Source organism: Sander vitreus, chromosome 8 (genome assembly GCF_031162955.1).
Source record: "Sander vitreus isolate 19-12246 chromosome 8, sanVit1, whole genome shotgun sequence".
Classification (NCBI taxonomy): Eukaryota; Metazoa; Chordata; class Actinopteri; order Perciformes; family Percidae; genus Sander; species Sander vitreus.
The window spans coordinates 15,924,102-16,068,280 of NC_135862.1; the positions used below are offsets into that span (position 1 = coordinate 15,924,102).

Genomic DNA, 144,179 nt, shown 5'->3' on the forward strand with positions numbered 1-144,179 from the left:
TGTGGTAACCTTATGAGCCAGATGGTTTGTTAACGCAGAACCATCTGAGAAGCCGTCATTGGAAAAGAGCAGGCACTTTAAAAAAATACCTGGTATGTGATTGGATGAACCATCTGTTTATGCCGTCCGCCATTGTTGTTTTGAACGAACACAATCGTGGCCATCACACACCGTAACCATGCCCGTAGTTGTGACACTGATTGATTTGGTAAGCTTGTAGTTCAGACACAAATGTATTACTTGAAGCCTGACAAGATGGATTTTCTTATGATATGTGATACCGCGATTATCGCGTGATCTCGTGATATCGCGAGAATCCAGCTGACACGCAAGGTACGCAGTGTGGTGCAAGATGTATGTTCTATCACTAGAGCTTCCAACCTGTTGATGTTTTAGCGTCTTTCAGCTCATTGTTTTGTTTTTTACGGCCTACAACTTTATCGTTTTGATTCACTCTCAACGCTCTCATAGCATTGTTTTTGCCTACCGCGGGCAGCTGTTTTCATAAAAAAAAGCTCAAAAAATCCACCATACATTAGTCTGCTCAGCACCAAACAGCAGGCGAACAAAGTTAGCAACTAGCTGATGAACATAGTGGAGCATTTAGCAGCTGAAGAGTCAGATATTTCCCTCAAGAGTTAGTGATGACCAAATACAGAGATAAAAGGGAATGAATGATGGACTCATCATAACAAATTATTAATACAGGTGGCACTGATACATATACCTGCTCCTGTACACTGTATCATTAAACGTTGTGACATATATCTTATTGTTTGTGAGTAAATTCAGACAGCTGTCGACTAGTATTGATAGGTGTCTTCAATATGTTTGTCCACCTTATACATATGTAGAAGCTAACTATTTGGAGCACTTTACAATTTAATGAAATCCAGTGGTGAAATTCAACTAAATACATTTATTCAGGTAATGTACTATACAGTTTTGAGATACTTGAGTATTTTTCAAGGAAATACTTGTAATAGTTGTACTTTTTACTCCACTACATTCATCTGACAGCTACAGTATAGTTACTTTACAAATTAAGATTTATCAGACAAATAATAAAAATAGCAGTTTATAAAACATGTTATATAATATTAGCTTCAGCTCTCCACCAGCTACAACGTGAAAATGTTGCTTACACAGTAATACATCAGTAATAATAATCCAATATGTGTAATAATACAACACTACTCTGTTGCATTTATGAAATCATATGGGATTGCATATATGTTTTTTCTGGTCAGTCAGTGTAAGTGAGTAGCTTATGATATGTGCAAGAACAATATGTAAAACTATACAAATAAGTCAACCAAAAAGTAAAACTGAAGGTTTTTGCAGATCCAACAGTCCTTGGAAAAAATTGAAATGCTCTTTAAGTGTTAAATTATTCTCCATCACTGCCAGACAAATCTAGTATCTGTACAAACTTTTGAATCTCCACTAAAAATAAAAATAAAGTTGCATGGGCTTGAGAAATGTTTTGCTGCTCAGCACGAGTTTGAAATGATTGAGTCACCTTCTGCTTGACTGTTTTAGAAAAGCCTATTTGCACATTTGTACATTTTGCTATTCAATGTATACAACCTCACGTTTGTTGCAACTGTGTTTTATAGCAGTAATACGCTCTTTATGTCAGAAGGGATAGTTGGACAGGAGAGGAGGGCTGCTGTATGGATCTGGTCTCCTGTGTTTGGGGATGTGCCAATCTGCCTGCACTCAGGAGAGCAGAGTAACTTTTGTGTGTGAGTTATTCCAGCTGAGGCTTCTTTGTAGCCTGCTGCAGCTGTTTTTGATTTCACAGTCCATCCCCCTCCTCTCTCCCAGCCAGCATCACAGAATGGATCCCCCGCGCCACCCTCCCTCCCTCCATTACCACCCCTATACTACACACTGATACTCACTCACATTTACTCTCACATGTTAAAATAGCCGACATGCACCACAACAGGTGTTTACACTCGCTTGTCTGTCCACACAGGTTTCAGGGTGATTTATGAGGGACGGGAGGAAATTAAGCATGAAGGATTACATTGTGTTTAAGACACCGACAAGACCTGCACAGTGTGTGTGGTGGTCTTTCTAAGAGCCTGCTGGCCTGCAAATGTGAGTCCTCTGATAGACTGATTCAGCCTTAACAATTATGGATACTGTACACATCAACACATTTATAAAAGTTAGTGGCAAAAAGCACGCACAAATGTTTGTGCGTTGGATAATAATGAAGAGGATGTTTTATTTTTATTTGGGGGGGGAAAGATCTAGGATTTTTATAGGGAAAAACTGAATGTATGGATTTGTCAGACTTATATTTTTCTATCTCTTGTACTTTTTGGCCTTCCAATTCAAGTTTCTTTTTATCTGTCAAGGGTACTCAAGCGTACAGTTGTATTAAATATAAAATGTATACTGCATCAACTTGAGACAAAGGATTAAGCCAAGAGGAACAAACAACCCTGTCATTTTAAATTGAGAAGTCTACAGTGGTGTCTCTAGAGAAGCAAATAACAGCTACATGCTCTAAAATGTTTTCTTTTATCCTCCCTCCCCTTTGGCCTGCTCCCACTCTGCTTACTTGTCCATCCCTCCCTCCTGTATCTTCTTTTCTTCCTTCTCACCCACCCCTGTTTTTTTTTTCTCTCTCTCTCTCTCTCTCTCTCTCTCTCTCTCTCTCTCTCTCTCTCTCTCTCTCTGAATGAGCTGCCCTCGGATTACTGGGGATTGTGGAGGTCTATCAGAAACATGTGTGGAGGCTCATGGGAAGTCCTTCGTCAAGCGGCTCACCCTCATTTCTCCCAAAGAGCCCGAGCCAGTGGGGAAGAAAAACTCTCAGCGAGTTCAAAGACAGAAACTTATTGGCTTTTTACAGGAAATTATTTTCCATTGAATGGGTAAACAGGAAAACACTTCTCACTCTAAACCAATCTGTAAAATACAGGAGCCAGTCAGAAAACTGGATCATTCACCCCCCTCTCAGCACTGCCTTCAGTCATCACTGCTCCGGCTTTCAGCCTGTGATTCTCCTGTCTCTGTCTGACAACCCTGTATGTGTTTGACTTTATATAATAACATCAGTGACATGACATGTTGGGATTTTGGATGATCATATATGATCATGGATGATCCCACTAAAACATGCCAGTAAACTTCAGAAAAAAATGCAGCATGATCAGGATGTCCTCATAGATTGTGCAGTCTGCTGATTATAAATGTCTCATCAGAACAATGTCAATATGTGACAATAGTATAGGCAGCCACTGAAGGAAATTACACAATGAATTTACTTTTAGTTAATTCAAACACGTGTTACATTGCCACCTTGTGGACTCTAATTGTATTGCCCTGGTGGGCACACACCTGCAATAAGATTTTAGTTTGCACTTTTAAAATAAACAATTTTCAAACCGCAACACTCTAAACATACAAGCATACACTAAAGCTGTGTGTACTTTGCGTGTGTTTTCTTTGTTTCTGTGAGCACTCACCTAGAATGATCAGTGGGGAAACAAGTACTCAGATCCTTACTTTAAATGTAAAAATGTAAAATCCATATACTCCATTGCAGTAAAAGTCATTCATTCAAAATCCTACTTAAGTAAAAGTACAAAAGTATTATCATCAAAATGTACTTGAAGTATCAAAGTAAAAGTGAGTGTGATGTTATTATATATGACATTATTAGATGGTTAATGCTGATGCATCAAATTGTACGCAGCATTTTACTTTTGTAGTCGGTCATGGTTGAGCTAGTTTTATCTACTTTAAAAACAGTTTGGTAGTTCAGTCCAGCGCAACCCAGAGGTCAGACTCCTTCAAAACGGTCACAAAATAAATGTGAGCGGCCGTGAGATGATTGATGGGGACGAAAAGAAGAAAAAAAAACTACCAAGGTTTGTTACACAAATTTGTAAGCTATTTATTTTTTGGGAATTTTCTGTCATCTTTGTATTTTTTTTTGGTGAGATCAAATGCGTCTCAAACACCTGTTCTGGTGTAGTAGAAGTAAGTGGAAGCTAAGCTAGCCACATTAAACATGTATCAGCATAACTGGATTTGTATTTAGGCACTTCTGTACTTCTGCTCTAACTGACAGTGTGCAAACAGTGAGGGTCATGTGCAACAAAGATCAAAGGTCTATAGCACCTCCCTAACCAAAACACTTCATCACTTCTAGTCTATGTGGTGTTAATTCATCAGTTACTGTAAGCGCATTAAAAGATTAAAACCAAGTCTTTGTGCTTACTATGAAGCAATCACTGCAGAGGAATGCTGCTGAAACAAGAAAATGTATTCCCGGTCTCTCTTTCAGCTACCGAGTCTGTGCCGCCAGAGAATCAGCCAGAGAGGGAATGGAAAAATCCACGGCATTTAGGTAAAGCCATGTCATAAAGGCAGCACTAATGAGCCGGAGGTTTTAAGAGAGGAGGGGGGGAGGAGGCAGGAGGAAATGGTTTACATATGGATTTGAAAGAGCACAGGCATCACAGCTATGTTGTGTATTTAATGAAGCAAAGTAATCCTGGTGCACGTCTCTCTCCACTGCTGCTGTTACTCTACCACTCCTCTTCCACACTCACTTCTGTTTTATCTTTTGTGAGACTTTTGTACAAAGTAGTATTACAGAATGGTAATATACTTTGAAGAGGATTGTCTTGTGTCAAGGCACACTGTGCGTTTGTCATTTTGATTGCATTAAAAATGTTCCTGTATCTCACTTAGAACAACATCTCGCTTTTCTCAGCACTAAAACAAATCATTGGATTGTGGCTAAACTGCTTCTTAAGCTTAGCAAAATACAGATTTACCAGAGGGTATAAGACAATGCGTAATAGATAAATGTATGTAGGCAATTGCTGAAGACTACAACAAGCATGATTGCTTTCTTTTCCTGGAGCCACATTAAATCATCTTCAAAGCAATATCGAACTACATTCCCATTACAAAGATAATAAGATTTCAGTTTTAATTAGTAGTGATACTGTAGTACTCAGAGGAAGACAAACATAGACATCATAGATGTTTCAGGCTCGTTCAGCTGCTTCATCTACATATTACATTTAGCAAACTAAACAAACATCAACTTTGAAACGGTGACATTGGAAATCTCCTAAAATCAGATATATTACATGCATTACATTAACAGACCATACCGTTGGATTTGTACTGCAAGTTCCATATACATAACATCACAGTTGACCATTTTGTAAACCTGTCACATTTATTAATGTACTGTTCCACCATTTCATACAGCCATTGTTTTTATTTATGTATATACAGTGTGCAATCAATAAGCAGCATATGTTGTGTCGATTACAAATGTATCACTGTGAACATCAAGTCTGCATTCAATTTAGTCAATGTTTAATTATTGTTAAAAGTGTAGAATTAAGATAAAATAAGATTAAATAGACTTTATTAATCCCACACTGGGGAAATTCCTGTGCTACAGCAGCTCAAAAGATGAAAAAAATTAGCAAATCTGTCTGCACTTAAACTGCATAAACTGCAAAAAAATAATGCAGGCATGATGTTCACTGTGATAGACCTACATTGCACAAATCAAGAATGTTTAAAGGTACTGATTTTCATATCATACAGAATCGAATGAAATGCAATAGCTGCCTGGAGCGGGAAAATAGATCAAAATACCTACATTTGTGATACATAGTTCACAATATAGTTATCATTCAGGGTTCGTTGTTGAACAGCATTTTGACAGGATGGGCTATGATGGAGACATGACATCACAATGTCTTCTCTTAACAAACCAAGACCATTTTGCCAACAACAGAATTAGTTTGGACTCAAATGTACAATAGCCTTTTGGATCAAGTAGTTGGGGTCTCAAAAAATATAAGTTTAAAGATAAGTTTGTGTCTGTTTTGTTTAGACTTTTTAGTGATCTAGATAGAACACGCACATCAAACCTTTATTTTGGTGTTAGGAAAGAATTAATTTTACTACCACATACATCATGCTTTAAAAAAACAACTAGCCTAATTATTGTTTGACATTTTTTGTAAAAATCACAGTAACTTGTCTTGAAACTTAATTGGTCACCCAAACAGGAGAAGGATCGCTGCAGCTTCTCAACAGGCAAGCCAGGCAACTGCTTGGGGCCCCAGGCCGTTAGGGGGCCCCCGAGGGCTGACAAACTTTACTCCACAGCAATGACTCAAACTGTGGCAACCACAGTGACCGCAACTTCCCTTCCCCTTAAACAAATAAATTACTTTTGCAATGATATTTCACTAGCGGCCCCATGTCATTCGCTAAAGGCACGATAACCAGAACTTTTCAATTGAAAGTCAAAGGAAAATTAAGTTATCCTTCTGGGAGAGAAAAAATAAAGAGTAAAAAGGAGGATGAGGAGAAAAGAAAGCAAGACAGTGGTAAGTAGAGCAGATAATGAAGATTAAGTTGTGTAACAGTAATTGTCTGAATGCTGTATAGCTAGTATAAACATTAGACAAATTAATTCTTAAGACATTAATTCTTTTGCGTTTTTGTTAACTAGTTAACCTAGTAATTGGTCCAGTCTTTTTGAATTCGGAATTGTCCTTTGTCTGCTTTTAACTCTTCCAGTCACTGTTGCCTCTGGAGAGAGAAGCTTCTCAGCTTTAAAACTCATCGAAACCTATCTCAGGTCAACCATATGTCCCAGGAGAGACTTTCAGGACTGGCTCTCATTTCAATAGAGCGAAATGTGCAAAGGTCTTTAGATCTGAAGGACATAGTGTAGCTGTAGCCAAGGCCTGTAAGCAGCATTTGTAGAGTTTAGAACATGATGGTGATGAACACTGGTTTTGAGGGCCCCCCTAGAAAGGTTAGACCCTAGAATCGCCACTGGGATGTGCTCATAAAAAAAACTTCTCAGGCACTTGATTAAGATCAAGTGACTTAAGTGTTGTTTTCGTGTAATAACATTTTACTGGCAGCCCCTCAGTGTCACGGACATTCTTTACTTTGACCACTGAATTAAAACTGCAGAGGTGATTTGGTTGTGTCTGAGTTTTTTAAAGACACTATTTTATGTGACACATAATTAAGGCAGTTTGGTCTTGTTCTACCTATCTTCGATACAACAACAACTACATTGCCTCAGTTTCAGCCTTTTATCCAAACCTTATTGTCATATCTCTGACTTTGCTACATCACACTTATTAAAGACCCAGTGGTTGGGGCCAGCAGGTACGCTGCCTTTTTCTAACATTATGAACCCCCTGTAGATTGGATTGTGGGTGGACACAATGGGGATGGCTGCAGCAAAGGACACAGACGATGCAAACAAGGTTTACCTAAACACAACAGCTGAGGGACAGGACGGGTCTCTCCTGTCATCGCCCAATCCTTAGGAATGTGTTTACTACCCTGAAACATGGCCTTCTGTTGCCATTGCAGGTCATTCAGCGCATAAATGACTACCTGAAGGTTGGTTGCTTGTTGGAAGGTCACAAAATAAGGAAAATTGGTTGCAAGTGTAAAATGCAACAGTAACAGTATTATATTAAAGGAACAATATGTAATACAGACAGCAAGCATTTAAAATGGTTACTGCAGTCCAAATTCAAAATACTGAAAAGAGTTGTCTCCCCAGCTCCTCCTCCCCAGCGTCGAAGTTCACGGGAGTTGCCAGGTTGAAAACGTTAAACCCAACAGCACACAGTCAATGTTAGCTTGATGCTAGTCTCGCATTGCCAGACATTACTCCACAGCACAGCGGAGTTGCTAGATGCTGCTATGTTGACGGTTATAAAATCCTGTGCTCTCGCGGAGCTCTGTACGCGGCTGACAGTCTAACAGTAACAACAACGACCGCTAAAAAGACTGCGACCTTGCAAAGCTTTGTGCCCGACTGGCAGCCACCTTTTCTGTGCTTAACATCACTGCAACAGCCCACTAAAAAGGCCGCGTCTGTGCCCAGGGCACAGTCACTGTCCGTCGGCTACTCCCGCTGAACAGAAGCGGGGGAACAATTTCGATTCTTGGTACTACTACTTCCAGACCCGTTATACAGCTTGTCTATACACTGTGCAGTCAGTCCATTACACATTATGGTTGCATGCCAGTTCATAAGAAAGTGGGAATCCTCTTAATGTCCAACATACCATAACGTTAATGTTAACCTTGAAGCTGGCGATGGTAACGTTAGCCACAATAACATAACGTTGCATACATTGCAAAGCAACCAGTAGATAACACTGTGTCCCAATCCAACAACTCAGACTACAGGGTGTTTTGCCAAACTTAAATTGCATGTTTCCATTATGAGAAAGTCAAACTTTCTGTTTCTGGCATATGTCATGGATCCTACGTTAGCAGTTAGCATGTGTTAGCATGGCATGTCAGGATCACTTCACCAGCTGTCTAAATTACTTTTTTGCAAGTAACTAACTGGAGTACACAATTTAATGCGAGCACATGAATGAAAATGACTAATGTTATCCCTACGTTAGCCGTGATATAAATGGATGAAGCTCAACACTTACCTTTTTAGGAGGAAATTAGTCAACTCGATATTCTTTTAGGCTCTAAGCTGTCTCCTTTTAAATGCATCTCCAATATTTACACGTTGTTTTACCTCGTCTCTGGTTATGCAACCTTAGAAAGATGGTGAGGTTTTTTTTAGGGGGGGTAGAATGAATCTATCTCTGCTGATCGTTTGTTTGCTGCTTCCATGGCTGTACTACAACTGTAGCGTGCTGGGTTTACGTTTTTACAGGTATATCAGGCAACCGGGCCCGGCTGTCAAAATGGGCAGTTGATACTAACACACAGGCCAAAACACAGAAATGGAAATTTCAAAGGAGAAAATACTGGCTTTAGCATTGTTGTCAGTAAAGATAGTATTTCAACTTAGCATGTTTCCTTAATATCTGATGACAAATTGGGGTCATTTTTTGATTAAATACAGTAAATATATTACATATTGCACCTTTAAGGTACATGCCGGTATATACAGCACTTTCCCTATGAAACGTTTATACAAAGATTTCTGTCTTAATATTTCATTATATTTCTTGGAAGATCAGAAAACCCTAGAAGAGAACATAATAAAAAGCAATACTTTGAATGTATTTGCATGCACTATTGAATATCACAGAATCAATCATTTTAGTGAGGGTTCAAACAACTAACGCACCGTAGTGCACAATTAAAAAAAAGTATTTCTAAAAATGTTTCACAAAGATTACAATTGTTAATACACTCTTACTAATGAAAACCAATTTTCAGGATACAGTGAGAGAGATCAGAAAGTTTACAATTGCTCTCATACTAATGAGAACACATTATAAGAAGACACCAAATATAGTGATGAGTCCAATAAGAGCTCTCCTCTGCCTGCAGCTCTCCGAAATAAGCAAGTTTTAATGTTCAAGAGTAATGCTTAATTATCCATACATGGCCATTTACAAGCATATTGCCACAGGGCTCCGGCTTCACAACATTTCCCCAATCTAATAGAAGATAGCATTATTGCATGCAGTCAGAATTATTCACTGCATTACCCACGATTCATAGCATGTATTAACGCAAGCAATTTCATGCATATGGATACAGTGGGTCTTAGCAGGGGAGCTCCTGATTGCTCTGAAACTAATTTCACAATCATTAGTTTTGGTAGTGGTGTGAGTGACAGAGTGTATTTACCAGATCTCAGAAAATGACGAGTTCCACAAGCTTTGTGGAGGAAGTTGTAAAGATGAAAGTCTGATCTATGTGAAGCTCTGTGTTTAAACTGTACAGTGACTGCAGTGTTGTCAGTCAAAAGAAAATCGGCTTTGATTTCCAAATATTTCTTTTCCAAATACAAAAAGGACAAACTAATAATAAATAATCATAAGTATCTAGTGTTGATCACTTATGATATCAATGTCCACCATAAAATAGAATCACAGAGGGGGAGATCCTTTGTAAATACAGGGCCAAGTGCTTGAGCTACAGGCCAAACAGAAAGCCATTTTAGCCTGGAGGTGAAATTAATGAATCATGGCCAAGTGCTGCATTCCATCCATATGTAAGATGGGGAGATATTTTGCAAAGCCTCTGAATCAACTTAATACTGTTATGGGCCATTGTTCACAATAGACATGTAAATTGTGTTCATGGAGTAGCATATAAATCAATGGCACTGATTCACAAATAAATTATAATCACAGTGAGTCCTAGTCGTACTTTGGTATAGGCAAAGAAGAAGAAAAAACATATATACACACACACTCAAAGGGAATGTCCTTTTGTACATAAATCCAAACTAAGAAAATATATGTTAATTGCATTATAAGCCTTCACATTTTGACATAGTAGAAAAAGCATGTGTTACTAATAACATTAACAATTGCTCTGTTCTATTTAAGTGTACTGATAAACCAGTGGTGGAAAGTAACTGAGTATATTTTTGCTCAAGCACTGTATTTAAGTACACTTTTGAGGTATTGTACTGGAATATTTCCATTTTCTGCTACTTTATCCTTTGACACTATTTTCAGAGGGTAATATTGTACTTTTGACACCACTTACAATTTACTTTTCAGATTAAGGTGAATAATTCAAAATAGAAACAATCAACAGATAAAACATAATATATTTTTATGCTAATACTGTTGTATTTGTACTTAACAAATGTGTACACAACTTTATTACACTGTATTGCTACAGTACTTTGACCCTGTTTGGGTGAAAGTAAAACATCTGAGAACTTTTTCACCACTGCAATAAACCATGATGGTGTGACAGTGAGCCAGCATGCACAATACCAGGACCCTGAAACTAAAACAGTTAAATGGAATTTAGCCATGATTAATTGCATTATTTACTCCTGCTTTTCCTACGGTGAGATGTCAAAATTTATTCTGTGAAAAAAGGCCTGTAGATGAGAATTTTCCTTTAGATATTTAAGATAGGTAAGTAGATACCATAATATAAAACTATTTGACACAAAAGTCCACAAAAACCAGCCTGGTGTCTTGGTGTATTAACGTACAACATTAAATGATGTAGTAATAGTTTTGTACCACTAGGTGGTGATATGTTATCTATCTTGTTGATAGTTGTATTTCAGCCAGTGTACCAACTTGTGCATATCATGGATTGATGTGATGAATTTAATCTATATGCTACAGATTTGATTGGAATTTTGGAAAATATATGAGGATTATATTCTAGATAATACTGTAAAATCAATGCAGAACAGCACTGCATGCTCACATTCTTAGGATCTAAGTGTTAATGGTAAGGCGCTGTACCACTTTCTAATAAGGCACACTTTATGAATGTTTTTTAAGTCACAACTAAAGGCATTGTTATTGGTTAAAATACAATTTACTAATGCTTTATACATCATTTAGAAGCCAATAATAAGAAAGAGTTTTGGTTAGTGATGACCTTTTATCTGGTAATAACACAGCTAGGAATGTTGGTAATCCATTAATAAAATGGTACCACACACTAATATCTGCAGGTAAGTAAGAGTAAGGGACCGCACATGCAGGCACCTGTGAGACAAACACAAGAGAAAAGAAATACAGAATGGAGAGAATCACAGTGAGGAGGCAGAGAGAGAGAGGAGGATGTGATGTATCGCCTCCATGGGTCTGGAGCCAGAGTAAGAGGATTCAAGGGTGCTTTGGTTCAGGCCAGAGGGAGGGAGAAAGGAGGGAGGGCACTACTGCCCCAGATTTTGAGGTGCCACTGTCTGGGGAGAGATTGATGGCTGCAAGCAACAGATAACAGCTTGCAGTGTGAAGGGAGCTTAAAAAGGAGGCAGAGATTGCAGGGAGAACTGGACCCCACCCATTTGGGTCTGTGCTCAACAGCCACGTCTGACTCTAACACACTGCAATTAGCTGCTGAGGCAAATACAGGTTTGTGGAGGGTAAATGTGAGCTACTCTGATTTTTTTAATCATGCTGGAAGCTATCATTTATCCTACAGAATTTGTGTTTATAGCAGAAATGTGATCGCAATAGAATGATTCTTTAATTTTTAAATTTTAAATTTTAAATATTATAACACTTAAAATGTCACTACAATTTGCCCATATGGACACACAAAAGGCATATTTACTTGAATCGCTTGTCTAAGTATTGTTGTGACAGCAGCCCAGCTGATCAGTCCCCTGCAACACATCCTGCTTGTTTCCCACGTAGCCCATGAGTGGTCCATCACAATGCCATTGTTATCCTGTCATTACTTGTCATCCCGCAGTCATTACTTGTTCACCCAGCCGTCGTGCCTTTTGTCCAAAATCATTCTTCTTGTCCCCAAGACCTTCTCCTGTCTGCTGCGGCCCATCTGCCCCCCTGTCTGACACATACTACATGAGCCCCCCATTTTTCTCTCTCTCTCTCTCTCTCACACACACACACACACACACACACACACACACACACACACACACACACACACACACACACACACACACACACGCACACGCAGAAACTCTTCACGCCAGCTGTCCAGCTCGTGTCCCCTGGCAGCAAAAGGTGCCGGCCCTGAAGCACATCATCAGAATACACAATAAAGAAAGATCTGCAGTCTGTTTCCTTTGCCAATGACATTTTAAACAGTGAGTAAACTGTTTTCAATATCAGTATTATTTGAACAGTATGATTAACATAAACACGTGTACACAAACTTCTGACCCACACCGTTTGGTAAAGAGTCTAGATTCCATGTATGCAATATATTCTATATGTATCAATATGTGTCAGTATATCCTGAATAAGCAAGATTAATATATAGTTCTTTGTCAATAAAGCACATGCAGTTAAATTAAATTGAATTATGTCTGACTGAAGATGTTGCCTCTTGGCTTCAGGAAACTGTGATTTGTGAATTTTACTATTTTCTGTCATTTTATAGACCAAATAATTTATTGTTAAATTAAGAAAGTAATCGGCAGATTAATCCATAATGAAAATAATTGTTAGTTGCAGCCCTAATTGTAGGCCCTTCAGTGTTTATCAATGGTTATTACTAAGAATAGGGCATACGTTTAGATACACACAACTGACTGTTCTACAGAGAGCCTTTAATTTTATTTTCCAGGTGCCACTGCCAAGATAGCCATAATATTTATTTAAGAAGGAAGTAACAAGCCATGCCAAATACTTGCCTAAAAATAGACAGCAGTCATTGATGGAGGTTATAAATAGAGAGAAAGAAAAGGGGCTGGTCCTGGAGGAGTATATTTATAGCATGTGCACACTGCTGTTTACTGGAGGCAGCAGCCAGGGGTGCACTTATCAATAACACCAAAAAAAAAAAAAAAAAATACCATCATCATCTATTTCTGGAAAGATGCATCTGTGGTGAAATAAAATCACTTTTATGAGGGGATGAAAGGGATTACTCCAAAGGGTTTTCTATTCATGGACAGTGAATGCAGAAGTTGCAGAAGATCACTTTTCACCCTCTGCATATCTCTGATTACAACATTTTTTCCATTTCTTGGCTCCTGGTTTTGACGTACAGTCATGTGAAAAAATTAGGACACCCATGCTAAAGTTGACTAAAAAGAGGAATAAAAAAATCCTCTTTAGGAAATTGATCTTAATGCCTTAATTAAAAAAATGAGGAAAAATCCAATCTTTAAGAACACCAATTTATACCTGATAAAGTTCCCTTGACCTTTGGAATTAAAATAGCCCCACATCATCACATACCCTTCACCATACCTAGAGATTGGCATGGGGTACTTTCCATAAAATCATCTCTCAATGCAAATCAAACCAGCTATTAGGCTAACTGAAATAAAACCATGCCAATCTCTAGGTATGGTGAAGGGTATGTGATGATGTGGGGATATTTCAATTCCAAAGGCGAAGGGAACTTTATCAGGATGCATAGTATCCTGGATCCATGAAATAATAAAATTAAAAATCTGCCTGCCTCTATGGGAATTTAACATAGGGGTGTCAGCTTTAGCATGGGTGTCCTAATTTGTTCACATGATTGTTTGTTGAATAGATGCATACAACAGGGTCTAAATCACTGATAATCCAACATGAATAAATTAAGTGGACACATTATTTAAAAAAATGTAAACATACTGCATCTGAATTGGTAATAAAAACAAATTACCAAAACCCAGTGGTGTAAATGTAGTTTATCAGAGATAATGCTTTTATTACTACATTAGTTTAGTTGTTACTGTTTCATTTTGTTTATCCTATCCTGGACATTTGCTGTTGCATTTCTTTTTCCTGTTTAATAATGTTTAATCCGGTGGTACTGTAATGTGTAGGATTAGGAGCATGTCTTGACACACATGGTTGATGCAGGTGGAGGACAGACCAGCTGACTGAGGAGCAGGAGGAGGGGCAGACCGACAGCCTGGCTGGCGGGGGAGCGATCCACTCCAGTCCGACAGACGGCCAACTTGATCGGAGTGAACCTGCGACACAAGCCGCTGCTGCAGACTCCCCCGGCAGCGACCAGCCGCTCGTCTGTCTGGGAGTTTGTTATAGCAACGACCAACTGTACTGTTAGCAATTCTGGGTATTGAATCAGAGTACTGTAACTAATTGTTTAAGTTGCAATTTAAAATGTCTATATTACCGTTCACTCCTCCAATCGTGAAGAGGCTTCTTGGCTGGAAGAAGGGAGAGCAGAACGGACAAGAGGAGAAATGGTGCGAAAAGGCTGTCAAAAGTCTTGTGAAGAAGTTGAAAAAGACGGGGCAGTTGGACGAGTTGGAAAAAGCCATCACAACACAGAATGTCAACACGAAATGCATAACCATACCCAGGTAACGACACAAACCGCGAACTAGCTAGCTGCCTCGTAGTTAGCTAGCTAAACTGGCAAGCTACTGGCTGATTGCAGCTAACGTTAGCTAGCTAGCTAAGTAGCTTGCCAGTTAGCGTGAGCTAATATTAGAAGCTTAACGTTAGTGCTTTTGTTAGTGAAGCAATTGAATTTGTTAACTTTGAATAAATTACCAAATGCATTGATTTGATTTCAATTTCAGAAAGTGTGATGTTATGCAGTGGGTTTTGATTGCATTGATAGTTAGCTAGCTTTAGCTGCTATGGTTAAAAACAATTCATAGTAGCGCTAACATTAGCTGATCAAGTTAAACTTAACCTGCTTTTCAGCTTAGCTACATTTTTTTGTGTAAACAGGTAACGTTAACAGCCAATTGGCATTTTATCAGTCTGAAATACCGATACATGGCAACTAGCGTTAGTTGAGTTAGCTAGTGTTATGACTATGAATGTCAGGTAAAGAGGACTTGATGCGCCTCTATCCGTAAACACATAAGTTACATGTGATAATGTTGTCATTATATTGTTGGTTTGCACAACTAGCAGAACCGGTAGAGCAGCAGTAACCTATAAGTTACCATTTAAGCAATTGTATAGGAATGTTCTCTTAATACAACCATGAATGTGACGTACATAGTAGTAAGTGTTTCTCAAATGCTTAAGCAAGTTTTTTTTTCTTAATGTCTAAGCACGTTTCACTTGCTGACATGGAAGCTGAGGTGCATCTATGCTGCATAAGCAAAAAACGTTATGTCCTCAGTTCACACGTGTGATGAATAGCAGGAGAAGAAGGGTTGGTTCGGTGAAGCAGTTCTCTGACTCATAGAGGATGTTTAGACTGCAGTGTGTGTACTCTGGGAGAGTTGGAATAAGGACTCGGTTTGGGATTCCCCATATGGGATACCCATTCGTCTAAGACTAGTAATTCAGAATACTATAATATGAGGTAGATGTTTTTTTGGGTGTGATGCAGGACTGTGCATATGTACAGTTTTATTTTAAGTGGTCCGGATGAGTTTCAAACGTTGATTACATGTTTTCCCTTGGTTGGATGTTGAACCATACTATTGTACAGCTTAATAAGTTTACTTGTTGGACACTGTGAGCCAGTGTTAGCCTTGGATCCTTATTTCCATCTGTTGTCCTGTCCAGATTTTAAAATGTATCCTTAAATAAAAAACTAGTTAAGAAATTCAATGATAACTCAGACAAGAGACATAACAGTATAAAGTAGACTGTAAATACATTGCATAATTTCTTCAATGTGAACTATTACTGATGTTATGCACAATTACTTTTTCCATTTTATTTTTTTAAAGAATTTAAGTAATTTTGTCTCTTTAGTCATTACTTTACTACATAAAATAAATAAGGAAGATACACATCTTGGCTCTGCTGGAAAAAGGCATTGTAGAAAAAGCTAGAATACACCTTTAGTAAATTCTTTAATTGTTAAGCATCCTTCAAAGTTTCTTTTTTGCCAAGGAATATTTAATCAAGCACAATTGCTAATGAAACTGGGAGTCCTGACTCCCGCATCATGGTGTATAGAAGTGTGTTAACCTACATTAAAAACTTGTTCTCAGTTCTTGAGAATGTGCACCAGGCTCTAGGAGGGGCATGGGCTACTGTTTGGATTGTGGTTCAATGTCGGTGTGTCCAGAGACTGTAGCTTTACAGAATAACAGCTGTCTTGCTATCTGGCAGTGTTTCGTCTATGTTGATAGCATAGTGGCGGTCCGCCACGGTATCAGAAATAGGGCAGACGCACAACAGGGTTTCCGCTATGTACACCACCGCTCTTTCAGCTGTTTATGAAAAGTCATAAACTTAGTGATGCACCGATGTGAAAATTGTGGCCGGTACCGATAACCGATATTAATATTGCTGTTATGGCCGATACCGATATTTACCAATGTCGATATCTCTGTATAGAAAACACATTTTTATGATAATCAAAGAACTATTTTCCAAAATGCATTTTCTTTTTTACTTTTGTGATTTATTTTCAGAAATGACTGATATTGGGCATCTTTACCTGTGTGCAAAATATGGCTGTCATCAGATTTTCAAAAGAAAAAATAAATATTTATATAATTATATATAATTTGACATCAAACCGATACCGATGTGTAAAAAAATGACCATATCGGCCGATAATATATCGGCGGCCGATATATCATGCACCACTACATAAACTCGTAGCGCCGTCTGCTCTACTGAACTCAAGTGAACTGTCATCCGCTCTCTCCCCCCCTAGGGTGAGCAGAGCAACTGGAACGGTGACAGGACGTCATCACTCGCGAAGTTATGGCAACCAAATAAACAACAGGGCGAGTACTACGTCACTCAATAAGTGATAAACAGCAACGAAAGCAGCAACATGAAATCCGCACTCACGCCTGTGAAATATGACAGCTACAGTTTATTGGAAAATAGCATTGTGGAGACTGAAGTTAACTGTTTATCAGACCCCAGATGAGACAAGAAGCTAACGTTAGCTACACTGCTGTGACGGTCCCTCTGCCTTTGACTCGCTGCTGCAGGAGTCTGTGTGTATTCCTCCGACATGCTGTATTAACGTTACTGATTTAAAACCGTTTTCCAGGTTAGTGGGGGTGCATACTGCTCAAAACCAACATGAAAAATGTAGCTAGTAATGTTCACTCAGCGTTTTGTTTTGTTGTTAAACTGTGTGTAAATTGAGCGGCAACGTTATTTCTGGATAGTTTCAAGGTAACGGTCGGTATCTTACATTAGCAGATAAGCCCATACTCTGACGTCCAACACCCCCGCACAACTGAAAAAGATTCTAGAGGAAACACTGTATCTGTTGGGGATACAGTAGTCTATACCCATAATGTTCCACTTCCGGATTGCTCCGGTGCTGCAGGAAATTCCGCCGGATGCATGTCTTTTCGCCGATGTCCGTTTCCTTCTGCTTTGTTGTGTTGGAGTTTTAAACTCTGTTCGATTTATGAGTACTATGGTTAACTGCTGAAACAAGTTCCTTCCAGAGGCTATTTTGCAGCGGCTCCGTGCGAAGCTTAGCGCTGCCCATGACTATTGTGATTGGTTTAAAGAAATGCCAATAAACCAGAGCACGTTTTTGTCCCATCCTGGAATGCTGTGTGGACTAGCCAGACCCTCTTCGCAGCGTGTGGAGGAAGGTCTGGCAAAGCGACTAGGGATACAAGGATTCAGTGTGTGTGGTATGCTTACTGTTGTTACGATTCTTCATCCAATTCTTAATATGCAGGCACTGGGCAGTATTGTATTGGCTCTGGGACCAAAACTCGACAGGAAGTGGTTTCTCTCCCACTCAGGATTGTGACAGGATAAGAGGTGCTGCATTGGTGTTGAGATGCCTGGCTGGTTGTTGTTTTTTCTGTTGGATAAGAGGGTTGCCTCAGTCTAGCTGGGTGACAGAGTGGTCAGCATTTCCAAGTGGCAAATCAGGGAGACCAGACAAAGCACTTACCAATCTCAGTAGAGGTATGAGAAGGCTGACTTCAGCTGACCCCAAAAATATACCCTCTATGCAGGAGTCAGTGCTGGAAGATGAGTCTGAACCCATCTCTTGTGCTGTGGTCACTGATGTAGTCTGGAAGCATGGTGGTCTTGTGTGTGTTTGGAAGATGTTTCCAACTATTTAGGTATCACACTGCTCAAACTTCACTGGTACCGTCTTTTTTTTCCAGTCCCATCTAGCATCTTTGCTTGCTTCAGGTAGAAATGTCTTCCTTTTTTTTTTTTTTTTTTTATATATATCTTTATTTCAAGGACAGATGCTATTGTTTGTACAGAGATTGTATCTTTTACATTTTCAATCCCTCCCCGACCAACCCAGAACAGTCTGCCTTACATAATATTCAATAATAGTAATAGTACAAAATATGATGAGAATAATAATAATAATAATAATAATAATACAATATTAAAATAAAATAGATTAAAAATTAATTTAAAAAAAAATTTATAAAAAAAAAAAGAAATTAAATTAAAAAGAGAGAGAAAAACAGTTGGACACTACAATCAGAAGTGTAACAATGATACAACAATGAACACAAACACCTGGAGCACTTGTGCCGAAGCATCAAAGAGAGGTGTGTGTAAAAGGTACCAATGTAAATCCCACTACTCTCCAGGAAGTACATTTATGGCAGAGAAATAGGATAATAAGGGTTGCCAGACATATGAAAGTTTATGGGAGCGTCTAATTGAATATTTAATCTTTTCCAAATGTAGGTATAGCATCAGATCCTGAAGCCAATGCGATGCTTTAGGTGGGTTTGCAGATTTCCATTGTAATAACACCCGTCTGCGAGCCAATAAGGATGCAAAAGCAATAATGTTTAGCTGCCTTCGAGTCAGATTCCATTCATCAGCTGGAGCACCAAAGATAACAAATTCAGCACTTTGTTTTAGTTGTGCGTTACATACTTGAGAGAGTGTATCAAATATAGTTGACCAGTAAACAGTAAGTGTAGGACACGTCCAAAACATGTGAGTCAGATCAGCTTCTCCAGTGTGACATCTTATACAGGTCTTATCAAAAGTAGGATTAAAAGAGGCAATCCTTGTTCTGCTTAGGTGCACACGGTGCAAAACCTTAAACTGAATAAGACTCAATCGGGCACAAGAGGCACTACCATTCACTCTATGGAGGGCATTGCTCCAGAACTCCTCTGAGAATACTGTTCCAAGCTCTTTCTCCCATCTACTTTTAACTTTGTCTGTTCCTACACTTTTTAAAGACATGAAAATTGTATAGATTCTTGAGATAAAACCTTGTAGATGGAGGGGAGCTTAAAACAGAGAGTCTGCAGGAGACTTAGATGGAATATGTGGAAATGATGGGCTTTGGGCGTTCACAAAATGTCGTACCTGAAAATAACGAAAAAGGTCAGCTTGATTAAGATTGAATTTAGAACGCAAATCATTAAAACTAGCAAAAAGACCATCAATATAAAGATCACCAAATTGAGTGATGCCCTTATCTTGCCATTGTTTAAATGCAGAGTCTAGTTGAGCAGGGAGGAATGCATGGTTGGTGCATATTGGGCTCTGAAGCAAAAGTGCTTGTCTTAACTGCAAATGTTGGCGTAGCTGAGTCCAAATTTTAAGAGTAGAATGAACAACCGGATTTAATGTATATTGTGCTATTTTAGGTTGCTGTGCAGGATTTAGATTCTGTTTCACACCAATCGGTGGCACCTGATGAGTGCATCCAGTAGACTATCTTTTGAACTTGGGCTGCCAAATAATAATATAAGAAATTAGGGAGAGCTAAACCCCCATCACTCCTGTGCTTCTGGAGAAACTCTTTCCGAATCCTAGGGGTTTTTCCATCCCATATAAAACTGGAGATAAGTTTGTCTAATCTGTTGAAAAAAGCTTTGGATAGGAAGATGGGTAGGCATTGAAATAAATATAAGAATCTCGGGAGAACTGTCATTTTAACACAGTTCAGCCTACCAGCCAGGGTTAGATGAAGAATCCTCCATTTTTGAAGATCGGATTTAATTTTAATCAAAAGAGGAGTAAAATTATTTTCAGATAGTCCTCTAAAGTTATGTGCAATATTGATGCCCAGATATTTAAATCCAGATCTGGCCAAGCGAAAGGAGAACGCAGAATCAGGCATATGCCTAGCAAGTGTGTTAACAGCCATGCATTCACTTTTAGATTCAATTTATAGCCTGAGAAAGCCCCAAAATTTTGCACGATTTTGATAATATCATTGATGCATGATAAAGGATCTGAGATGTAAAGAAGCAAGTCATCAGCGTATAATGAGAGTTTATATTCTACACCCCACCTATTTATACCATGAAAAGGGGGCTTAATGGGCACCCCTGCCGAGTGCCCCTTGATATGTTGATATGTTGATATGTTATGTTATAACTGACTGTCAAACTGCATAATAAAAGAAAGTTCTGTGGCGTTCATGTTTCACAAAGAGTTTAACCTGAGCCAGACTGACAACAAAGATAGAAATAATATCACATCCATACAGGGATAGTAGTATACAGTTGTTAAAACATAATAAAATATATGACGCACTGGTATCGGATCAGTACTCGGTATCGGCCGATACGCAAGTTCAGGTATCGGAATCGGTATCGGGAAGCAAAAAATGGTATCGGGCCATCTCTAATTTTGACGTCTGCATTTAGCAAAGAAATTGATCAATATTGTGTTGGGTCTTTCTCAGGCTTCAATAGAAGCGTAATCAGTGCTTCGGTAAGGGACTCTGGTAAAGATCCTTGAGACAAAGAATATTCAAACATATTGAGCAGGAGTGGCGATAATTTGGTAGAAAACGTCTTATAGAATTTGATCGGAAAGCCTTGCCGCTTTGCAACGCTGATATGGCCGCAGATATTTCTTGAAGCTGAAGGGGATGATCTAAGTCTTTTTTATGTTCCGGTGAAATAGTGGGGACATTTATGATGTAAAAAAACTCTAACAATTTAGACTGATCCTTAGGGGTTTCTGATTTATAAAGGCTAGAATAAAAGTTCATAAACGTGTTATTAATTGTAAGGGGATCAATAGTTAAATCCCCAGCATCATTTGTAATTTGAGAAATATGTTGAGCTGATGCTCTGGATTTAAGTTGATGGGCTAAAAGTCGACCGGCCTTATCACCGTGTTCATAGAAAAAACCTTGCGACCGGAGAATAAGCCGTTCTGCGTGACTTGATGAAATTAAATTATATTGAAGATCAATCCTTTCTTTATAAAGTTCTGGTGTAGGAGAAGTAGAGTATTGACTATCAATTTTGGATATCATCTCCATTAGCTGTTGCCTTTTCTTTTCCCTCTCTTTGTTAATAAAAGCAGTATATGATATAATGTCCCCCCTGAGCACTACTTTCAGCGTTTCCCAGAGGAGAGAGGGGGAGACTTGTTCCGTTGAGTTGAATTTTAAAAAAATTGTCAATTGAAGAGGATACATGTTTGCAAAACGAGTCATCTGACAATAGTGAAGAATTTAATCGCCATATGTGGTTCGTAAAATTAGATGGAAAGGAGAGATCTAGTAGTAAGGGAGCATGATCAGATTCTACAATAGCAGAATATTCAACTCCCTTTACTGAAGAAAGGAGATTTTTGTCGATAATAAAGTAGTCAATTCTTGAGTAGCAATGATGTACATGTGAAAAAAAAAGAATAGACCTTATTATAGGGGTTGTAAAAGCGCCAGGGGTCTACGCAGCCAGTCTGGCTCAAAAAGGTTGAGATTTCATTTGCCATTTTAGAAGGGGCCTGCGGTTTTGGGTTGGAGCGATCCAAATTTGGGTCCATTACACAGTTTAGATCACCACCTAAAATCAGATAATGTGAATTAAGCAGCAATCAGCTTATTTACGAAATTCTTATCATCCCAATTAGGGCCGTAAATATTCACCAGCAAGACCTGGGTATGAAATAGTTCTCCAGACACCATGATAAAACGACCCTGAGGGTCAGCAATAACTGTAGAGGCAGAGAATTGAATTTTTTTGTGAATTATTATTATTATTATTATAGCTGTTCCTCTTGCCTTAGCATTAAATTTAGAATGGAAAATGTGTCCCACCCATGGTTTCTGCAACCTAAGATGATCTGAATTGAGTAAGTGTGTCTCTTGAAGGAAGATAATATCGGATTTAAGACGCTTAAGATGGGAAAAGATTTTTGACCTCTTTATAGGACCATTAAGACCTTTAATATTCCATGATGTGAACCTAATACATGACTTCCCTGTCATTCCTGTTTAAACATCGGATATAGTTCACTATACAAAGATAAACCCTGCACCTGTGGCATAGACAAAGCTGGTACCCAGCTAAATTTCTCACCCCAAAAAAAAACAAGTGAAGTATCCATTGAAGAAAAACAAAAGAGAAAATAAAAGAAAAACACAATCAACTCAATCACACCTCCGGCGGAGCTTTTCGTGCATCCCTGTGGAGGCTGGGGGCATTGAACCCGAGTGGACAATGTTCAAAGTTTCCATTGCTGAAGCTGCGGTGAGGAGCTGTGGTCTTAGGGTCTTAGGTGCCTCAAGGGGCGGTAACCCACGAACACCGTGGTGGACACCGGTGGTCAGGGAAGCCGTCCGACTGAAGAAGGAGTCTTTCCGGGATATCTTATCCCAGACGACTCCGGAGGCAGTTGCAAGGTACCGAAGGGCTGCAGCCTCTGCCGTGAAAGAGGCAAAGCAGCGTGTGTGGGAGAAGTTTGGAGAAGACATGGAGAAGGACTTTCGGTCGGCACCAAGGTACTTCTGGAAAACCGTTCGCCACCTCAGGAGGGGGAAGCGGGGAAACATCCAAGCTGTGTACAGTAAGGATGGGACGCTGTTGACCTCAACTGAGGAGGTAATAGGGCGGTGGAAGGAGCACTTTGAGGAACTCCTAAATCCGACTAATACGCCCTCTATGGTAGAGGCAGAGCTGGAGGATGAGGGGGGATTGGCATCAATTTCCCTGGTGGAGGTTGCTGAGGTAGTTTAACAACTCCACAGTGGCAAAGCCCCAGGAATTGATGAGATCCGTCCAGAAATGCTTAAAGCTCTGGGTGTGGAGGGGTTGTCTTGGTTGACACGCCTCTTCAACATTGCATGGAAGTCTGGGACGGTGCCTAAGGAGTGGCAGACCGGGGTGGTGGTTCCCCTTTTTAAAAAGGGGGACCAGAGGGTGTGTGCCAATTACAGGGGTATCACACTTCTCAGCCTCCCCGGTAAAGTCTACTCCAAGGTGCTGGAAAGGAGGGTTCGGTCGATAGTCGAATGTCAGGTTGAAGAGGAACAATGCGGATTCCGTCCTGGTCGTGGAACAACGGACCAGATCTTTACTCTCGCAAGGATCCTGGAGGGAGCCTGGGAGTATGCCCAACCAGTCTACATGGGTTTTGTGGATCTGGAGAAGGCGTATGACCGGGTGCCCCGGGAGATACTGTGGGAGGTGCTGCGGGAGTACGGGGTGAGGGGGTCCATTCTCAGGGCCATCCAATCTCTGTACGACCAAAGCGAGAGCTGTGTCCGGGTTCAGTAAGTCGGACTCGTTTCAAGTGAAGGTTGGCCTCCGCCAGGGCTGCACTTTGTCACCAATCCTGTTTGTAGTATTTATGGACAGGATATCGAGGCATAGTCGGGGTGGAGAGGGGTTGCAGTTCGGTGGGCTGGGGATCTCGTCGCTGCTTTTTGCAGATGATGTTGTCCTGATGGCATCATCGGCCTGTGACCTTCAGCGCTCACTGGATCGGTTCACAGCCGAGTGTGAAGCGGCTGGGATGAGGATCAGCACCTCTAAATCGGAGGCCATGGTTCTCAGCAGGAAACCAATGGAGTGCCTTCTCCAGGTAGAGAATGAGTCCTTACCCCCAAGTGAAGGAGTTCAAGTACCTTGGGGGTCTTGTTCGCGAGTGAGGGGACAATGGAGCGGGAGATTGGTCGGAGAATCGGCACAGCAGGTGCGGTATTACATTCAATTTATCGCACCGCTAGACTGAAAAAGAGAGCTGAGCCAGAAGGCAAAGCTCTCAATCTACCGGTCAGTTTTTGTTCCTACCCTCACCTATGGTCATGAAAGCTGGGTCATGACCGAAAGAACAAGATCCAGGGTACAAGCGGCCGAAATGGGTTTCCTCAGGAGGGTAGCTGGCGTCTCCCTTAGAGATAGGGTGAGAAGCTCAGTTATCCTTGAGGAGCTCGGAGTAGAGCCGCTGCTCCTTTGCGTCGAAAGGAGCCAGTTGAGGTGGTTCGGGCATCTGGTAAGGATGCCCCCTGGGCGCCTCCCTAGGGAGGTGTTCCAGGCACGTCCAGCTGGGAGGAGGCCTCGGGGGAGACCCAGGACTAGGTGGAGGGATTATATCTCTAACCTGGCCTGGGAACGCCTCGGGATCCCCCAGTCGGAGCTGGTTAATGTGGCCCGGGAAAGGGAAGTTTGGGGTCCCCTGCTGGAGCTGCTACCCCCGCGACCCGACCCCGGATAAGCGGATGAAGATGGAGATGGACAATCAATAAGGCAGTAAACCAACCTAAGAACAATGGAACACTCTTTCCTATGTTTACCTCCCCAACTGAGGTAAGCTGCAGGACTCCTATAACCTCATTGTACTCCCAGTAACTCTTCATTATCTACTCAACTGTTGAGCCCCGCGGCAACCTAATCCTTACACATCACAGCAATTTTTAAATAATGTGTTTAGACAGGCAGACACGAAAAAAAAAAAAAAAAAAAAATTGTAATCCGTCTTCTGGGCGTAGATGTCATCCGTCATGAACAGTACATTCATCGGTGATTTTTAGCGGTGCCCCCCAAACTACGACAGCAACCGTCATAGTGGTAGTTATGTAGTTAACAAATTACTCCCCTGCAGCAACTGTCGCGTTGATCCGTCGTTGGTAAAAGGCTTCGGCTTCAGGTGCTGATTCAAAAGTGAAGGTTTCCCCGTCGTGTGTGAATTGCAAGCGGGCAGGGTAGAGGAGTCTGAAACGGATCCCTTTCTGCTAGAGCGTTGTTTTAATGTTCTTGAATGCAGCGCGCTTCTTGTAGAGTGCCGTGCTTAGGACAGGGTAGAGTCTGAGAGTCTTCCCTCGGTACTGCAGCTCGTGTTGTTCTGATTTCACTGTCCTCAGGCACATTTATGATCCGAAGATTTGCCCTGCGTGAATGATTTTCCAGATCGTCCAAACGGTCTAGCAGCGCCTCGTTGGTTGTTTTTAACGCAGCGATGTCTGCCTCCGCTTCAACAAGGGCCTCGAAGTTTTCCCCCACCGTAGTTTCCACGGTTGTGAGACGCTTTCCGAACGCATCCACGGTTTCTTGAAAAGATTCTATGGATAGTTGAATTGGTACTAGGGAAGACTTGATTAACATACTCATATCCTCTTTGAAATATTTGCGCTGTTTTTCCAGCTCCGTAGTCAGCATACTCAAAGAAAAATCCTCGTTAGCCTTCGGTGCAGCTGCCGCCATTTTAGCTAACTTGCTGCTTATGGAAGTTGCTCAAACCTGGAGTCATGTCTTCTTTTTTAAAGATTTTTTTATTCTGATTTAAAAAAAAAAAAAAAAAAACTGTGTCAAAGCCTGTTCATTTAAATCGGAGAGAATTTAAAAGTTAAGAGGTTATCCATTGCTTCATTTGGCTGTTGATGTAAATGCATTAAACTACAAAAATGTGGAATATATATTATTTTATTTTATGAACCACTAGCCAGAGCTAGGCCAACCACACTAATGGTCCACTCTTTATGTCATCTAACAATGCAAATGACATACAGTATTTTGTCTAAAATAAGATATATTTTTGAGCTTTATACCTATGATTCAGGAGATTCTGTTTTGTCTTGGAACATTTGACGAGTTCTTTATCCTCTTGCCATCTAGATCATGAAATGGCAGTGGGAATCTGTTATTGCAGGTGTCCCTTGTCATCATTGAGATTAAATGGTCATGGCAGCTCATTGTAGTCTTAGCTCTTGATGGAATGCCTCACTAAATCAGTAATGTCAACAAAACACGTCACTTCAAGCTGTAAATAAGTAATGCCATATTTTAATAGGAAAGATTTCACCTTATTTGATTCAGACCACAAATCTGTGGCTCATTTAGATCTATATCACAGCTGTGACAGGAAATACTGGCTATTTCATCTTCCTCTCGCTGCTTTTCATCTTGCCAAATAAACATGCCAGAGGTCTATACCAAAATTGTAATTTCCAATGTGATTGCCATGCACCTTATTCCCTCTGACATTAAAATAATAAATACATCTAATCCTAATGTTGTTTTGAGTTTTCTAGATTGTGTCAAATGTTTGATGTCATCATCAATGTAGTCTAAATGTATATCATTATTAGAAATTATGATATTGGGTTTGATACTGGAAGTTGCTTTGTTGGTCACCTTGAAACTAGCACCAAGCTAGCTTTAATTTGTTTGTCTTGAACCCCAAGTCCTCTCTGACATACTTCACGGGAGGCCAAGCCTTGGTAAAGAACGAAAACCATATGTTTCTCGTCTGACAGCTTAACAATGAGCTGAACTGTTGAGTTCAGCTGGAAAAAAGTAATCACCACACTGGACTCCATGTGAGTCCTTCCTTTCCTTTTTTAGTCATTTAAGTTTCAAGGCAATATAAACATGTAGTCTGTGGTCTTACACTTAACGGTTACATATGCTTTTTGTGCCAAGGTCAAACAACTCTTTTTATACAGTCACTGCAATTTAAACTTCATAGTTTGTCAGTATCGCATCATAATCAAAAACCCAATTTCCAAAGCCTTTTGTTTACATTCCAAAATGTTTATTTGACATTTGGGGTCATTTTAGGATGGTTTAGATCGCTGATGTTTCCCTGACCGGTGCTGCTGTGTGGTAAGGGCTGAGGGAATGGTTGGCAGAAAATATGTTCTTTCATGCTGACAGTATTTTAATACAGTAAATGGAAAAGCATTAAGAAGCACACTGCATAAGTAGTATCGGAAAGAACATATTTGTATCTGGTCTGATGTCAGTGCTTTGGTGTTCTGCCCTCAGGTAATGTTGAGCTATTCTGAACCAGGAAATATGTTAAAGGTTGTATCCTATAATTCAAAAATACTCTGAGCGTAGAGAAAACCAACACATTGATTCAATTCAATCTGCATGTACCACTACAGTCTTTTTGGTGCTGTCTTTCAGATCTTTAGATGGGCGTCTCCAGGTCTCCCACAGAAAAGGTCTTCCTCATGTGATCTACTGTCGCTTGTGGCGCTGGCCAGACCTGCAGTCCCACCATGAGCTGAGGGCTGTCGACCACTGTGAATTTGCCTTTCACACCAAGAAGGATGAAGTCTGCGTCAACCCCTACCACTACCAGAGGGTGGAAACACCAAGTGAGTGCAGTTAATTGCCACATGATCCAAATTACTGTATTTAAAATAATGCTTTTTCCATACAGTTTACAGAACTGAACTTGTCCTTTTAATGAAAGTATATGTGTGTCTCCAGTTTTGCCTCCTGTCCTAGTACCACGACATACAGATATCCCCGCAGAGTTTCCACCGTTGGGTGACTACAGCCCATCCATCCCTGATAACACAAACTTTCCTGCTGGCATTGAGCCCCAAAGTAACTATATTCCTGGTGAGAATAACATTGACCTAAAATTTACACAAACAAAATAGCCGAAAAGCCGTCATAACGTCTCAAAAACATGTTTTAGCAATTTAAAACATGTCAAACCTTTGATATGCTGCGATTGGGAGTGTGTAAATCTTTGTCTATGTTTGTATGTTATAGAAACTCCCCCACCGGGGTATCTCAGTGAGGATGGTGAGACAAATGATCACCAGCTCAACCACAGCATGGACACAGGTGACTCGCATGAAAGTACACACAATTCAAGCTCATGCTGTTCTAATTATGCCTTATCTGGATCATGAACCAAACCTCTATTACTGCTCTATTTCAGGTTCACCCAGCCTGTCGCCCAATGCTGTGTCACCCACAAACAGTAATCTTGGTAAGCAAAACCAAAGTGGTCAGCTTAACTTACAGAGCATATCATTCATTATGTGCACTTATCTGGTTGGTAGCAATGACATTATGTAAGCTATAATACTGCTTATACCATGACCTTTTCCCAACAAACATGTCATATGTAATCAAATTACATTATATCACGTAATTCATTTACTATGTTAGAAATTTTTGTTTTCCTGTTTTACATATCATGAAATATAGACTGTCTGAAGTCACTCCCATGTTCACTCATTCACTTCTCGCTTTGTAATGGACACTCAAAAGTGAGCAGTAAATTGAGATTTCGGACATTTGCTTATCATCATCATTTTCAAGTATCAAGCCGGTTTGAAGCAAAATTTGCACAGTCCCATTAGGCTTTTTATCTAATTTTGTATTGGTTACACAAACTAAATAACACATCCAAGTTTTCTAGCTAATCCACTGAAGCCTAAACTGTACTATAAAGTACATTGTACCTGTTATCTCCATAAAGGAATCATCCTTACTATAGGAGGATAGTTTCAACATTATTATTAGACATGTTATCTGTAAAACTTCCCTCTTCTGACTTTGCTGATGGACATGAACAAGTCAGTAAACCAAAAATTGCTGATCTCTTATCGATGGTGCTGTTCATATTAAGTCCGCAGACTATCAGATTAGAATATCTTTGTAGAGGTATGTGTGCGTGAGAGAGACTGATGCGCGATACACAGGAGCAGTGGACTCCGTCTGGGAGACTTAGCCTCAGGGAAGTAACAGAGTAAGTGTGGTATGAATGGAGTCTTTGTCTATGGTCTGTCCTTCGTCTGTGGAAAGGCCAGCAGCAGACAGCTCAAGGTAATGCAATAATAATAATATCCGGTTGCCAGGTTATTCTATCTTTGTGGAAAGCCACCAGGAGGTCATTGTTACAAAAATAAATATTTACGTCATGTCTTGTCCATTCCTGGCTGGGGCCGTGAGGGTCATGGGAAAGGGAAACTTTATCAGCTGTGTGCATCTTCACAATCAAACGGTTGTTTGACCACAGAGCAGTACATGTTCTCATGGATTTCTTAATTTTTTTCTCACGAACCTCGGCGCTTGTCTCTTAACTAATGTTAATCTCCATCTAACCCCACCCTCTGCTCACACAGACTTACAACCTGTGACATACTGCGAGTCTGCCTTCTGGTGCTCTATCTCCTACTATGAGCTGAACCAACGTGTAGGAGAGACTTTCCACGCCTCCCAACCCTCCCTTACAGTAGATGGATTCACAGACCCATCCAACTCTGAACGCTTCTGTCTAGGCTTGCTGTCCAACGTCAACCGCAACTCAGCAGTAGAGCTCACACGCAGACACATAGGTACTCATTTTATTTCACATAGACTTGCCTTTTATATTTGCTCTTGACATAATCAGCAGGTAGCTGTGCGCTGAGTGACAATCTTCTCTCTTCCCTTTCCAGGACGGGGCGTAAGGTTGTACTACATTGGTGGAGAAGTGTTTGCAGAGTGTCTCAGTGACAGTGCCATCTTTGTCCAGAGTCCCAACTGCAACCAGCGCTATGGCTGGCATCCTGCCACTGTCTGCAAAATACCTCCAGGTTAGCATTAGAGGTTACACACAAACACTTGAAGCCATCAGAGGCAAAATGAGCAGAGCATAACTGAGTTCTAATTAAACCATATATACTATATACTGTTTTTTTTTTGGTTTTTTTTAACAGGCTGCAACCTGAAGATCTTCAACAACCAGGAGTTTGCTGCTCTGCTCGCCCAGTCAGTCAACCAGGGCTTTGAGGCCGTCTACCAACTCACCAGGATGTGCACCATTCGCATGAGTTTTGTCAAGGGTTGGGGAGCTGAGTACAGGTAAATAAATACATTTCAAACAAATTAAGACGATTATAATTAAATTACAATTATATAAATGTGTTCCTGACATTTACCTGTTATTGACTAAATATCTTAATAATAATAATGTATACTTTATTAATCCCACAAGGGGAAATTACAATGTTTTCACTCTGTTGTTATTACACACAGGCCTGAATTACACACACATGCTCAGTACCTGAGCTAAGCTACTGCCACCCAGTCTGACATACATATAATATGCTGTTTACTAAAGATGCCATATTAGAGCGATTCAAATCTTTTTTCAATGAGGTAATTTCCAGTATAAATTCCAGCTATCAGGTCTGAGTAATCCCAGGGTGTGAGAGGAGGGCAGATAATTTAAGGGGGTCTTAAGTGGGCCCTCTGTGAACCTGCGCTTCTCTGCTCAGAGCTCTTCTCTTGGTAGAAAATGTCATTCTGCAAACACAACAGCACATAAAGACATTTACAGCCAAGACCAGACACGTGTACCTTTCCCTGTTTTTTGTTACTTGTGTAAAAAACAATACATAGTTAAGTGTTAGCTTTTATTATTTCAGCTTTCCAAGGTGGGATAAAGTACCTGCCTTAACACACCGGCTATATATTTTTGTCTTTGTCCCAGCCTGCTTAAAGCAGAACACAGCGAGTGGATGCCTGTCCTGTGTGTCGGCTTGTCCAGATGCTCTCCACATACATATTCAGTCATACACTTAGGAGGCGCGCAAAAACACCTATGCGCCTAACACTTCTGTGCCTAAGCTGTATAATGGCAGGGAAAACCCTGATCAGTAAACATTTGCTTTTAAGGGTTCATTGCTCTTCTTTTTTTCCCTTCAGTCTGTTGCACTGCACACATTTAGGACACAAAACTTCCATTAAGCTTTGTGCTCCAAATTTTAGAAGAAAAAGGTGAGAGGGCCTCGATGTTTATGGTCAGGATAATTGACGTCAGTTTTGGGGGAGAAAAAATTAAGGGGAGATGTGCACAGACGGTAGCAGACTTGGAAAGGAAAAAGAAGGCGATGGGGGGTGGGTGCTGCTGTGAGTCGGCAAGAGAGGGTTGAGTAACGGAGGAAGAATGCAGCAGGCATTCCTTAGGGGACATGGTGTGGGAGGTGAACACATTTCAGACACCCTTTGCAAGGGGGATTCCCACTGGACTATGAGTGGTGCATGTTATATTTCTGGCACTAAACACCTTGGAGCAAAACATCTCTGACAGAAACTTGAATGACTTCAGAAATATCATGTAAAGTTGGTTTAAGTGTTGCCGCAAATTCAGCTAAGACAAGAAATACTGAGAATACTGTATCTTTGCATTGACTAAAATGAAGTTACATTAAAAATTACATAATGACAAGGATTTTAAATGTGTGGTACTATGATGTAGTATGAAAAGCTCAATAGTAATGACAAACTGTGCTGCCCCTCTCCTTCTCTGTACCCTACAGACGCCAGACAGTAACCAGTACCCCCTGCTGGATAGAACTGCATCTCAATGGCCCTTTGCAGTGGCTGGACAAGGTCCTCACACAGATGGGCTCTCCCAGCATCCACTGCTCCAGTGTGTCATAGGAGCAGCACATGCTTCACAGAAGCCCTCTTTCCCATTTCAACACTTATTTACAAACCACATAGGAAAACTCAAGCGTCCCTTAGTGAAAATAAGGAAAGCAACGCTATTCATCAAATGAACAAGTCACTCTCCTCCCTCACTGTCTCTAACATTTCACCTCACATCTATAGCACTTTGCTCAGTACTATTTAGTGTTTTCAGTTGATGGTTATTTCAGGACTTGTACATTGTTTTGTTTTTCATGTGTTCAACGGGCAGCCACAGGGTATTTGCAATAGGTTTCAAAAGACAACACATTTTCTTCATAATTCATTCAGACATGTCTATGCTCAGTGTTGTAATATTTTTTTTTATAAAGGAGATTGAAATGTTTGTTTCCCAAGTTAAAGGGATGGTACAGTTTCAGCTTGTTTACCTTTTACATGTTTCGACACATTTTTGATTCTATGAATTAGCTAAAATACGCTATCGTCACTGGTGTTTCAGTGTCCCAGTACCACTCTTTGTAATCACTGAATTAAGAGGCTTATTTATCAATCGAACCATAAATTAACATGAAAAATGTCATTCTGAGGAGTGATTAAATAGAATATATTTAATTATTATCTTAAGTACAAGGTACTTTGCCCATATTAATGTATCTGTATGAATTAAAGTGTCAATTATCTGATTGATCATGTAATTGGTATTTTATCTATTTTAAACAAAATATAGACATTAGCACTATTGTTTCTTGAAAAGAACCCTTGTATGAAAACTATTTTGCTCAGTGAAAGAGACATTTTATAAGTTATTTTTGCATACTGTCCTGCATGGGAATATATTTTTTTTATTGCCTCAATATGATTGTACATAAATATTTATAGCTTGCGATTTCTTGTAGTCATGCAGTGTTTGAAACAGTGGACCAGACTGACCTCTGGCATGAGTAGATTCACAGAAAAACTTTGCTTTAATGACCCAAAACCTAGCCTTCTAACCAGGGTCAACTGGTTCTTAAGTGTGACATATAGGATTACCGTACTGTACTGTTATTTACAGGAACATACAGTATGAGTGATCATAGTGAACTGGTTGGCTTTAGGAACCAGTGTGAAGTGTACTCACTAGCAGCAACCATGGCTTTGGTTCATCCATCGATGGCATGTAGAGTGAAAACATAAATGCAGATCTTTTCACATTATTATCTTAACTGTCAGCCTATAGTACACTATGCCCCTTGTGGATAAATAATGCAGTTCTTAATTTACTGTGTTGATCAGTGTAAAGCTTTAGTTCTAGTGGTAATTTGCTTGTCCGGTAAATACTGTATATTACATACATATGTACATTGCTACAACATAAGGCATGTGTAATATTCTCGCTGTCATTGTCTATAAAGCCACCATGTTCATCCTGCACTTTTAGGTACTTAACAGTACATAAGACTGAGTCACCATGTAATTTATTTAAAACAGTTACAGTTAACAGTGCATCAGGTAGTTGGTAGATCTGTAGTAGTACTTGTGTTTCTTGATATTCTTAGTTGGAGGTTTTATGTTCCAAGTCTTATGTACATGATTTTTCATGTAGCCTAATATTTGTTCTCAAATTGACCATTGTTTTAACTGTGAAAATTAAATAAATTGCAATCAAGTGAAACGATTAGGTCAATTGTTTAACCATGGCTCGTTAATACAGTGACTAGAAAAATAGAAACCCCTGTACATGAATGCAATCCAATTTTACTGTCCTGTATAATTACTATTGTAAAACTATATCAGAGGTGATGATGCAACCTTTGAGGCAGTAGTTTGTGGTGGTGTTATGTTGGATGTCATATGGTAAGGCATTTTACATTTCTGTTACTCCACAAATGTAAAGTTGAGATAGCATTTCCAACACTCTTTAGTGTAATGTATAATACAGCACCACAATAGCATTTCATGTTTTGCGGGGCTACTTAATTGCAGCATACAGGTGTTCTTATTTTTCTATTCTGCATATCTTTTTTATAAGCATAAGGTGTTTGCACCCATGTAGTGCAACAGTCGTGTTCACAATAAATACGTCACACACAAATTAAAATCACAAGTCTTTATGTTGATTCAACAGAATGTGGATTAAATGTCTTACAACTCTAAGGATAAGGCACATTATGTCACTTGCAAATATATGTGACAACTGTACCTAAGGGACATACACATAAATCAAAGCCCACATAATTCTGATTAGTTTTTCCACCTGCAACGCCATCAGGTGTTGAGGTTCACTCTGGGCTTATAGCATAGTGAGGGACCCAGGGGAGAAGACTGAGGGCCATCCGTTGGATCTCTTATATCCCTAATTAAGATATGCAACTGCTTCTCAATATACACCAGTATTGCAATCATTTCATTTTAAGTTCACACGTTTCTAAACATGACTATGCCTACAGTACCATCTGTAAGCATCTCCACTTTCCAGGTGCAAGAAGCAAGTCAAAGGGCGCTGGATCTTGTGGGAGCCCCAGGAAAGGAGGAGGACCAGGAGAAAAGAGACTGAGTCACAGGTAGCTGCTTTTAGCTTTCCTCTCCCGATGATAACCCGTCTATCTCATCTTCATCACCACCAATGGCCATCCAAAATGCTTTTGCTACCTGGAAAGTAGATTTAGTGTAAATACTTGATACTAGAGTTTACATCAAGATGTTTATCTACACAATTTATTGAGCCAATCTAATTAAAACTTAATTAGCACATTATCTATTTGGGCATAGTTTGACAATAGTGTGAGGTTGTGAAGATACTATTATTGGTTTGTGATACACTGTTCGAAACAATTTCAGGTAAATCATTTATATAACCAGGATACACAGATTGTAAACATGAACAGGTTCTAGTCTTGGTGTCTTGTAACCAGGGGTTAATACAGTTGCTTACCTTCTCTGCATGAACCTTTCTCTGATCATGAGGTAATGAAGAAGCTTTGTCTGCAGGTTGAAAATAAGAAAAATGCAAACATTGTAAATGCCTTCAGCTTTAGAGATATTTGACCTCCATACCAACAATGAGAGCAAGGTAAAAACACACATCCTGTAAGATTTACAAATGGCCAACAAAGCTTTTGCTGACACAGTTGTGCATTCCCTTTTCATTCCCTAATTACCTTTCATCTCTTTTAATTTGGTAAAGAGACGTTCAAAGTTATCCACATCTGCATCTCCAGCCGTGAGATTAGCAAGTTCCTGAATGTCCAAATCAGTCATTGCATCTGAGAGAATCAACAAAAGTGAATATTATTAACTTAACATTAAAATGTCACCTCCGATGATCAAGATATCAATGTTTTGGATGAACATACTGACGAAAATGTGCCAGCAGGATCAACACCAGTTTTGGTGGGAAATATACTTTAGATGTTAGCAAAAACAGATTTCATCAGGAGTTGTTCACTTACCAACTACCGTGTCTTCCTGTGTGTCTGTGTTTGCACTACTTTCTGTATGGTTAGTTTCCTCACTAACAAGTGAGCCCTCTACTGGCAAGCTGGAAGACTGCCACAGAAAAGAAGCTAGGGTTAGCATGCCTCATCGAACACTGACCGATTTAAAATCCCATTTAAATGAAAATGGATTGATGATACACAAGAAGTAAAACAAATTGAAAGCCAATTACAAGTATAATTGAAATTACGATCAAAGTAAATGAAAATGGTAACAACAAAATTGCCACTGACCTGTGGATCTTGACAGCTGTGAGGGTTGTTGTGTCTGGTGGCGACCAAACTACTCATCAGACCAAAGCCCTGATTGTGCCCTATTAAATAGAGATATAAACTGTCACATACCACACATACACAGAGATAAATTATATAGTCAGGGGAAAGTGCAATAGGTAATTGTACTGGTGATGTCATCTCACCATCCTTCATCTCCACACTGGACCACACATTGGCATTGAGAGCCTGGACAATTCTCTTTACTCCTGTAGATTCTGGAAAGTCATCTGATAAGGCCACAAAGACAATGTAAATGAGTACAAAATTTGCTAAATATGGGGAATGAAAATATAAATGTACGCAGTGTCATTGGATTTTCTGCTGTCTGTAAAACTCACCATCCTCATCTGGCAACTCCTGTGGATTGAGCTCCACCAGCTCAAAGGCATGAGCCAAACACCACTGTTGTGCTTCATGTCTGGTGACCCCTTGAATACAAATGGAATTTCAGGTGTTGTATTCCAGTGCTTTTTGCAAGCCAACCGACACCATAAATAATCCAACCATACGCCAGAACTAACCATTTTCACAGACTCTGTCACACACCAGAATGAGCACCTCTGGAGCAAGATCTTCCACCACTGATATCCAAGGAAGTAGCTTTTCCAGACCGTCCTTCTGCAAACACCATGTACACATTATAAACGTTGCACATGTATCACAGGACATACTGAAGAGATTCTCAAACGATAATTAATTCTTACGTACCACTGTACTGTCAAAATAAGCGATGAAAGCCTGCATGGACTGGGCAATCTCCAATGACATTTGAAAGGTGCTTGGTACAACACATAGCCTGACATCCGCTGTATAATATTTGTTGTTGATGGTCCATGGATACCAGGCTACTGTGTCTTCTTCCTTGATCGGTTCGGGCAAAGTCTTCGAACTGAGGATCTCTGAAGCACAAATACAAATAAATACTTTACATTGGGTTAGGGTTAGGCAAGTTGATAAACTTGCTTTCACTTTGACTACCGGCTAGCTGCTGATGGAATAAGATGTATGTAACCCGATTCAGCCTTACCTTTGCCGTTTTATATCAGCCCCGCACAAAAAAAACACTAACTAGCTTTACAAACAGACAAATTGGTTATTAGCCTGTAACGTAACTAGCAACATGCAGGCGCTACCAAATAACATCTGTTGTGCTAAGAGCAAGTTAGCTTTGTTTAGCGTTAACGTTAGCCTGTTTGCCAAATCATGCACGTTAAGCTTGGCTAAACTTACGTTTTATTAGCTCTTCTTCTTCAAACCCACTGTCACAGCTAGTGATGAGCGCACATGGAATAGTCATCTCAGTGTCTTCTTCTGTAGTTGACATTTTTTATGATATTTAGGACAAGCTTCTTCCGCTGCTAGCTTGACGTGATGTTATAACCTTTCAACTCTTAACACATCCATGGACCGGAGCCGCTGCAACGGTCTCTTCCGGTACAACGTTATTTTTCTAAAACTTTATTTAAATAACACAGGTGAATGAAAAAAAGTTTATATTTTTATTTTCTATGACACGAACAGTATGTTCACACAATATCCATGTATCATAGGTCCATGAGTTATCAAAGACAAAATTAGCCTTATTGCATTCCTATATTTAAAGTAAATTATAGTGTTTCAATATTAAAGCAGTTCTTGATTTATTTGTGTGAATGTGAAATGTTCGCAATAATAAAATGAACTGTAGGCTACAAAAAGTAACATATTTTTCCATCTCATTAACGTTACCTTCAAAACATACAAGAATGTCTTTATCCTGAAATTGAATTGTTTGCCCAGTTCTTCTTCTTACAAAATATAATATTTTATATAACAGTTACAGTGTGGACAAAATCTTAATACGTAGATGGATAAAATCTAGGCGTATAAATTGTATAAAAACTAAAAATGTCATTTTTGGCAACATTACATTAAGCATTAAATGCACTTCCCTTGTTTTAGAGTGGAATACTTTTAGAGCCCTGAATTTGCCTTTCAGGCAAAGCATCTCTCCAAAAAGCTCCACCATTAAATTATGAATATACGTTTACATTAATGGTTAGAGTAAGATTCAAGTAGGACATGTTCAGATTATTTTTCATATGCCTGTTATATGCCATAGACTGTAAGGTTGATGTAACGAAAAGTTGGCCGGTAGTTTGTCAGACAGTCCGTACCCGGGGAAAAAATAAGCCTAATATGTTGGCTTCTCGTTGTCTTGGTTACGAGTACTGTTTGAAGACTTTTGATTGTTGAGTAGCTAGCTAGCGATCTAGCTAGCTAATTGGTTTGGTTAAAGTAGTAAACGTTAATGTTAGCTACAGGTCTTCATTAAGATATCGTGACACAATACAAAAAATGTCTGACACACTTAAACACGAAGATAAACTGGGAGCAGTTTTATTTCAGGTAAGTTATGTTGTCTACTAGCTAGCTAACTAATAACCTTAGCTAACTAACCAGTGTTAACGTTAACGTTAGTCAATTTATTGAACAATACTTAGGTTAACGTTAGTTACTCCATCTGATTTTAGTTTTTGCGGTAATCTCAAATTAACAAATTAGCTAAATTATGACCACAGTGCAGACAATAACTAAATGTTTTCATAAACTAGTAAACAATTTCTTTGCAAGAACAAGCTAGCTAACGTTACACGTTAAATTCGGTTGTTGGTTGTTGTTTTTTAGGCCAGTTATGCACAGTATGTACATCACAGAACTGTATATTACAGGTTCAAGAGGATTTGAGACAACTCAAATGTAGTCTTGAGAACATCACTATCAATGAGAGGGGGAAAACACTGGACATTCAAGCCTTGGACGCTGCCATTGGCAAGACAGAGAGTAGCATCAGGGTGAGGATGCTACATGCAGAATAAGCACTGATAACAATACTATTGAATATACATCAGACAAAGGTAGCTGAATTGCAACTTCTATATTCTTTTATTATAAATAGAAGCATGCAGAGGATTATCTAAAAACAGTGACTAAGCAGCTGCTGGTTCTTCCAAGAATTGAAGACTTACAACAAAAGAAGCAGATTCCCAAGTGGTAAGTGGTAGGAGAAGCTTACATAAGTTATTACTAAATAATTCCCTACAGTGGGGACACTTTTCTTCACCATCTCATTTGTTCAAACTCTTAAGAAATATGTTTAGAATTGCATAAATGCTGGTGATTGGTATTGTGAGTCTGAAATAGAGACATTACTCAGGAAACCTGCTCTGGAGAGTATCCCAGATGGGTGTCCACCAAAAAAAGACCTTCAAGGGACTTCACCTGGGAAAAAGGTAGATTTTTATTCATTTTCAGAAATGAAAATTTAGTAATACTACTAAGTAATACTATTACTTAGTGATATAGAGTACAAGCTATAGGTAAGTTAGAAATTCAACTATTCCTACTATTAAACATTAAGACAGACAAGATAAACAAACGTAGACATGAGAGAAAAGAAAACACATTCATTCATTTTTGCTTAGCAGAAATACATACATTTAAATCTTTGGTATTGCTAATTAAAGTTTTAAAACATTTCCTCTATCTATCTCCTTCAGCACAAGTCTGCGTTAACCACGCATTTGCTAAGTAATCCTGCTCACCCAAACAACAGAGCCATTATGCAGCTGAAATTTGGGATATCCCTCCCTGATTTCCACAAGAGGAGCACAAATGCAGTAAGTAATATGACTTTAAATGTAGATTAATATTACTTCAGCTGTAGATTGAGAGTATTCAAAAAAAATGTATGCCATGCATATAAACGCCACTTTACAGAGGTTTGATTAGGTACTTTCAAAATACAGTATGGTTTTTGGGTTATCAGTATCACGATAATTTAATAAGTATTGTAAAATTTATTGATGCTAGAAATAATGTTAAATGTATGCTTGTGTGACTTCCATGTCAGTATCTCATTGTGATGCACTGTGTGCTCCAAGTGGGTTTAAAGTAACCACTATGAACTTAAAAATGCTACTTAACTCAGGTCTGCCCTGGAGCCTTTCAGGCTCTTTGTGTAATCAAGGTGATATTAGGGATTTTTTTTTTTTTGTCTTATAATTTTGTTTTGCAATTTGTTGTCAGATTGAGTAGCATACATGACAATCATGGAGTGGGTGACAGTTAATTCAACTGTGGCTTTGTAAAACTGAACACCAAGGTGATTTTTTTTACTTTTTATTAGTTGCAGAAATCAGGCTACATCTGTTATTTTGGCTTTCTTAGTTATGTAGCAGATTGTCTCATCACACTTCAGTCTTACTGCTGGAAAAGACTATAATCAACTATAATAATACATTATTATCAGAATGATCCTATGTCCTACAGTTATTTGCTTTGCAAAGTGAGAAATGTATACCTGTGTCTTGAGTCTTGACTGGTACTGTATGTTGCTATTAATTGCAACATACAGCAAATGCCTCGGGAAAGATTTGATTAGAAAGCATTACAAGAGTTTCAGCTACAACTAAGAAGAATTGGATATTAGTGTTCCTTTCCCTGATACTTACTCCTTTAATCATCAGAAGAGACACTTTATGCTGGAGTAAAGAGTGATGGTACAGGTCTGCATTAATAGATGCTTTAAGTGTCATGCTCAGAGAGACAGGGACATAAAGGTCACTTGGCGCAGTGATGACAGCCAGCACTTGTCACAGCAAACAAATTAGTCTTTGTAAAGGTCGGAATTAGTTTTAGATATATTTTACACAGTTTCTTTTCCAATATGTTTTTGTTAATCTATACCTGACATGAGGAATAGCGGCCAAGACTGTCACTCTGATATAAGAGAGATGGAAGTGCTGGCTGCAGAAAGCAGAAAGCAGCAGATTGCAGCACATCAGCAGTCTTCTAAAGAAACAGGCGCCTGATTGCTGTGCTATGGGCTACTGGTTTACAGCTGTCTCAGGACAGAAGTGAGTACCTGGTCCAGCATGCCAATAAGACAGCCGTAGCTTCCCCAACTGCTAACCACTGGCTCTCTGCCTGCTGCCTCCTCATGCAACTCAGGCCAGCTCTTCTCCACTCCATACCCAAGCCGGGAAATTAGCTTTTGCATTTTAGCAATTTTACAAAAAGGTGCCACCTTTTCCCAACCCCATCTGAAACAGATGTGTGCCTTTGAGGGGAGATTATCCCAGCACCTGGCTACTACCTGTGGTCTGTCAGAGAGCTCAGTGGTCTGAGGAGAACGAAGGAGAGGACATTAGGTGACAAGTCTAGAGGATCAACAGCACAAACTTTGTGTTTTATAAGTAATGACACATTTGAATCTGCATATTAAACCATTAAATGTACTTTTAATTTAATTATGATACAGAAGTGTATATTAAAAATGTTTAAGTTTAGCAGAACAGAATTGCTGTGAGTTATAGTGTTTTAAGATAAACCTTTAATCTTGGCTACTTTGTAATTAATTCATGTAGAGTTAGATGGGTTACACGACAGTTTACAACTTTGAACGTGCCAGTTTTATGGCACTCCTAAATTTTTAATAAATACAGAAAATCTATTGTTTGTAATTATGTAGGCTATCCAGGGCTCTCCTTGATACTCACTCTGCTAGAAAGTTCTTTTTTTCTTACATCACAAGGCTGGCATGAGTCTCATTAATGGTTGGTTACCTCCTATACTTACAACTATATCTATCTATAACTATACAACAATATCTCTAGAAAAGAAAAAAAAAAAAACATTCAATTTAAACATGCTCAAGCTCTCAACTTGTATTTGTTGCATTCAGTTTTATAAAGCTAGGGCCGGGCTGCTTTAGCTGTGGGGAAGGACTCTTTAGGGTTTTTATCTGGTAGCATTGCTTTGATTTTATTTATTTCAGATGTACAACCTCTGATCTTATATACAAATTCTGTTCAGGCAAAACATCACAGAATAATACCTGGCCCTGTGGTGAGTCTTCCGACCATTGAACCAAAGGGCCGTCATAGCCTGGCAATGCCTGAAGAAGAAACGCGGACAAGTAAACAGATTTTTCAACACCTGACCTCTGTTATACTCTAGACAAATGCTTATTGATTGTGCGTGTCAGTTGGTGTTTGTTTGATATTTGTGGCAGTTTAATCAGGCCACTACTTTATATTTAATGACAAACTGCTAACTATAATTTACATTTTTATATTCAATTAATTTGATTTTTTTATATTAACTTAGCATTCTGTTTTCCATATTATTGTCTTCTTTTTTTTATTAAGTGCAATGTTTTGAAAGTTGTTTTTTTAACTTTCTATTTTCATCAGTGCCAGATACAAGTTTGCTTCATATGTCGATCCAGCACAAGGCTGCATCTCTTCACCCCAGACAGGATTCATATTCTTCTAAGACAGGTCTGCTGCCCTTGGAAATAGTTACACTAAGAAAAGTCCTGCCACTGTGGCAATCCAATATTTTGTGAGGGCTTCTATGCAATTATGCATTTTGTCTTCGGTTTTGCTCTCTTGCCAATTCTGTCATTGTTTTGTTTGTCTTTTAGTTTAAACCATTTAGTGACTCCATTGTAGTAGGTACAGCTGCCACTTGATTTGACATTAAACACTGTTTGCCACTGATTGATCACTGATAGAGTACATTTGAGCCTGTATGTTTGGGGCTTTAGGTCTGATAGGCTCAAAGTCCCGGTGTCACAAGCAGCTGAAATGGGAAACAGAACCTGGATCCACCTGCGAAAGAATAGGCAGAGAATGCACACCCCTCTGGACCACCAAGACACCGCCTCCCTCTACAACCTCCAAGAGCGTGGACCACAGGGGTATGATGCAAGGCATCAACGATCTTATTCCTAAAAGCCCTGAGGTAAGGATACTGTAATAGTTTTAAATAGATGTTAAATTAAATCAAGAAAGAGAAGGTGATCAAAGACAATATGTCAATTCCTTATTGCTAAGCTAGCTGTATTATTAAAGTCTAGGTTGGTTGCCTCTCTTGTTTCCCTATTTTCTGTAGAATCTACCTGTGCAAGTTCCAGTAAACATCAGCAAATACCCCTTTACCATCATAAAGGGACGGATCAACTCAATGGCGACAGATTTCTGTCATTTCAAGCAGAGCTTTAGCTTGTGCTGGAGCAGTGTGGTAGATGCTCTGGAGGCCCTGGAAAAGCTGCTCAGGGACTTTGCTGTTCCTCTAGCCAAAGTGAGCGGGGAACAGCTAGTGGAGTTTGGCCATGGTTGGGATAATGGTTGGAGAAAGGCTCCTCCAGTGATCGGCCTCCTCTCAGTGCTTGAAAACTGGGAGGAGGTATTGGGTCTGGTCTTACGCCCAGGTCAGCGCTACAAGGGAGAGGGGGGCATTGACGCAGCTGCCATCCACATCCAGTCCTGCTGGAGGCGCTACTTAGCCCAGACTGCCTACCTGCACTACTGCCGCCGCAAGTGGGCGGCAGGCACCATCGCTATCTCATGGTTGATGCACACTCAGATGCTTCGTGTCAGGAAGGCCCTGCAGGCCCGGCGTTTCAGACAACTGGAGAATTACCGCAGCAGAGCCCAGGTGATGTTTCTTATATCCAATGTGTGCTTTCTTTTTCTCTCTCTCTGACTTAATGTTGCTCTCTCACCTTTTTAAAGCTTGCATTTGTTTCTCCCCAATATTATGACTTCTAAATTAAATCAAATAAGACAAATCTTAAATGTGTATATATATGGTTCCGTCTCAGATATTATCGTTTGTTATCAAAACTAAATTATCTGCATAGTATTTGAATGTTACTTTGTGCTTGTGTGTTTTAAAATTTAAATAAAACCGTTTGACACCGTTTGAAAAAAAACAAAAACAGGTTCATTGTTGAAAAATATTGTTTAGGCTAAAAGGAAAAGTATGTTTCTACATTTCAGCTTGTTACTATAAAGTTCTAGATCCCATTTAGTCAAAAATGTCAGTGTTTTACCGAAAACACAGAACAGCAGAGGGGAGCAGTGAGACAGATTAGCAGAGTAGAACAATAGGAAGAAGCAAGATAAACATAAAACAACAGAGGACTTAGATAAAACAGAGGCGAACAGCACAAAGAAAAAGTAAGACAGATGAACAGTAGAGAACAGCAGAAAGAAAGAGTGAGACAGATGAATAGTAAAACTATTCTTAACGTATTAGTAAAACTGCAGCCATATTAATAGCACAAGAAGACAAATGGAAAAACAGTGAGGGCTGGAGATCAAGGGCAAAAAAGGTACCCAATCCATTCCAGTGGTCAATTACAGTACATGTAACAGTAGCTAAATATATAATGGCGTGCTAAATACTATAAATGGTTTAAATATTTCAATTAAAAAATGTGTTGGTGATATTAGGTTTCAAAATGAAAACAGATTGTAAAAGGAAAATGATTGTTTTGCAACTGAAATTATTGTGAATGCAGTGGCAAAATGTAAGGTTTATAGTTGAGTGGGACACGTGGAGCTATTGGTTAAAAAAAAATGTTTGAAACATAAAACATACCAAAACTGATTTCATTTATGAATGCAATTTAATCTTATTTTAGACATTTTAGATTCCCTGGGAGATGTGAAGACAAATTTACTACATTACTACAAATAATTTTAACTTCTTTCTGCCATAGCGGAACCTTGCAATCTTAAACTCAATAAATAAAAATCTGCTTCTATTTAGCTCTTCAAGAGAGCGGTATGAAAGCACAATTTTCCTAGATGCATGTTCATGTACATTCTTCCCCATTCAGCGTAGATGTCATGTCTGTGCTGTCATCTGGGTTGAACATCTTTTTGAGCACTGGCACAATATTAATTAGTGCCTACAAGTTCATTTAGTTTTAACATCGCTGTGTGTGTATACATGCACTAAATGTATGTTCTCACTCTTTAAACATTCATACCCTGTTAATTAAGCCTGCTAATCTTCCCCTGGCAGTAGCATCATGTACCTTGCTGAGTGAATTAATTGTGAGAAGATGTTTCTGAAGTAAACGCTTAATTTAATTAAGGTGGTATTTTATGCTTGGTTTGCTTCTGTTAGCCCAGAGAGAGATTGGCTTGATGTGTTTTAGCTATGCAGTGATGATTTGTGTGTGTGTGTGTGTGTGTGTGTGTGTGTGTGTGTGTGTGTGTGTGTATGCGTTCAAGCAGTCCCCTCTCTGATCACTCCTTTTCTCCATCCCCAGCATCTGGCAGCCAACTGGAAACACATCCAGTCCTCCAAGAGGACCATTATCCACATCCCTTCATTAGGTAGCTTTCTCTGCCTGCTACACACACACACATCTGATCCAGCAGCAGTCATCCCCTGTCTCACCACTCCGCTGCCCCAGTCTGTGGCCCTGGTGGAGGCACTCTGTCTCGTTCAAATGACTCTCTGCAGGAAAGCACTCACAGGATGATGACAGTCCCCATGCCAGGGAACTGAACAATTTAGTCTCAATCGCCATTTAATTTGCAGATTAAGCTAATGAAAAGCCATTATGTTGAATATTTGCAAGAGGCACAAAGGTCTTATTTTATTGCTGTGCAAAAAAGAACACACCAAAAAAGAGGAAGAAGCTGCTGTGTTTTTGCACTAGACATAGAGCGCAAGCTATGATCTGTTCTTGTTCTAATTTCACCATGGCACTCACATTTAGACTGTAATCAGGCATGTGCATTGTAAATCATTGAGCGATTGTCTAAAATTATTAAGCCTAATCACTAGCAGATGGAATGCTTTATTTGCACTTGGGGTGGCTACAGAGAGTGCTGTGTGAACAAGGATAATTAGAAAGTTGAACCCCATTGTTGTTAATTAGCATGGATCCAATCATTTAATTACCTTGATTCAGTTGAGGATTCTCTCTCAGGCAGAAATCCAGACAGACATAGAGTAAAATCCTGGAGGTACCACTCGATGTAGTTCAGTACTGGCTGTACATGGTGCAACAGGACGCCCAGCACATGACAGACGCTGCACCTGCTAGTTATTAATCTAAATTAATTATCAGATTGCACTACTGTGTGACTAGACTTAACTACCTATCCCCCAAGTCTAGTAGAGCACATCTAAGGGTAGTTGTATAGAGCAACAGATTTTAATAAAGCCAGTTAGAGATGATATGAGTCTCTCTTTCAAAGTCTTGTGCAGACTTTTGTGAAACTTGTTCTGACAGGATACTCTCAGAGCCAGCGAATGAACCTGAGGGGATTTGACATCTTACAGAACATCCAAATAAGCAGAGTGTGTGATATTAGAGGTAGGAGCTTTTCACAGCCGCACCCCCATATACATATATTAACTTTCTCTGCTTTACTGTAAACATGTAATTTACTCTTTGTATATTTTAAGATGAAAATGTGGAGGTGATCTACGTATGTCCGCGGCATCTGGGGGAAGACATTTTGCACTATTACACCAGTCTCCTGAAGTGTGATGGAGCCACAGACGAGGATGATACCGGGACCCCTCAGGCCTCATCCTCCTCTGTCAGACGCTTCGTCATCCTCACACCTGAGGCTGTAGATTATTTTCCGGTAAGGTCAATCACATTAACATCTTGTGCACAGATGTAATCTTTAAAGAAAAAACCCTGACAATGCCTTCCATATCTCAGCAGGATCTTAGAATTTACTGTAGAGGCATCGATTGTATTGTACTGTAGAAATGCTACAAGCATCTGTAGTTCATGAATTCTCCTCTAGAGGGTACTAGAGGAGATTATTATACAGTTGTCGTTTGAGAGTTACCCTCTGTGTGTTTAATATTTTTCATTCCCTTTTACTACTTTTAAAATGAAACATCTGTGTTATTTCAAAGTAAACACACTACAGCTATATGAAGTTATACTTAATTAAAATACATGTACATTAATTGTAGTGACAACTTGCTAAAAACTTCCTCGCCACTTCTTGCAGGATGTAAAGGGTTCTGACTCATGTAGACCACCATGTCCAACTTCAACATGCAAGGCTATCCAAAGAGGTCCAGGCTCGTAGAAAGTGAAAAACGGTTTATTCCATGGATTGGGATCAAAAATAAAGATGAGGAAATTGACTTTGCCAGAACCAAAAATACAGTCTACAGACAGCGGTCAGACAAATTGTTGCTCCCATCCTGCTCCGTTGAAGCCTAACTTACACTAACTTTACTTAAAGAAACCAACTCAAAATTTTCCACTAACAGATTAGGCTAGTATAGCGTGAGTCGGAATAGGACAAAACACACATCAGAGCACATTGTGCAACATGACCAATTACCTGAATTCTAATGTCTCTGAAAACAATTTACTTTTGAAATAAAAAAAAATTGTAAACAATACAAAATGGCTCTTACATTAGTGGTCTCTAGCTGGTGTTCAAGAAATAATACAATTTTATATTAGTTGGTTTTATTAACTGTTTTTAAATCTGAATTGTTTTGATTACCTCCATGCAATAAAATAAAGGTGTCGTTATATTGTCTTTTTGCATCCAGCCATTCTAGCCATCTTTTTATATCCCTTTGCACTAGATTGAATGTGCAACATGACATGGTCTTCTTCATTTCTTTCTATTGATTTTCCTGCTGTTTTGTTGTTAAACTGTGCCAGACGTGTTGCTGAGATGAATCACTGGTACCCATGGCTGGCAGCACATTCTGCCAGTGACAGAAGGGATAATTCCATGTGGATCAAATAAATACAGATGTGAAGTAATTAGTTATATTCCCAAGGAGCTCATTGCTAGCACACATTAAAGATGTGAAGGATAGCGTAAGCCTCCCACAGGCAGCTTTTATCAATTCAACCTGCTGGAATACAGGAGAGTTTACAACCCTGCTGGCTATTACAATAATAGATTTGTTGTGTGTACACAGTGATAAATCAGGTCAAGAAACAACCCTTGGAAGACACATTTAGACATCTTAGCTGCAGCAGAAATCTTTTTCCCCATCTTCTCTTCCAGACCCATAACATGTGCCTGTCTACACTGCTAAAGTACAGTCCACGCACCCTGAAGCGCATCAGGAACCTGATCCAGGGGAAGCAGGCCTATATCGTGGGTGGAGTAGCCCATCGGGATGACCTGGCAGTGGCTGATGAGCTAGGAGTGCCAATCCTGGCTCCAGAACCAGCTATTGCCCAGCTCTACAGCACCAAGTCTGGAGGGAGGAGGATCTTCGCTGGGGCAGAGGTTGATGTACCCCCTGGTCAAGGAGACATCTACTCGCTAAACCAGGTCAGAGATCAAAACCACAATTGTATGCACAGACTCTATTACAGCATGAGATATTTTGACCACTGCCTGATAACACAGAACACTTTTTTTACTTTTATTTATAATTAATTATATTATAAGTTTGTTTTTCACATGTCTCTCTCATGGTTTAGCTTCATGAAACACTGGCTCGGATCATGACTCAAAACATTGATGTGCAGCGCTGGCTCTTCAAGATGGACTCTGAGCATAATGGCCGTGGCACAGCATACTGTGATATATGCTATCTTAGCTGCTATAACTGGGCCCTGCAGGAATACCATCGTTATGGTCCTGAGCTATGGAACACAGAATGGATTCAGGTAAGATGTGAGGATTCAACATTCCCTCCCTGTCATAAACTATAGGACCACTTCTTAAGGGAAATTTTATACACTTACTTTTATGCAATGTTTTATTGAATTTGCTTGAATTTTGGTTTGGGTTTTTATTTATTTATTTACCTTATTACTTCTCCCTAAATTGATGTTTTTTTACTATTATGGCTTATTTTTATGGCTCACTCCAAAGCACTGGTTTTAGAAAAGTGCAATACAAATAAAGTTTATTGCTATTATTATTACACTCATACCAATGAGGGATCGGCCATTTAAAGTTACATGGTAACAACTGGATACTTAACAGATAACATTACAGTAACATCTCGTTGTTGAGATGAGACAGCTCAAAAAAAGGGTTAGATTCACATCTGTCATTGAATGAACAAAAGCATAGGTCACAGTGGGGTCAGAGAGTTGCCATAATTTAGCCCAGAGTAGGGTGAGTCACAGTGCTGGTCCCCGTAGTACAGTATTTTGAGCATCGTCTCCAGAGACAGAACATTAAATCAATAGATAAAATATCTGTTTATACACACAGCCATTATCCATTCTCTGAGGCACATACATCAACTAGTGTCGGTGTGTTGGGGAGAACAAAAGCCTGTCCAATAGTAGTAATGCCCTAACTCACCTGGCAGGGATAATTAAATCACAGTACAGACATTCTGGTCAACAGAGCATTCTTTTCTCTGTATGTGTATATATTTTTATAAAACTATTGTGCAGATTAACGTCACACAGATTCACATCTGATTTAATTTGTATTACAAAAAGTAGTTGAAAGTATATCAAAGTACAAATGACACTAAACACTTAAATCCTAAATTGCAGCTGATGCTTTGATTTTCTGCTCTAGCATTACAACATTGAGCTTTTTGTGTCTGTCCATAACACGTATTGGATGGGTGTGAGCCATTTGTAAAGAGAACCTTTAGTACAAATACAGTGTGGAGTGTTAAAAGTGTGACATTGTGAATATTCATGATAAAAAATCAACATCTGCTTTACCCTCAAAAAATAAATTTAGATTTAATCTCAGACCTATTCAAAACAAATAAAATGCACTTAATCATTGGTAAACCATTCATTTCGTAAAGACCCAATCTGTATACAGCTTCTGAGCCCCTGGCTCTTATTTCTCATATGCTTACAAAGTAGCCTTTGATTTTCTGTCATGTGTTAATTACCGTATTTTGCCATTTAACTGAGAGCTTTGTGTAAACTAATTACAGGCTAATGATTGTGGGCTTGGAGCACAACGATTTTACTTTTTATTCCATTCGAAAGAACAGCAATCATCTCAAGCTTCTTATGGCTCACTCTGTTTTGTTCCTATTAGCTCGTTCTTTGATTCATAGTGTATATGCAGTGCAGGGCTGTAATTGTTGTTGCATTGGTGCTGTTAATTATGGCAGAGTGGCTGAGCCACAGCCAAGGTCCATAATGGTGGCTGAGGCAGCACAGGAAAGTAAATGGGGTTTGTTTCACCAGCTGGGGTCCCATGGAGAGGGAAGAGTGCCGAGGCCCCCAGTGTAGGCCAACGGCCTCGGGGCTTCTGGGCCATATGGACACAACACTTTAACTGGCCTTTATTCTACACCTTGCTCTTTTAATCAAAGCAAAGCCCACATCCTGTGCTCCTCATTGCATGTTTTTTCTTATGACATTGTTTTCCCCTAAAATGTATTAGCCCCTTAAATGTATCACATCGTCCGTCTGTTGTTGTACTCTACAATTTGGCTCTACAGTATATGCTGTAAGATTACAGAACAATCAGTGCATATCCTCGCTATCCTCTCCTCACAGCAGAAACTGTAGGTGGATGTTTAAACTTGCCATTATACTTTGAGATATAACACTCATTAATGTAGCACTTTTCCAAAAAGAAGTAGACCTAATTACAATGGCAATGACAACTTCTGAATAGGATAGATACTGAATATTTGTGAGCATTTAAGCAAGAGATGATTGAAGTTATGTTTATAAAATAGTAGCAATTTAATTAATTATTAATGAAACACAAATTATCAAATGAAGCGTTTTTAATATTAATTCATAATTACCAAGAATAACATCAAGATCATTGCAAAAAATAACAAATACGTTGTTTGAAGTTTATATTGTACAAATATGTTATTCAATTCAGTGGAATGTCTCATACTCTTTATAATCACTGTAAAAGTAGAGAGAGGATTAGAGAGTATACTTGGCCTCAGTCTACACAGACTGTGTGCATATTTTTTGTAATTATTGCTTGTTCTGAAGGGCTCAGCATGAAGAAGCCTGACTCACAAGAATACCATGTGGTCTTTCATAATAAAACCAACAATCAGATTCCTTCTGGCTATGTAAAAGAAAGCCTAAAAGGGTACAACAAGAAGGAGGAGGGTTCACAGCCACATTATAGGAGCTTCCACAGAAGTCTAAGAGATGGTGTGTTTCTCTGAATATAGTGAGGTCCACAGCCTCCAGCACAGTGTTTCAGCCTACAGAAAGCCCCCAGGCCTCTTTTAGCATTTACACAGAGAGAGAGAGAGAGAGAGAGAGAGAGAGAGAGAGGGGTTAAAGACATGTAGATCTGCACCCATGCAATGCCTGTAAGGGGCCACACACACACACACACACACACACACACACACACACACACACACACACACACACACACAGCTTGCATATGGATCATTAGGCACAAGAGGGTAAAAATTACACCTAATAGCGTCAACAGATGGAGTATTTCTTTTTGTCGTGCTGCGTACAAACAGATCTTGAGCAACACCTTATTTAGGTTAAGTTTGTCAACGAAATGGGTCAGTTGATAATCACTACCACTGAAGAGGTGCAGGGACATTTTGTACAGATGTTTTCTGTCTAAATATTGTGCAGTCTGTGCTTGCATGGAGGAGTTTAAATATATAATGCTTTGCCTTATCATAATTAACCTGAATTAACCTTAATAAGATCTTAAAATATTTTTTGTGGTCCACGTTTGCTTTGTGTTTTCTTTCATTTCCCTGTAGGTCATAAGTGCCTTTTGTGTAATCTTTAAATTATCTTTAAAATCTTCAAAATTCAACCAGGGATGAGGAGAATGTGATAACAACAGAGTAACTAAATGTTTAATTTAGTATTACACATGAAATTAGTCATGGGCTGTAGTAGATCGATGTTGAAACTTTGGTGGGACAGTGCTACAGAAAATGAATATTCATACAAAATGTATGACTAGTCAAATCATATCCCTCTACAGTATTCTCGAGACTAACTGTAGCTTCTCAGTTGTTTCACCATGTAATGGCGATGAAATGGCAATCAAAGAGGCAGGGCGACATCTATTTTATTTATGACCAGATTGCTTGGCTTTATGTGGACACCAAGCAAAGCCTGAATCCTATCACAGGGTACTGTACGCAGTTTAAGTCCAAATAATTTATTGCAAAATACCTCTCTTTCTTTTCTTCCTGTCCTGCTGTTTCTGTGAACTGCATAGGCAAAGTCCTGGGGTGAGCCTGCTCTTCCGTTTATAATGACAACCGTTCCCTTACACTTTTTGCCGCACCATTGTGTGCTTTATGGTTTGTATAGGGGGAATCACTGTGTAGCATTTGACCTCGCCTCTTACAGTACTTGAATATGATGATGGCTGTTACATGACTGGAATATCAACAGCATAATCTCCAGTCCTGTCTCCAGTGGGGCCAGACAGCATATACTCAAAACAAAGTAACGCTCTAGATAGAACGATGAAAGAACAAAGACATTATTTCCAGTCAGAATTTAGTCATCTTTCAGACAGGTTTCACATATTCTATTGCGTATGACCAAATTAAAATCCTGTCTAATGGTCATGCACAGACATTATTACATACAGAACCCTGTATTTGAAAGAAGACTCAGCACTTGAACACTTCATACAGTCCACATACGCATTCAATTGTAGTTTTATACAATATACACAATATATATGGTATAAAACGACAGCTAAAGGTTTAGTAGAGTGTTGGTTGTTACTTTGACTATATTACAGCATTGTCAGAGGAAACATTGTTCTTGAGTTGCCAAACTGTTTAAGAGACACCTAAAGCAAAAGTTAGAAATGAACAGCATAATTAAGTGGTGAAACCATTATGGCATTTCCTAGTTACAGAAACAAGAGTGATATCGATCCCAGTCAAGCCCTGATTGATCCCCAGATAGATGGGGTTAGCTTAGGCATTCATCAGCTGCTCAGTGGAGAGAGTTGTTATTGAGGGCAGGTGCCGTCTCTGTGGCTGTGAGTTAAGGCCATTAGACTCCTGAGGCCTTCTGATAATAGGCTGTCACTCACAGATAGGCCCTCTCGCAGTATCCATCAGACACTCACACATAAATTGAAGCAGCCACCAAAGGTCTGGAGGATAACAAGCAGTCACTGGAGTCATCCGGATTACACAAGGGCATTTCCAATAATGTAGTCGACCCCTAGAAAACTTTGATAATGGGACAAAATAAAGTAGCCAAGACTTGTTATTGAATTGTGTTTGAATTAACACACCTACATAATTTCCTCAGATCTGTCACCAACTAATTTGCAGTAGATCCCTAATCTATGCACCTTAACTTTCTTTCTGCAGGAGTCTGTGCTGCTTAGATATCTAGATGAAATCCCAGAGTGGCTTGCCCGTTACGGTCAGCCAGCTAAAACCTCCTGCTATCCCAGCTGGGCCTGCTTCCTGAAGACCTTCCTCAGGCAAGGTCTGATACCTATTGTCAGGCACTGAATGCTTATTCACCTGCAAATACAACCATTTGGAATATGCTAAAAGTCATTTCCTATGTACTTCCTAGTTCCCAGATGTTGCCTTTGTGACCTGACAAGTTTAATAAAATTCATGTTACTCTTGTTGGTTGTTAAACAGCTGCCAGGAGAGTTTCAGATGCTGTATCATTGGTAACTTTTTGGTTGTCTGTACTATAGCCATTCCTCTGCTCTCACTGTGTGTCCAGGAGGTGTGGTGGAGGCCTACCCCCCTTCAGACAGTGTTACCTGTCTGACAGTAGATCTGCTGCTGGAGCCCGGGGGTGAGGTGACCATGCTGTCGTGTGGAGACCAGCTTCACGGCTCCTGTCAACTGGAAGCTATAGGCTCCACTGTTCCTCAGACCTCTGTACGCCCAGAGACCCTGCAATCCATCTGCATGTGTGTGGGCCAGGCCTGTCTACAGAGCCTTATAGTAGGTTATGTCTCCGTGGACCTGGCTACATTTCTGAACCGCAACACCATGGAGCAAAAGGTGAGACACAGGCAAGGCGGCCTTAGCTCATGCTACCACGATAAATATAGTCTGAGCTGTTGCAGCGTGGGGTGTCAAAGCTCTTTATTTCACCATTTTGGTGAAAGAGATCAATGTTTAGGCTGGATCAGCGATCCATATGAGCAGATAGGTGTCTCCCCTACTGCTCCTTTGGGATTTGAAAAACAGGCAAGGCAAACAGTGGGCACAGGGACCAAATGTGTAACAAGGCCATCTAATAAACTGTCAGGTGTTATTGTGTCGATACACTGATTCCACCATTTAAGGCTTGCCCTTTAACCTCACAATGCCGAGAAATTCAGAGGCACCTATCATTTAGACAATAGGTCATTCTAAAGTGGTTTGGCAGCTTCACAGGGATGCCCTGTCAGTGTTTAACCCCTAGCTGCTTACCTGCAGCGGTCTGCTGAAATTTGTCTCATTATTATAGCGAGGCACCATTGAAGCCTTATCTCATTTGTCAGGATTAAGTTTTGTTGATACCTTCTTGATTTATGATATTGGAAATGGGCTGGTTTATGATGGTTTAACCTTTGCTCCTAACGTGTGGCTACATTGACTGCTTATTGATCCAGAGCTGTAAAATGAAATGCTTTGTTTATAATATGGTCTATAAAATACTAAACCTGCAAAACAGTGGAGAAAGGACTAGAGCTACTTTACAGTTTTACAAAAGGGTATGAAAAGGGAATCTGAATGTGTTCAGTTTTTGTTTTTGTTTTATTAAATTTCCACCAGGTATACATATTCCTCTTATTCAGGGCATTTCAGTAAATCTATTCTATTTGTCTTTTTCTTTGTCTTCACTCTTTAAGCTATTTGTGTTTAGATTCATAATTTATTCTCATTATTAAAAAAAATGGATTCAGAGTTGACACTAGCTAAGGGCATGCTTGCCACTAGAGGGTAGTCTCTTATGGATTGGATGTGAGAGCAGATACAGTGAGAGCAAAGCAGTGTTCAGATAACCTAAAATAAAAAAATAAAAATATATATATATATATATATAGTATTATTGGTTCCTTTTTAAAATACAGAATATTTTTGTCAGTAGTCTTTACATGGACTTCATTTTAAGGAAACAAAACAATATATCTCACGGTATTTCTTACATTTCAGGATTTCATTTAGTCACTAAATTGTAATTTTAGTGTAACTCATATCAGAAAACATGCTATTTTTCAAATTTATCATAGGAACTAAAGCAGCCCTTTTTTTTTTTACTTGATATAATGACAGCCTTAAAATTAATTTTCAGTATCAATGTTGACCCGAAATTGAATGGAATTCACTGACAGCATAATTAAGAACAGACTATAAACAGCATGTGCTTCAATAGAGGCAAAAAGACAGATTCTTAACCATCTCCCCACACACAGAGCTCAGACAGACGATAGCCACATGGGCAAACCTGTCTGGATTTAAACATCAATTTAGATTCAAACCTGTTGCTAAAAGCTGCCTACTTTATTTGATGGGAAGAAGTGGGTCACATATGTTTGCCCTTGCAGTCTTTCCTCACATTGTGGAATGGTGGGGCCCCAGCTGCAGCATCAGGGTTTTTAATGAAAATGCAAGGCAATAGAAAACAGGTACAATCCAGGCTTACATTTCCCACGGCTTTGTTAAGAACGACAATGAGACATTGGAGTATGATTTTTAGTGAGTCGAGTGAATGGCGCGGTGGAGTGTGTCCTTCACTCAGGCCCAGGTAGCAACCTGATGCATAGAGACTAGCATCTATCCAGTGGTAGCTACTGTTCCTCTGTCTGACTGTAAAGGTGGCTGGGTGCAGTTTACTGCTGAACATGAATATACACAGCTTGTTTATACACTTTGTGCATATATCGTATATTCTATATGTCATTCTCATATAGCGTATATGCAATTTTAAATCTTAGTTAAATGATGAAATTACAATATTGACTCATGCAATTACAAATAATAAGCAATGGCTTTTTTACTCATTGGAAAACTGTTCCAGATTGCCAACTACAACATTGTAGTTCATGTTGCCTAAAATTCTAACATAAAGGAAAACATTTTTGTCACTATAATAATTTGATATATTATTTTGGATACTTCTTCAAGTGGTTCATTGAAAGTGTTACGAATTATGTTTTCGTATGACAGTCCCTTTAAAATGAATACATTATTAAAATTTTGATATTTATTTATTTATTATTATTTGCTTATTTATGAATAGATTTATCATTTCGATTATTTTTCAAACAAAAATGACAAACTTTCTCTGGTCCCAGCTTCTCCAATGTGAAGATTTGCTGATTTTCTTCGTCTTATATCATTGTAAGCTCCATATCTTTGGGTTTTGGACTGTTGTTCAGACAAAACAAGACATTTGAAGGCATCACCTTGGAGAATGTGCTCAGCATTTTTCACTATTTTCTGAAATTTCACTGAAAAAAAAAAGATTAATTAACTAATTATCAGATTAATCGATAATGAAAATGAGCCCTAGACTATAACTATGTTTCACAATATATTTGAATTTAATAAAAAGAATGAAATGTGGGTCATAAGAGAATTACTGTATATGGTCAGATATCCATGTGTTAGTGGAGATAAAGTGCTCAGGTTACAGAAACTGCAGGATTCAGACAGGCAGCGATTTGCATTCAGTGGCAGGAGCGTTTACTTTGACAAATAGGAACAGCAAAAGGAGGCAGCCGACTGCCACTTAGTTATTACCAACTCCTTCAGTGGTGATTTATTTGCCACTTTTGAAGAGAGGGCATAGCTATTAGGTTATTATTGGGAAAATTAGCCCTGTTTAAGCAGAAGGCTACGACCATACCTGACCTCTTAATATACTTATAATGATGCCATTTACTATACATATCTGAACTTAGCTTCTCATCAGACCTGTGCCAAACAAACTAGCCCAAGGCAGACTGAATACAAATACGCAGGGAAGTATCTACTTTGTGCATGTGTCATTCCACAACTGAATTACCCAAATCTGTCGAGCACACACCATTAACCGTGTTTTCCCTTTCCTCTGCCTCTCAACATGGATAACATTGTAAGGATTAAAAGGTATTGACCCCTCTCTTTATAAGGATTGGTGGGTGAAATACTTTGATGTTCCATTTTTGTGATTAAATTGGAAATTAAGTTAAGTCTGTTTTTCTCTGCTGTGACACCAAGTTCACCATGTCTTGTTTGCAGGTGTGGGCTATTGATCTGGACATCACATACAGTGACCAGCTGGCCATGACGCAGTTGCTTCTGATGATGACTGGAGGAACGCTGAATTGCCACACAGGCTGTTTAGAAGTGCCAACGCCAATCAGAGAGAAATGCTGTGAACACCAGATTGCAGCCAAAGTACCATTTTATATGTGTTTATGAGGACAGTTTTGATAAAGTTAAATTTTCTTGAACATTAGGTTGATTTAAAATGCTATATTTGAAGTTGTATACTTTTACAGTGTCCTCAACAAGAAAGAAACCACCAGTTCTAAAGCAAGATGAGATTTTAGAGGATATTAATATACCACTACAGTAATCACAAAAATAGATCAATGTTCTGCTCTTCATTTTTGTTAAATACAACTAAATACTGTAATTACGTACTGAGCTCAATTGGTGTTTAGGTGCTGAATTCATTATCATTTTGATAGATGAGCCTAAATAATCAACACATTAATAATTCATACCATTTTCATTATGCATGTGTTTGCATGCTTGAACACCTCATCAACCTGGTGCCAGGCCTTAAACAATAGAGCTCTTTTATTAGCAGTATGCCTGAGTTTACGCTTGTTAATCTGCGACTTGTATTATTTTATCAAACATTCATTTAGTCGGTGGCCTGGTGCTTCAGTACAGCAGTTGAGCCACCGCTGTGGTTAATGGCTTTAGCAGTGGCCATCATTAGGGGCCTGCATATAACAAACACAATTAAATCCCTGTTGGACACTTTTATTGTTGGGTGAGAGTCCTGTATTTGACAACCGCAAACACACACCCATCACAGCGAGTTATAGGCTATCTCCTGAGCTCACAGAGGCTTAGGCCTGCTTTTTTGTCTCCCAAAGGTGCCTGAGAACCAGAAACATTTTTATCCTCTTGAGCCCTGCCACTTTAAGTAATCAACCTCTCTAGTGTTACTTATGACACTTGCATGCTCAGAGCCCCTCTATTAGGGTGATGTGTATTGTGCGTTGAGTAGTCCTTTTGTGCATTTGTAGTGCTTTTTGTCTCTGAATGCAAACATTTGCAGTCCCAAAACTGTGGTTTCTTTGATTGGCATCGTACAATTAAGCTCATCTTGTATTTGGCTTGTCTTCTAAACATTAATTGTTCCTCCCCGCAGTTAATTAAGAAAGGCCCAACGGTTTACCACATGTGCCCCACACTCATCATGTTTACTAATCACACACACTCCCCAAACTCAACAGTGACCCTAAGGACATGTGCATGGGGTTCAGCCGTCTCTACCACACATCACCACCTATAATACTTTAACTCCAAATATTATAAAACATAAAAATATTTAGTAATGTTTTAGATGAACAGAAAGAATAATGCCAACAGTCATACACTTACTTTCTCTTTCTTGTTTTCTTGCTTTTTCTACAGCCTCCCGTGGTTAATCGTTATGCAGTTATTGGGAGCCACATGTTTCACTCTAACCTTTCCATGTTATACCATAATGTGTTCTTTATGGTGTGCAAGGCTCATGGAATAGGATTTAACATGAAGGTAAAAACTCAAAACTAACCTGTTTGCCTTTATATCATCCTTAACTCTTGTTTATTTTGCAGCTTAGTATATGATTGATTTAAATCCAGAGATTTTACACATTTAAGTCTGGAGTTAGAAAGAAGTGAGCTTACCAGACCTTTTTCCCCGCTCCTTATCTCTGCTTGAGGCTAGCAGGTCAAGGCTACATTAGCAGGTACTAGCATAACACGCACCAAACTGTTGTTGGCCAAGTTGCATTGTGGGTAATGAAGGCGCCATGTTTTGACAAGAAAGAAGAATGTATGGAATAAGAAAGACGATATCTCTTGTTCTGCTGCATTGATTTTGATGGAGCTGTTCTTTTGACTCTGTGTTTGTGGCTCTTCATTTTCAGAGAAAGCAAGGCACCGTATTTACTGTTTACGACAGCAGTGAGCGATGCACTATTGGAATGATGTAAGTATTTCTTATTGCATCAAATTACTATGCACACAGTATTAATGAAATGTGGGGTTCATCGTCAGGAGAAAGAATTCTGAGCACATTTAGGTTTGTTTTACCTCTCTTTGTTTAAATAGACAAGCACATGAAATAAACAGTAGATGATTAGGTGGGTGAAAGACTTCTCCAGATTGAGGACAATTCCTTCAGAGGATAAAGATGCCCCATCTGGCTTTGTAAATGTTGTTACAACCTCTAGAAGTTAAGCAGAGGGTTATTTAACATATTTGTTCACGTAAATCCTTTAGCTTACATAGTGCTGTAACAGTTAAATCAAGCTGAGCTCATCCCCCTAAAGATTGAAGATGTTGCCTGCTGAAAGTTGAATTTAACCACCACCATCAGATGAACAAGGTGATTGTTTCTTAGCTGGCAACATGGGGAACATTAGTAAACTCGTTTGTTTGGGGTGTCGTTAATAGAACAGTCTCAGAAGATCTCCAGGGAGCTCTGGTGACCTTTGCGCGGAATCTGTCAGACATTCATCAGGAAATATCGCCCTCTAAAATGCAAGGAGAAACCAATTTTAAGGTACCATGTTAATGACTTAACGATCTCTCCTCATCTATATTATGAAACTTGCATCTTGTGTCAAGCTTTGGTCAGCTGGAATCATGCTGAAGAAAATGTAACCAAAATGATGTTTTAAATATAATAACACTGATATATTTTCAAATAAAAGACTCTCATGTGGAATAATTATGGATAGTAATTTAACTTCTTTTATATTTTGTTTTTGGAGGAGCTGATCAAGGAAATAGAAGATGTACTGCAGATGACTGTTCAGAACAAGATGCGAGCGGTGGGGGATAAACTTGCTGCTTAGACAGCTGCTTCACCAATAAACTCTTGGCCAGTTAGGTCATGTCTTTGCCAGCTTAAATGTCTATTTACACTGTGACTATGTAAACCCTGGAGACGAATCAATGTTGATCAAACACAAATAGCCAAATAAATTCCTAAGAAATATTGTCAGAATCTGTCATGAACCTTTATAATGATTAGTTGTGTGATCTGTTTGAATATAACAATAATAATAATAATAATAATAATAATAATAATAATAAAATGACAGCATTTAACGACATACAGTAAACTATGCACAAGGTAATTCCACTGGGGAATCAGTAGGCTTCATTCATGAATTTATTAAGGATTCATGCATTCAAATTATATAAAGCAGTTTTATTTTGTGTTGGAAAGTACAGATTAATTGTGCTTAAATTACTACAAGTGACTATGTAGTGTAGATGCACTGCATAGTATCTTGACTTTGTGCCCAGATGTATACAACATAGATGAGAATGGGTATATTGTTTAGTGAGATGTTCCATAATACATTGCCTCTGTGAACCTGTGGCTAACCCTTTCTACTGGCTGTAATTTGATTGATAAGACTCCTGTATATTGACAATATTTATTTCTTTATCAAAGAGTGTATTCAGAAGTTTTCAGAAATACAGTATTTTGTTGTTGAAAATGTACTAAAGGATGTGTTATTTTTCATATCTGTACATATATTGTTTTCAGGAGAAAAGTTGTGAATTGTAAAAGTTGAAATGAGTTGATTTTATAAATGTTTGCATTCAATCTGTTACTACAAAATAATTTGATGATACGAAAATCAGTTGGTTTGAGGAGCTAAAACATCACTAATCACCCACACAAACCAACCAGGTTTCTTTATATACAGTGTATACATATGCGTATACAGCATGTATATCTTTTAATATGGAAATTCATAATACGTGTGTATGCATACATGACTTAACATGTTGGCTTTTTGTGGCCCATATTCAGTATTAATTCTGGCTTATATGGAGAAAGTGTGGTTCAGTTGTGTGGCGTAGGTTTGCAGACTGCTGTCCGTGGTGCTGATCTACAACAGACAACTGAACGTTTATTTGGAAATATTTCACCAAGGGCTTCAGTGCCTTTGAGAGTGTCTTGGATCTAGTTTGTAAAGGAGGATGTGCTGGTGGTGTTCATGTGGTCAGGAGCCTAACAAAAACACTGATTACCACTGGGGTCAGAAATGGTCAAAGTTGCAAAGGGATTATTTGAAGCAGTGGTTATGGTCCCTGATAACCAAGTTCAGCATACTTATCTTGATAAATAAAATAAAAAGTAAATATAAAATGAAGACAGAAAACTAATAACGTGGGGAAAAAAAGAATATTTCAGCAACAAGTCATTCATTACACTCACATATGGACTGTTGTAAATCATTTGTAAAATTATAAACGATAGAACTTAATGTTAAATTAAATTTAACCTTTGTTGTTTTATAGGGTGGCAGGGTGTGAGTATAGTGCGAGCTGAAAGACCGTCACTTCACACATGACTAATATCCGGTGAACAGACGGTCGTAGCCACAAATTGTGTTGAAGAGGAACAACTGCACAGTGCTGCGTTTCCAACCGGACGACTTTAGCAGGAGAACCAGGTCAGAGCAAACCAATGGAGCAAACACTACACAGCACGTAAGCGCTCAGTCAGAGAGCTTCTTTCTTCACAGGTCTTTTAGCCGGTTAAAATAAATTGTATGTGTGTGTTCAGCATGTGAACGTACGCACGTGTTGCTCTGTGTAGCGAAATATCTTCCGCAGAATAACTTTTTGTTTAGTTCACAAACAGGGACTGTCTTGTTTGCTAACCTTAGCTCACGTTAGTTGCTCATGTAACATTAAACGGTCCCTTGTGTCCTTTTCCCGCTGGTTGGAAGGACGTGTCAGTTGATACCGCATGTTTTGCTGTTGTACATCAGCTGATTTAAAGTGTCGGTACATTTCATCTATGGGTAGTAGTCAGAGCTCTGTCTGTGAGTAATTTACATGTGGACCAGGTAATCCAACACAACATTATGTGAATAATGCTACTTTTAGGATAAGTCATGAAGGAGGTTTTCAGGAAGATACACAGCATCTTTTTAAAGATCGCCCTGTTTCCGAGCACATTTGGCAGGACAGGCCCGCGGCCAGCTGCCTCAGAGGTGTTGACCTGCCACCTGCTGCAGCGTAAACTCCCGCCGTGGACTTCATACTGTGTCCGCTACAGCTCCGTTCACAATGACCAGTTCGGACTGTCCAACTTTAATTGGAGAGTCCAGGGATCCAACTACCAAATACTGAGAACAGGCTGCTTCCCCTTTATAAAATATCACTGTACCAAAACGCCTCCACAAAACCTGGAGTTTGAGGACACATTTTTCACCATGTTGAAAGTTCTTAATCTGGGTCAGTAAATATATTTAATGCTCTACCTTTTATATAAAATACAAATTATATTTTATTTTTAAACACTGCAGATACTACATAATCACTGTGTACTCACTCACTGTCAACCCTTTTATTGCAGGCATCCCTTGTTTGGCCTATGGCATTGGTTGCTGGATGGTGGTAGGAGCTGCAGAAACAGTGCAGACAAGTGTTGGACCTGTCACAGTCTATTTCGCTTACAAAGAAGAAGAAGGCGCACAGTATTAAACCTTGAACAAAACACTATTTTGAGTGTGTTTGCAAGAGGCTCTTGTCTGCCAACTGCTGTAGCCTATTTATAACAGTTCCCCAGGTGATGTTGTAGTGGACCTATTGACAAAAGTGCAAAATTGTGTCACTCCTGCTCCTATTGTCTGACTGCACAGGTTAATTTGTGTTTAATTATTAAAGATTTAAAAGTTGCAGTGAAGGAGGCAGTTATGCATGTTATTACACTGACACACAATACGGACAGTGTTTGTTCAGAAAGCTAACTTTCCATTAAAGTATAATGAAAAGTTTAGGATTTCTCGGAGAATAGACTGTTTGACCCTACACCTTTTCCTGGATGTTTTCACAGCGATGTTTGTGAATGTTTTGGGCCTACCAGCCTCCAGTGCATGTCTTCAGAGTCAATACATTGTAAAAGTATATTATTGCAACAAATATTAAAGTGTATGTAATGGTTTTCATGCCACATGGACTTAACACCTGGGTGGGGCATAAGGGTAAGCCAGCTTCTCAAGATGAAGTCTTGAAAGAAATGTCATTGTAAATAAGTAATTTCCTTCAAAGCCCAAGTCTTAAAAAGTATTTTTAATTGTGAAAAAAAAAGTGATACAAAGTGGCACCATTTATTTGACACTACCATGTCTTTTGTTTGATTTTATAGGACAAATGCAGGAATTTAAATAACCCCGGCTCATTTATTTAAAGGTAAATTAGTGATCACTCTGCATGCAACAGATAGTCAATAGTGTTAGAGAAAAAGCAATGACCAGACAGGTCTGATAAAATAGGTTTTAATTACCAAAGTGTGGCCTTTGTATAGAGACATCTACATCCCTTCCTTCGGGCCTCCACTGGCCTTTGATTTCTGGTAATGTGCTTTGCTGACAGGGCACACTTGCCTCTGCTGCAGAGTCCTGCTCCCTCCGAGAGGCAGTTTGACAAACTGCCATATTGATTTCTTCACTCCTCAGCATCTCCTACTAATAGCATTTATCTGTGACCTCAATTTTCTGGCCTTGGCCTCTTCATTTTTAGCAACAATGAAACAACGAATAATTTCTTGTTGTACATGTAAATCAATGCACCTTTTGACTTGAAGGCTGTGATACTGGCCTATATGATGTTCATGATGCACCACCTCTTCATGAGCGTCCTGTTTTGTAAAACTTGCTTGTCCTATGGAAGAACAATTTACAGGGTAATTAAATTTAATATAAAAATATATCATTTAATGTTCATTCCTCATGGTCTTAAGATGGGCATCTGCATTTGTTTGTTTGCAGGCTTAATCAACACTTACACTAGCACCCCCCCCCAAAACCACCCACCCAAAAAGAAAAGAAAGAGAACTGCTTTTATCTGCTGAAGCAAGCACACTAATTACTGGTTGAGATATTAAACCAATATTTAAGGTTCCTGGATGTACAGTAATTAGCTTCTTTTAAAAAAATTCTAAGCAATGTAACCTTTTTTGTGTAAAGAAATGTCCAAACCTCATGCAGAATTCATGTGCAAAATCCTCTTAAACAGCGTGATGACACCATACTGTCTCTTAATCATACTAATTGCCTTGAACAAGGAACATTTAGACACACTTATGGAAATGTGATCCATAGTATCAGGCTGCACTTAAAACCCACTGCTTTCATTTCCAACCTTTCATCAGCACTGAAAGTGTGCATGGGGAATGCTCAGGCAACCATGTCTTAATTACTCATTGACCCTTTGACCCACAAGCTGCATTGATACCACCGTACAGCCAGACACAATTGCATGGGGTTGCAACTGACTGCAGCTTTGTGTGCGGCTATTACAGGATGATGCGAGTCAGTGAAATCTAAACTGTGGAGCGTGTGAGTACATTGTATTTGTTTTCAGGACTTCACCTTTGAGTCACTCTAAACTGCAGGGGAGGGCACCGCTTCAGCTCCGGCGGAGGCTTAGCGTTACACATCGAACCTCAGTTACCACCAGTGCAGGTCTAGGGTATCTGGACTGCAAATGAGCTGCTGTAAATTAACCAAATATATCAGCATTTGGTGCGAGATTGATGCCTTTTAATAGCTGTGGTAGTCTTGTCCTGTATTGAAGTGTCTAAATTACCCAACACATCTAATGTGGTAATGAACAAAGAATGAATGTCTATTTGGCAAATTTAATTGCATGCTGAAGCTGGTAATACGTTTTGTCAAGGTGAAATCTTTAAATACTTGTACTGTTTAGAATTTAGGTAAGTAAAGCTAAACAAGAGCTGAAATGGAGTGTGGTTGTTGCTGTAAATTGTTAATGTTCAAAGGTGAAATTGCTAATCAACTTGCAGAGACTTGTAATCATCTTCTAATTAGCTAATAAGTTCTCAGTTTATTCAGTGCAAAAAAAATTGCACAAACCATGTTCATCTTTTTGAAATAGTTGATGCAGCTGATTTTTAAATCAATTATTTAGCAGGGAAGTCACAGCAGGTTTTTCTTTGTCATATAGATATATGGCTTGGCAGAAACAATTATTGTGAGAACAACCCCTGCAGCTAATACTGGCGAGGTTATCATTATTAAGCCTCTGGATTGGCCACCAGCACCGTCTCCGCACTTGCTCCAGGAGCAGCAGGGGTACCAGAGCCATCACTCAGATCAGTTTAAGGATCACACTTGGAATTACATCTTAATGCAGAGGTGTCAGCCAACATTGTCACAATATTTGCAGTGAAATGGCACTTTTTGAATTATAATGTGACAACAGAAACATAAAAGCTCATGACTTTTCAACTAGAAACCTCTCCAGTTGCAGACATATGCACACTTTATATTAGCTTTGAAAGAGAAATACTTAAGCACAGTGAGAAACATCAAAATTATTGTTTTTTCAGTAGTTAATAATTGCTGACCTTTTCTCATTGACACTTGAATCACTTCTTTTTCTTTTGGAGGGGTGATAGCGTACTGAAGCTGTTAAAAATCTATTATGGCGTATTTCTTCACCCAAGGGATGACAAGGGGCACCATAACTCTCTTATTTACACCCCCTCTCTTTTTTATCTTTATGACAAGTTATATATGTGTTTTGTATGTGTGTTGGGGGAAGGGGAAGTATTGAGACACTATGCCTGCTGTGCCAATCAGCATTGCCAAAGCTACTGTCAGTGGGTGGCTAAAATGTCTGTCAGTCATCTATTCTGGCCGCTCTGGTTCAAGACCACTCCCAGCTGACATTAGGACTAAGTTGCAGTAAATACAAATTCTGGACAGTTTCATCAAGGTTCTTTATATTCTTTAAAGTGTGATAAACATGTAAATGTTGTATTCTTAGAGTGGATCCAAAGTTATATAGTTTAATATATCATTGTCATTGCTTTCACTGTGTTTAGTTGATGCCCTTAAGCATGAACACTTAACTTTATCCCCAAATCCTTTTTTTCTTCAAGATCAAGTTGATTATTGTTTTGTTTTTCTTTCTTGTTGATGATGGCATCATGTTCACTTCATTCATACTCAATGCTTACTCTGTTGACATTAAGAGAGTAATGGATTTTAATAGTTTTTCGGGAGAGTTAAATGAACTATCCATTTTTATTATATATTATGCAGTATTTAAAGTTTCAGCTCATTAAAAAACAGACGCCCTCCACACCCCCCAGGCTGTCTTTTACCCCCCACCAGCATGCAGTCAGGCTCCTCTAGCCACAGGCTCTGCTTGATCTGTTTTTCCTAAGTCAAAATTGAAATGTTCAGAAATATTTATTTATTTGCGTATGTCTTTTATTTTACCAAAGAACAGCCTAATGTCTTTGTAGCTTAAACAAGCGGCATCAGTGGATCAGAAAAGGGCATAATGCATGGTTTTGTTTGCATGATATCATTTGTTACAATGCATATATGTTTTATCATTCAGTTTAGTATAAAATATCTTGTATAAAAAATACTGCATGTACATTCATTTTGCACCACAGCAGGCCCCTTGTGTTATTTGATTGCCCTGCTTTTTACTTGCACAATAAGCAGTAGCCTACACAGCAACTCAATGCCAGACTGCAGATTTACATTAAATACACTGATACTGATGCTGCATACAAACATAGAAATGGAATAAATGGAATAAATCAATTTTTGTCCTCAGAAATGCTTCACATACTTTTTGATGCAGCATGATCTCCAATCTTTCTGCAAATGAGCTGCAGTCCCTTGTAATGGTTTCTGCTCCTCGTGGGAGGCCAGTGTCTCAGAAAAGCTGCTGATTGAGGGAGAAATGTAATACAGGTGTAAAGCAGACTTGATAGGGGTCTTACACGAGGGTTATGCATTTTAACAGTGATATACATACTGTTACATATTTATCAAAGAATATGGAATTTGCTGGGTTGACTCTTTCTGGCCTGCAGCGATTTGTACATTTCTGCTTTAGTGTTGTTAACTCTGGCAGAGAGGGTGACTATTATGTTGAATTAATAGGAATTAAGGGTTTAAATTGGTTAAGTAAGCACTTCATTAATCTTGAGTGGATTGCTGTGTGTGAGAGGTTTATAGGTGGTGTAGTCCGCTAGTGCTTAGATGAAAGAAAGGGAGGGAGTTCTGAATTAAAAAGCTGGTTGGTGCTCAGTAGATGTAGACAAGAACTTCCAAATAAACTACATAATGTAGAGCTGAAACGATTAATGAATTGACAAAAAAATGTATTTGCAACTATTTTGATAAGTGAGTAATTATTTCAGTCATTTGTTGAGCAAAAATAGTGACAAAATGTTACAATTTCTCTGCTTCCAGGTCCTCAAATGGGAATATTTTCTGCTTCTCTTTGTCATATATCATAAACGGAATACTTTTGGCTTTTGGACTTTTGGTCAGACAAAACGAGACATTTGAAGATGTCACCTGGGGCTCTGGGAAGTTGTGATTTGATTTTTTCACAGTTTTTTTCAAAACGATTAAGGATTCTAAAAAGTAATCAGGTTTATCGATAATGAAAATATGAAAATGAAAATAACTGTTGCATCCCTAATATAATGTACTCTACATGTTCTGCTCAATAATGTATCTACTTTCTAACGTAACTTTATTAAATATTATGTATTTAAGCCAATGTGAAAGTAAACACTAGTAGCAAGAGGTTCTTGCAAAGTCCTTCAGAGCCTCAATGGCTGCATTTCTACAGTATAACATGCCGATAGTGCATTGTATGTACTGTCCAAGGCTACAGTTTTCTACCTCAGGATCTTTTGTATACATACACTATTTTCCCATTTCTACTGCAAGACACAGACTGAAAATTTAGGGATTTAATTAAAGACTCCCTTTGAATGCTGAAACCTTTAAGCAATATGTGATTGTTCAATAATCTTTTGCCCTCAGTCTGGACATGGCAAGAGCTGCTGTAAGTGAAGTTATGGCATGGGTCAGTTGGAAGCATCTGCCTCCCCCAGCAGAGGTGGACTAATTGAGGTGTGTTTTTATCTGGGCTTGCTAATGATAATGAGGGTGCTGGAGAAGTAGACTGTCCCCTTAGGCTGAGGAATAGCATGACTTAGCCAACCTTCTGTACTTATTGTCCAACAAAAGGGGAATTCACTTAATGCGGTGCTTCAGAAAAGTGGATAATTGTGGTTACAATCAATAAAGTAACAGAGCGGAAAATAAACGTTTTCGTGTGTGGTGTAGCGGTGTTGCAGATATTTGACGGAAATCGAAAGGAGCGAGGTTCTTGTTTTTGTGTTTGTTTCAGCCAAGTCATCAAACGAGAAGTCAATCCCAGTTTATGCAAACAATATACATGTATAGGCAGGTGTGTGTGTGTGTGTGTGTGTGTCCACTGAGTCAACCAGCCCTTCCCCCAGAAGGGGGGGTAGGTTTGGTTGGATGAGCCACATTGTTCCTTTGCGGCCTAGTGACATCGCTGTAGGGCAGAGAGGGATGGAACCTGAGAGGGGTGACAGTGATAAATAGCCCTTTTAATAACAGCTGCCCCACTTGGCCAGCTAGTCCCAGTCAGTGTCCTCTGTGTATTTATGCCTATGTTTATTTATGCATCCATAGCATGCAGGAAATCACCACCGCAGGGGTACAATCATTCTTTTTTTGTGTTGGGGGGGGTTGCAGTGGTTTAACTTTGGGAGGGGGTAAGTTAGCTCGTCTTAAACCAAGCAGATATTAATTTAACCCTCAGGTTGATCTGTTGGTGTGTCTGTGCTGAAATATACATATACACTACATCTGAGAGAGGAGTCTAGCTATGATACTTGAAGCACAAACAAATATCCTGAAGTACAAAGAAAGGAAGGATTCTAGTTTAATGTGCATGACACAGTTTGGGATCTCTCGACGGAAAGATGAAGAGAGACATTATATTTGTATATGCCATCATTAATTGTGAAAATGTTTTTCTCCAGTTTCTGAGAACAGATTCAATGTTATGACTACCACACAAGATTCTGGATATACTATAACTTTGTAGTATAGTGGCTTGTCTGAGCCTTCAATCTGTGTGACTGAAGTCAAAAACCTTTTGTCTGCTGAAATATGACCTCAGGCCCAGGTCTGTGAATAGGGAGAGGGGAGGCTGTAGATCAGAGATGTCAAAGCTTCTTCCCGGAGGGTGATGCCGGCGCTGTTCTCACTCAAACCAGTTCCCTCCGATTAATTGGTTCAATTAGTTAAGTATCCATATACATTATTGCGTATGCATTTTTCATGACTCTTCTTAACGCTCCGTTTAAACAGAACAACTTCCGGCTATGATTTGCCATTTGGATGAATGTCAAGGAGACTAAATGATTGCACTAATTGAGTAATTAAAAGCAGATGTTGGAGCAAGAGCCAACAGCATACACTTTAAACACTTTGCCCTCCAGAAAACCTACAGTGTTTTTGACACCCCTGTTATGTATGGTTATCCCAGAGGTGCCTCTGTAATAGTTACAGTTTCACCCATGTGATTATTCAGTTAAAGTCTTTGCTATTGAACCAGAATTGTGTTTTTATGCTATTTTGACCATGGGAAATGGTCTGGAAAAGAAAAGCCCATCATGCAGCCTAATGGCCAGACTCAGTGGTGCACAGATTCAGCATAAGCTCTAGACAGGCAAAGCACGGTATCTCCACACTTGACCTATCACTCTTACCCCCCGCTGTCCTCTGGTGGGACGCTATTGGCCTGTACGAGACTCTTTTTGAGGGACATGATGTTATGTTGAAGGTAATTAACATTGGAAATGTGCCAGTAATGAGAATCCAGGTGGCATCAAATCGCAAAGGAACAGAGTGTATTTCCATGGTTTTGACAGCTGTGGGGATTGGAGTAGTGCTGGAAGGCTTTACAAAGTGCAGATCAATAAGTAACTATTTTCCTATTAAAGAGAAATTACTTGGACATTGCACTAAGATAGCTTGTGGCTCTTTCACTTCCACCAGCTGTGGAGGAAAGGTTTCTTGTTGAAGGACGGTTTGTGTAATTTTGTCTAGACTGAGGTGGTATTTGCTTTTCTTTCATTCTGGTATTTCAGAAATAACTTCACTGAAAAGAGGTTGTGGTGGGATTCTGGACCCCCCTAACCCCGATCCTAATAGGAGAAAGAAACTTGAACTTGGATCCCATGGTATTTATTAAAATGATTGTACCTGGTTGTAGTTTTTATTTGTGTTTTTCTCAGAAATGCCGTGAAGTCACAAAAACCACAAATCCGTCCTTCACTCGTTTCCAGCAGGCTGCAGCTGGTGCCTGAACATGTCTGACTGTAGGTTTATGTAATGGTCCTTATGAATGCTTTCACTATCACATGTACTGTCACATACATTTTTACCAAATATTTTAAATCCGATTTGATTGCACGTCTATATCCATCCCACTGTTCACGTTTGTAATGGACAATATTGATCTAACAAGCCATCATACAGATGTATCATAGCTTCTCTAAGAAAAATGTGAGAAATGTTTTTCATTATCAATAAAAAAAAATATATTATTAATGCAGAAGCAACTGGTTCCAGCTTCTAAAATGCAAGGATTTGTTGCTTTACTGTGTTTTACATAATTTTAGATTGAATATCTTTCAACTGATTTGTCAATTGAATAACCGCTAAGAAAAATGATTGTTTGTTACAGCCCCACTAATGATTCATTCATCCACATTACAACAGGTACAGTAACAGTCCTGTAAATGTTAAAATTAGATCTTGAGCAGACCAAAATTTGAATGCCAGTTCACGGTTCATAGGGATTACATACACATTTGAAAATGAGTTGTCCAGATGTCAGAGTATTTTTGCACTACCCTTTGTGTGATCAGACTAAATAATTCCAAATGAATAGTGTTATTTTCAAGGACCTCTGACACCAAACACTGTTTCAGAGCATTTTCAGTTCAACCTTTACTGTCTTCCTATCTTCCTATTTTGGCTGTTTCACCTGTAAGAAATTACATATTATATAGAGAAGGTAATAATTGCCTAATTGAATGCCAGATGCAGTCAGGATATTCAAAAGCAGTGGAGAGAGTTGATGACAAATCTTGTTTTAAAAAATCTCTAGGCCACTAGCGTGGCTAATGAACTTAGTAATTACTCATCACTGGTTGGAAGAGTTTAGCCCGGGTGAGATGAAAGCAGTGGCTGCTGGGAGCCACAGGAATGGCACAACAGGCAACAATCAACACAGTGTCTGCACAACAATCAATCACAACTGTCAGGCCCTTAACAGTCAGAGTAATTTGCTGGTGTTTTTCAGAAATGAGTACACCTTGTAAAACGTAGCTAAGATCACTTTCCCAAACACCTTGCAGCACAATAGTTTTAAACCAGTGAGATTTGTGTCATATGATTTATCACAGTGCTTTTGGAAAAATTATTATTTTTAGCTAAAGAACATTTTCCATGAGCTCAAATTACTCCACTCAAGCCTGAAGTCACCTGATTTATAATACAATGTACTTTGTGGTTGAATGTTAACATTTCTTTACAGTTTTAGTGGCTCAGTGTTATAGCTCGGCAGTTTCTGTTTTGTTTTGTTTTTCACTTTGATCTCTAGTCAGTCACACATTTGATGTCATGAGTATAGGACTAAATTACATTTTGGTAGGTCACGAAACAATAAAATATAAAAAAAAAACATGCACTAGAAATGAGAAACGTTTTTACTTATATATATATATATACACACACACAGTACATACTGTACTGTATGCACATAAAAACTCACAAACATTTCAATGTATATATAATATGTACATTGATAGACTATATATATATATACAGTCTATATTAATCTGTCTCTCAGTCTATTTACAGTATAACACACTATTGAACATTTAAATATGAATTGTGGTGTTTTACTGAACATCTGTTAAACCACAGTGATATTTAAATACGAGTCAGAGCAGGGTGGTGAGTAATACTGGACTATTCACAGATGCTCCTTTCTGCAGAGCTCTAAATCATGTTTCTTAATTCCCAGAGCCACATCTCAATCATACTCCTTGCTAATTTGAGAGCCACCCTCATTTCATTTTAAACGATTCATTTTTGGCAAATTTGTAAATGGCCCCGATGTGTTCCACAATTTAGTCAATTACTGTTTCAGCCTGCAGGACTCCGGGGACCAGGAACATACAACGCCTGGAGGTACCATCTCAATAATTGTTTCAGAAAAGTTGGGAATGGATTGCTAACGCTCTGTTCCACTTATTGAAATGTCAATTGGAGCCAAGACCCTTTTATTTCTTTTCTCATTCTTTCTCAGTACAGTGTGACTGCCTCACCTTTCCTTAGAGTCCTAACCATTACTAACAGAATAAAACTGAGCTTGATATTTCAAGACATTTAATCCTAAACAGTATTTATTCTCGTGATGATTGTCCTCACAGACTTTAGGAAATCAACTGGGTAGTAATGGTTTAGAGTAGCTTCTTTATTGTTTATCTGAATTAATCCATGACTTGCAGTTGTCCTGTCAATTGTAAAATAATAATATAGCAGATAATTTGAACTTTACTTTATACTGAAATGGTGATTCGTTATTAATTAGCTGGATAAAATTAAGAGATGACAATAATCCAAATTAGGTCTTAATGGGTGCTAATTAAGAGGAAAATCCTTCTTTATGGAACCAAATGGTGTGACCCGCAGACCCCAATTAATGAAGTTATTATTAGCCATTTCCCTGTGTTTGGCTGATCTGGATCTCGTTCAATTGAAGACAAAATATGTTACAAAAGCCTGTAAAAATGTGCTTCTGTTTGTTTTGCCACAAGGTCCCTCGCCCATCCTCTGAGCCAATTAACCTGCGATGAGCCTGTTGGTACAACGCTGATTAATTAGAGCACGGAAGAGATCTACACATGATGCTGTGGGGAAGCCCTCAGGCGAGCACAAGATAGTATTTATCTGTTATCTGTTGCCGTTGTTCCCTCATGTGTGCACCGAAACACACATTGAATTGTTCATGTAGAGTCATCTCAGTCATCCACACAGTATGATGCAGGTTATGCTTTGAAACATCAATCAGAAGGGCAGCTTTAAACATACTTCCCTCCACAGTGTATATCACAGTCATTGTTAATAATAGAGAACAAACGTGTGCCGTGTGTACGTCCATACTGTGGGTCAGCTGCATGTGTCTGTTCTGATTACTGGATGGGTAATTTTGTACTTCTGTGCGTAAGACCTTCAGCTCTATTCTATAATTAACTTTTGCCTGCGCCCATCAGGCTCCATTCCACACTTGATGTGTCCATAGTGACTGTTACATGCAGCCAGCTTGCCATTCAGTATGTATTAAGCTGTCAGAGTGGGCTGCTCTCCCAAGCTGCCTGTCTTCACTGAACAACCCAGCCTATTAACTCCTATTGACTGTGACACACATGTCCCTCCAAAATGAGCGGTTCCGTATTGATTTTTCCTGAGCGCTGCTCACTTCCCCCTTTCATGCCGCCAAGGGTGAGATCTTTATCCTGACTGATTGTATATGTTCATCGTATCAGAGCAGTGTTGTTCATTTGCCATTTCAGACCCATGAACCCTCTATGCTCTCCCCCTCCTGTGTATTACAGCTACTTGTATGCAGCCAAGTCTCGATGAGACAATTAAAAGGCTTGACTCCCCTGTGTCCCCTGTAACACTGCGGTCAAATGGAGCTGCAGACCTTCCACACGGCACAAAGTCTCCCTGCAGCTTAATACAGCACACGACATAAGACATGACAGCCAGCTCCTCTCCCCCCACTAACACACTGCCTCCCAATCGATGAACCTGAATAGAAGGGTGCCATATCCTCTCAGTGACGCTCTCTCTAACTGCTACAGCCAAAATGAACTCTGACAGCATGTATCGACGTCATATCAAGCTCCACCATTGAGAGAAAAATGATTATCTTCTGGTGAAATCAGTTATTGACATGCTGTGGAATAGCTTCCCTTCCCCAAGGGATTTATTGATACAGTTTATGGTATATAAATATTTATCTAATATGTGTCTGAAATAGATTTGTCTAGTTTAGGTATACAGTGCGTGTGTCTGGTCTGGTCTATGGATAGCCCATAGAGGGCTATCAATGCCTCGCTCTCTCTCACTCAACCATGACTCTGCCTTTCCTTCCCGTTGGATGCCGTTTTTACAGGCAGCATGAAATTGCTTTAGCTGTTGCAACTCCATCTTGAAGTCAATAGTAAAACATGTTGTAATTACATTTTATTGCCTCTCACTCTAGAAAATCAAAATGGCTTTACTGTGGCCATCATATTGTAAATGCATGTAAATGTGCTACGTGTCTGACTGTTAGTGGAGGAGGTACTCAAACCCTTCACACAAGTAATATCTTAGTGAAATGTGAATAATAGTCCTGCATTTCGTTTACTTAAAGCTCCATGTGATGACTTTTTCATTGGGAAATATTATCTTTTAATTTTTACCAGCATTGTTATACATTACAATAGGATTTAAGATACAAATTAGCAAAGCGGTACTTGAAGTACATGCACTTTGTCATTTTTACACTTGAATCATTGACAGATTTTCTTGTGACTTGATAAGTTGTGCAAATATAGCCATAGAATGCTGGAAAATGGCCATGTTTTATCTGCTCGTATTATCTTCCTTCATGGAAAAGACAAAGTACATTCATAACTGTCAATGCTTTTGCTGCTTTGACAACAGCTAAGACAGTGATTAATCTTTTCTCATAAAACTGATTTTAGTTTATTTTATTTACACATTTAAAAAGAGGCTTGATACAAGGTAAAACATGATGCAGGGTAGGTTAGAAGCCGAGAAAAAGGCTTACAAAGATACCACCCCTCTAAGTAGCAGTGAACATTTGAAAAAAAAGAACAATAAAATAGGGTGAAAGTGTACAAAATGGGATGAATTCCAATAAGTCAAAAGTCATTGTTAATTAGTGACCTTTTCAAATGTGTTTTGAATGATAATAATGTAGATGTTGATTGTAGTGATGCTGGTAGATTGTTCCAAAGAGATGGTCCTCTGTATTTCGTGTATTGGTTAATGGACTTCTGACAAAATGGGAGATGCAAGTCCTTAGTGTCTTGTATTGTATGAATACAATGAACATTGAGAGTGTCCTCACTTTTTCTGTTACTGTCTGGTATGGCAACTCTACTGTCCAGCAGAGGTTGCAGCTGGACAGGATAGTCAGTACGGCCTCAAAAATCATTGGCTGCAAACTCTTCCCCCATTTGTGAGATCTACGAGGCCCGTATCCACCGGAAAGGCCTAAAGATCCTACAAGATGAGACTCACCCTGCCAACTCCCTTTTCACCATCCTCCCATCAGGGAGAATGTTGAGAGCTATTAAGACAAAAACCTCCCGCTTTCTCAACAGAACATACTGCAGAGCCATTAAATCTCTAAACAGCTCTCCATCCCTGAACCAGTACCTCATGAAAAAAGGTTCTCCTAACGAGCCTGTATAATTTGCACATCTCTTTACGCTGTTTTTACAATACTTTTCTATATGTTTTATGCTACCCATACTAGCTTTATTTTATCTATTTATTGTAAATTTTGTGGATTTGCACTCTGCATCCCTATGCACCATGTCACGAATGAATCACTGTGGACAGCATAAAACATTTTTGTAAAGTGCTGGGCAAGTTTTGGGTCAGGTGTATGTTTTTATACAGTACATAAACAAAAAAGGTCTGATATATGTGCACATACAAAATTGATAAAAGTTTGTTTGACCAGAGACTGAAAACTCACCATACATACATTTATGGTGATACCCTCTAATAGTGTCTAATGATAAAAAATAACAGGACTCTTCTTGTGCCATAATGCCAGCAATAGACTTTTTCAAAAATTCTGTCCTAGGAGCTTTAATCAAAATTAGATGAAACAACTCTAACCAAACAGATTTGTCACAAGATTGAGCTTCTTCTCCCTGGTATTATTGTACAGCAAATGTTATATTGATCTTCCACCTCTCGTAGCACCTGAACTTGAGGCGACCTGCTTTCTGCTTGGATGTTTTGAGTTAGAAAGATACATACCTGGCTTTTAAATCATACCATTTTCTTTGTTAGTTGCATCTCATTTTTATAAAAGTTGATGTAGAGAAAAGGGTTCTAGGCCCAGTAATTGAAAACAAATAAAACAGATATCAGATCTCGATGTTGAAGGAAACACATGACATGCGTCTTATTGTATGATATTGATTTTTGCAGACAGGCACAAGGCACACTGACCTTTTCTCCTCGATGATGCACGGCCGCGGCCTCGTGAACATGACAGACAGTCTCAGGTCAAATACCTCTCTCACCCATCCTCCGCTGTGTCTCTATTACAGTCTGTTGGCTTTTTGGCTGACTTATTGACCAGCTCTCATGCTCGTTACTCAACAGAGGAGTAGTTTGCTGTGATTGATACCACGACTACTCTAAGACCGCTCTTAGCCCCCCTCCTCTCTCCTGTCCAAATCCTATCTGCAGTTTTAAAGCCATGAGTGGGTTTCATTAATGGTCTCTCCTGTTTATGACACCATAATTAGAGTTGAGGAAAGGCACCTAACTACCACGGTTCCACCATACTGAGAAAGTCAATAATGCAAGCCCAACAACTTCTCACACAATTGAGCCCTGTGGAAAATCTATACGCTCTGCTGCTCAATGTCTTTATGGTGCTGTTTTAGAAGAGGCCACCTTATTTGTTAGTGTTTTGTCTTCCACTTTTAACTAATCCCACAGAATTGATTATTAACACCAGCAATATCATTTAGCTTCCAACAGCCTCCACAGAATAGATGTGTGGGATGTATTGTCGTGCAGCCAGTGTGCAACACTGTGTTCAGTATGGCACACAAGGCCGGGCCTTGTGGCCATTTACCTCCCTTTAATTTGTTTTGTGCTCCACCTCATGTACATGCAGCAACTCCTGTAAAAACCCAACCAGGCTGACCGCTACGCATGGGTTATTTGTGTGGAGCAGGTCATGGGGGATATTACATTAGATTGCTTTCCCAGAAAATAATTCTGCCAGGTGGTCTATTGGGCTTTTCTCCGTGTATCTGTCAGACAGGATCGCATGCAGTTACACAGAGAAAGAGAACTGTTTGAATACACACAAATACACCCTGTTTTTTTTACTCACCCATCTGTCTTTTTAATTAAAACAATAACAAAAAACAGCTAAGGGAGTACTTGAGCTTGCAAAAGAATATGTAGTGTTGCAGGCTGCAGCTTAGATGATGAAAGAAATGTTGCTTTATTTTACAAGCTAGTTTTAACTGAACGTTTTATCGGTGTTAACGTGAATTCAATTATTCAGGAACCACACTGCTAGTTAAAAAAGAATATCCCAGTCTGGCACTTGTGGCAAGCTCTTGATATATTTTCTTTGATTTCTCTATCACAGGTTAGTGTGAGACATCACATCAGGGAGGTGGTTTTGAACAGAATGGAAATGCTCAGCAGATGTTGTGTGTTCCTTTCAACTAAAGACAAGTCAGGTTTTATTTAATTATAGCCCAATATTGCAAAGCATGCCTTAAAGGGCTTCACAAAAGATAGAGATGAAAACAGTGGTAAAGCAAAAAAGTTGGAATTAAAATAAGATTCTGTTCTTGGTGCAGTTGAGCTGGGACGTCAGTATTTGTAATACAGCCCCTTGTTCTCCCTAGGGTCACGACTGTCATCTGATGGGTGCTTTAGAAAGCACCATGAATAGTTGATGTCAGAGCGTTCGCAGCAGCCCAGACTTGAATGTAAATAAGATGCAGGTGGCTGGGACACCATTTCAAGGGTCAGGCTCACTACTGCTCCATTTCACGTGACTTTGCTATTTGCAAATATATTTCCCGTAGGCCCTAGAGAAACAAGGCAGTAGGGGTGCCAATGCAGAGGGCTCTGGCAAAACAAACGCATAGTCCCCTGACAAAAAAGTTGAACCATGCAGGCTCAACTTTTGCTGCAACGCAACTCCATCCGGCAAAGCACTACATTAGCCAATCACATACATGCAAGCACACCTTCCTGGTAGATTACTTGGTAATGTGAATGCCGTATTTCTACTGTTTGCCGTGGGATCGTCGTAAGGAAAGATAAATACTTGCCGCAGTAATAACTTTCCAGAGTTGTAACATCCTGTCTTGTAGTATTATAAACCAATGTGCATTGTTTTCGTGTCTAAGAAGACTTAAAACTCACAGATCTGTTTACTCAAACTGGAATTCCTTGAACGAATTTCAGGTCCCAGGTCTGAGGCTGATGTTTTGCAGGTATTTTTTTCATAAGCTCACAGTATTATAAGACATAGTTAAAGATAGGAGATCACTAAAGTAAGTAGGATGCATCCTCTGGAGACCGTGAATGTCTACACAAAATGTCATTGCAATCCATCCAACAGTTGCTGGGCAGGGCTAAAAACTGGACATCAAAAATAATTCCTCAGTAAAAATGCTAATCGCAAAAGTAACCACACAAGTTTTAGCTTATAGGTAGCAGTCACGTTGCAATATGAAAGCAGTGTTAATGAGGCCAGGAAAACATGTTGAGATGACAGCAGTCTAATGACTTCCATGACAGTATACAGGCACTGGTGTAATTACAACTAAATGTCAGACACCATAAGGCCTACATAATAGCTCCAGATTGATATCTCTGTCTTGCTTTAATTAAGAAATGCATTTTTTGCTTAAAAGGTATTGATTGTAGTTTAAAGGAAAAGCAAGCCATCAAACTAAAAAGTGAAGAGAGACCCTGGAGTCATAACAGACTGAACAGTTGTGTGGGCAGGGATTTGCTCTGTGAAACAAAAGACAGGCTGTTTGGATACATTGCTGTGTCTTCCATAAGATGAAGGTAGAGGTTAAGTAAGTACTGTAGCCGTCAGGGTCGAGTTAAATATCAATTATGATAGTTACCACTCGGATGCAGACGTTGGCCATTAATCAAAGCAGTCAGTCAGGAACCTGTGAAGCGTTTTTCTGAGTAACTGAATCCCCCAGAGTGAGGTGCGTCACTCACTTTGCCGGGCAGGAGATGAACTGGTGCAGGTAGCAAGACAGTGGATAGTTATATATCATGAATAAACTAGGCCTCTGAGAGCAGAGCGACAGGAGACTACACAGAGCTAGGATGGGACGTTTCCCCCTGCAGACCCCACACCCTCTGGCTGGCCTTGCAGGGAGATTAAATGTTATTTGCTTGGGATCCAACATGTGCTTCTGTAAACGTAAACCAAACTTAGCTCGTATCAGTTCACCCTTGACTGGAAACCTAACCTCGATGACTGAATGAACCAGTATCATAATTAAATCATTAGTGCTTCGCTTTTACTGTGCCTGCAACCCTAACCACAGCAGGAGAGGGGTAAGAGGAGCGTGGCTCTGCTGGCCAGTGATGACAGTGTAACCAAGAGCTAAGAGCCTCTCTGAATGGTCTAGCATGGCAGGAGCTGGTGAGGCAACAGCCACCCACCTAACACCCGCTTAGACCTTATCTGGATATCTGGGCTATCGCTCTCTTAGTTACTCCTACATTACCCTTACTTACCGCACTCCTTTTAAACATTTTTCATTACCTTTGAGAGGGAGGGTGCAAATATAGTTATTAACCTGCAGATTACCTTCACATTCTTAAACCTACATAAGCCTTTATTTTGCGATCAGATAGTGAACGATCTTAAATCCCCAACCTCCAAAACACAGTGCTGTTCCTGGAGTCTTGCACTCATGTCTCCTCTGTTACTCTAATGCCTAGTGGCTTGTTGCACTGCATGTGTAATGACTGTGGAGCTATCAGAGCTTATCCTGTTGAACAGAGGATATTAAGGGGGGTGGTTACAAAGGGCCAGACTTTAATTTGACCTCTGCCTGCCCTCTTCTCCAGTGAAGTGGCTCGGAGAAGCAGGCTGGTGGTTTGGGCAGTTGGTGATGAATGACTGTATTTGGTGGGCAGATTGTTACAGTTTCACACTAATTGAGGGGTCAACACAAAGAGCAAATGTAGTAATTGAGTCACTTGACTGTGCTTATAGAGCTTACCACGGCTCTTTTGACCCTGTAGCCTGCCCTGGAGTCGAAAACAGAGCGCTCTCCTGCCTCCTGTTTTTATTATGCCATCCAAAGGATATTGATATCTTGTTTGTTAGTTATGTTTACACTGGTCCTATGTCTGAGCTATAGATCTACAAGTTCTACACATTTCTTTCATCAGAATAAATATTTAAAATCAGTCTGCAGTACAAGGATATATTTACCTTGATATTGTTGAACTGTTCCATCAATGAGCAAACCATTAACCCTACCAGAATATAGTGCTGCATATTATGTATCCAATGGATAAGCTACTGCAAGTTGGCCAGACTACACATGTATGGAAATCATGCACATGTACTTCAATATGTCTGAAATGTCCTCTGTTTGTACGTCTTAACAATCTAAACATATTAATGATCTCCTTGGCACCGAGGTCTGATCGCCCTGTTTAGTGTCTTGCTTAACAATTCATCAATCCAGCTAATTTGTTCCCCTCGTACCTTATCTGTATGGTCAATAGAAATATAAGTTGCACATAGAAGCAGAGCTGCAACTAAGGATTGTTTTCTTTATCGATTAATCTGCCAGTATTTCCTAATACTACTCTAATAATAAAATTATCGTTTGGTCTATAAAATGTTATAAAATGCTTATCATGATTTCCCAAAGCATTTACCTTCATCATCTTCTGTCATGTCATGTTTTGTCTAGTCTATATCCTTGACGTTCCACTTCCGGGATTGTTCCGGTGCCGCAGGAAATTCCGCCGGATGCATGCATTTTTGCCAATTTTGGAATTTTTAAACTCCTGTGGATTTATGAGGACTATGGTTAACTGCTCCTCAGATCTCTGCAGGGTGAATCGAGACAGCTAGTTAGACTATCTGTCCAATCTGAGTTTTCTCTTGCACGACTATTTTGCACCGGCTCCGTGCAGAGTTTAGCGCTACCCATGATGATTGTGATTGGTTTAAAGAAACGCCAATACACCAGAGCAGGTTTTTCTCCCATCCCGGAATGCTGTGTGGACTAGACAGACCCTCCTCTGCTCCGCAGCGTGTGAATAGTCTGGCAAAGCGAGACTATGCTCTGGTTTTGTCTAACCACGGTAGAATCAACTACTTTCAAGGTTCACAGAAAAGGGAAAAAGTCTGAAGAGGTAAACTCTAACAACACTTGTAGTATAAAGAACAACTTCATTGTGAGACCAACGCAGATGAGGATGACCTTGATGAAGGCTTACAATAAAGTTGTTCTTTATACTACAAGTGTTGCTTGTGTTTTGAGCTCTTCATGTTAAAAAAACCCAGAGATATTTAATATTCAATTATGTAAAACACAAAAAAGCAGTAAATACTCACACAGGAGAAGCTGAAACCAGACAATCATTGGCATTTTTGTTTGAAAAATCACTTAAATTATTAATTCATCGTCAAAATAGTTGGTGGTTAATTTTTCTGTCAATTGACTAATTGTTGTGGTTCTACAATGAATACAAATAATTCTCTGCTGTGTTTATGGTCTATACACTGTGAGAAGTACCTTCTTTTGTCTCGGTGCCTCGTTCTGGTTTGTAAAATAGAAGTTCATAATAATAATAGAATAGTGTATTCGGAGGTTTACCAAAACAGTTTTTACCTTCGTCTCTTGAGATATTTTGGCTGAGCCTCATGCCGGTGATATTTTGCCAAAGTACTATCCTTTGTGCTGGAGACAGTGCCCTGTGTTATTGGATGGAGTTTAATGGATCTGTTGGCCTTTGCTTTTGCTTTGCTCCTGAACCATGTGCTCAGCTGAGACTTGGGCAGAACACCATCCATTTACACCTAATGGCCATCGCCTTTGAATGTGGTGAGTTGTGAACAACAGTATATGTGAGTGTGCATGCGTGTGTGTGAAAAGCTACAAGGACAAATGCATTCCGCATTTAATGAGTGTGGGCAAAAGGGAACCTGGGTAGTTAAAACTGAGAGTTGGCGAGACTATTTTGTCCCTTGTTACCTGACTCCTCTGTTGCACCTTTAAACTGCAACATGCCACTAAACTACTCTGATGGTCTCACAGGACAGATGTGGAGGCTGCAGCTCTGTGTGAATGGGATTGATGGACCACATTAAACTCTGAGCTTCATCCTCCATAAATGCTTTTGCACTCTAAATCTTTTCAGCTAAATCACTGTGGGAAGACCGCACACTGTAGGAAATTTATCCATGAGATTGTTGGATTGTCATTTGAACTGTATATTTCAGTCCCTCCAGGATTTTGCGATGTCGCGTCGCAACAATTCAACTAATTACCTGTGAATTTGGTGCGACTCGCAATTTTGACCAATCGCTGCAACTTTTCCGCAAATTTGACCAATAACCGGAGTTTCCCGCGACTTCACCTAATCACAGCAGTCCCACGTGCCAGACTTTGCATCAGTATGTGACTCTGAGAGCCACTGACCAAGCGGGAGACAGGTTTGACGTAACACACGTACGTCGCCAAATTCATTATCTTGTTTCTGATATGAAGACGAGACGTGTCTGACTCGAACATCTCACATTTACCAACAAAACGTACAGCGAAAGACGGTGCAAAACATTTCAGACCGTCCTGCCAACCTGTATACATTTTAACATCAATGTACGCTGTAACGTTTTTTCACTATACTAACTAAGTTTGTTAGTAGAAGTATACCAAAAACATTGCAACTTTTCTTTGCAATTTTCTCTGTCTCTCGCAACTTCATTGCAACAAAAATACAAAAGACATTGCAACTTTTATTGCAATTTTTTACAAAAGCTCACGCAAAATTTGGCATTTTGGGCCATAACAATCTCAAAAAAAAGGCAGCGAAATCCTGGAGGAACTGATATTTGGTTTTGGATTAACAGTCATTGCCAACTTGTGTGTCTATTTATTTTATTAAATGCATGTGTGGAAATAAAGATGAGATTTCTTTGTTTACCTTGGCGCATCCTCCCTAAGGTCTGTTTAAATGTCCACCATTCTCCTCTAACACTCCTTACTCCTGACTAAGATGTGATTGTTTTAATGCACAAAAATGTGGATGTTGTAATTACCATTTGCAAAAACAAGACAGCAGCTTCATTGATATGCTGCCGCTGATAAGGCAAGAGCTTGGCAGCGAGACAATGGCTGAGGCCACCAGGGGCTCACCAGCAACCAGGGACACAGGACCGTCCTGCCTCCTTCGTCAATGCAGACGACCAACAAAAGCAGCCTGTCATTCACCACACACTAGCGTTTTTAATTAATTTTCAGTCAGCTCTCCTTGGAGTGCTTGTGTAGTGATGTTGACCCCCAGATCTGCTTCATGAATGTAGCTTTCTCCTCAGCCCTGGCTGTCAGAAGGTCAGCAGTGCAGACTCCATGAGCATGAGCCCTGTTTTCTATACTACTGGACTCTGGAGGCTGTGACCATTGTCCTAACCCGGAAGGTGCATGTGTTTTAGAATATGCATGTGATAGAGGTCAAAGAGGGAAATGGCAGTTCAGTCTGACTTGTATAAGAGCATGCTAAACACGAAGAAGATTGATTCTGAATATCAAGGCTTTGTGTAGTGTTCAGTAGTATGTGACCCTTATTTTGTCAGTTGCCATAGTATTTGTCTTTAACATAGCTCTATCAGTATCAAAACCATCAAAGCAGTTAACCTGTTAAGCTTTAGAAGGACGTAATGTTTTATCACACCCTCAAGTTGCATTAAGACTCCACAGTGAGGAGGAGTTTAATGCAGCTGTCGCTCGCCATGCATCAGTACAAATCTGGGCGGCCTGTGGATAAGCCGGATCAGAGTTGATCAAATTGCTGTTGTTTTAAAGCCATTCTGATTTGGATTAATTTACAGGAGTGTTCACACCCGCGTGGTCTGTAAATCCATAGGTCCTTATGTTTCCACCTTGCACCCCACCGGGCTTTGTGATCTGCTGGGGCTTTGGAGGATGAAAGGAAGTGGGACTTGTTATATTTTTGTTAAATGTGCCAACTGTGTTCAAGAGGGCTTTTAAATAAGTGCCCTTGGCCTATTCTTAGGTTTATCCCAGTCTCTTCTTCTTACCCCTCTTTTGTCTCTGTAGGGAGCTAAATTTAGTCTGATTAACTAATGGCTACAATGTTATTAGAAGTGAGGGTTTTTGGGTGACTGCAAAGCTGTCTTCAAAGCCTTGTCATCATGCAGGTTACTCTTTGTCTTGACTTTCAAGTAAGGGAGATTAGACCTGTGGTCCAGTTGATTTGCTCTTAAATCTAACTGATAGCTTCACAGGATGTGTTTTGATCATATCCTCTTCACTTTTATTACTTTTATATGACATGTACTTTATTGAGTCTAACTCTAGACTAAATCAACATTCAAAGTAAATATCCACTGAAGAACTACTTGGTCTAGGACCAGGTTTAAGCCAGTCCTTGGAAGAAGAAAAAAAAGGGTAAGGAAAACATTGCAGGTAAAATGTTGGCTAATCTAGGATGGCATTATTTCAGCAAGCTTTTGGATCTGGCCCTTGTGTAAGATGTCCTTTGGTCTCCAAAAGCATTAGATCTAATGGTGGACCATTTTGCTCACAATTAATAGAGCCCCCCAAGAGATCAGGAGCCTATAGACTTGTGGAAGTAGTAGCAGCCTTCAGGCAGCTGGCTAGATGTGGCTTTCTTCCCCGTCACTCACATTTGTCGTAATGGCACGAGAGCCTCACTGGCTATTCCCCAATGCTGTGTGTATGCATGAGTGTGTGTGAGCCCACTGCCCCAAGCATGTCTCATTTCAAAGTGCTGTCACTCCCTGCTTCCTGGCATCTATTAACACCCACCATTATCATGCTAATCTACATTGTATGATTACATAAAGTAATTTATGCACAGTTCTATTCCATGGCTGCACAGGGATGCGTGCTTCTATTGTTGAATGTTGTAAAAAGAACATTTTATGATCATCAGATTCCTTTTATTGTCTCTTCTTCTTTGAATCTTGTTTGTTTTGCTTCCTTGCACTTTTCACACTTGTCTTCTTACTTTATCAACAAAATCCCTAAAAGCTCTCACAACAATATGAAGGCATATACCTACTGAGAAAATAAATAGCTAGAATCGCTAACTGAGCCATGCTGCTTTGTTCATGAAGAGACGATGAGTTGAGATCACTTTCCTCACAGTCCTCTTTAGCTCCATATCGGAAATGGTAAGAATGTGTTTTGTGTTGGAAGCAGAGGGCAAAAGATGAGCTCTCTTCCTCATTTATTCACAGCTAGTGGAGTAATTAGGAATGCAGAGGGCTGTTAAATTAAAACTGAATTGCACTTATTAACATTTTAACTACCAACCCCACCCTCTTTAGACACTAAACAAGGACAGTTTCAGCTCTAATATGCCTGAAGAATCCCGCTGAGGGGACTCTATGTATCTCTAAAACAAAGACGTTCTTTAAAGTAAGATCTTCCTTTTGTTTAAACAACCAAGCATTTAACATTCAGTGTAATATGCCAAGGCTTCCTCCATGCTGTCAGGAGACGCACCGCTAGAGCTTCTCAAACTCTTTGCTTAATGGAACACTATTTGTGGTCAGATTGGATAGCTAATGGTGGTCCCTTTGAGGGTAACTCTCCAAATTAAATAGCATGGATTCACATCTGTCAGACAAAACCAGGAGGCTCTTTGTAATCAATGACCCAAACCAAGAGAGGCTCCACGGGGGGCGCCTCCACTATGATGGCAGCAAGCATAAGGAGCCACCAGGGATGCAGGCAGCTCACCTGCACTAACAGCCATGGTGCTGGGCTTGTGGAGCAGGCTAGAACCTGGGAGGGAGCAGCAGCAGGGTTAATATACATTTATAGAACAGGTCAAACTACTTAAGCCAGGCACTGATTTATAATGCAGGAGTGCAATGTGACTAAACTGTAAAGGGAATTCTTGTTTTTCTGTGCAAACATTGCCGTCGGTGTTGTGTTAAAATGTTGAACCCCATTAATTTTATCACTCCCCCTCTCTTGTTTCTCTACGTCTTTAAATTTTGTTTGGAGGAGAGACTAGCAAGGCCTCCCGCTGTTCTGGAGAATTTCCTCTCGTTGTTAATTTTCTCTGCTCCATATGGCGCCACAGACACTTCACCTGCAGGCTGTAGCAGGCCGTGCGGCAGCCAGCAGACATCCTCGGGCTCAGGCTGTCATTTACACAGGCCTGTGCATCTGTCTGAGCAGAACAGAACAGAGACTACTCTTCAACTCACAGCCTGAGTCCGGCACCATCCACCTGACAAAATCGGATGCTATTTCTGAAATGTAATTCGGTGGCAGATTAAGACAAGACCTTCATGCAAAAGGCTTACATCCCCACTACCAGTTTGGAAAAGTCAAGCTGGAAAATAGCCAAAGAGATGATGCCAAATGTGTTCGTGTGCATGTGTGTCTGTCAGTCTGTCTGTCTGTGTGTGTGTGTGTCTGTGTGTGTGTGTGTGTGTGTGTGTGTGTGTGTGTGTGTGTGTGTGTGTGTGTGTGTGTGCGCGCGCGCGTGTGTGTGCGTGCGCGTGAGTGCGCGTGAGTGTGCGTGTGCATGCGTGTGTGTGTTTTCAGGGGGCTTGAAGTTTGCCTATGGCAGAGCCATGGAAGACAGGGTTTCATCCTGGCTTGTCATTGATTAGAGAAGGGTCTTTAATTCCATCCCACCCCATGTTGTGATTCATTTGCATTCTGTGTCAGGAGGTAATGGAGTTTTGCTCTACAGTTTGCTCTGGAAATCTTGAAGATGTGGTCTAATGTGCATGCAGCCGCTAGCAAAGAGCTTTCTGATTTATTATGTCTCTTGTGTTAGCTCATTTTTTCCATTTTTCCTTGTCTTGGGGTAGGACTATGTGCTTTCAACTGGTTTGCAGAGCGTAAGGGTGCAAACACTGCTAAGACTCCCAAGACATTTGTCATGATTTTTATTCTACAGACTAGATTTACATCCAAAACTGAGACATTTGTTGTTTCCTTTTCCCCTTAAAAATAACAGTATGTGTTCAGCAAACACATTATTTAGATAAATCAGTTCTGAGCATTTTAGAACCAAGATTTAAGATGTAGGTATGTTAGGTTACAGTGATATGTGTATAATTGTGAAAATAAGAAAACTTCTTACCACTTTCAAATTTATTTTGCTATTTTCCAAAACATTGCTATAAAGTTTATAACAAAGACGAAAGTAAAGATCTCTTAATTGGCATCATTGGTAATTTAATTTCACGTTATTTATCACTACTATTTAAATTAGTGTTGATAATGTGTAAAAGTTCTATTGTGTAATTGGACACCTAATTTCCCCACGGGGACAATAAAACAATAAAAAAAATAAAAAAAACAACAATAGTTTGATCATTACAACCTGATAATTCATTAAGGAAATGTCTTTATACTAATTGTAAGCAGTAAAGTCTGTGAGCATTCACTGTCCCTTGCCATTCCAGCACATGCCCTTATTTTCCATCAATCTTAAAAGATTCCTGCTCACAGAGGTCTGATTTTTCCATTATGTCTGAGATGAGATATGAGGTTAGGGGAAGCTCCTGATGGGGCTGCATTGGCTGTGAGTTGGTGAGTCAAGTTGGTTTTCTGAGCAAAGTTGGGAAAATGTGGTGATAAAATTTGTCAACCTCTGGGGGAGGCCGTGTTTAAGGTCACAGCTAAATCTGTGCGCCACGGGCAAAAGGCTAGCCCATAATTCCAGCACAGACGAGCGGAGAGCTGACCTCAGTACAGCTGAGGCCAAGCTGTACTGATTTCTGCCCACCTGCAGGATTGTCAGTGGGATAACAATGAAGGCGAGGAGCCAGGCGGGGGTGTCTCTCTCTCTCTCTCTCTCTCTCTCTCTCTCTCTCTCTCTCTCTCTCTCTCTCTCTCTTTCTTCTTGGCCTGTCTGTGGAGACACCTGAATGTCCTTGCACATTGTCTGTCTCCCTGCATTTCTTCATTCCTCATCAAAAGAATATAGCTGGTGACATAACAGTGTGCTGCTTTTGAAGTAGAAAATGGAATTTACAAGGCATTCTTACAAATACTTTGTCTGTCAAAGAAATAACTCAATGAATATAAATCTAAAGTGACAAGAATTACGCTCTTACAGTTGCTATCCTTTTTCATCCACATATTGATTTTCTATTATATTAAAGTGTTGCATCAACATGCTATCATGTTAATACATCTTACCTATTGTGATTCATGGCTCATTCAACTGATAAATATGTAAATTAAAATATTTTATAGTTGATAGTCAACATTAATCTCATTTGGATGTCTTAAACCAAATTAAATGAGAAAGTGTAGCACATAGCAGTTTGGAAAGTGTGCCGTGAATTCATCTCTGAATTAAAAAAAGAAATGAGCAGGGGACAGAACTTGCTCTTTTTTATTACAAATGTTAATGAAAAATGTTATTGACTTGAACAAATGGAGAATACACCTGGAAATGTATTTCCAATTTCTCTCTCTGCGTAGTTTGCAATTATAGTTATTCCAGCAATAGTGGGGGAATTAATTTTGCGTGCAGACTGATAATGTTAGCAGTGTAAGAAGAATGGATATTGTGTTGGATAGGGGGTCTCTAGGTATTTACAAGGAGTGGAGAGAGCAAAGCTTTATTTAATTGAAAGAATGAATCAATAACAGCTGTAGCCCTTTGTCAGAGAAGGCCTTGCGAAATGAGCAAGTAATTTACTGTGGACAATCCAAGGCCGAGTGGATAGCTGATTGAAGGAGTGTATTCTGGGTATTAGACCATCAAGTCTAGCTAGATGCAGGTGGGTATCTTAAAAACTTAACAAACAACAGGGACAAGCACTTCAATGGATGAATAGTTTCAGTGCCAAGGAGTGACTGGAGTAATTTGTCAGTACTGTCTTTTCTCCTCAACAGACGATGACAGAAACACTGGATGTTTCTTTGTAATTATATATAATTATTAAAATTCATAATAAGAACTTTGAATATGTCCTTTCCATTGTCAGCCTCTTCCTTGCCATTAATGGTAAACCTCCAATCATTTTCATGTATGTTTGTGAAGGTTTCAAAAGTTTGTAAAGTGATTTTCTTTTAATTTGTAATTTGTAACTTTGCAGAAACTATTTTCCTCTCTTAAGAGAAGCTTCTCAACTGTGCATTAGTAGAGATAGAATTTGGTTTTCCTCACTAGTTACATCTTACAATCCAGTTTTTCATTGCTGCTGGATGTTGGTAAATGTTTTCTCAGATCTCACTTATGCATCATTGCTCTCACGCCATCACCAAGATACTTTCGTTTTTTTTTTATCAATCTTAAAGGTAAATTAGTCTTCGTGCACACTGGCAGCTATCCCAGTATGTAAATTCATGTGCTAATTCACAACATGATTTCATTTCAACTTCCAAGCAAATGAGATTTTAATTGAAAATGAGATCTTCCATAGAGTCTCTCACTGGAGATGTGCAGCAGGGGAATGATACTTTTCACAGATTGTTTTAAGAGACAAGGAGACTTTTTTTTCTTCTTCCAAGCCATTTACAAAAAGATTGTATGTTTTCTCAGCCCGCCGTTTCCCCACAACCTGCAGGTTAGTGAAAATGCTCTGTGAAATTAACATGTGCTACAGCTCCTCATTGGTATGAAGAGGCGGGCTATTAACATTTGTGTATTTTCATTATGTTAATGGTGTTAACACATGCCCACAGATTGCCACCAGTGGTGCAGTAATTTTGTCTTGCTGATCATAAAGTGTCCGAGTGGGTCATTTTGATTATGACACACTAATTACATATTGCCTTTCCTCTCTGTGTATTCCTCCCCAAACTCAGAGAGACCTACGGTCTTTAATGGTAAGCTTTTATGAGTTGAAGGAAAGAAAATAAAAGATCTCCGCTGCCTATGTTCCTGACGGCTATGTGGCACGCATGCTTCACTGCTTCCCTTTAAACTTCCTAAATTGTGTTTCACAATAAATAGATGCCCAAGCCTTTAACTGCCAGTATTAGATTAGATACCATTAGATGTAATAGAAAATTCTCTCCCTGCAATATTTTCATAAGAGTTTGAGGCGTTTGATTAATCTGACCACATTTTATTGCATTAATGATTTTTTTTCCTTTCCACTCTGCTGTAAAGACATTGTGTACAGGCTAATGCTGTTTTCTCTCTCTCCCCTCTCTGCTCACTCTCATTCATCCTCAGCCGTTATTGCAATGCATTGTTGATGAGGTGAGTCGGCGTCTTATGTGCTTTCACTCCTAAAGTCATTCCTAATGGAGTGGAAACCTTATATTTTGTTTCCTAATGAAGCACAGGAGTGGCAGACAGCTCCGCTTGGGCTGTCCTATGGCTGCCTGCAGGTTGAAGCCACCGGGCCGAGCCAAGCTGCTCTGAGGGAGCCAGCAGGGGATGTTAGGCTGGGGCAGCAGACAGCTCACACATGAACTTATACTCAGACCGCAGCAAATCTGTGGACACAAATCTATCTATCTATCTATCTATCTATCTATCTATCTATCTATCTATATATATATATATATATATGGTAGAGGAAGTATTCAGATCTGTTGCTTTAGTAAAAGTACAACAATTTAAGTCCTGCACTAACAATTTTTACTTAAAATCCCCAAATCATAAATACATATCTTTCCTCTTGCCTATAGTGCTATTTATCAGTCTAGATTGTTTTGATGTGAGTTGCCCAGTGTTGAAGATATCGGCCGTAGAGGTGTCTGCCTTCTCTTAAGTTTATGGCACTCAATGCACCAACTTTTTTTCTTTTAAATGTCTCATTTCAGAAATCGTGACTTAAGTTATTCAAGTTAATCCACAAACCTGGTTATCATGTACTAACTTCATGTACTTTTTTCTTTCTATCAAACTGCACCTGTCTACCCTATCACCGCGCAGAAGGAAGCATACTCATGGACCAGAGGCTCTTGGTACGACATTGCTAGCTTGTGGAGATTAGTTTAAGTGATACTGCTAGCTCACCTGAGCTAGCTAACATTATAGCTCTGCAGAGGACACCATCTTGCGCTGTAAGAGCACAAGCCTCTTGTCTGGAGTTGTTGTGAAACTGTCCCATGTTTGTAGCTGTCCCTTTTAAGTAGTAGTGCGAAAGCATTTTTGTATGTAAAATCTTAAAGGAATAGTTTGACATTTAGGGGAACATGCTTATTTGCTTTAGAGTAGTAAAAAGTTAGATGAGAAAAACAAGTGACTAAGAGAATGACCAGCACCTCTTGAGCTCACTCATTAGCATGTTATATCTGTTGTTTAATCCGTACAAAAACCGTGAAAAAAGTGTTGCAATCTTGAAGTACTCAAGTAAGTATCTCAGTCATCTGTCAAGTACAGTACTTGAGTAAATGTACTTAGTTACATTCCATCACTGAAAAAGGCCAGCAGCATTTATTTTCACAGCACATGAAAAAAACTGTCTCTGTAGCTGTAACAGTCTTACTGTATCTCAGTAGTATAGTGCCATATTCTGACTAGAATTAGAAGCTAAGACTAGAAGCTTTTAATTAGGAAAAAATGTGAGGTTTTGATGGCTCCGTTTACTGCTTCTTAAAGTTCTGTTTAACCAGAACCTGAAGTGACAGGTCTGTGCACCGAGAGTCCATGGAAAACTATTTGAGCTATTCTGAGCTGAGGTTTCACAGCAAGGTCACTTTTAAAACAAAATGTCTCCTCCACTATCTAGGTCACAGCACATTCTGTTACTTTCTCCGAAACTTCCTTTCTTCCTTCCTTTCTTCCTGCCACGGCTTATAATTAAACACACACAATTATCCCAAATTTAATGGGATTTCAGAACCAGGCTTTTATTTAAGAGGTAATGAATAATATTTTAATTGCATATGTAACTGTGAGATCGAAATGTGCTTCTCTCATCACGTGTAATTACTACACCACATTTTTCTACTGTGATACTCTGAGAATGCGATCAATTGCTGATGAGTGTCTTTTGTTTCTTCTTGATTTTTCAGATCACTACGGTTACTGATTGTGAAATCATCCAGTAGGGATGAGAGGAGGCATAAGCACACTTAAAACATATGGACAGTGTCCTATTGTTTATTGATGTCTGTAATTAATGATATAATGCATGGCTTGGAAGTAGTTTGACCTCTGAACCGATTATTATTCAGAGTGTAGCAGCATCAATCAAACTGCTTTTCTCAGATCTATTTCCGTACACCCCCTCAGGGACAGACGGGGCACCCACTGTATCCTCATTTGTATTCAGCTGACCAAGGCATTAGTATGAATGATTTAGAAGTCTGTCTCAGACATAGACTAGATGAGAGGTGGTAATATGAGATTTTAGAAGCTGCTGCTGAAGTTCATAAACACCGCAGCTTCTGCTTCGCTGCCTCAAACTCCCAAAAATAAGTAATTTTCTTTATAGGACTTTGGTGTATTTACTGATTCTTTTTCTCTCAATTCCACCACAGAAATGACATGTATTTACTCGTCTTTGGGAGATGTAGTTTTCGGGATCCAGTAATGACAAGCTCAGTGGTGTTATTCACCCTCTACGCATCATAATGACCATATGAATGTCTGCCTTTTGGATGGAGTGCTGGCCATATTGTTTGGGCTATCTGGAAGGAGCGACATGCATCGCTGCCCAGCCTGAGGTTTAGAGGTGGTGTTGATGTCCCACTACACCAAGCATCCCAGGCTCTCCTCAGGACAGGCGTATTAGAATAAGTCATTTCATTGTTAATTTAAATGGCTTAATACATCACTCTAAGGTAACAGAATGATGTGTGAGCAGCAGAGGGAGAGAGTATGAGAAAGAGTGGGAGAGAGATGCCAAGGGGTGTTTCTTTAATATCAAATGAAATTGAATCCCGCATTACCTCACTTGTGCCGTTTCTCTAGCAGCTTCCAGGCTATTAATGGAAAGCTGTAACAGGATTGGTTCAATCTTTCGGTTCTTTAATTTCACCGCAGCTCCCAGATGTTAGGTCTTTGTCTTATTGCGGATCCCTGGCTGATCTATGGTGTTGTCTTTATCCCGCCTCCAGTCCATTGTGGCTATGTGTTGTGTTATTGGGTCAGGTGAATCTATCAAGGACGGAGAGTTGGGCAGTTCACACACCAGGGGGATAATTACAGGGTGATTGGTTTCCTCACGCTCTCTGCTCTCACTATCTTTGTCTCCTCTCTGTTAGCCTTGCCCTTACATAAATGCACACAGCATGTCTGGGACTGGAAGTCGACCAAAAAAGCTGCTCAGTCCCGGGATCCCGGCCCTCTTACCTGTTCGATCTCCGGGGCCCTGTTTTAAACAGCTGTGTTTGTTTAATAGAAAACATGTGCACCATTGTTTACAGATGTTTGTGGATTTATTTACACCAGTGGATTGACTGGAACTCAGGAGACAGCATACTTTAATTCTCCACCACCACATCTGCTATTATTAACCTAACCTCCTCCCATAGATAATTCATCACAGTTACCTTCTAATCTCACACTTTTTCTGTCTCACTCAGCCCTGAATCCTCTCATCTGCGTGTCCTTTCTGGGTCATAATGACACACTATTACAAACTGCTGTTCAAGTTTACATAGAGGGAACACCAGTTTCATTAATTACTATGTAAAACCAGTTCCAGTTTTGACCCTTCAAATGAATAGTTTGACATTTTGGGAAACATTTGCTTTCTTGTTGAGTTATCTTAGAAGAGCGATACCACCTTCATGTCTGTCCTTTAGATATGCAGCTAGAGCCAGGATACGCTTAGCTTAGCATGACGAGCTCTGTTCAAAGGTAATAAAATCCACCTGCAGCACTTTGGGGGGTTATTTGCTGACTAATTCTTGGCCGGGTGCAGTGACTTCCTGGTGTGACTTGTGACTCCTTGTGAAAACCACAATGTGTCATTTTTACACTTTAGTCTTTGTACGGGACAATCAAACAAGGTGCTGGAAGGCATATGATAGCCAGGCTAGCTGTTTCCACCTGGTTCTCAACGGACCACTACAACCTGCAAGGTCAGATCAGCTCACTGATGAAGACATTGAACGATAAGTTTGTTTGTGGTTGCCTAGTTTACAGTGTATCCACGACGTTCCACTTCCGGGGTTGCTCTCGTTCTGCCGGAAATTCCGCCAGATGTCACTCTTTTCGGAAGTTCCGTTTTCAGATGTCAGTTTCCTTCCGCTTTCTTTGTGTTGTAATTTTAAACTCTGGTCGATTTATGAGGACTATTGTTAACTGCTCCTCAGATCTCTGCAGGGTAAATCCAGACAGCTAGCTAGACTATCTGTCAAATCTGAGTGTTCTGTTGCACGACTAAAACTACTTTTGAACGTACACATTCCACCCAAACAAGTTCATTCCCAAGGTTATTTTGCAGCGGCACCATGGCTCTGCTCGGTGCTTAGCACCGCCCAAGACGATTGTGATTGGTTTAAAGAAATGCCAATAAACCAGAGCATGTTTTTCTCCCATCCCGGAATGCTGTGTGGACTAGCCAGACCCTCCTCCGCAGCGCTGTGGAGGAGAGTCTGGCAATGCGAGACTAGTGTTTGCCTTGTTAACTTGTCTTCTTGTAGCTAAGATGAATGAATGAAGGAACATGTACTTGAAACATTGATAAAACTGTACAGCAAAAGGGAAATATCCTTAGGCTGCTGGCTGTAGCTTCATATTTAAAGTGCACATAGACATGAGAGTGGTATCAATATTCTCATCTAACTCTGTGAGAAAGCTGATATGAAATGTCGAGCTATTCCTTTAAACAGTTAATCTTTACTCCCATACATGTTGGTGCACCTTGTATTTCTGGAATGTGTACACTTTTGAATGTTAGTAACCTTGAAAGGGCCGGTTTTTTTGGACAAGAGCTTTTACTTGTTTGTGAGACAAGGTTTCCCCCAATCCCTGGTGCTGACAACTATGTTGCACACCCTCTCACCTGCATGTGATCTTGATGGAAATCTCTGGTCCTCTGTTCACAGCTATTTGCACTTCCCGACTTTGAAAGCTGTCAGCAGAGCAACAGCTTGTTTCAGTACTCCGGACAGTTCCTCCACAGAGACCTGCAGAGTGTTCAAACCGGAGGCTCTCACCTCACCCCAAAGTGTAACTGGGGACACCAGGACTGAGTCCAACACTGAGATTTGCCACTTGCTCTGTGTGTGTGTGTCCAGTGAGTCACCCAGCCCTTCCCCCACACACGCACATCATCCACCCAGAGCCATTCTATCTGTATGGAAATTTGGGCTCCACAGCTGGAATCCCACAAAGCACTGTCATCTACTAATAGTTATTATCTCTTTGGCCTGCTCCCTCACAAAAACCCTGCAATACAAGCACATCGCATCTTTATGGTAATGCCCTACAATATAGCCCCAGGCTATGGTGCATAGACCTTTGTTATCATTACGATAATTCCCATTCTCACTTGACTTCTCATTACACCATTGAAACTGCTTGGGGTTGGATATACAAATTCCTACATCTTTCTTTATTACACTGTAGCATACATTGTTGATATACAAAACTTAAACTCTTGAAATAAATATAGTGAGGTAGTCAGTATAATGACAATTAAGGATAAGAGTTGTCACTTAATTAGCAGTAGCGAGGCCTCTGTGCTGTCGTATTTGTGCTTTTTGTTGTAGATATGGCTAAATGATAAGTCAATATCATATCTTGTTTCATGTCCTTATTAATAATACCAAGGAAATTAAAAACTAATCAAATGTCTTCACTGTGGACCTTGTGGGGAGATTTTTTTGTCAACTACTTGACAAAATTAGTTTTTATTGTGTGAAGAGTTTGGTCTGATCTAATGCAGTGTGAAACAAAGTTCACTGCATTTAAAACATTAGATTATGTCTTATGTATAATTTTCTTCATATTGTGACATATATGTAATGCCAGGGAAATATTATTATTTAGGCCATATCGCCATGGCCTAGTGGTAAACATGACATAATATACCAGATCTCAGATTAAGGTTAAATAGTTTTTCAACAATTTTATGTTTTCTTTTTTCAAGACAGAGAGAGAAAGAAAAAAATATCCTTGGCCTTATTTTCTGCGCATCCTTTACATTCCCCTGCCCATTACATATTTGAACTTGTGACAATTAATATTTTTTTTAAATGTTATCTGGAATTTGTATCCTTTATATTTCTTTTCTCTAATTCTATTTTTCAGAATATTTTAGGAGTATGCCACATTGCATTTCATTACACAAATTACTTGTATATGTGCCAGATAAATCTTTGAATCTTTTTAGTGTCAAATTTCATCTTCTTCTCTGATGGGTATGGAGCACACAGTGAAAAGAGTCTGAATGAAAACCTGAGGAGAGGTTTTCTTGTCAGGTTTTCCACAATCAAATCCACAGAAGAGCAGGTGATTTACATGTATGCCACGATGAGCTTAGGGTCAGCTCTATGTAAGCAGCAAAGAGAGTGGCTGCTCGTGTCCTTGCGTCTCTTCATGAATGCCCACACAAGGCCTCTGGATTGACACAAAAAAGTAATTGCGGAGTGATTGGCACAGCTTGTCCCGTGCAGCCTGCGTCCCACACTTGAAGGCTCTCCTCGGAGCACCCTCATTGTCACACAGCCTTTTAGCACCTTTGTTCCTGCCTTCCCCTAGGACCTCACAGCTCACCATTGGCAGATGAGTCCCTGTCTGTGACAAAAGGGTCCCTGCGCTCAGCCTCATTTGATGCAGTGATGAACTCCCCCCCCTCCCCCCCTCACTCACACACACACACAAACACACACGCATATATATTGCACACCACCTCCTGCGAGAAGAAATGTTCCGTTTAGCGGTGGAGGATGTGGGGGTCAGGACCCAGGGGTGGGCTTTTAGGAGACAAATAAACATCAGAGCAAGAGAGGAGTGATGTCTTGTTTACACATTAGCAACCATTTAGCAAGTCTCACTGTTTTCACTGCGTCTCTCCGGTGGCCTCTCAAACAGCTGATCTTTCTCTTTTGTTATCTTTGCAGCTAAGAATCCAGTCAGGATCAACACTGTGGTCCACGGTGAATGATTTGAACAGTCTGAGTTGATCTTGATTAGGATCTATGCTGCTATAACTGACAATAAGTCAGTTAAAATAAGTCATGTATCATATCAAGTTTCTAATAAATTACTGTGACTCAACCAGCATATTAAAAAAGATCCAGAATAATTAGCCAGCAGCTCTCCCAACAGTCTCACTTTGCTCTGCTCTTACACTTCCACTGTTAATTTTTGTGATACCCAATCAGGCAAACACACACACACAAACACACACACACACACACACACACACACACACACATCTTTCTACCATCTAATGAGGTGATGACCAACCACTTGTTATAATTGCTTCAGTCTCCTTTTAATTTTCAAGCATATTAATCATATGTAGAGTTATTTAAGAATGCATAAATTAATCTTAGATTAAAAAGCCTATCAAAGCCTCAAAACAATTAAAGAGTAAGGTAAGATTTCCCCTGGGCTGGCACTTTTATTTTAATAGAGTATTCAGGTGATTATCATACTTTGATGCAGCACTGTGATTAATGCAGACACACTTTTAAATGAGCTGTTCTCTCTTGCACAAAAAGGTAGAAGAAGCATGAGCCTGATAATGACCTTACTGACTTTTGGGTTACTTTTCTCATTTCCTCGCATAGGCACTCATATTACACAACTTCCTACAATGAATGAGTCTGAATGTTACATTTAGTTTGAAAATATGGATTTCATAATCGGAATTTTAAGGGTTTATTCGCAGTCACTTTAGTTGAGTTAACAGGCATTTTGGGTCATTTCATTCCAACTGAACTTGTTTACACGATCAATAGAGCTATGAATTTATCAGATACCAACAATGACTTTTAATTAAGATGTTTGTGTTGATGACAGTCGATGTTTAACAGGCCATACCCGTTCAATAATCGATAGATAAGCAGATGGAGGAGATGCTTGAGGAGACGCCTCAAGTTGGACAATCGTCTGTTCATTTGTATGGACTTTTTCTTTTAAACAAACTGCATTTTAAAATAAGATTTATACTGCATGTTTCTCAGTTATAAAATGTATTTAATCCCCAAGGCCAATAGATTAGCGATTCTAAAATGATTTTTTCTTTTTTTTTCTTCTCCAGCTGAAGACACAAATTACATTTCAGACATTTTTAACGATGTGACAAAAATGTAGGTTAATAACTAAAAACAGTGATATTGTTAATTAGCATTTGGTAACTGTTTTATGATGAAATTATTGTTTTAATAGACCAGCCATATTATTATTATTATTATTATTATTATTATTATTATTATTAGCCTATTATTCTTTCGAAATGACTCCCCAAATATAGCCTATGTAATTAAAAGTAACAAGGCTACATCTTCCTCTCTTAAAATTAGTGAATAATTATGGACAAATTATCATTATTGCTGGTCAGCTCTGTCTGAAGTGAATAGCACCAACAGGGACGTGTCCTGTTTCCTTCATCAATATTACATCAGTGCTTGGCGCTGCGCGTGCTGCCAGATGAGAATTCACCCGAAGCTGTATTGACTTTAAAAAGTTAAACGCCCGTCGCTTATGGCGCAAGGCTGCCCGCATTGTTCCTCTGTCTGATCTTTTTTCTTTCAGCTTTGAGAAAAAAAAACAAAAACAAAAAAAACGAAGCGCAGATCACAGAGAGTGACCTTTAGAGCAGCTGGTTATTGTCAAAACGCATGTAGGCGAGGTGTAGCTTGTAAACGATGAATCCGTGGGAACCCCGCACATGTTGAAGGCCTGCACGCCGTATTCATCAGCGGGCCCTGACTGCATGCACACAACAATGTGTCGGTGGGTCCCTGCTGTTTTTAGCGGAATGCCAACTCCCATTGCAGCCTCCTCCGTGCATATGTTATTGACACATTGTGGGGTTTATTCAACAGGAAAGTGCAAAAGAATTAATTAAATGCATTATGGTCAACACAATAAAAGATTAATGTGGATGTTTTCTTTTTTTTTATTTAGAATGTATTAAACAGCACATTTAGTTAGAGTTTTTCGATTTGATAATTGTATAGACAACACTTTATCCATATGTGTAGACCTGCAGGCTGCTATAAGACCAAACACTCAAACCAGACCGTCTTCATTGGTCATGAATCCATAGTTAATGCAGACTGTCTGTGAGAGTGGGAGTGCCTGGCCATAAGTTTTACCGTCACTTGATTGCTGTGTGTCGTAGAGGGGGCTGTACTACAGTCTGCCTGCCATGTGGGCACTGCTGCTGCTGCTGCTAGTGCTGCTATCGCAACACAAACCATCCGCACACAGCTACAGCGGAGCGGAGAGAGAGAGAGAGAGAGAGAGAGAGAGAGAGAGAGAGAGAGAGAGAGAGGAGAACAGTGAGCAGGAGGGAGGCGGTGCTGCACGGACAACTGCGTCCCACTCCTAAAGCACAGACTATAGACTTCTCATCGCTCCGACTTTCACTTGATCACAGCTTTCTCATTCACGACGAAGGGGAGCTGCGCGAACATTAAAGGTGAGTTTGGGAAACTGATTTCGACAGTGCACTCTGTTTGTGTCATGACTTCAGTCCATAGCCTATAGCCTATAACAAAAGTTTCTACGCCCATTCTGTTTAAATTAGCCTATAACATGCAATTATTCCGAATTTAAACCTGTTAACAGTGAAAAAAGGCTGAAGTTGCAGGCAAATGGAAGGAAGGAATATATAATGTGCTCATCAAGATGTCACAGACATATTGCTTAATAAGGGGTTCCTTTTATTCTTAAGGATCAGTCTAAAAATAAAAAAATGCCTCCATGCAACTTTATTAAAAGGAAGGTCTGATCTTGTCCACTCTGTTTTTGTGTTTAGTAGGCTACTTGCTATGGGACAATGAATTAAAAGGCTCCATTAAAGAGTTATTGAGGCGGTTATTACTTTGACAAAAGATTACATATTCATGTCAAACGTCGTCTCTGCAGCTTCCAGACCTCCAAGGATGGACTCCATACCTGCGGGACGAGACTCCAGCTCTTCGCCAAGCTCCAAACAAGAACTTTCCTACCCGAGCGCCAAGAACCTGAAGCCCAACCAGGTCGGAGAGACGGTGCTGTACGGAATACCGATCGTGTCTTTGGTGATAGATGGCCAGGAGAGACTTTGCCTTGCACAGATATCTAACACACTGTTGAAGACTTACAGCTATAACGAGATACACAACCGGCGTGTGGCGTTGGGGATCACCTGCGTCCAGTGCACTCCTGTCCAGCTGGAGATCCTGCGGAGAGCCGGTGCAATGCCAATCTCCTCCAGGCGCTGCGGGATGATCACTAAACGCGAGGCCGAGAGACTTTGCAAGTCATTCCTAGGAGCTCATGCTCCGCCTAAACTTCCAGAAAATTTTGCCTTTGATGTTTCCCACGAATGTGCCTGGGGGAGTCGAGGCAACTTCATTCCGGCCAGATACAACAGCTCCAGGGCCAAGTGCATCAAGTGCTCCTATTGCAACATGTATTTTTCTCCAAATAAATTCATATTTCATTCGCATCGCACGCCAGAGTCCAAGTACACGCAGCCAGATGCAGCTAATTTTAATTCTTGGAGGCGGCATCTTAAATTATCAGATAAAGGCAGCCAGACAGATGTACTACATGCATGGGAAGACGTGAAGGCCATGTTCAATGGGGGCAGTCGCAAGAGGACGCTGCCAGGCAGCGGGTCAGACTCCGGCTCTAACTTGAAATCACATGGACACAACCGTCCCCGAGACTCACCCGAGATACCTGCAAAAATCCTCAACTGCGAGGACAACCGGGGCGGCATGACGAGCACACGAAGTTACCCGGTCATCCCCGTGCCCAGTAAAGGCTTTGGGATGCTGCAAAAGATCCCACCACCGCTCTTCCCTCATCCGTACGGGTTCCCAGCTTTCGGCCTGTGCCAGAAGAAAGACGACAGTATGCTGGGAGAGCAAAGCAAAGCAGGCCTCCCGGGTGTCCTGTGGCCTGGTACCAAGGACAGCGCCTATCACTCCTTCCCCATGTTCTGGCCCGCGGCGGGCGCGCTGCCCATGCCTCCGTACCCCCAGACTCAGCACAAACCCCCACCAGAGCTGCTGTGTCCTCCTAGGCAGACTGACATGGACATATCTGAGCACAGCGACCGGAGCACCAACACGTCAAAAGACAGCATGGTTGAAAACGACCGGTGCTCCAGCACTCAGTCTACTCGTAATGAAGATGACAAGTCAGGTGACGAGGCGAGGCCGCTGGAGGGGATGACCCTCGCGTCCCGGAAAATCAGCTACGTCTCCGCGTTCAGACCCGTTATTAAAGACGCAGACTGCATCGCCAAGCTGTACGGCAACAGGGGCGCTTACAACGGGTGTCGCACCGGCTATTTATCGCCCGATTTTTTAAGTGAGAGCTCAAGCTACCGGTCCATGTCCCCCTGCGTGGACAGTGAGGGCGAGCCGGATGTGGATGTGGAGACAAATAAAACACCAGAGGAGGAGGAGGACTCCAGGCCTCTGTCCTCGGTGTGTCCTCGGACTCCTCCCGGCTTGGCTCACAGTGTTTCACCAAACGACTCAGACTCCAAGAGCCTGCAGGAGAGCAGTCTGGTTGATTCCCAGAAAAGGAGCCTACACGTGTCCCAGTCCTCTGACAGAGAACTGCAGAACAAGCAGTTATCAGAGACCCACATAGCTGCGTCTTTTACTGAAGTGAGTGACTTATGACTGAGAAACACTGGCGATAAATACAAGATGTAACATTTCTCTAAAGTGTTTTGCAAGTTGGTTTCTTTCCTTGGCTTGTGTGTATTTAAGAAGATACATATCTGTGTTCTTGTGGGTAAATGTCTTTTATGTTTAAACAATGTAACAGCAGCAATAAACAGCATGTCCACAACATTTAGAAAAAAAAACATAAATCACTTCTTTAAATAAAAATATATACACTTCAACCTAGAGTATAGTTTTAATTATTAATTTTAGATTTTATTTTAAATAATTATAATTATTTTTGCAAAACCTCTTGTAATTTTAAGAGCTCAAAGAAGTGGTGATTCTGTCTTCTTTAGGTATACACACCAGAGAGGGGTGAGCTGCAACAAAGGAGCAGTCCGTATCAGTTCAGACCTGCGAATTACAAGACTGGAGTTACAACAAATGGTTAGACATTTTTTTTCTGCTTTTGTAAAAACATTTCGCTGTAAAACAAAAAAAGAAAAGGGGCTCAAAATTACATCGATTTATTTTCTCTTAAGATGAGAGTGGAAGTAAAGAAGAGCCGTCTTCCACAGTGGAGGAGATCGAAACGAAATCTTTTAATGAACAAAGCAGCGAGGAGAGCCAGCGAGAGCCGGATGAGGGTAAGTTACATCGAGGTCAGCTTATAGGATTTTTCTCTGTTATAAGCTCTAAGTTTTAAAAGATAGGGCTCTACGTTTTTGGCAGATATAAGGAATATCATTTATTTTCTGTGTATTCAGGCGAGGACGCGCCAGCCAGAGCTCTGCCAACCCAAAGATCCATGATAGAATGTCTGGCAAAAGGTAAGACGATGTCTTACTGTTAGATACAATGATTAACAGATAACAACCTCTTCCAAAAACATTATTATTATTATTATTATTATGTATTAAGACTATATAATTATTAACATTATTTTTTTTTTACTAAATTTAAAGAAAAGCGGACAAATCTTTTAATTTTCTTTTTCTCTGTTTTTGCCTGGAGGCAGATTCTTTGACATTTGTCCTAAAAACACATAACAAGGGAAGTTCTTTTTTACTGCAGGCCCAGGAAGACCTGCTCTGAATAGTCAGTGTAAATGATGATGGTGTCCTCATCACTGTCATTAAAAATAGAAAACTGTCCTAGAAGGAAGATGATGCAAAAGCCTGTTGTACCTTTCCACCTCCAACGTCCTCTATTTGTGTCTGCTTTTTAGAGGAACTACAGAAGCAGCTGTTAGAGCAAGTTGAGCTGAGGAAAAAGCTGGAACGTGAATTTCAAAACTTGAAAGGTAAGCTAAATTCTGTAACAGTGCTTTTCCCACTATTTTGGCTTTTAAAAGTCTTTCTGGTGCATGTTATGTGTTGCTCTTCTGTCATGTTTGTGATTCAGGCAGAAATATGATGCCATGACCAAATTCACCTCAACAGTGGCATGCATGTGCTCTTCTCTGCGGAGCAAACGTCTGTTAAAGGGCATCGTTCTTCCAAATGTTCTAAGTGGTTCAGGGGCACACTCCCCCTGAAGAGATGCTTTCAAACCCCCCATTAACAATGATTTGAGAGGATTATGATTTTAGCTTTCTGTTCAAAAACACCCATGCATCCTTAGAAAATAGTTCTCTCTGGGAAAGAAAGTGCAGATATGTTGGGGCTCAATGTAATTTGCAGAGTCACTGATACAGTGCACAAATAGAATAATAATAATTCATAGTTTTAAATAGATATGGACATACAGAAATAAAAAGGTTAATATGAAACAAGTTTATGTAGCTGACGAGAATTTAAATATCAGAATTTTTAATATTTTGAATGGCAACACAATGAAAAATGTGGAAAATAAATGTGCATACATTTAGAACATCTGCATTTATATACACAGCCTATGAGCTTATTAAAAAAAATTGTGCAAAACCTCAGATCTACAGAAAAGGGATAGAAGGGACTCTGTCATGTTGTACAAAGGTATTAAAACGTTTTTTATTAAAATGGTTACATTACTAGACCAGCGCATATAATCCAGATCAGTCTTCACCTGTTTGGGTGTAAATTAACACTATACTACAATATTCAAGATACTGATAATTTTACCTTAAAACATATTGTTTGAAATGATATTTGTGCAGCATCACATGTGTCAACGTAAGAAGGATGTCTTAGAAATGAACTATAACTATAAAAACAATGTAAATTTGATTCTCCATAAATTCACCTAATACTTTTCAAGTTGTATTTTGAGGTTCTAGATATTATATGGTTCCATCACTTGCTAACAAATCTGCTGTCAGGTCCCAGCGATGCGTTTTACATAAAGCTTAATTTTGAGCTATGTGGTGGACTTGAATACACACACAAACAATTTCTTTATGCATTCATTGGTAGTATTTGGATCTAGCTATTGGGAATTTGATGAACACAAAGCATAATATGTTATAAAACAGCACAACTGGTTAATCTGTAGCATTGGACTCTTGGTGCAAATCCCTCCATTATACATTTACTCCACATTTTTCTCCCAGTCTTTATTGCCATTAAGGTGGCTTGTCATATGATCAAGTCTAATCTTAGTGTGCAAACAAGACAATTAAAATACTGACAAAAGCATGTTAATTCCATCAACACAAATGTCTAAACAGGTCCTTACAAATGACATTTTTAGATTTAATTTAGGTATCTTAAACTAAAGGGGATTAGAGTAGCCTACTTTTGCAAACTGGTTTTCCATTTACACTTTTTTACACTTTTACACTTTTTAATCCACATTTTCCACATCCAAGTGTGAATATTTTTTATCAATGCACATTTCTTATCTCCACTATAAAACATAAGTGTAAGTATTTTATCATGACATCTATTTGCACAATGGGAGCCCTGCACATGTAGCTGGTTTGTCGCTTTATCTTGAGAACAGCGCCCTCCAGAGCCTGGGGAAGGTCCGGGCTGCATAGACCACTTCATTGCATTAAAGTGTTATCAAAGTTATCAATCTCCTAAAACCAATCATTTATAGCGAAGACTTCATCCAACTAACCCAACTATCACAAATGTCAAAACAACAAACGTTTACAAATTACAAATAGGCCTAATACAGCAGCCTAGGGGTCCAATCTGGCTAAATCCTACAATTGTATGTGTGTAAAATGAGGTTTTTATTGATGGTTGTGGTTTATTGTTATTTTTTTTTTGTTTAATTTTTTAAATGAAGGCCCACCTCATCACTGAAATACATGTCTGCCATTTGTTCCTCAGATAATTTTCAGGATCAAATGAAAAGGGAACTTTCCTACAGAGAGGAGATGGTTCAGCAGCTTCACATCGTCAGAGGTGAGAAAAATCAGGAAGAAGGAGCGGATACAGCAGCGTGGATTCACAGATAGGACATGTTTGCCGACGTGATTGATGACAGCCTATAATGCTCTGTGCATACACGATATCAATGATTTGCGTGGGCTGTCTGGAGGCTTTCGTTTACTGTTATGATACGCAAGCAAGTAAGCTACACTGTTAAATTCACGCGAATCACTTGCACTTATGTGGGACACACTTCCTGAGTTTTCTCACAATTCCCTTGTGATACATTTTTAAAATCCCCATAGTAATCAAATACAGACATAGCCTATAGCCTAATTATAACCTTGTGGAAATTACAAATAGCCTAGGTCTAAACATAGGCCTAACGTTTTTACCGAGATTTAAATTGAAAACTGTGCTCAGTGTGCATCTTGTGTCTTTATGTTGTGGCTATCCGTTTCCCATGACGCTTTAGCGAGCAGCAGAAGTTGATTAAAAACAAGTCATTGTTGTAAAGTCAGGTGGAATAGCAGCCAGGATAATGTGTATTACATTTCTGCACCCCAGAGGCTTATGGGCAGACACTTAACTGTCATACATCCAGACTATAGCCTATTAATGCATTTTTGGAGCATGCCTTTAATCAATTGACCCTATTATTTTGTAACTGTGTTCAACTTCAACATGCGTGTGCAAATACGTCTACTGTGTGTTGTGGCCTACTTTAATATAATTTTCAATAAGGCCGATTTAGCCTCACATGGCCGCATACGTAGGCCTACACTATTGATTGTTTCATTTCCTTCTTCATAGGAGCTCATGACGCTTTACACCATTTCTCGTGTAAGATGTTGACTCCTCGCCACTGCAGCGGATCATGCTCCTTCAAACCTCCTCTGCTACCACCCTAAATCGGATTATATAAACAAAGGACACATCTAGAGCTTCTGTCAAATCATGGAAAACATCCGAGCGGTCAAATTGAAAGAAGACTATAACTTGTAATTACTTGGGATATAAAAAAAAGAAAAGAAGAATTGAACTTAAACCTCGGCATTTATGTAACCATCTTGCATACAGTGTAATTTGTTTTAATGAAATGATACCATTGATAATATTTATTATTTGTGGCAAAGTGCAATGACGATGTATGTATCTAGTAATAGGTAGGTTGTTATTTCGTTTTTTTATTGTCAATAATAGCAGGTTTGACTAGCCAATTCATTGCTCCTCATCCTCTCAGTATTGTGAATTAGCCTACTACTTTTGCTGTGTTCTTATTTGCAGGCCACTGGCTTCCTTTTGGATACTATGCACTTTAAACAAATGATTGGAATTACCTTAAAAAGCTTGTGCATTGAAATAGGCCTACAATATAATTATTCCATTTGTAGCGGTCAGACCATGCTTATTTGTTTCTGAAGACTTACAAAACAAAGTAAGTAGGCTAGTCTAAATTAGTACATCCACGACTTTGTAAGTAGCAACATATTAAGAGTATAGCCTATTTGTTCATGTAGCCTATTTGTTTTCATCGCTAATGAATAAATCATTTTATTAAAAGAAATGTGGATTCTTGCCCTTGGTGTTGCCATCATGCATAATTCCATTCCGATGGTTTAATATGCTTGGCCTAACTTAATTTGACCATTAGGAGAAGCAGTAAATTTGATCTGCCTTTGAATTAATGCGCAACTTTCACCTGTCACTAGTCTGTTTGATTAGCACCAAAAAAGATGAAAAAACACACTTCTTTTTCTCTCTGTTGCACCTTACGAAAAAATGCAACTAATGGTTATTTTCACTGTCAATATGTAGCCTATTTGATCAATTGATAGATTGTTTAGACTGTAGACATAATGGGAAATATTCCAACACAAGTTCCCAGAGCCCAATGTGACATCCCTTAAACCTTTTAACGCCTAGGCCTACCACTGGAATACCATTTCATTTGTTTGAGGAATTTTGTTTTGCTGAAATACAAAAACACCAAAATAAGACGGACTGGTTAGGTAGGCTCGATATAGTAAAATTGTTTTTCTTCTTTTTATTTAGGACTATCTATTTTTATCTAGGGCTGCAACGATTAATCGATCATTTTATTAGTCATTGACAGAAAATTCATGGCCATGCTTTAATAATCAACTAATCGTTCAAGTCATTTACCAAGCACAAATGGCAAAGAGTTGCTCGTTTCATAAATGTGAGGATTTTTTACTTTTCTCTGTTATATATTACTGAATATTAAATGCATGCTATTTCTGTTTTGGACTGTTGGTCTGACAAAAACTATACCCTTGACGTTCCATGTGTAGTATTGTCCTCTTTGGTATTGTGTTCATAGACAGTAGGCTATGTGCTGCGGTAGCTCCCCCTGCTGTCCGCGGCGAAGAAGCGACACCAATTTTGAATTTTGCTCTGTCCCTTGAGGATGGCTTTTGCGCATGCGTACCTAATGTAACAAGATGGCGGAAAATGCGGAACTGAAGGTAAAGTGAGCCCCTACATTAGCTTGACAAATAGACGTTTCACAGTGAATTTGGGAATTTCAAATCATAGAACCATTATTACTTGACAGTAGAGACCCGATGAATGTTGGTATCAAAGCATATAATACAAAAACAGGAGAGCAGTGGAGACCGGACAAACTGTTAGCTGGCTGGCTAGCCCGCTAGCATTAGCTTTGTTATTGTTGCCGACGTCCCGTTAGGCTGCCTTTGCTCACCTGCACATAAGGCCACATATCGCTTTTAGTCAAATGTGAAAACCACTTTCATGTCAACGTTTTGTACCCAATGGCACTGTAGTATTAACCACCTGACATTGGCAGTAGTTCGCCGGGAGGACCCCAATTTCTGTTTAAAAGTGGGCTCTGTCTATTCCCTGGAAGATAAGCGCAGCTTCCATTAGCGTTATTTCCGATGTAATGTTTGCGATAATTGTTCAAACACTCGAGATAAAGTAAATACTGTAACATTCATTTTTGTTTCAGTCAGATTAAACCGGCATTATTCTACTCATATAATGTTGGTAATTCATTATTAATTGACAGAAAACACTCATTGTGAAACGTATTATTTCTATACGGTACAAAAGGCATTTAACATCAACGTTCAGCTCATTTATTGAATATAAATGTACCACTTATATCCGGTGGTATGCGACATCACATTTTATTAACAGGCCACATTTCAAGCGTCATCCGAATGTTTACAATTGCTGAAATATTTACCTTTTGCAGTTCCACATTGAGTCCTAATTGGTCTCCTCAGTTACCACACAGATGACCTTGACTGATAAAGTAACATTTGCTTATCTATGCAAGTTGTCTTTTTAATGCCATTAAGTGTCATTAAGTGTTGCCTTCGTGTGTGGGGCCACATCGCACCGTTTACACACAATCATTCACAAAAGATGACTTTACATATGGTGGACCTAAGAACACACGTACCTGTACAATATAGTATAACATAATACAATGGAAGCCCTACTTTTGTGGAGATGAAAATGTTTTGTTTTCTTTGCTTCTGTGTCACAGGTGTTGATCCAGTTCTATTGTAATTTATGGTTTTGCTTTATTTGACTGCATAACACTGTAGGAATGATTTTGTTAAGAATAAAACAACCTGTGTCATTAGATTGTATTATGTTACTACAACAAAAAAAGCAGGGCCACCTAATACAACATCACAAGAATCTTCCTAAAAATTGAAATTAACACCTCTCTGACACTGTCTGAAGAAAAAGTCTCTGGTGTATTGGATTCCTTTATTTTGTACAGATACTCATGTTAATGTGTCCACACCCTGTATTAGTGCTGCTCCATTATGGAAAAAATGATTTCAATATTGAAATCATGACTATTTAACATGATTACTCATTGACCATGGAAAGATGTTGCATTTATTGAACTTAAAAAACAGTGAAAACACCTTGAACTGTGAAATTTCCCTTAATACTTTTCCCGTTGAACCTTTTTGAATTCCCCTTCAGAACACAAGACAAAATAAGAGTTTACTTGCAGTATAATGTGCGAAATAATCGTTTTTCTTTATTACATTTTTTTTTGTGATCGTTAGGAGCCTAAATTGAAATCGCTATCAAAATTTGATTAATTGCACAGCCCTACCCTGTATTATCACTTGCAGCATGAGGTGATGAGGATTAAAACCTTAAATAGTAGAATCAGTAGAAGTTATGTGCGTTTTCTGCTTCTAGCCAAAGGGCCATCTCTGCCAAAGTCATCTCAGAGTGGATGTGTTTGTTAAATATACTGTATGATGAAGCTCTTCATTGTCTTTTATTTAGATACTAGCCGAACAAAGGCCAAAGAAACTGTAAAAATCTCCAAGCCTGTCTCAAAAATGAAAATGCTATGGGTGTGGATGATTTGCAAGCTAGTGAAGGGTTTTTAATGATGTAAAGAAATAAATCAGACATGCTTTAATAATGATGTTTTAAATGATGAAGGCTGAAATGAGGAAAGGAAACTTGTTCTTTTTTTCATCAGAATATGAAAAAAATGTTTAATAGACGATTTTTCAAACTCTTCTTTTTTTACCAGCAAATGGTAATGAGCCTTCGAGTTTCGGAGCTTCAAGTGTTGTTGGGGTATGCAGGACGGAATAAGCACGGGCGCAAACACGAACTTTTGACCAAAGCTCTTCACTTACTCAAGGCTGGTTGCAGTCCTGCTGTGCAGATGAAGATCAAAGAGCTCTACAGACGACGCTTCCCAACCAAAATGGTTTCACCAGTAGACCTGGCTCTGCCCGGTGTTCATTCTGCCTCCAGCCTGCCCGCCGGCCTCGCTCAGCTGGGATTTGACAGCCACAGTTCCCCATCGCCTCTGCTGCCTGTTTCTTTACTTGGGCCCAAGCATGAGCTGAGTCTGCCTCACCTCCCCTCCGCCCTGCACCCTGTACATCCTGATGTCAAGCTCCAGAGATTGCCATTCTATGACGTTCTGGATGAGCTCATTAAGCCAACTAGCCTGGGTGAGTCAACCACTTTCTGCTCTGCTGTTTGTTTAGCGATAACACTTACATGTCTGAGCCATGACTTGTCAAAACCATGATCAGTAAAAGTTCAGTTAGAGTTGACATTAGAGCCTAGTGATTCTGACTGTCCTGTTCCTCGTTTATTTTTCGTAGCCTCAGACAACAGTCAGCGGTTCCAGGAAGCATGTTATGCCTTTGCATTAACACCACAGCAAGTTCAACAGATCAGCAGCTCCATGTAAGTGAGAAAGCTATCTGGTAAGAGATGAAAGGGAAGAAGAAATAATACTGTAAAAGCATTGAAACTACCAAACTATTTTTGTACTGTTTACATGATTTAAAAATCATTATCTGACATAGCAATCAATCAGAGTTGTTATTAAATTGAATGTGAAACTTTTGGTCATCCTGATCAAGCTTTCTTTTAATTCTTTAGGGACATATCTGGGACCAAATGTGACTTTGCTGTTCAAGTTCAGTTAAGGTATGTCTAACATACTTTTCTTCAGAGCATAAAAACATTCTCTTTTGAATAATAAGTATATTTGCGTTAAGTGATGGGTCTGCATTTAGCTCCTTAGTTTTGAAGCAAACAAAAAATAGTTTTGTCACTTGTATAGTTCACATCATTTCAGTCTTTCTTCTTAGCGATTTAGTCTGACTTTCAGATTCAGACGTAAGAAGTTAAAACCCTCACCCAAGTTGTAACTTTAACCTTTAAGTTTACAGTTATAGGTTATAGGTGTTGATAAAAGACAAAGATAGGAATCAAAATGAATGATCAACAGAACAGGTTTTGAATTGTGGAGTGAAGAATGCAGGGATGCACACATATTATTAGACAATATATTCACCAATATGATTAATAATTAGTTTGCTGTTCAATTCCAGGATTATAGTTTTTTGATAGCTTACGTGCAAGTGTTTTTATTACCTTCCAATAACCTTACTTTAAAACAATTGAACCAAACAGGCACACTTTGTTGGCATTGTTTAACTTGACAAAAACATTAAATAACGTTAACAAAAACTGATGTTTTCCTTAGTTGCATAATAAAATATTCACTGTATGGATGAATGCCATCCTTTAAGAGGTGCTCTCCTATATCATAGATGGAGATGGCTGTACTTGACAGAACTGAAATGGTAAAATAAGCAAGCCAACCTTTTTGTGAAAGTGGCAACTTTACAGAAACAAATTGCTTTTGACATTTGTCCCTCAACATTTGATCTTACAGCTTCTGTCATTTATTTTCTTCATTTTCAGATTTTGTTTATCAGAGACAAGCTGTCCCCAGGAGGATCATTTCCCCCCTAATCTGTGTGTGAAGGTGAACGGCAAGCCTTGTAATCTCCCGGTGAGTCTATTGTCATATTTTCTGTGTAGTACACCACCAGTTACTGAGAATCAAGGTCACTGATGTTTGATATTTGGTCTGCAGGGATATCTTCCTCCAACCAAAAATGGAGTTGAACCAAAAAGGCCCAGTCGTCCCATCAACATAACCTCTCTTGTTCGACTGTCCACCACAGTCCCCAACACAATTGTGGTGTCGTGGACTTCAGAAATTGGGAGGGTAGGAAGTTCCAGGCAAAGCTTTAGAAATCAAGCATCATAGTCCACTAAAGAGGACTTAAGTTACCTCAGTGTAACTTGTTTCGCTCATTATTTTATCTTTGTTTTGTCAGAGTTTTTCCATGGCTGTTTATCTGGTAAGACAGCAGTCGTCTGCAGTGTTGTTGCAAAGACTACGGGCCAAAGGAATTAGGAACCCCGACCACTCAAGAGCTCTGAGTAAGTTGCCTCTAGATTTTGTAGTAAAAACATAGAACATGTAACACATGTGTTTGCACTACATCTATAAGTAAAAGACGATCACATAAATTACCTTCTGTCATATAGTAACTACTAGGGCTGGGACGATTTGTCAGCGTAGTCGACGTCATCGATTACGTAAATGCGTCGACACAAATAATTTGCGTTGACGCGTCACTAAATAAAATAAATAAATAAAACTTGCGTGCAAATTAATTAATATAATGCAGAACTAATGTATTGCGGAACTACTGTTAGATACGGGGGTTCTAGGGACAACTAATCTGTAGCCCCGCCTTAGCTCTGAAGCTAGCCGAGCTCTCCGCTTACATGGAGTTTTTTGTCAGGTCGACAGTCCAGTGAGTCAGAGATAGCGGCACAAAAGGGCGAGTAGTGGCGACCCACAAGAGTTAGAGGACCCGCCGGCCTCTTTAAGATCGCAAGTTCGGTCTTCGGGTCAGTTACAGTAGTACATGTGAGAGAGTGGTGGATAAGACGAGGACTGTGTGTCGACGTTATTCAGCAGTTGTTGGGTATGTGAGTGGAAATACATCTAACATGCTACCGCATATCCAACGCCATCACCCAGATGTGCCAATCACTGGAACGAGACAAAAAAACTGTCCAACTTCTCCTCCCTGCAGTGCTTAACCAGCCTTTAGATACAAATAATTAAAGTTAAATTAAAAGGGAGAAGAGCATGGATGTTAAACAAGAGCTTATTCATTATTTTACCTACGGTTAAAAAAAGCTAATACAGGCTACTCTTTTTTGCACTTGCTCTGTTTACTTTAAGTTTTTATTTTTGTATTCCTCCTGAAAGTGACTTTATTTTGTGGTTGGACTTCATCTGGCTTCAGGTTGCACTACAAATGTATTTTACTTGAACAGTGCAGTGTTAAAAAAATTTAATAAATAGAGATTTGAACCTTACTGAAATTTGTTTTGTGTAAATTGTTAATAATTGAGCAATGGGAAAATAATCGCTAATTGAAAAATTAATCGTTAGATTAATCGAAAAATGTATTGCTAGATAATAAAATAGAAAATAATCGTTTGGGACAGCCCTAGTAACTACTGTGCATTTTTGTGGCCTGTTTGACTACGTAGTAACAACAACTTGTGAGTCCCCGGAATTCAATTTAGGACCCAAAAAAGGTTCTAAGTTCTGCAAAGTTCCTCAGTTTCTTAAAGATTCCTGGAAAAAAGTTTTGAACATTTGTTGTTCCACTGCACTTTTTTTGCTCACACATAGAACTTACATTTTTCATCCATCCATCATATGATGAAAGATTAATCGTGAGGGAGTTTTGGAGTCTTGTTAAACGAATTAACATTAGCACAATTGGCTTTAACAGTCATAATACTTGTTTTTAATCTTTGTGTTTGTCTTTTTCTTTCTCACAGTCAAAGAGAAATTAACAGCTGATCCAGAGAGTGAGATCGCCACCACCAGTCTACGAGTCTCTCTCCTGTGTCCTGTAAATACTCCACTATACTGCTCAACTAAAAAAGTAGTATTGTAGTTAGTTGTGAGAAGTATAATTGGAAGTCTGCAGAACACCTGTACAACCAGTTAGTCAATAAGCCTATTGACACATCAAGAAATGAATTGACAATTCTAATTAAAGAGGGATTTTTTAAAGTCCCTTAGACCTGTATTTTATTGTGCAGATAGACAAAAAGTACTTCTTACTGTACTGCCATAAACTGTATACTAGAGGTGTGACGAGATCTCGTCGGAGCGGGACTAACGTTACGTCGCATCTGCAGCGTTCATGTCAAAGTGAGTCACGACAATGCTGGTAAAGCGGTCACAAGTGTGGTTAAGGTTTTCAAAACTTCAAAGTGCAGACAGTGTTTGCTGGAATATAATTTAATGGCGAAATCGCAGTGCAGTTAACTTTACACTTCCAAGACAGACAGGCACAACAGTGTTCACTATGCCCTGGTTACAGACTGACAGGCTGGAGGTTGTAGGGTAAGGCAACTTTATTTATAGCACATTTCAGCAACAGGGCTTTTTTTAATTTTTTTATTTAACCTTTATTTAACCAGGTAGACCGTTGAGAACAGGTTCTCATTTGCAATGGTGACCTGGCCAAGAAAAGCATAAGTGTGCAGGACAACATACAGTTTCACATACAATACAAAACAGGAATACAGAATACAAAAGGCTACATAAAGTGCAGATTAAGTAAGCATTACAAAGTCAGTGCAAAGTGAGGTGTAAGTAAGACGAAGGATATGCGAAAGTGATATGGTAATAACACAATATACATGAATAGACAGTCTATAACACTGCTGAGATGTAGTGAAGAGTCAAACAAAACAAAAACAGTTAGTGCAAATTATGATCTAGTTAGTGGTGTTGATCAGTTATAACGCAATATATATATGAATAGACAGTCTATATAAATGCTGAAATGTAGTGAAGAGTCAATATACAGTTAATGCAAATTGTGGTCTGGTTAGTGATATAGGTCAGTAATAACCCAGAAAACCGGTCTATATAGATGTTGAAAGTAGTGGATTACATTCAAAGTGCTTTACATAAAACATTAAAGAGCAATTAAAACCGGTCATGCAAATAAAACAGGCTAAAATAGAATAAGATACAAATACAAGAAGAAACGTTACAGTTCAGTGCATGAAATTAATAATTATTTGATTTAATGGGCTGTAGGTGTGGGTTTGTGAGGGGAGAGGGGGGTGTATTATTTTGTGTGGTGTGTAAAATAATAAAAATAACAATTAAATAGGTTCGGAATTATTTTTACAACTGAAATACATTTTTTGTTATTACAGAGGGAAAGTACTGGAAAAAGGTACCGTTGGGTACCGGCACCAAATTTCAGGTACCGGTAAAAATGTGAATGGTATCCAATCCTACCTGCCACTTTTAAGTTGTTTGTGTGGCAGCATTTTGGATTCCCGGTGGAAACGCCGCAGTTATTAGGTCTGAAGAGGTTAGTTATACAGGAGAGAAGCCATTTGAGTTTGTGGCAAAACCTTTCACAGTGCTCGGTTTTCATTTCATGACTTTCGATTGAATAAAAGACTATTTTTCCAGTCATATTTCGTCATTGAAGTTTTCTTTAAAATAGTGTTAAAATCTTGTCTCGTTCTCGTGAACCCAATATCGTGTCTCGTCTTGTCTCGTGAGCTGAGCGTCTTGTCACACCCTTACTGTATGCTTAATTAGAACGTCACTTCTACAATATTCTGTCACTATAAAACTAACTGGTGCAGTATTTAATGTAGTACTGAGAAGTGATATTTATTTTGTGTTTTTTGTTTTGTTTTAAAGCTGGGGAAGATGAGGCTGACAATTCCTTGCAGAGCGATAACATGTTCTCACCTTCAGTGCTTCGATGCAACACTTTACATCCAAATGAATGAGAAGAAGCCGACCTGGGTGTGTCCAGTCTGTGACAAGAAGGCACCGTATGAGCACCTCATTATTGACGGGTGAGCACAACACGTCACACATTCCTACCTGGTGACTTTTGAGAAGTATAAAATAATTGCTGCTGTGAAAACTGTTAAGAGAAATTTATTCTTCATGGTATTATATAGCACTGAGCAATTGTTTTGGCATCTGATAAGTCTTCAAACTCATGGATCTATTGCTGATGGCCCAGATAAATTGCAGCTTTAAAAAGTGCGGATAACACTGTATATCCAAAATATAAGTTTTAAGGGATGATGAAGTACTAAAAGCTTACGTAATTCTGGTTGCAAAGTTGCCAAACTGTGTTAAAATGTCATGCTGTTTTCATAGGTTGTTCATGGAAATCTTGAATAGCTGTTCTGACTGTGATGAAATCCAGTTCAAAGAAGATGGAAACTGGGCCCCCATGAGGTCGAAGAAAGAGGTGCAGGAGGTGTCTGCTTCGTACAATGGTGTAGACAGCGGTATGCAGCTCGTACATTTCAGATTCTTCAAGTGTACTCATTAATTGTGATCTGTGAGCACAGTGTGAGTTAACTGTTGCTTTGTAGATTCGTCTCGAACAGAAACGCATGAGCATAAACGGGGATCATCCAATGACAACAGCAAGAAAGTTGATGTGATTGACCTGACACTGGATAGCTCCTCTGAGGATGAGCTAGATGATGAGCCGCCTCCTAAAAGGGCCTGTCCCTCGGTGTCACCCGTCTCTCCACCTCCAAACAAGGGGTGAGTCTCCAAACCACAAACGGGAAGTTACATCACCATGAACAAATGATTTTTTTGGGAACTTTGTGCTCAGCTCTGTCGTGTTACTTCTTTTGTCTCCTCTCAGAGTACTGAACCTACACAGCCAGGCCTCACCTGTAAGCAGAGCTCCCAGTATGCCCCCTGTGGAGACCAGCTACATTCCTCCCCCTCCACCTCTTATCCAGGACTATCGCCACTATTATCACACAACTAGTGACCTGCCAGGTACACCTGTCTTGCCTTAAAGGAAGGATTTCGTTTTTTGTTAAGTCTGCCTCAATACAATAATCACATGCCCATATGTTAACCCAGTATCCATTTGTTCTGTCCAAACTGGTTGTAAAGCAATATGTCTTCAGCTGAAGCTAACATGATGCTTCAGCAGTCTGAGTCAGCTGAATCAATTGGGTATCTTTTAAAGTTATAGTATTTGTGGTGCAAAATCTGTCTTTACGTTTCCTACTATTACATGTTAGTTTCAGTGGTTACTTCCTGAGATGTGGTGAAGGATTATGTCCTAGTCGTGTGTAGACTTGTTGCTGGGACAATCCTCAGCAGTAAACCTGGTCATGAAGACACCTGCTTGATTTGACTAACTCAGTCTGCTGAAGCCTCATACTAGCTTAAGCTGTGGCCCCCCCCCCCCTCAGGCGAAATTGAGACAACCCCATAACATCTTGTAACTCCTATTATTATTATTATTATTATTGCACCGTTCAAAGTATGCTGAATTAGGTATTCGCTGTTCTTGTTTGCAATGTCCCATGGATGGACAACTATAACTGGAATACTTGGATATGGGATTTATTTTTTTTAACGTCACGATCCTCAGGCAAGTTCTGGAGTTACGTGATTTTTAAGCAGATTTATGGATGTTTATTCACGTTGGATGGACATCGGAGTGTAAGTGAAAGTGTAAGAGGAGAAAGGAGTGCTATTTTTGACACAAATTGCAGCAATCTGGCTCTAAGATTTTAAAGAAGCATACCAATGTCCTCCACGAGCTGGGTGTCATAGTCACTGCTGCAGCTCCAACTGCTGGCCGTGTTAGTAAGGGGACCAAAATTCAAGGGGGAAAGCATCGTTACACAGCCAGTATGGGCAGGAGGAATGATTACATCATTCTCTCAATGTTAATAAGCCATGCAAGTATTTTTATTAAGACAGACTTGACAAAATCCAAGCTAACCTATCTTTGAACATGTAAGGTTAATGCTTGTTGAAGCAATTTGTAACTAGACGTTGGTAGTGTATATCCAGAATGAAGTTAATGGACTGAGCCCTCTTCCTTTTCTTACAGATCTGAATTTCTTCTCCTTCCTCCAAGGCGACAATCAGGTATATTTAAGCAAACAATTGAACTTTGGCAGTCGTACTGTAGTGCGTTTATGTCTGGTTGCTGTTAATGGTAACTATTTTATGTCTGTTAGCATTACAACATGGTGATGGCTGCCGCAGCAGCTGCGTCAGCATCAGCCTCAGAGGACCACGACTTGCTCCTCAACCGTTTCCTGCCCTACGGCTCCTCTCAGATGTTACGTGAGCAGCCGGGCACCCCAGGGAGCAGCACGCTGGCAGCCACCAATGGAGGCAGCAACAGTGGCAGCACCAGTAGTTTGGTGTCTTCCAGCAGTCTGCGGGACCGCGACAAAGACAGAGAGCGAGACAGAGACAGGGACAGCCACACCATCTCAGGATTGTCAAGGTCCTCGGTGGAAGCTGCAGCGGCGGCAGCCATTTATGGCTCCATATCTGACGTTATCTCTCTTGACTAGATCCACACAGAACTGAAAGACAAGGGAGACCTCGAGAACAGGAGTTTGTAAATAAGTAAGACTGAGATGAAAGAATACAGTGCTATGTACAGAGAGGAAAATCTATTTTCAATTTACTTATCATATGTATATAAACTTAGGACGCTTCTTGTCCGGTGAGTTACTTCAGTTGATATTTTTCTGTGAATACTGAAGCCTTTTTCACACCTCTTCATGTGGTCCTTTTATTATATTGTACCTTTTGTACCTGGTTTTTACAGTTTTGTTTTCGATATTCCATGTCAATGGCATTATTTCAGTATAATGTTATGTATACAGAACCCCATGAGGTGACACCTTATGTAACATGATATTTAGAATATAAAGAAAATGGGCATTGTTATAGATGTACAAAAGGCAACTCACAGCAAAACAGGAAAATGTATAACACTTTCTTTATTTTCTAAATGGCATAATTTCTGTCAAAGTTCTGTTTTGACAGCAGAAAGATCTGGCCATTTTTGTCATCACTGTAGATTTTTCTGTAAGACATTCATGCTGTGGTCATTATTTTTAAGAAATTATTTATAATGTAAGTTATGTGGGATGTATGCTGTTTTAAAGAAGCATTCCTTATGCTTTTAGGAACTGTTGCCACTAGAATTGCAAAAGCAAACGCAAGATCCTTCTGTTGTCATAACGTGTTTCGCCTGTTTCAGTCATTCAAATATGAACGATAATGTATAGTTTAGACTGTACCTAAGATACATATAAATTGGGACTAAGTCAGTATTGTGAGACCAGGTATTTTCAGTGTGTAAATGAATGAATGGCACTAGTCCAGCAAGCAGCCTTCTTATTGTGTAATTTTTTTCAAGTACAATATACACAGAAAACTACAGCGAAGTAGCCGGTCGACCTATTTCAAGACAGAAAGAGTTTCTGGTCCACTTGAATTAATTCTTTAATTTGACATTTCATGTCTCTATGTTTGGTTTTATCACTTGCTTCTTTACATAAAGGCTGTGTGGAGCAGTGAAGCGTCCACAGTTGCAGGAAACATTTTAAGAGTAGTTTTCAGCTTTGCATGTCTCTGCGAATTACCTGAAAGCTCACCTGTTGGAGTGCTATGCTGTTCCAGGATGCATAGCCTTTTTGTTAAGTGTATTTGCAACAGCCTGTAAGAGAACTGTGATAGCTTAGTCTTTGAGTGTATCACAACATGCATTTTGGCCCAGAAGTTAAAACCATTGAAGTTATTATGGACGCATCCCCTCCCTTTATTTTCTTGACTTGTGCTTATAATTAGGATTATTTATTATCATATATATTTTCAGCATTTGTTTGATTCGTGGATATGCATTGCTGTCATTGTATGTGATATTTCTTTTGTAATTATATAAGTAATACTATTTAAAGATGTCATAGTTGCTTGACATGCATTGTAACATTTTCTGTTTGTTTTACTATCAGATGATGTCAATAACTCAATAGAGGCTTTGATCATTTTGAACCGCTACAAGGTCTACTGTGCTGTTTAGTATTTGTAAGAATTAAACAGATATTAGAAAGTGCACATTTGTAGTTGCTCCGAGGGCAGTCCTGATACAGCTGCATGTGTTCTGTTTCAGTATCCAGTCTACTAACTCAGTTTGTGGCTTGGCAAGAATCCTAAATCTAACACACCTTCCTTTAAACACTTTATTACAGCACATGCTTAGTAGAGGCAGATGTATTGGCCAATGATAGCTTTTTGCATATACATCTATCAGTGTATATGAAGGCCATTCAGTAACAATAATTTGCTGTAGAGAAAAGCCAATATATGTTTGAGGTAGTTTAGAAATGGTGTCCTGTTATATAGTTTGTCTACCAGAGGGCACTGACAAATTAATCTTTCAACTGTGAAATGTTCCGCTGAGTACACATCTAGCAACAAGACCTAAATGTCTACAGCCATATATAACATGCAGATATTTGGCAAGTAATATTTAACAAGTTTACCATCTTAGTGTAGCATGTTAGCATGCTAACATTTGCTAATTAGCACTAAACATTAAGTACAGTTGAGGCTGATAGGAGTGACATTAGTTTTATGAGTTTTGGTCATAAACCAAATTAATGGACAAAAGGTTTTTGATGATGGTGCAAAAGTAACCATAATTAGGAGTTTATTTTTATATTTATTTATTACAATTCATCCTGGGGGAGAAATAGTATGGAGAAATGCATTAGGCTATGCATTCAGCCTATTGTAATTTTAGTTAATAGAAATATCAATATTGAGTGTATTACAACCTCATGGTGGTACTACACTTAATATCGATATTTCTATTTTTATTAAATAAAATTACAATAGGCTGAATAGATGGCCTAATGCATTTCTCCGTAAATCTGTTTCATCGGATTTTGAAATTACAGGTTAACACTGAATTGAATACACTGTATTGTGCATCTGAATTTGGTATATTGCATTTTTTATGTTGAATTTTGGATTCTGAATTAATGAACAGAAATAAAGGTGAAAATTAGTTGTTGAAAATTTAAAGAGTAAAATTTAGAGGCAAAAAATTTCAATGCATAAATATAATGCATAAATATTCAGTGCTAGAAATTCAATGTTTTTTTAATTCCAAAATCTGATGAAACAGATTTGCTTCCATATTTTGATCCTTTTTTCAAACCCTTCATTCTCTACCAGAAATACTTTAGTATGGAGAAACGCATTAGGCTATCCATTCAACCTATTGTATTTTATTATTTTATTTGAAATATTGACATTAAATGTAGTACCAAGCATAAAGTCAGGTACAGCCAGAGGCCATCAGGATCTTCTTTATGAAGCCTTGTTTAAAAACGTAAGAATGGTTAGAGAGGGGTAACCATACAGTCTATGGGGGTAACAGATAACGTTCATGTAGCATTTAGGTATCCTCGGAAATGAGAGAGCAGACAGGTTGGCAAAAGAGGCAGTCAAAAAAGGAACTGTCGAAGTCAGTATGGGGGGGGGGTGAGTAAAGAACATACTGGAGTGTGATCAAGTGGACAAGGCAGAACATGGTCTGGTCAGCTACCCAATGAGAACATGACTGATGAGGAAAATGTAACATACTTGACATTGTAAGCAGGGTTCAAAATTAGCACCATTTACCAGCCAAATGCTGGTAAAATATGCTGTATGTAGGCTGGTAGATTTGCTTCACTCACCAGCCAAAAAACAATGGTAATCCTTTGAGTGGCTGGTGGAAAAAGTTCATTTTGAACCCTGATTGTAAGAGTTACCTAACTCCAGAAGATGGCGGGAGTGCAACATTAAGGATGGATGCAAGCTGCCGTTAAAACTCAAAGAAGAAGAAAAAGCTCTTTGGCTTTGGTCGCAGTATTAATGCGTCATCGCGTTGGTTATGACGTTTTTAGAGAGCGGCGCCGTTTCAGACTGGAATGGGAGCTAGCAATTTTTCCCATATTTTGATAGTTTAATCCGTGAATGGCGCCGAAACAGGACCCGAAACCTAAATTTCAAGAAGGTAACAAGTTGTCTGTTCTAATTTCTGATAGATTTATGGTGTCGGTCAGTGCTGGAGCCGTCGGAAAGGTCCGAAATGTTAGCTAGCTTTAACACTGCCGCCACCGAACCGCTAGCGTTGTTAGCCTTCATTGTTGTTGCAAAAAACAAGTATTGCTTCTTTTTTTTTGCCGCGTTAGTTCTACACTATGTATTTTCTTACATATGTTAAACAGAGTGTAACAATAACAGTAGCGTAGTCCGGCAAAGTCCATGGTTTGTATTTCAGCGATGTTGTTTCTAGCTATCTAAAAGCAGTAGCTTCATTCATGCAGTGTTAGCTCCCTATTGGTTTCACCGCCCACCTCTCTGTTCTCACAGTGAAGTGTTAGCTGGCCTGCTGTCTGGCTGACTGTTGTCATGTTGTCAGGGGTTTTTGCAGCTCTCTCTCTAAGATAGGATACATGCATCGTGTATTGTGAAAGTACTTCAGTGGTCTTTGTTGGTGTAGCAAATAAAGTTTGATCAAGTAATTAGAAAACTCTGTAATGGGTTCATTATTTCAGTAAATAATTGTTATATATATATGTATATATATATATATATATATATATATATATATATATATATATATATATGTATGTATATATATATTGGTTAATCACTGAGTTTAATTGTAAACAGAAAAATATGAATCATGTTTCTATAACTGAGTGAATTTTGTTTCTGATCAGCAGTAAACACATTACAAGTCAGTACAAAGTTACTTATTTAAAATGGTACACACAATCTAAGATATTATAATTTAATGTTTTAATATACATGTATAATAATAATAATTACAACTGTCTCAAATGAAACGTATGTAAATGAACTTAATGCAATGTGCTGCAAGTTCTTAAACTAGGGCTGGATATCTTCAAAAATTTTCCACATCATGAATTAGATTCCGGTTCCTTTAACAAAACTTTTTGATGCAAATTTTATAAAAATCATTATAACAAAAATAAATGACATTATGGTAAAAAAAAAAATGTGATGCACACTGTAGTCGAGCCTCTCTAAAGTTCTACTAGTAAACTCTTGACTCTAGTCTGACTCACGTTCATTTAATATGATCTGAGACTGTGTGTGGCTAAAATGCATTTTAAACATTTATGTAAAGATTGTTCTCGGCCATCAGAAAGAGACCGGTGTTAAGACGTTTAGGAATTAAAATTGAAGGTGTAACTATTGTTCGTGTTTGTGCAAGTAGTTGAATATAATTAAAGTAATTTCATCGTGTTTTACTTGGACTGCTCTCATGCTGATTTTAATTGACCAACACTCTGTTCAGGTGAAAGAGTGCTGTGTTTTCATGGGCCATTGCTCTACGAAGCTAAGGTAGGCATTAGTTAGCCTGTTTCTCTGATCATGTGATCCTCCCCTGTGTCTCTTGATATCAACATTTTTTGACAATGAATTGTGTCTCTCTTTGCAGTGTGTTAAGATAAACATCAAGGACAAACACATCAAATACTTTATTCATTACAGTGGTTGGAATAAGAAGTAAGTTTTGGTTCAAATAAATCAAGTATTTTAGAGTTCTACAGTGAAGATTTCCCATGTGCTTGATTTCTTTCTTGGTGTTTTATCTTCCAGTTGGGACGAATGGGTTCCTGAAAGCAGAGTGCTTAAGTATGTGGACAGTAATCTGCAGAAACAGAAAGAGCTTCAGAGGGCCAATCAGTGAGTCTCTTTTTTTTTTTTATTGTAGTTTTTTTTACCAACTTTATTGTTTACAAATGCCACTATAATAAGTTTTTTTTTTTGTCACCAAGGTCCAATGGGAGAGCAAATTAACACAAAGTTTTATCTAATTTTAGTAGAAAATGTTCTACATGGTGAACAATGTATATAAGACCTAATGTTACACAACACTGGGACACAAAGAACAGTGCATTATGTCTAGATGCATTGATAGCACCACCGAATCACAGAAAAATATAGATGAGGTTTGCAAAAATATGCACCTCAATAAACCAACTGTAGTCTGTGTCATCAAATCTCCTGAAAATAGACTGACCTTAATATGAATGATGTATTTCTAAGTAATTGTTTTGTTTCCTAATTTAGAGACCATTATGTAGAAGGAAGAATGAGGGGTGCTGCGCCGAATAAGAAGATACCTCCTGCACCGCAGAAAAATGATGTGTGAGTTTAAGTCATTAGTTACCCTACCATACTCCTGCCAAACTGTTTTAGAGGTGTTAGTGATTTTTGTATTTTAACATCTGTCATTTTTGTTGTTGTAGGAAAACCAAAAAGAACAAACAAAAGAGTAAGTATATCATGTTGCAAATGTACATATTTGACACGCATGCGTGCCCTCCAAAATATCAGTCGGCTGGGTTTTTTGCACAAGTGTTTCCATCATCATTACAAAAGAAGCTGTAAACTACCAAGAAAATACAAGCATAATTACATTAATCGCAGGGCATCACAATCACTTTGGCATGTATTCTTTTTAAGACTGAACTAACAGTTAAGCATGTTTCTGGCCGTGCAGTTCCTGGTGCAGGAGAAGGCACTAGTTCAGGAGGAGACCCGACCCACCCTCCACGAAAGAAGAGGGCACGCGTTGACCCAACTGTTGAAAGTGTAAGTTCATAGATTTACTAAGTTGCTTTTAGTATTATATTTTTTTTTCTGGGTGGTCGCCGATTCATGTCAAATAATACTGAGCTGCATTGAAAGTAACTAAGTAAGAATTTATAGTAGTTGCAGCTAGAGGTGTGAATCTTCACTGATCTCCCGATTCGATTACGATTATCATGTCTTCGATTCGATATCTCGATGCATCACGATGCATCAAATACATTTTTCTATTAAAGCCATATAGGATATTTAATTCATAGCTTTTCAAGCTTCAAAAACCAAACATTCTGCAGTGCTCTAATACTAAATAAATTGGATACATAAAACTACAGCACTGAGCACATGGCACTTCCTGAATGTGCAAAACATAACAGAACATGGAAACAGAAAGCTTGTTAGGCATACATTAAATTGTAAACAGAAATAATCGATTATGGCCCGGGCCGATTATCGATGCATCATCGTCCATGTCCACGATTTGATGCATCGATTATTTTATTAATTCCAACACCTCTAGTTGCAGCTCTGTAGTGGAAACGCTCCGATTCATGAAATGTTTCGGAGGTTCGAATGACATTAACTGTGTAAACATTGCGCTAAAAAGACTCCTCGTGGCTTATTCCTGTTCTGTGTTCCTGTCTGCTCAGGAGGAGACCTTCATAAATCGAGTGGAGGTTAAAGTAAAAATCCCTGAGGAGCTGAAACCATGGCTTGTGGATGACTGGGACCTGATTACACGGCAAAAACAGGTAAGTAACCCTAACATTAACTTTTTTCACAGCATTTTATTAATTAATATTACCATACACATTTACATTATAACATTTCCAAAGTCATTTATCTGCATGTTTCTTTTTTTTATGCCTTCAGCTTTTCCACCTACCTGCCAAAAAGAATGTGGATGCAGTCCTTGAAGATTATGCAAACTACAAGAAATCAAGAGGAAACTCTGACAGCAAGTAAAAACACACATTGATGCTTTTCATTTTCTGTGCGATGGTTTTCACACTTGCCTAAGCTGTGGTGGATCACGCAGGCAGTGCAAAAACATGACTTGCTTGTTTGCTCTGTGTGTCAGAGAGATATAACTTGATTTTCTCAACTGCTCAGGGAGTTTGCTGTGAACGAGGTGGTTGCTGGTATCCGGGAATATTTCAGTGTCATGTTGGGGACACAACTTCTCTACAAATTTGAGAGGCCGCAGTACGCAGACATCCTGGCCAACCACCCAGATACATCTATGTCTCAAATCTACGGTGCCCCTCACCTACTCAGACTCTTTGGTAATAACACCTGCACAACATAACTCTGCCATATTTGTTATAGAGAAGAGCAGCTTTAATGCGTTGGTACTTAAAACATCTGCACCAATCTCTCTCTAGAAGTAATCCCAGTCAAAGTAGAATTAGCAAAATTAGGTATCTGATAAATCACCCATGGTCTCACCTCATTTGTTGAGCCACAACGTTTAGCCGGCCTTAGGCTTATGGGAAATGGTGTGCATTAAAGGCAGCTAAAAATAGAAATAAACAACAATATTAGCGTTTAAAAAAAAAACTACTGTCATATCTAAAAACATAAAGCCATAATAATAAATCCATCCTTGGATTGATGCCAACATATTTATCCATTTACATGTCATGCAAGCACTGCAGTCACAGCCTGTAGACGCTCCCAGGCCTTTACGGCCTTCAACAATTCATCAGTTCACACAGAGCTTGGCAAAAAGACTTTCTCTTTTTCTGCCCCCTCAACCTGGAATACACTGCAGCAGGATCTACAGCTGTCCAGCTTGATCCCGCTAGGGGATTTCAAACTCATTTTAGGGCACTGAAAAAAGCATCTTTGTAAACTTGTTCTTGTTTTTAGTATTTTTAGTGTTTTAAGTGTTCTTGTACTTGGCACTTTCATTTTAATATTGTATATACTATTGGTAAACCTGTCTGTATGGCAAATACCGGATCCAGGATACTATGCATCCTGATAAAGTTCCCTTGGCCTTTGGAATTAAAATAGCCCCACATCATCACATACCCTTCACCATACCTAGAGATTGACATGGGGTACTTTCCATAAAATCATCTCTCAATGCAAATCAAACCAGCTATTAGGCTAACTGAAATAAAACCATGCCAATCTCTAGGTATGGTGAAGGGTGTATGTATGTATATATATATATATATATATATATATATATATATATATATATATATATAGTATAGATATAGATATAGATAGATAGATAGACAGACATCGAGAGATATCTATCTCTCAGAAGTAAGAGTGCAGCCTGTTTCTTTTTGTACACATCAGTATTCATCTCTATCTACCACCATAACCTGTGCTTTTTTAATCACTTGAATTACCTCCTTGAGGATCAGTAAAGTGTAATTATTGAAGTTTTTCTAGTTATTATGAATGAAGACAAGGTTAGAGGCCATGTGGTGTGTTAAATTCTGTCTTTGTTTGGTTTTAAAGTGAGAATTGGAGCTATGCTGGCGTACACTCCCCTGGATGAGAAGAGCCTTGCACTGCTGCTCAGTTATCTACAAGACTTCCTAAAGTGAGTATTCACAAAACTGTTATTAATACGGCTCATATTGATTAATCTGCAGCAGAAATGAGTAAAATGTAACTCCATTCCAGGTATCTTGTAAAGAACTCGGCATCGCTCTTCAATGCAAGTGACTATGAAGTTGCCCCTCCAGAGTACCACCGCAAGGCAGTTTAAGGTTTTTTATTTCAGGATCTAAAGCCTTTGTGTGTTGAAGTTTGGAGACGACATTCTTATCTGTCGAAAGGATGTGATTTCACAAAAGGCCTTCAGAGAATGGATTGTGCGAGATCTGTTGATTTATTAAGGAAGAATCAGAGCAAGATGTCACACTAATCCCTGGACAAATTCATTTTCTTTCATGTGGAAAGCTGCTGAGTACGCTCTTCCTGTATTGGTATGTTTTTCAGTACCACTTTTTAGTTTCTATGATACTTGTTTTGTCCGGAGGTTTACCGAGATCTTTTGAAAAGGAATTTCATCATGATTCTTTTGTTTTATTTCCGGTCTTGGTTCAGATGCTGGCTAAATTTGTCTTGTAGGCTGTCATCATTTTCTAATAAAAGTCTCATTCTCAAGTTGTTGGTCCATCTTTGATTTGCTAGTTTAAGATAGTTAGGTCAAGGTAGAATTTATTCCCCTCTTCGTCTACAATTGAATTGCTTGTTATTGTCGTTACCGTTGTACTAACTCGAGCATATTGGCATTTCATTTTTTGTCTTAAATGATCTATTGTTTATGAAAATGCTTAATGGAAAAATGCACCAGAGTGGATTAAGACAAGTTAATTTTGCCTGAAAAGCCAGATGTTTCAGAGAGTTGTTTTTGTTTAGTACCTTGAGAAACCGTAAATTATTTTAAATTTTTCACTCTGAAACTGCAATAATTAAGGCAATAATTAATAAATATATATATATATAAACCCAATTAAATGCTTAACATCTGATTCGGCTATACATTTAGTTGATAAGCCTAAAGTTAGATAAATGACAACAGTTTGAAATGCATAATTTGATAAATGGCAATTAAATGGTTAAAATGTAATAATTGCTTTTTAATAGTGAGAGAGAGACAGGAAAGGAAGAGAGGGGATGAACTGCAGCAAATAGCGCTGTGGTATAGACTCCGCCTTAATGGTATGCACTCTCAGTGAGCTACCAGGGCACCCCAAAATGTAATAATGATTGGATAGATGTACAACAATGATAGTTAAATATAAGTGAATGGATTGTTAGACATTTTTTCCCTTTCCAAACCCTTGCCCAAAGTTTTTACTGTTCCTTAACAGCTGATGATTAAAGTTATCCACAGTGTTCAAAAGGTCAAACAAAGAACAGTTTGACCCACTCATATAACTCTTGAAGACACCTAATCCAAATCTATTTACTGAAGACAAACCTGCATGTGGAGTATGAGTTAAAACTGAGTAATTTTATAACAATGATGAATGAAGTCAGTCACTGATCTAACCCCAAAGAGTTAGATTAAAAGAGTAAAGTCTGATTTAGTAAAAACATACAAATTATACTCCTGTAATGATTTGATTATCCTGTTTTCAGTGTATATAAACTTAGTGCAAAAAGTAAGTAAATTTGTGTTTGGTAGATTATTTCTTTGTGGTAACAATGCTTTTTGGCAATAAATCTTATACTGTTGGAAAGCCTGTTTAGTTGTCTTTCAAATGGTTGACCACAGAGAAATAATCTACCAAACACAACTTTATTTACTTTTTGTGCTATGTTTATATTATACACACATAGGCTATGTAAAGGCCCTAAGTAGCCACTCAGGTATTTTAAAATAGAAAATTGAACATAATTATGCTGTGAGTTACATGAGGCCATTAAACTAGCAGGTGATACACAGACAGTCCTGTGAGCAGGTCTAATCAGGCAAAGTAAAAACCCCTTTGTGGTTGAACAGACGTGTGTCAAAATACCACTTTGTTGTTTCTTTCTGCTGATATGCTGGAATAGACAGCTTTGTGCAACAGATTAATTAAGACTTGATGTGTCTAAGTCTGACTTTTAGTTACATCCGAGCCATAGTTAAAGTGCTGTTCCCTTATGCTCTTTATTCCAGGTGTGAAAACACCTGTGTAGGTGGATTGAGACTTTAGGCATTAACATAACATTTCAAATCACTATTCAGCCACACATTCAGCACTAGTCTATATTCACGACATTCTACTTCTGGGATTGCTCCGGTGCTGCCGGAAATTCTGCAGGATTTCACTCTTTTTTGCCGGAGATCCGTTTCCTTCCATTTTCTTTGTGTTGGAATTTTAAACTCCGGTGGATTTATGAGGACTATGGTTAACTGCTCCTCAGATCTCTGCAGGTTAAATCCAGACATCTAGAAAGACTATCTGTCCAATCTGAGTTTTCTGTTGCATGACTAAAACAACTTTTGAACGTACACGTTCCACCCAAACAAGTTCCTTCCTAAGGCTATTTTGCAGCGGCCCATGACTATTGTGATTGGTTTAAAGAAATGCCAATAAACCAGAGCACGTTTTTCTCCCATCCCGGAATGCTGTGTGGACTAGCCAGACCCTCCTCCGCAGCGCTATGGAGGAAGGTCTGGCAAAGCGAGACTATTCTGGAATTAAGAGGTATTTGATTAGTCCCTGCTCTCTGTCTTGTTTGTTAAGTTAACATGGGATGTTTGAGTATCCAAACACTGACTGCAGCCTGCTTTATTCCAGCCAATCGTGGCTTCGTGACTGCAGCCAAGATTCCTTCCTGTTTTGAAGAGAAAAAAAATTACATAAAACTGATGACTTACTTACTATGAATTGGACATGTGGTCTTAATTTAATCACTTAAAAGAAACGTTTTTGGGCCTATGCTGTAGATCTGCCTCAAAGCTTTTTTTACTCCACCTAATAAATCATTTCGGTGGCCGGGTTAGCTCAGTTGGTAGAGCATGTGCATGTATATAGAGGTTTGCTCCTTGACGCAGCAGCTGCAAGTTCGATTCTGACCTGCGGCCCTTTGCTGCTTGTCATTCCCCCTCTCTCTGCCCTTTCATGTCTTCATTTGTCCTGTGAAAGTAAAGGCCAAAAAATGCCCCCAAAAAAATAATAATTTTGAGCAAAGTGGTGAATGTGATCAAGCTCTGAGGTAGACACGTGTGTGAGCCTTTTCCTTTTTATTGGCTGAGATGAATTTCTTGCTCTGATGGCATGAATTCAACAAAATAGGGTCTCCAGCATGGGGTGCTGAGTATAATGTAATAGGCTATTGAAACCAGGCCACCACCTCTTCTTCGTCCTCACCTCTCTGAACTAAAATGTCCCCTTTTTTTTCTTTATTTCTTTAATCCAATTTCCCCATACCTTTAACCAGGACCATATGCACTTACTTTCACTGTAGTGTGCTCTCAGATCACAGCACCCTGATGGATTTTAACAGCCCATCAGAAAGACTGACACGCACACAGGACTCCTCTGCAGATCCGTTCAGGGAAACACCTCAGTGCCTGCTCCTTTCTTGGCTCCATTTACTGCTGTGATTAACACTTTACACTCTGCGTTGGAGGCAGGGTCACCAAGAGGCCTTCTTCTGGTGTCAGGGCTTTCATGTGACCCTGGTGACACAGAGCCTTCATGCTGTCATTACTCCATTGATGAGAGAGACATATGCATGATACAGTCACAGCTAATGAGGCTGGTTCAAGTCTGAGTGATGGTTTCAGCAGGTTTCCCTCCACATTTGTCTGATCTGGTCTGCCAACCAAAAGACACACTGCAGGAACCGCTTGAATCAGGGATCAGAAATGTCCTTAGTTCATTGCCCTTTTGGGGGTGATCATAGGATTTAACAGAATATTTTAGCATCTATGTATGGTTCTGTTTTATATATTAGAGAAAATAAGGTTTTGCTCTTTTGTGTTAGTGTAAAAAAAAAGTCAGTGGTGGAAGTACTTTTACTCAGCACTACACTGTACTTTTTTTCATTTTACACTATATACTTCTACTGCACTACAGCATACAGTCCAATACTAGTCAGTCAAAAGTTTGGACACACTCCCTATTCACTTGAATGAGAAAGCGTGTCCAAACTTTTGACTGGTAGCCTACTGTATGTCAGGGTTAATTTTTTTTTTTTTTTACAACAGTAGCCTACATTTTTTGACAGTTATAGTTTTAAACAGTAAGAAACAAGTAACGTTAGCCCAGTGGTTCCCAAACCTTTTCACTTGAAGTACCCCTAAACTGACAAAAATTAGACCACAGACCCCCATTTGATAAGATTTTCATCCAACGGGTCCCCCATCTGATAGGATTTCTGCTTTTAGATGTTTTATTATAGAAGTGTATGAAACCTATGACCCAAATAGTCATACATTTTGTCATTGTGTTACGTATGGATGGAACTATAGTGAAAACATTAGTTGCTGGGCCCCCCCTGGAACACCCTCAGGACGACTTTAGGAACTACTGCCTTAGCCTGTCTCTCTCCAAAGGTAACAATATCCAACTACCTGCACCTCCCAACGAAAAATAACTAAACCCGTTATATATTGTTTTTTAATCAGAAAACTGAAGTGTTAAAATGAGAAATTCCGTTTTACTGGCAGTTAGCCATGTTCCGAAATAGCTAGGCTACCGCTTGGTTCGGACCCATTCAGACGATAGTTACGTATTGTAACCATAGACACTATATAAGAATGGACCAACAGATCCCGTTGCTCTGGACGGAGACCAGTGAAGGCCATTAGAAGCATTTTTCCGGTGAGCGCTGAGCGTTACTGCGCAGCCTCCAACTTAGAGAGATGACGTAAATGTGACGTGAGCAACCTTTTTGAAAGTTGTGTTGTTGTCAATCATTGCCAATCTTGCAGAGATGGAGAACGTAGGTATATGTAAGGAGATAACATGGACACAGGCTAATTATTGCTAACTAAAATGCTAGTTAACATTAGTAATTAAACTTAAACAGCTAATGTAAGTCAAAACTGCCTGCGAGCTTCTCCTGTACTATACAGTAATTTCTCTACTATGCGACAGTAAGTCACGTGGTTATGACACAATCGTTAGCCTATTTTTACAAAAACGTCTGCTACGGAGCCATAACGTGAGATACAAGGTAATGGAGCCTTTTATACATTGTCGTGTTTCTTTAGAAATAAACAATGGACAAAGAGTCTTTAAACGCTTCAGATGTAAAAGTTATTCACTGTCAAAATGAATGGCAGTCAATGGGATGCTAACATCGGGTGATCGCTTTATAGCATTAAAATGGCGCCATAGGAGGTTCGAGCTCTGAAGCGTAGCTTACCCCCTTGATTGTAACTCCAGATTCTATGATTATAGGCGTAGCCCTCTAAGAGCTGTCGCTATTGGGTTAATCCCTTTCGCGCATGCACAGTCGTGAAGATTTCTTTCACGCCCTTGTGCCCTGCACGGGCCTCTATTATGTCCACAGTTACTGTATATCACAGTTGCGCGACCATAGATCTGCTCCCAACATCAGCATTTTTCTTCAGCCAATGTTGGTAAAGCAGTTGGCCTGAATCTTAAAGTGCTAGGCCTATACGCATAGAATCTGGAGTTACAATACGTAACTATTGTTCTACTTCGTATTGGCTTCGCCCTCTAAGAGCTGTCGCTATTGGGTCAAGGGCGAAGCTGATGTAGTCAATGCCACCTGCGACACAAGGTCCACAAGCAGAACATAGACTAATTGCTCTTCCTATTTGCATAAGTTTAATGTATCAAATAATATATTATTTTGATAAAAACCTGTCATGATTATGTATTGGCCTAATACTGATTGTAAGGCCCATGTCATGATTGTGAAAGTGCTTTACAATGATCATGATTAAAAACTGCAGAACACTCACATTCCTCACAGCCACTCAAGTATAGGAGGGATGGGGACAGCAGCAAAACACTCAGCGCCTCATTTGCTGTCGATTGTGGATAGGACCGAGTGAGTCATGGAGGACTCGGACATATCGCGCAGATAAAAGCGAATGAACGGGCATGGGGATGCCCAGGAGGCCGCTGTGCAGATGTCAGCCACCGCCATGCCCCTAAAAGGGGCGCGGACGCTGATAGCGCTCTCGTAGAGTGTGCCCGGATGCCCTGAGGAGTTCCGTTCCCTTCGTGCTATAGGCTTGGGTGATAGCCTCGCACAGCCAGTGGAACAGCCGCTCCTTGGGAGCGCTCTCTGTAGTGAACGAACAGCTACTGTGTTCGTCTGATGTCTGTCGTGCGTAAAACATATTGAGATTGAGATTGAGTGGAGAAGCGCTGTTTTCAGTAACAGCATCCTGAGAGAGGCTTGTGCCAGAGGCTCGAAAGGAGGTTTCCCCAGAGCTCGGAGCACCAGGGCTCTCTCACACATTGGGGTGTGAGAGAGCGCACAACGGGTTTCTGTCGTCTAACCCCGTTCAAAAAATGCTTAACCAGGGGGTGCGCAAAACCGACCTCTCTCCATAGTCCCCGCGACGGCAGTTACCAAGGGGGCCCCAGCAGTAGTTGAACCAGAGTCGGGAACCAGGATGCGCTCGTGCGCTCCGGTGCCACCAGAATGACCAACAGGTTCACCTCCTGGATGTGAGCCAGGAGGCGAGGGATCAGAGGGACCAGGGGGAAAGCATATAGGAGGGCTCTGGGCCAAGTTTGGTGGGAAAAGGTGTCTGTGGGCCCGCAGTAGGAGGCTCCTGGCTATCTCTAACAGCCGAGCCGAGCGCACGCCCCCTGACGGTTTATGTATGCCGCTGCTGTGATGTTGTCTGTTCGTACGACTACATGTCTCCCTGCCACCACTTGGATGAAATGCTTCAATGCTTTCAGCACCGTGGACAGCTCCAGGCAGTTTATGTGGGGGAGGGGTGAAACTGGCCATCTCCCTCCCGCCACCTGTGATTCGTACATGCCTCCCCAGCCGGTGAGGGACGCGTCTGTGTACACTGTTACTTGTGACGTGCCTAGGGGAACCCTGGATGACAGGGTCCTGGAGTTTCCCCAATATGCCAGGTCCGACTGTAGGGAAGGAGGGATGGTCAGCATCCGCCACTTGTGGCGTATAGGGTCGAGGTGCATTCGACAGAACCATCTCCGAATATTCCTCATCTGGAGGAGACCCAGGGAAACCACCATGTGACTCGCAGACATCATGCCCAGGAGATGCATCACAGACAGTGCCGACACTGTTGTGTGACACGTGATGCGTGACAGCAGAGAGCTCAGGGCTTCCAGCCTTGGCGCTGACAGCTCTCATGATGGTTGAGTCTATGTCCACGCCCAGATAAACTATTGTCTGTGTGGGGACCAGTGAGCTCTTCTGCCAGTTTATGGCGAAGCCCAGTGTCTGCAGGTGCTGCACGACTTCCATAGTGGGGAGCGCAGCCTTTTCCTGGGAGGGAGCCATAATGATCAGATCATCCAGATAAAACAGGACTCTGATGCCTTTCCTGCGTAACGGCTGAAGCGCCATCTCCATGCATTTGGAGAATGTGCAGGGGGCTAATGAGTAGCTGAATGGCAGCTGGTTGTACTGGAAATGAGCCCATGGAAAAGTGAAGCGCAGGAATTTCCTGTGTTTGGGGATAACCGAGATGTGAAAATACACATCTCTCAGATTCACGCGAGTGAACCACTTGTGGTGACACACACATTACAATACGTGTCTGATCGTCAGCATGTGGAATGTGCGCTCCATGATGCACCGGTTGAATTGAGACAGGTCGAGAATGGGACGCATTCCGCCCGTCTTTTTCGGTGTGAGAAAATAGCGGGAGTAGAAGCCGCCGTTCTCCTCCCCTGGAGGGACACGGGAAAATGGCATCCTTTGCCAGCGGCTCCTCTAAGCTCTGACGTCAGAGCGGCTATCTCCACCTGAGATGACATAGTTGTCTCCAAGACGCCAGCGAAGCGAGGTGGGGAGGTGGAAAACTGGAGCGTGTAGCCCTTTGTGATCAGCTTTGACATCCATGGGTCCATGTGTGTCGGGTGGAGGGCCGGCGGCAGGATATAGTCGGTACGTGGTCGGTACATGGCGGACGCCGCTGTTCTTCGAAGTCTTCAAACTGCTTGCCGCATAAGAAAAATAGGGAGCAAATCTATGATCGCGCAACTGTGATATATAGTAAGTGCGGAAGTAATAGAGGCCCGTGCAGGGCACAAGGGCGCAAAAGAAATCTTCACTACTGCTCATGTGCGAAGGGATTAACCCAATAGCGACAGCTCTTAGAGGGCAAAGCCTATACGAAACAGAACCAGTATCTTCCTGCAGTCTCTGCTGAAACTTGTCAGACCAAGATACTGGTATAACCACCATAACCATAAAACAGTCTATGTAGCCTACATAACCCTTAAATAACGCGAATAAGCAGATCTTCCAAAATGGCAAACCTTAAACCTGCTATACCTGATTTTCTTTTTGGTTTGTTGTGATGTTGATTTGGCCACTTGGGGGCAGCGGAAACGCCTCACCTTTTATACTTGATATGACGAACTTTAGCAAACGGGTGCTTATTTACATAGATATAAAACAATATGCTTATTTACACATCCAGCAGTTATGGAGGAACAATATCATTTGGAATCATGTTTCTGTCCACCTGATGAATATAAGTCCAATATTCACTCTCTTTAAGCTCTGTTTTTAGTCTCCACCAACTCCTGAAGGAAATATCTGGCTTTTTAGCTGCTAAATGCTCCACTAGATGCTAACAGTGTCTGTCTGATGAGGGTTTCTAGAGCTTTTTCACTGAAAGCAGCTGCCTGCTATGGCCGAAAACAACTATGAGAGCGGTGAGAATGAACCAAAACAGTAAAGTTGTGGGCCAGACAGCTAAACAATGAGCTGAAACTCACTTAAAGCTCTGTAAAGCCAAGGGTAGCTCCAGATTCAGGTGATAATTCTCAGTAGGTCCATCACTACGAGCGAACTCATTTCATATTGTCACGTTCTCACAGTAATTTGATGCATTGATCTAGAAATATAAATTATAGTTGTTTTTAGTGAAAGATCTATATACTTCTTCCACAACTGAAATTCTTTTGGATTTGATTTGGTGTAATATTGTGTGAGAGCCTCCAGATGGCAGGATTGTACAGAACAACTATAAAGCCACACAGTTGTGCATCTCTAAGTTATTTCTGTGAGGTGATCTGACACTGTGGGCTCCTTGATTTTTTTTTCTCCAGAGATTTGTTTCTTCTAACAGGAACACATAAAAGACAGTCAAAACAATAAAAAGATTGTCATCCAATTCCTCTCGGTCCTTTAGAGGCTTTCAAACCAAGACAAACTCCTGCAGGGACCGCTGAGATCCCCCTGAGACAACTAATGTTATCAGTTTAACTGACTAATGAAAGCCATTTGTGCTCTATATGATTGCTCCAGAGCGTATCCATCTGCTTCAGACTCTCTGAGGTGAAAAAACGTCAGTGTTTAATGTGGTTGTGAATGCTTCCCCAGACTAGGAGTTAGTGGGAGACTAATTACACAGTGGGCATGCAGCCTCAATAGCACGCTGCTGCCAGAGCCTTGTGTGACTGTATGTCATTAGTATTGGAAAAGTGCATTTGCCACAAAGGGCTGCGGTCACTCTGAGCCATTAAAACATGAAAGAACATACCCTGCTCTTCTGGAGAAGGAATTTGCAAGACATAAACAGCCTGTAAAATGGAAAACTACATCTGTGTCCATTTGTTTTCCTGAATAGCGGCCAGATTTGGTAATTCTTACTGAAATTCTTTCCAATAACAGAGAGCAGTCCAAATAAAGGGGAGGGACTGTTTGATCCATCTGTTTTCAATGCAGTGTAGTAGTGGTTTTGTGCACAGGATCTCGCCTCAGTGGGAAACTAAGAATCATGGAGGCTTCAGAGCATGTCGGAGCCTTTGCTCAATTTACACTCTGGGTTTATCATGTGTGATGAGCCCTGCTCTCAGCTGAAACAGGAACAGTGGTGGAAAGTAACTTGTAGTACATTTATACTGAACTAAATTATAAACGCAACACTTTTGATTTTGCCTTCATTTTTCATGAGCTGAACTCTGAAGCTGAAAATAAGATCTAAGACTTTTTATATGTACACAAAAGGCCTTTTTCTCTCAAATATTGTTCACAAATCTGTCTAAATCTGTGTACCGAGAAAATCCATCCACCTCACAGGTGTGGCATATCAGATGATTAGACAACATGATTATTGCACAGGTGTGCCTTAGGCTGGCCACAATAAAAGGCCACTCTAAACTGTTATACTGTATTGGAGGGGTCCGGGGGGGTCCGAAAACCAGTCAATATCTGCTGTGACCACCATTTGCCTCACACAGTGCAACACATCTCCTTCGCATAGAGTTGATCAGGTTGTTGATTGTGGCCTGTGGAATGTTGGTCCACTCCTCTTCAATGGCTGTGAGAAATTGCTGGATATTGGCAGGACCTGGAACATTGTCATATACGCCGATCCAGAGCATCCCAAACATGCTCAATGGGTGACATGTCCGGTGAGTATGCTGGCTATGCAAGAACTGGGATGTTTTCAGCTTCCAGGAATTGTGTACAGATCCTTGCAACATGGGGCCGTGCATTATCATGCTGCAACATGAGGTGATAGTCGTGGATGAATGGCACAACAATGGGCCTCAGGATCTCATCACGGTATCTCTGTGCATTCAAAATGCCATCAATAAAATGCACCTGTGTTCGTTGTCCATAACCTACGCCTGCCCATACCATAACCCCACCGCCACCATGGGCCACTCGATCCACAACGTTGACATCAGCAAACCGCTCACCCACACGACGCCATACACACTGTCTGCCATCTGCCCTGTACAGTGAAAACCGAGATTTATCCGTGAAGAGAACACCTCTCCAAAGTGCCAGACGCCATCAAATGTGAGCATTTGCCCACTCAAGTTGGTTATGACGACGAACTGCAGTCAGGTCGAAACCCGATGAGGATGACGAGCATGCAGATGAGCTTCCCTGAGACGGTTTCTGACAGTTTGTGCAAACCGATTGTTGCAGCAGCTGTCCGGGTGGCTGGTCTCAGATGATCTTGGAGATGAAGATGCTGATGTGGAGGTCCTGGGCTGGTGTGGTTGCACATGGTCTGTGGTTGTGAGGCCGGTTGGATGTACTGCCAAATTCTCTGAAACGCCATTGGAGACGGCTTATGGTAGAGAAATGAACATTCAATTCACAGGCAACAGCTCTGGTGGACATTCCTGCAGTCAGCATGCCAATTACACGCTCCCTCAAAACTTGCGACATCTGTGGCATTTTTTTTGGGTGATAAAACTGTGTATGTATTTGTTTGTGTGTATGTGTTTGCACTGTTTGTGTTTTGCCCTGTGTGTTGTTATCAACTGCCCAGTTTGACAGCTAGGCATACATATTACACCTTCAAATGTAAATATTTTCTAGTTTCTTTACTCCTGTATGGCAGTAAACTAAATATCTTTGAGTTGTGGACAAAACAAGACATTAGAGTTGGGCTTTTGAAAAACACTGACATTTTACACCATTTTCCAACATTTTATAGACCAAACAATCTTGATGAATCAAGAAAATAATCAACAGATTAATCAACAAAGAAAATAATCGTTAGCTGCAGCCCTGCTTTCCTCCTCTGTTTAATCATTTGGAGACCCCTCGAATTTATCTTATGACCCTTTAAGGGGGCCCTGACCCCTAGGTTGGGAACCAACCTCGACTCACAACTCAAAATACACACCATTAAGTGCGTAAGTGTTACCTCAGCTAGTTAGTGCCAGAGTGCAATTGAGCCTGTAAATGAAATAGTTAAATGTTAATTTATTCTTCAGGGACCTCGCTATTATTAGACATCACCTTGCCAGAAAATTGAGTTTTCTTTTGATGTCGAGAAGGGATGTAAAAGGCTGCAAACTGGCAGCTCTGAATATCTAATAAGATAACCCTATGTCTCTCTTCCTCATTATGGGGCTGAATACTGAGCTAAAACACCTTTTCATGTCACCTTAGTAAACAGCTTAATGTGTACCTCTTTCATCTGCTATTCCCCCGTGTTCCCTCACAGCTTTGATCCATGTCTGAGTGTCTGAGTATGATTGCACCTCTGCGCTTTTTTTGATAAGACTTTTCTGAAAGCCCCCTTCAAAAAAGAAATGCAGGGCAGAGGTGTTATTTAACCTTTGACACCTCTTCAGGGGGTTGGATCCTCTTCCCAGGATTTTTCAGCCTCATGATTAGAAAAAAAAAGTGTTGCATCTCAGGAAGGATCAGTCTATGGATGGGACAATGTGAACAGATGTTGGTGTTGGAAAACCTGTTTTACTGTTTCTAAGTAACATCAACAGGAATAAGGGAGCTTTGACTATTGTTACAGAGCTTTCTTTTCTCTGGTTGAGTACGTTTTCTTTTCTATCTTTTAATGACAAAAAGTCATGATACAAAAAGATTTTTTTCCATAATAGATTTAACTAAGGCACACAGTTGTCATGTTTCAACCTGCAGAGGGCAGACTTAGCTGAGAAATTAGTAGTTGAGCGGAGAGCAGAGAGGAGTAGAAGCTATACTCAGTTACTAGTTTTTTATTAGGTACACCTAGTTTAAACTAATTCAGTCTAATACAGCGCTGCAATAAATCCTACCTTTGTAAAAATTGTAATGTTCGGTTTAATGTTCATCCAATTTATATCAAAGGGTAGACTAAATATTACAAACATATCTCAATACAATATAACACAAAATGCCTTTAAAATATCCTTTATGTTGCATCAACACCTCTCTAAAACAAATGCAACTAAAACAGAATATTATAACTTAATGAATGGATTTATTGCAGGACTGTTGTATTAGACTGCATTCATTTTGGCAATAGATGTATCTAATAAATATGTGTATGATGCACTTGTATTTGTATTGCCAACAAGGTAAAAAAATACTGTTTACCAATGCACTATGGATTCAAAAGTTAGAATGAAAAGAAATTAATAAAGTACACAGTATAATAGCAGTTTTCGAAATGAACAACAAAAGGACAGGCAGCAGCATTCTTAAGATTTGTAGGAATGTTATGATGATATCTCATTAGGAGGCCTGAACCATGACAGTTACATCTCCTCCAACTGTGCTTTTGGTCAGTTCTTGGTTGAGTGATTCCTCCTGACCTCAGCGTGCCACAGCTTTGCCCTCAGTGTTCAAACTATGCTCGTTGCTTGTTGACAGCAGCTCCCTTCTGGGGCTGCCGGTCAGCATCAGGCCAATCCCCGGCAGCTCCGGCAGCTCCCTTCTGGGGCTGACGGGGATTGGCCTGATGCTGACCTCCTGCCAGTCTGCTGGAGGAGAGCAGTTTGGACTGGGCTGAGAGGGTGAAGACAGGAGGAATAATGAGGAGGGGAGTTTCTTGACAAGTTTTTTGCCTCGCCTCATACACACATTACATACGCACACATTTGGCAGAGTTAACGTGAGGTTTTTCTAGGCTTTCCTCCCAAGCATTTCAACTGTGTGAGTCAAAGGGCAAAGTGTTCATTTATTAAATTACTACTTTCTTTTACTTCCAGGTACTTTTTATAAGCTATAATTAGTTGTCAGGTGTATAATGACAAAAATATTTTGACGGTTGTTATTTAATTTGCAAGCTGATATAATAGAGTATGAGCTGGCTTCATGTCAACGGGGTGTGTTGACTACAGGAACAGGGAGCAGTGTATTATTATAATTTTAGAGGAAAATGATAGGTTCCCTCTATGCTCATAAATAGTCTATCATCACCGAGCAGCACATAGTGGAGCTAAATTAGCCCCGAATTTTGTGCTGTAGATCAAACAGAAATGGCAGAGAATCAATTAATGATTAATATGCAATCTGTTGGTGGTGGCGTTTTGAATATCAATACAACTCCCCTCGGATGTTAAATCACCTGATACCATTGTGTTGGAACACAACAACAGAGCTTTTGGAAGTGCCGTAGTGTCAGAGAGCTCAAATGTTTTGATCCACCTTCCCGATGCTCATAAGATATTCACCGCTCCAGTGGAGAAACATGTCTACAGGGCCCCAACAGTGAGGCGTGCATGCAGATATCTGCTCTGTGTCTGGGGCTGCTGTTGGAGATCCCACCCATTCATGCTGCAGCATGGAGGATGTTATGGATATGGCCTTGACAGCATGTCTAACCCCGAGGCCTGAAGAGGGACAGGAAACAGTTGGCTCTTGGTCGACTGAAGTGGTGCCTGGGACTTTCCCACATGCCTCAGGATCCCTCATTCAGCCTGGTCTGTGGTTGGAGCGTGTGTCTGCACCACTTCACACCAGGGAGGGGGGAGGAGGGGGGAATGCAGGCTTACTGTAGAAGTTGGAGAAAACTTTTCAGAGGGGATTCATTGCCCCTTAACTGAGAGAACAGCATAAATTATTTGCGCTGGCAGATGTTCACAGACCCAAATATGCATGAATTTGTAGAGCTGGCAGGCTTCCCTCAGCCAAACGTACTGGTTTTCACGATGCGTGCAGGAGCAGTTGTTATTCTGGCTGTTTTACAGAGAGCATTAATCTGAGCTGTCAGCACCACCAACCACTTTGGTGGAAATCATTTCACTCCTTAATAAGGGAACTCTGGTGCTGCATTACATATGGCGGTCAGGGCAACATTCTTGGTGGGTCTGTCATCATGTAACTGTTCTCCAACAGTGGGCCTTCTGTGTTTGGCCTGTAGCACACTCTGTAACCCAAAGATGAAAAGAATACACTAACTAGACATTAAATGAAACCACTACCTCTCACATCCTCTCTGCTGGTGGAGATGAAGAGTACCTCCTGCCAGGAAGTGGCAAGAAATCCAATATTATATTGACTTGTCTCTGAATTTCTGTTAGTTGTTAAACTGAAGCTGGAAATGCTATTTTGACAACAGGCTGTTTGTCTTTGCTTGTATGTAGACCTTTGCAGCCAACAAGGTTTAGCCTACTACTGTGTGAGACTTGGAAAACAGGTCAGGTTACACCTGAAGATCATCAAAAGTTAAAGTACAGTAGGGGTTTGGACAAAATAACATGAACACCAGATAATATAATGCTGTTCATTGTAGCAAAAACAGCCCTTTAGAAATTGTCACAGAGTCAACATCTTATTTGAAGTTTCATGCGTTTTTCTTAATTTTTTAAAAGTTGTGTGCTGTTTTGTGCTGATTCTTGCACATTCAGTTGAATCAACACTTCTCTGCATTTCAAGCCTCACAAATGTAAATTTGGGCAGTGATGTTGTAGCATATTGCATTAAACTGCACATGTTTTTATGACTTAAAGTCTTTGTATAAGAGTGTATTGGAAAATGGATTAAGAAAATACCTGTCTTAGTGTCCTCTGTGGACAGTCATGCTGGCTTCACTAAGCAGTGGTCATTATATGGGCTCTGGCATGCGATTAGTCGCAATTTGCCTTACATTTATAGCCAATGTTTATGAAACATCATCTTACTATTTTTCTGTGCCTTTTTATAGATATGTAGTCATAATTGTGTCACACCTGCATGTGAAGCACATAACATTAGGCATTGTATAATCAAGCTATCATCAGTGCTCTTAGATGCAAATAACAATAATAAAGGTAAAATGAGACAACTTGTAACTGTCACGCTGTATCTAACTGCTGAGGGAGAAGTGACTTAGAGCCTTTCCTACAGGAGGGCTTTGGCAGACTGCCACTTACTGTGGTCCCCCTGAGGGCTCTTACTCATGAATCAGAGAAAATGGGAATTACACATATTAAAGAGGGTAAACGTCAGTAATCACAGCACTGGGAGGATGCTTGAGGACTCATCAGGCCCACTGCTGCTTTTTTAGAGACACTTGTTTCAAGGAGACCCCTTGTTTAGCAGCTGACAACAACACTGCGATGGGCAAAATGACACATTTCAGGAAGGCATCCACCTATGAGATTCACCGTCAGCACACCTGTATTTACTTTCCAACCGTCTCTTATCCACACACTGATGGTTTGTACTGCAATGATAACACCATTTGACCTCCCTATCCATGAGTCATCCAGCAGCTAGGTCCAGTTACAGCCGGTCATGTCCGTTATTGTCTTCTGTCCATCGATATTTCCAGCATGTTTGTCCTACATTGACTGCATTGTGGTCCCTGACAGAGGCGGGCTTGGTGGTTTTGACATGGAAAAGTTTGTTTGTTTGTCTGTCTGCTCAGCAGAGGTCACAGAGCAGAATGTTTGTTTGCTGGGTCAATTGAGTCCACTAACAGAGGAGGTCGGTGAGGAGAAATGAGGCAGGGGGAAACACTCATAAGTGGCCCTTCCTCCCTGTGTGTTCCTCTTCTGGTGGAAAGGGCCAGACCACCAGGCCCTTTACCCTGACTCCCAGATAAGATGTCTAGAGTCGCTCCACATGACTTAGTGCTGTTGGTACTTTGACAGAAAACAACCCTCAAGGGAAACTCAGGCAACCATAAATATTTAGGCACCAAAGAGCTTCATGGAGTTTGTTGTAAAAGGATTTATAGCAGCCTTGGAGGCGATGCATCAGTGTCAGAGGGCTTGAAGCAGCCAGTGTTTACAGCATTGCATGTGAATCCTCCCACAACTCTCAGCTAAGCCTGGAGAACTGAACCAAATAAGCACTTCAGCACCAGGAATGCAAACATCACAACTTTTTTAAAATAGGTTTCAGAAAACAGGTGTGAGCTTGGAGTCCTCTTGGTTCAAAAACTGTAATCGTCTGCAGAGAGGATTCACAAACAAGACAAGTCAGTGGCTTTATATGGACCGATTTGGAAATGATGGTTCTGTGCCTCGTGAGGATTTTATACAATTATACGCTCTATTAAACTGAAACCAACAACTACAAAGACAGTCAACAAGCTTGTAATAGATATATTTGGGGTTACGAATAGATTTGACTTGGATAGTTCAGCACTTTAAAGGAATAATTTGACATTTAGGAAAAATATGCTTATTCACTTTTTTGCTGAGTGATAGATGAGAAGATTGATACCACTCTTATATCTGTATGTGAATTATGAAGCTACAGCCAACAGTCAGTTAGCTTAGCTGAGCATAAAGACTAAAAACAGGGAAATAGCTAGCCTGGCTCTGTGCAAAGGTAAAAACAATCCGCCTAGTGAGCTATAGAGGTTTTTATAGAGGTATTTGTTACCTTTGCATAGTGCCAGGCTAGCTGTTTGCTCTGTTTGCGCTTTGTTTCCCGTCTTAATGCTAAGCTAAGATAACTATCTGCAGATATGATATTCTTACTCCCTGCAAGAAAGAAAATTAGCGTAATTCCCAATATGTTGAACATTTGCTTTAAACCTGCAATAACAGAGTTTGTTTGGCCACTTGGGGGAAGCAGAAAGCCAACATGACATCACCTTTTTAAGTTGATCTGGTAAATGTCTGGTGAAGCAAACAGTTACTTACTTACACATCCAGCAGACACGGAGCAACATTATCATTCATTTGAAGTTGTGCTTTTGGACGCATGGCGAATATTAAGTCCAATATTCACTCTCCTTTTTAGTTCTGTTTTTGGTCTCCACCAACTCCTGAGGGTTCACAAGCTAGCAGCTAACTTTGTTTGTCTGCAGTTTGGTGCTGGGCAGGTAGAGTACAGTTTTACAGCTTTTTGGCTGATGAGAGCCGTGAGACTGAGACAAAGCAGTACAATCTGTGGGTTCATCACTATAAGGGACCCTTTTCACATACAAGTAGAAATGTGATCCATCGTTAATATGGAAAAATACACATTATAGCGGCTTTAAGCTTGAAGAGCTGTTTAGTATTTCAATTTTGCCTGTGACATGTTGATGTCATGCCAAATGAAGCAATTTATGGACATATGCTCTTATAATACCAGTTTACATAAACAGGTGTAAACAAACAATCTTCCTGCATAGCTGATTAGTTATTATTTCCTAAGTGGCAATCTAATGTTGCACTGCAACATTTTTCCCTGCTAAACAAATCACTTTTAGCACCAGGCCGCCTATGCAGCCTTCACCACTACTCTTCCTTTACCTTCGCTCGCCTCATCAATGTTGCATGAGGTGTTATCTGCATCCCTCTCATCTCTGCCTTCCACCCTGGGTTCTATCCGCCCCGTCTCTTTCATCTCTATCCTCCAGGGCAGCCGGACATCTCAGTCCACCCTCCGTGCCACCACTGCCTCTGTTGTCCTCTCCTCTCATCTTTCCCTGCTGCCCTACTTCTCCCCAGCGGGGTCGCAGGCCTGCTTTGTCCATGATTGTTGGAGGATCAGGATTCCTCATCATCCTGTTAACTGTACATTTATCTGACAAGACAGAGGAGAGAGAGCGA

General features: G+C 39.8%; 7 protein-coding genes across 8 annotated transcripts; 6 read left to right on the forward strand and 1 right to left on the reverse strand.

The window, feature by feature from the left end:
* The first annotated feature begins 14,342 nt into the window (after nucleotides 1–14,342).
* On the forward strand, nucleotides 14,343–33,377 carry smad3b (SMAD family member 3b). Its single transcript, XM_078257071.1, has 9 exons — nucleotides 14,343–14,755; nucleotides 27,455–27,648; nucleotides 27,764–27,898; nucleotides 28,055–28,129; nucleotides 28,227–28,277; nucleotides 29,419–29,631; nucleotides 29,734–29,871; nucleotides 29,995–30,139; nucleotides 31,600–33,377. The coding sequence occupies exons 1-9, from the start codon at nucleotides 14,553–14,555 to the stop codon at nucleotides 31,721–31,723; spliced, it is 1,278 nt and encodes a 425-aa protein (XP_078113197.1). The 5' UTR covers nucleotides 14,343–14,552; the 3' UTR covers nucleotides 31,724–33,377.
* Nucleotides 33,378–33,785: 408 nt separating this feature from the next.
* On the reverse strand, nucleotides 33,786–36,889 carry aagab (alpha and gamma adaptin binding protein). The gene is made up of 10 exons (XM_078257073.1): nucleotides 36,694–36,889; nucleotides 36,172–36,362; nucleotides 35,985–36,081; nucleotides 35,802–35,891; nucleotides 35,607–35,690; nucleotides 35,422–35,501; nucleotides 35,143–35,239; nucleotides 34,852–34,956; nucleotides 34,626–34,675; nucleotides 33,786–34,342 (listed from the first exon to the last, which is right to left on the reverse strand). Exons 1-10 carry the CDS (start codon nucleotides 36,785–36,787, stop codon nucleotides 34,265–34,267), a joined length of 966 nt encoding a protein of 321 aa, XP_078113199.1. The 5' UTR covers nucleotides 36,788–36,889; the 3' UTR covers nucleotides 33,786–34,264.
* An 885-nt stretch (nucleotides 36,890–37,774) lies between these two features.
* On the forward strand, nucleotides 37,775–59,979 carry iqch (IQ motif containing H). Its single transcript, XM_078257074.1, has 21 exons — nucleotides 37,775–37,851; nucleotides 38,175–38,297; nucleotides 38,402–38,496; nucleotides 38,660–38,735; nucleotides 39,003–39,122; nucleotides 41,320–41,422; nucleotides 41,700–41,786; nucleotides 42,056–42,252; nucleotides 42,403–42,948; nucleotides 44,576–44,642; nucleotides 45,551–45,634; nucleotides 45,727–45,911; nucleotides 47,322–47,594; nucleotides 47,747–47,935; nucleotides 52,564–52,684; nucleotides 52,937–53,223; nucleotides 56,434–56,592; nucleotides 57,850–57,972; nucleotides 58,349–58,410; nucleotides 58,878–58,986; nucleotides 59,198–59,979. The coding sequence occupies exons 1-21, from the start codon at nucleotides 37,801–37,803 to the stop codon at nucleotides 59,279–59,281; spliced, it is 3,141 nt and encodes a 1,046-aa protein (XP_078113200.1). The 5' UTR covers nucleotides 37,775–37,800; the 3' UTR covers nucleotides 59,282–59,979.
* An 891-nt stretch (nucleotides 59,980–60,870) lies between these two features.
* c8h15orf61 (chromosome 8 C15orf61 homolog) lies at nucleotides 60,871–63,253 on the forward strand. 2 transcript variants are annotated; one of them, XM_078257076.1, is made up of 3 exons: nucleotides 60,871–60,938; nucleotides 61,341–61,691; nucleotides 61,813–63,253. In XM_078257076.1, exons 2-3 carry the CDS (start codon nucleotides 61,349–61,351, stop codon nucleotides 61,938–61,940), a joined length of 471 nt encoding a protein of 156 aa, XP_078113202.1. In that variant the 5' UTR covers nucleotides 60,871–60,938; nucleotides 61,341–61,348; the 3' UTR covers nucleotides 61,941–63,253. The 2 variants fall into 2 exon arrangements, with proteins under 2 accessions (XP_078113202.1, XP_078113201.1); XM_078257075.1 differs by having other exon boundaries at nucleotides 60,890–61,691.
* Nucleotides 63,254–99,390: 36,137 nt separating this feature from the next.
* skor1b (SKI family transcriptional corepressor 1b) lies at nucleotides 99,391–105,331 on the forward strand. Its single transcript, XM_078256082.1, has 7 exons — nucleotides 99,391–101,115; nucleotides 101,475–101,565; nucleotides 101,661–101,765; nucleotides 101,886–101,948; nucleotides 102,347–102,421; nucleotides 104,379–104,453; nucleotides 105,234–105,331. Exons 1-7 carry the CDS (start codon nucleotides 99,391–99,393, stop codon nucleotides 105,329–105,331), a joined length of 2,232 nt encoding a protein of 743 aa, XP_078112208.1.
* A 1,546-nt stretch (nucleotides 105,332–106,877) lies between these two features.
* pias1b (protein inhibitor of activated STAT, 1b) lies at nucleotides 106,878–118,768 on the forward strand. Its single transcript, XM_078257077.1, has 14 exons — nucleotides 106,878–106,909; nucleotides 108,985–109,417; nucleotides 109,574–109,658; nucleotides 109,857–109,904; nucleotides 110,688–110,778; nucleotides 110,863–110,997; nucleotides 111,110–111,215; nucleotides 112,644–112,717; nucleotides 114,547–114,707; nucleotides 115,021–115,154; nucleotides 115,242–115,419; nucleotides 115,526–115,665; nucleotides 116,741–116,778; nucleotides 116,871–118,768. The coding sequence occupies exons 1-14, from the start codon at nucleotides 106,886–106,888 to the stop codon at nucleotides 117,213–117,215; spliced, it is 1,992 nt and encodes a 663-aa protein (XP_078113203.1). The 5' UTR covers nucleotides 106,878–106,885; the 3' UTR covers nucleotides 117,216–118,768.
* A 1,808-nt stretch (nucleotides 118,769–120,576) lies between these two features.
* morf4l1 (mortality factor 4 like 1) lies at nucleotides 120,577–126,468 on the forward strand. The gene is made up of 12 exons (XM_078257078.1): nucleotides 120,577–120,721; nucleotides 122,036–122,082; nucleotides 122,180–122,247; nucleotides 122,341–122,427; nucleotides 122,815–122,892; nucleotides 122,994–123,019; nucleotides 123,248–123,339; nucleotides 123,984–124,085; nucleotides 124,207–124,295; nucleotides 124,447–124,619; nucleotides 125,815–125,899; nucleotides 125,983–126,468. Exons 1-12 carry the CDS (start codon nucleotides 120,682–120,684, stop codon nucleotides 126,065–126,067), a joined length of 972 nt encoding a protein of 323 aa, XP_078113204.1. The 5' UTR covers nucleotides 120,577–120,681; the 3' UTR covers nucleotides 126,068–126,468.
* Nucleotides 126,469–144,179: the final 17,711 nt, after the last annotated feature.

What these genes read in the sequence shown, in the direction of transcription:
- smad3b (XM_078257071.1), top strand. Translation starts at nt 14,553, where the DNA reads ATGTCTATATTACCGTTCACTCCTCCAATCGTGAAGAGGCTTCTTGGC. An exon ending in AAATGCATAACCATACCCAG is followed by an intron (nt 14,756 to 27,454) that starts GTAACGACACAA and finishes GCTGTCTTTCAG; the next exon opens with ATCTTTAGATGGGCGTCTCC. An exon ending in GGTTGGGGAGCTGAGTACAG is followed by an intron (nt 30,140 to 31,599) that starts GTAAATAAATAC and finishes TGTACCCTACAG; the next exon opens with ACGCCAGACAGTAACCAGTA.
- aagab (XM_078257073.1), bottom strand. Translation starts at nt 36,787, where the DNA reads ATGTCAACTACAGAAGAAGACACTGAGATGACTATTCCATGTGCGCTC. An exon ending in ACAGGAAGACACGGTAGTTG is followed by an intron (nt 34,957 to 35,142) that starts GTAAGTGAACAA and finishes TGATTCTCTCAG; the next exon opens with ATGCAATGACTGATTTGGAC. An exon ending in CAAATTAAAAGAGATGAAAG is followed by an intron (nt 34,676 to 34,851) that starts GTAATTAGGGAA and finishes TTCAACCTGCAG; the next exon opens with ACAAAGCTTCTTCATTACCT.
- iqch (XM_078257074.1), top strand. Translation starts at nt 37,801, where the DNA reads ATGTCTGACACACTTAAACACGAAGATAAACTGGGAGCAGTTTTATTT. An exon ending in TTCATATTCTTCTAAGACAG is followed by an intron (nt 41,787 to 42,055) that starts GTCTGCTGCCCT and finishes TTGGGGCTTTAG; the next exon opens with GTCTGATAGGCTCAAAGTCC. An exon ending in CGATGCACTATTGGAATGAT is followed by an intron (nt 58,411 to 58,877) that starts GTAAGTATTTCT and finishes TGTCGTTAATAG; the next exon opens with AACAGTCTCAGAAGATCTCC.
- morf4l1 (XM_078257078.1), top strand. Translation starts at nt 120,682, where the DNA reads ATGGCGCCGAAACAGGACCCGAAACCTAAATTTCAAGAAG. An exon ending in GCACCGCAGAAAAATGATGT is followed by an intron (nt 122,893 to 122,993) that starts GTGAGTTTAAGT and finishes TTGTTGTTGTAG; the next exon opens with GAAAACCAAAAAGAACAAAC. An exon ending in CAAAAAGAACAAACAAAAGA is followed by an intron (nt 123,020 to 123,247) that starts GTAAGTATATCA and finishes CTGGCCGTGCAG; the next exon opens with TTCCTGGTGCAGGAGAAGGC.
- skor1b (XM_078256082.1), top strand. Translation starts at nt 99,391, where the DNA reads ATGGACTCCATACCTGCGGGACGAGACTCCAGCTCTTCGCCAAGCTCC. An exon ending in TGAATTTCAAAACTTGAAAG is followed by an intron (nt 102,422 to 104,378) that starts GTAAGCTAAATT and finishes TTTGTTCCTCAG; the next exon opens with ATAATTTTCAGGATCAAATG. An exon ending in GCAGCTTCACATCGTCAGAG is followed by an intron (nt 104,454 to 105,233) that starts GTGAGAAAAATC and finishes CCTTCTTCATAG; the next exon opens with GAGCTCATGACGCTTTACAC.
- c8h15orf61 (XM_078257076.1), top strand. Translation starts at nt 61,349, where the DNA reads ATGAAGGAGGTTTTCAGGAAGATACACAGCATCTTTTTAAAGATCGCC. An exon ending in GTTGAAAGTTCTTAATCTGG is followed by an intron (nt 61,692 to 61,812) that starts GTCAGTAAATAT and finishes CTTTTATTGCAG; the next exon opens with GCATCCCTTGTTTGGCCTAT.
- pias1b (XM_078257077.1), top strand. Translation starts at nt 106,886, where the DNA reads ATGGCGGAAAATGCGGAACTGAAG. An exon ending in CATTAAGCCAACTAGCCTGG is followed by an intron (nt 109,418 to 109,573) that starts GTGAGTCAACCA and finishes TATTTTTCGTAG; the next exon opens with CCTCAGACAACAGTCAGCGG. An exon ending in TCCTCCAAGGCGACAATCAG is followed by an intron (nt 116,779 to 116,870) that starts GTATATTTAAGC and finishes TATGTCTGTTAG; the next exon opens with CATTACAACATGGTGATGGC.